We start from the raw sequence: 144,179 nt of genomic DNA on the forward strand, positions 1-144,179 counted from the left end.
CAGCAAATTTTTTATTGGGGAGTTCGGGATGAACCTGAACCTGAGCCTCTCTTGGGCTGTCAGTTCAGAAAGGACCGAGACCTCCCAAATGTCGTGTTTCTGTAGGGGCGAAAGCGCTGGGAGCCCTTGGATTGACCCCTCATAGACGAGGGGAGCTGTAACTGCTTTCTCTTATCTTCTGATAGCCGGGGAACTGGAGATTTGCCCCATTTACTGGCCAGCTTTTCCAATTCACTTCTGAGGAGAAGTGATTCTTTAAAGGGCATCTTTGTGAGATTTACCTTGGAGGTTGCATCTGCTGACCAATTCCACAGCTATAGCTGTCTTCCTGCCACCACCACCAGAGGCCACCCTCTGGCCGAGGTACGGACTAGATTCGAGCCCATGTCAGCTAAAAAGGCAGTGGCAGGTTCCATAACTGCTCTGGAATTCGCCCCCGAGTCATCCATCTCCTGAGAGAGGAGCAGGCATGAACGACCTACCAGGGCACAAGAAGCAATCTGTAAGGTCATTGCTATTGCATCAAAGGCCTGTTTAAGGATAGACCCCATTCTTCTATAGTGCACATCCTTTAAGGCCGCTCCTCTATCCACTGGGATAGTTGTTCGCTTAGAGACGGCACAGACCAGCACATTTACTTTAGGGAAACACAAACATTCTCTCGCTGCCAGATCCAGCGGGTATAGAGCTTCTAACGCTCATCCACCTTTAAAACTTACTTCTGGGGCATCCCATTCCATGTCAATCAACTCCTGGATGGCTTCCAGTACTGGAAAGTAGAAAGAGACTTTCCATAGAGATATCAGAATAGGATTCTTCTTTGGTTCTGTCAGAGTCCACCCCAGGAACTCCCAGCATCTTTACGGTCTGGGAAACCAGGGCCAGCAATTTGTCTCTATGGAAAAATCACAATATGGTCTGACACGGTTCTAAACCAGGGGAATTTCCCCATTTTCCAAGGAATATCCTCCTCTTCGTCCATGCCATCCAGGTCCCTGCCAGGGACACCCTTTTGAGGCAAGGCATGCCTCGAGATGTGTCAATAGGACTGGGAGAGGGAGGGCTTATCGGCTGAGGTAGCAGACAGCACTTGTATGAAGGCCTTGAAAAATTTCCACCCAAGAGAAGGCAGCCAGATACATGCTTAGCCCAGGAGGTACAGGGTTAGGTGCCGCCAAATTTCTCTCCCCCATGGATGACCATTCCCAAGGTTACTCAGGTCCAGGGTACTTCCAGTTAAGGCTGTGGCTGACCCATCCTCTGAATGGGAGGAGCCAGGCTTAGCAAAGTTTGGGGAGGCCAACTCTCCCTGGGCTTCCTCATAGTGCTGACATAAGCAAGTATCCAGTTCAGACTGTGCAGCCGTAATATGACAAGCAGAGCAAAGAGAAAGCTGCTTATGTTTCTTTGCTGCTGGAGAGATTGGTGACAGTAGCTGTGTGTTCAGTCAGCTAGTGCTTAAAATTTTATGCGCACAGATTTTTGGCACCTACGCAGGCTGCGGCGAGGCACACGCACAGCCCGCGCACCCAGCTTTCCTTGTATTCCGCGCCTAGTAAGTTGTACGCGCACGGCGTTATGTGCACGTACCGATGCTCTATGGTGGGCAATACAGCACGCACAAAGATGCACAGAAGATGGCGCCGCTGCTGACCGGGCCTAGCCCACCAGAAGGCTGCTCAAACCCGCTCGAAAGCCCACTTCCTTTTATTTTATTTTTATTTATTTAGCATTTTTCTATACCAACCTTCATGGTTAAATACCATATCAGATCGGTTTACATCGAACAGGGATAGAGAACTGTAACAGATGGAACAACTTTTTTTTTTTATAGTCAGAAGAAAACAAAAAGTTACATTAAACAAGGACTATAAACTTGGAAGCTTGGACAGCTGGAAGGTAAAGGCCCGAGGAGGGCAATAACTTAAGAGCAAGAAGTCATAATGGAAGTCCGGGCTAGTGCTAGTTAGATTATTAGCAAATGTACTAATGTATATGAAGTAAATAGAGGAGGAGCGCGGTTCCATAACTTGTGAACAGGATGATCATCTAATGTGTATCCGAAGGATCCGGGAAGGCTTGTCGGAACAGCCAAGTCTTAAGTTTTTTCTTAAATGTTAGGAGGCAAGGTTCCAACCTGAGATCTGCGGGGAGGTTGTTCCAGATGGCTGGGCCTGCTATAGAAAAAGCTCAGTCCCTGGTCGAGATGTGGCGGGTGGCTTTGGTTGGAGGGGCTTGTAGCACTCCTTTGTAGATTTCTCTAGTCAGTCTGTTGGAAGTATGGAGTTTGAAAGGGATTTCAAGGTCGAGGTGAAGGTGGTTATGGATGGACTTGTGTGTCAGGGTGAGTGATTTGTGAAGGATTCTGTGGTTTACCCCAACAGGATCGGGAATGACGTCGGTACCACATGCTGAGCAAGGAGACCGGAGGAAGTCTTACCGAAACCCCTCCAAAATGTCTGAATTGGGAGGTAAATCTTTTTTTTTTTTTTAAACTTACCTGGGCTCAGTGCTTACTGGCTGAATACAGACAGTCTCCAGCTGCGGGCAAGGGTTTTAGCCATCACCACTGTGCTCAGCTTCCCACACCCACTGCCTTTCAGCTGCTTAAGTGCAAAGTCCACGCTGGGAACTGGCTACTGGACCAAGGCATACCTCTGAGGGATCTCAGAAATCACCTCAGGAATTCTCAACTGGGGAGAATCTTTAGGTATCACCACAGAGCTCAATCTTTTCTCCAATTTAAAAGTATAATTTTTTTCTTCCAAAAAGTAGAGTGATCCCCATAGGGAAAGCATGTCCTCTATCTGCTGGAGACTGAGAAATACTGAAGGGCTGAGGTCATTACAGGGGTGCATGTAGGATGACCTCAGCTTTGAAACCTGTCTCCATCTGCTGGCAGGGGAGCATAACCCATTGGTCCTGAGTCCATCTGGCTACATGCTAGGAAATTAGGCATTGAACCTGAGACTTTCCACATGGCAGTGCCCACCACTTGCCACCTCAGCCACCAGGCCAGACCTGCATGTTAATTTTTTAGATAAAAATTGTAATTCTTTCTAGAAATATTTTATAGGTGACACTGAGTGACTGTGCTGACCCTCCCTTCCTATGTATGAATCTAAAGTCAAGGATAAGTTTGAGCTTGTTTTTTTGAGCCCAGTGGAAAGCCTGGAAGCACAGTCAACCTCTATTCAGAAGATGCCATGGGCTGTCATAGCAGGCCCACTGTGGGTTAACATGGAGGCACACTGCATCTGCAGAAAGCAGAGTTGCTTATCTGTAACAGGTGTTCTCCTAGGACAGCAGGATGTTAGTCCTCACACATGGGTGACATCATCAGTTTCTAGAAACTTTGACTGGCACGCTGAGCATGCCCAGCATGCCACTATCCGCTCAACACAAGGTCCCTCTTCAGTCTTGTAACATAGAATTATGAAAAAATATAAAATAACAAAACACAGGAGAAACCCAACTCCATGGGGTGGTGGGCGGGTTTCATGAGGACTAACATCATACTGTCACAGGTAAGCAACATTTGCTTTCTCACAGGACAAGCAGGATGGTAGTCCTCACATATGGGTGAGTACCGAGCTGAGGATGTCTGAGAAATGCACCAAATGTTCCCAAGATGAGCAATAGGCACAAGTATTGGGGAGGAATTTGGTAGAGGGCATCCTGAACCCTAACGGGCAGGCGGAAGGGTGTTGGTACGTCAAGTTGTAAAAAGGTTGCGCAAGACAGATTGGCCGAAGATGGAATCTCGTCTTCCGGCCTTGTCTAAGCAATAATGGGCTGTAAAGGTATGGAGAGAACTCCAGGTAGCAGCCCTGCAAATATCAGGAGCGGCACAGAGCGTTAAGTGTGCTACTGAAGTCGCCATGGCCTTCACAGAGCGTGCCTTAACACGGTCTTGAAGTGGAATGCCGGCTTGCTGATAGCAAAAGAATATGCAGTCCGCTAACCAGGAGGAGAGAGTCTGCTTACCCACCCACAGGCTGCCCCAATTTGGTGGAATGGAAAGAGACAAACAATTGAGTGCTTTTCCTGTGGGCAGCTGTATGATCTAGATAGAATGCTAGAGCACATTTACAATCAAGGGTATGCCCAAGTAGGTGCCAGTCAAAGTTCTAGAAACTTTGACAAAAGTTTTTCGTGATTAGGCTCCATCCTATGATGTCACCCATATGTGAGGACTACCATCCTGCTTGTCCTGTGAGAACACCTGTTACAGGTAAATTCTGCTTTCTCCTAGGACAAGCAGGATGGTAGTCCTCACACATGGGTGAATCCCTAGCTACAGGCTGTTCCCGAATACAAACCAAACCAACAGGCACCCAAACCAGGTGCCAATGGGCACAACAGAGATGTTGTTGGGAACAGAGGGAGACAGCCTGAACCCTAAAAAGGGGCCCTAGGCAAGAAGAGTTGGGTTCTACAGTTGGAAGAGAATCCAGAGGACAGACTGGCTGAAGCTGCTGTCTTGTCAGCCATCTCTGTCAAAGCAATAGTGAGCAGCCAAAGTGTGGAGGGAACTCCATGTTGCCATCTTGCAGATCTCAGACACAGGGAGTGCCCTCAGGTGGGCTACCGAAGTTGTCATGGCTCAAACAGAATGAGCCTTGACATGGCCCCCAAGATGCAGCCCTGCTTGTGCATAGCAGAAGGAGATGCAATCTGCCAGCCAGTTAGATAGGGTTTGCTTGGCAACCAACTCCCAATCTGTTCTTATCAAATGAGATGAAGAGTTGCATGGATTGCCTTTGGCCTGCTGTCCATTACAGGTAGAAGGCTAAGGCTCTCTTGCAATCCAAACTGTGCAGTGCCCGTTTGCCCTGGTGTGAATGGGGCCTGGGGAAAAAAGGTGGGTAGGACGACTGACTGATTCAGATGGAAATCCGTCACCACCTTTGGTAGGAATTTAGGGTGTGTACGGAGAACCACCCTATCAGGAAAGAACTTCATGTATGGTGGATGCATCATCAACGCCTAAAGCTCACTAACCCCGCATGGCGATGTGACTGCGACCTGGAACATGACCTTCCAGGTCAGGTACTTCAGGTCACAGGTGCGCAGTGGCTCAAAAGGAAACTTCATGAGTTGAGCCAATACAATATTAAGGTCCCAGGATACAGAGGAGGCTTTAGTTGAAGCAGACCTCACATAAAAGCACCCCATTATGGGTTGCACAGAGATGGTTGAACCATCCACCCCCTGATGGTAGGCACTGATGGCACTCAGATGCACTCTGACGGAGTATGTTTTTAAGCCAGCATCCGACAGGTGCAGCAAATAGTCAAGCAGTTTTGGTGTAGGGCAGGCAAACGGATCCAAACTGTAACCCTCACACCACACGGCAAACCTTCTCCACTTCAGGCCATAAGACTTTCTGGTGGAAGGCTTCCTGAAGGCTACCAGGACCCAGGAAACATCCTCCGACAGGTGAAGGAGCAAAATTAGCCTCTCCACATCCAGGTCATTAGGGATAACACACTGAGGTTGGGGTGGCGCACCCTGCCTTGATCCTGCTTGAACAGATCTGGGGAGGTCCCTAGATTGATTGGGTCCCTGCAGGAGCAGGAACCAGATCTGCCTCAGCCAATGAGGATCATGTTTCCCTTGTCTTGCCGGAGTTTCAGGAGTGTCTTCAGCATCAGCAGAAGTGGAGGATTCTCGTACAGTAGGCCCCTGCCCCGATGACGGGCATAGGCATCTGTGACTGGTTTACCGTCCCCCCCTGAACAGGGAGAATTGTTTCACCTTCCTGTTGCAGAGGGAGGTGAAGAGATCCAAGTCTGGGGTTCCCCAGAGGTGGATCCCTGGATCTGGTCTACCACTGCCGGATCCAGGGACCACTTGTGAGGTAGGAAGGCCCGGCTGAAGCGGTCCACCACTAAATTCTCCATCCCTGCAAGGTACATTTGCCCGGAGCAGCATGCCCTGAGACAGAGCCCATGACCAAATCTGAACTGCTTCCTGACCCAGGAGGAATGATCCCATACCTCCCTGTTTATTCATGTTGAAACTCCAGAAAGTTGATCTGCCATTGAGATTCCTGGGCAGACCACAGGCCCTGTGTGTGGAGGCCATGATGAAAACAATCTGGGGAGGGGGAGACTGGAAAGGAGCCCCCGTTCCAAATTGTACAGGTTCTCCCACCAAGACAGAGTGGTAGAGTGATGCGGATGCGCACGCCGAGTTCCTGGGTGGCCTGTCACCACTGGACTGCAGGGTCCATTGAGTCCTGTGCATTTGCAAGCGAGCCAAAGGTATGAAATGAACAGTGCCCGCCATATGCAGGCGAGCCAAAGGTGTGATATAGACAGTGGCCGCCATATGACCCAGAAGATGGAGCATGAGGCAGGCGGAGACCTGCTGACTCCAGCGAACTAGACTTACGAGGGATGCCAGTGTAAGATCGTGAGGCAAATAAGCTCTGGCCTGAGCTGTGTCCAGCTGGGCGCCAATGAAGCTCAACTGTGGCAACGAGGTCAGGTGGGACTTCGGGTAGTTGACAAACCCAAGGGACTCCAATACCCAAATGGTCAAGTGTAGTGACCGAAGCGTCCCCTCCCGGGAGCCACTCGACCAGCAAGTCGAAGTAGGGGAACACTTGCACCCCTAAACAGAGGTGCACTCCCACTGCTGCCAGGCACTTGGTGAAGACACGAGGTGCCGAGGCCAGGTCAAATGGCAACATTCTGTATTGGAAATGCCTTTCGCCCATGATAAAGCAAAGATACTTTCTATGGCCGGGGAAGATTTCAATGTAGGTGTATGCATCTTTGAGCTAGTCCCCTTCTTGCAGGAGGGGAATCAGGGTGCCCAGAGAGACCATTTTGAACTTTTCTCTTTTTAGAAATTGGTGTAAAGCTCTTAGGTCCAGAATAGGATGGAGTCCTCCTGTTCCCTTTGAAATCAGGCAATAGTGAGAATAGAAACCCCTCCCCCTTGCTATTGCAGTGTCACGGGTTCAACTGCTCCAGGTGTCATGAGGGTGAAAAGCTCTGTCAAGAGTATTTCCTGATGCGAGGAACAACCCCAAGAAAGGCACAGGGAAGTGTCCACGGGAACACCCAGAAAACTGAGCAGATACCCTTGGCGAGCGATGGAGAGGACCCACTGGTCTGAGGTCACATTGGGCCAGCGGTCCACAAAGAATCACAGCCAGCCCCCAATCAAGGGGCTCGGCATCAAGGGTATGGTCAATTGACTTGTGCTCCCCCGCAGGCAGTCAAAACCCCATAGCAGGACTCGACTGGGGCGCTGGCTGAGGCCTGGGGGTCCTCTGACAGAAAAAGGACCTTCATGAACTCTGTTGCAAGAATTTCCTGGCAGAGGATGGGGGAGGGGGGGTCTGAAGTACTGGCTGATAGATGCTGGAGGGTCTCATGGTGATCCTTCAATTGAACCACTGCAACTCTTGACTTTGTCCCCAAAAAGGTTTTCTCCCGTGCATGGGAGATCCACGAGCTTCTTCTAGACCTCTGGCTGGAGATCCAAGGCTTGGAGCCAGGCCATTCTGCAGGCACCAATGCCCGTCGCTGCCACCCTAGAGATGCTTCAAAACATTGTAGGTGAAGCACACCTCATACTTGCCACATTCCAAGCCTTGATGGACGATAGCCATAAAAGTGTCCTGCTGCTGCTGAGGCAGACGCTCAGATAACTCCTGGACTTGTTTCCAGAGGTTCTGAGAATGCTGCATCATATACAACTGGTAGGAAATAGTACGGGCAATTAGCATGTCACCCTGGAATACCTTACTGCCCAGTGCATCCAGCGCTTTGTGCTCTCAGCCGGAGGGGCAGAGGCATTGGTGCGGGAACACTTGGCCTTCTTGAATGCAGACTGATGTGGGAGCTGACGCGCCTCAAACCTCAAGGCCTGCTGCACCAGGTAGACTGCATCCATCTTCCTGTTTAAAAGGACGGAGTGGGGTGTTCCCAAATTCTAAGGGGTAAGACCTTGAAAATGTCTTGCACAGGAACAGCTACCACTTCCTTAGGGGCATCAAATGACTGGAGAACCTCCAGCATCTTATGCCTGGCATCCTCTTTCATCAGAAGCTGGAACGGCATGGTTTCTGCCATGGCCCGGACAAAGCTCGTAAAGGTCAAGTCCTTAGGTGGGGACCGCCACTGCTCCTCTGGAGGAGACTGCTCTGAATGAAGATCCCCTGAGTCATTGGATGAGAACATGGAGGTATCATCTCTCCACAGGTCATATGGGGCATCTTCTTCACTGAGATCAGCCGGAGACATTGGTGGAGGGCCCCAGCCCAGGAACTTCGGTTTGGGCTCCAAGGCCCCCGAAGGACCCGGAACCGGACCAGGGAATGCCAGTCGAGGAACCACGGGCCTTAGCAGTGCCACAGGCTACACCGGACCCTCTTCCTCAGAGGAACCCACAATGGGAATCACTCCAGAAGGGGGAGGCAAAGATAGCTGCAGGGGCATCGATGGACCCCCAGGGACTGGCAGTGGCTGTGTGGAGAGGACGCCTAGAAGGACACTGAGGTGCTCCAGCAGTGGTGCCAGCATCAAGGGTGCTGGCTCCGGCACCGGTGGAAGCACCAGTGGGGCCGGCAGTTTGATGCACCGCTAAATGCACCCTATGAACTAACTTCTCCTGGAAGTCCACCGAGGATAGAGCGGACGGAGGAGGGGGAGGCATCACCAGATCTCCCTCGGAGTCCGAGGGAGATCTGTGCCTTGCACCAGCATCGGGTGGGGGAATGCCTGGAAATTACGGGCTCGATGGAGGTGGATGCCTCATCTCTGCAGGGTTGTTTTGGGGGCATCACAGCAGGCACTGGTGCCATCCCGAGCCTGATGCCATGCGAAAATGGTGACCGGTGTTGATGTTTCCGTGACATCCCATGGTGCTTGACCCTGGTCTTTGCCCGGTGCTGAGGAGGATGGAGACAATTCCAATGACCTGGTGCGTAAAGATACTGACAGCCGATCTCCAGCCCCCCTCTCCTGAGGGGGCACCGGAGGGGGGGTGGACAGCGAGGGCTCGATGCCCATCAGTTCCCTGCAGCCTCTTGGAGTCTATGCCTCTTATGCTGGAGTTGATGGTTCGGATTTTCTGGAACCGAAGAGTTTTTCCATCTTGTCCAAACGGGCCCGACGGCCTTTGGGAGTTATCTAATCACAAAAATGAAACCCTGGATGACGTGCAACACCCCCAGGCAGAGGATACAACCTCATGCAGGTCTATAAGGGACATGGCCCACGGACACTGAGGGCACTGGCGAAAATCCGATGTCGCCATCACCAAAAAATACCCGCTGAACAGTCAGTGCCCAGTGGCCACCGAGAGTGAGACGCACCGGTAACCAACCGCAAAGAAGGAAGAAACTTACTGCTCCACCCTACTAAGCCGGTAGGAAGATGGGAGACCCCAGTGTAGGAAAAGGTCAGAACCGACCTGAAAAGAACTTGAAAAAGAGCAGAGCTCCACAATTGTGAGATGATAGCTCCGCGGAAAAGAAGAGACTGAAGACTGACCCCCGAGTGAATGCGCAGATAGTGGCATGCTGAGCATGCTCAGTGTGTCAGTTAAATTTTCTAGAAACTTTGACAAAAGTTTTCCATGCCAGGCTCCATCTGGTGTCACCCATATGTTAGGAATACCATGCTGCTTATATCCTAGGAGAAATAGCTAATCTGACCTGATGAAGGGTTCATAATTCTCAAAAGCTAATCAGAGATAGATTTTATTGAGCTAATGCAATACATCACCTATAACCTTTTTGTTGACCCCTTATTTCCTCATATTCAAGTGGACTTACACAACAACCACAATATTTTGCTAATTTTCTGACAACTATAGTAGCATTTCCCACCCCTCTTTTGGAGGCACACCTAACCAATTGGGTTTTCAGGATATTCATAATGAATTGCATGAGAATATTTGGTCTATGCAGATATCTCATGCATATTCATTGTGGTAATCCTGAAAACCTGACTGGATAGGTGTGCTTCCCGAAGAGAGAAACACTGACCTATAGTGAGCTTTGCAGTGGGCATTATCAGATTACTGCTTTCACTGTATCACCCCTGCTGGGAGATATCTATTAGTGCAATTACCTTAAGTTACTATTCATTACTGCATATTCTATTGCTTACATAAAAAGATCTTTCTGGAAAAAAAAAAATAGACAAATGGCTTATACATGATTTATATAATGTTTATTATTCCAGCCTGTACAAATATAAGACACTAATACACAGCTGAAGCTTAATTTTTGAAAATCAAAAACTAGAAGTTCATTCAGTGTGATATAAATGTACATTTTACATTAAAGTTGTAGGAAAAATACTGATATTTGCTATTAACAAATTTTCATTCATGTAAAAATCACATTGCAAGTAAAATTTAATTAGAAAATACAAAATATTCACATAAGGTACTTATATGTTGCTTTCTACCAATAAGCACATTTTCCTATCTTTTCTGAAAGAAGAAGAACATATAGATTCACAGTTAGACTTGACATTCAAGACTGTAACAAAAACTCTTAAATGGGATTTATTTTCTGTAAGCATTTTTCTCCTCTCTCTGGTAAAGTGCACTTAAAAGGCTATTCTGTATTTGGAATACCACCAGGACTTCATGTATATTCTCTCTTTCACTGTAATGTGTTTTAGGATGAAAACAATGTCCATTTTAAAAATCAATTAATTCTGGTTTTTATCACACTCAGTCACTCTAGGCAAGAGTTTGGAATGGAAAAAAATTACTGTATATATATATTACCTAATACATTTAAGAAAAATACATCCCTTGTCAACATCTTAATCCTTCAATGTGTGCTTTTAATACAACAAATATTTTTAGAATTGGTTGCTGTGACTGTGAATTGTATAAAAAGTCAAGTCTTGAAGTCCTTGTTCCAGAAGTCTCAGAGATATAAAATTAAATTAAAAAAAAAAAAAAAGAGTTAAGAGGTAGTGTATGAAAAGTCTAATGCATTTTACCATTAAAACTCTATAATGAACCCCAGTACCATGAAATAATAAAATTAACAAACTAAAATCTTACCATTTAATCACTTGAGTAATGATTTAAAAACATTTGCAAAAATCTCTCAGAACACAGTGGTATGATGAAGATGGAAGAACTTTAAACATAAAAACTTGCAGTATGTAGTAACTCAAGCAGATTATGCAATTACAAAATGCTGTGCTGTTAGATTCGTGGCCAAGTATTGCCTAAGAAAAAACATTCTTCACCAAATTTATCATCAATATTTTCTCTTTGCACACCCCTCTTCATACAGTATAAAATCTTTGGAACATTAAGCCCTTTTTTTTCCTATTAATTTAGATATGCTATGTGGTGTCACTGTTCATACTAGGCTCAGTTCAAACCTCTTTACTACTAAAATGGGCTGCAGTAACCAGCTTTCATCAATGACTGCTACTGGAGCCATGATCTAGAATATTCATTTTCAATGCATTGGTCTAAAACATTCGGATGTATGTAAAACATCATGTCAAGGAGTAAATCTCTGCAGGTTAGAGCCAAATAATGGGAGAGCTGTGGCAGGAAAAGGTGGGATTCTGTCTCTGAAAACATGTCCTTTTGTCACCTCTGTTGTTGTTTGGCTCTATACCACAGCTCAGAGGTTCTGCACTATTTAACCATTTTTTTTTTATTTTGCAGGTTGAATGAATCCCAAAGCTCTATTTTAAAGATATTAAGAAAAGCAATCTGTCATAGCAGCTGCTGAAATTTAACTGTTACAGTATAAATGCAAACAAATATTAATGTTTTCACAACACAGGAAACAATTTTGTATTTTTAAAACTTTGCATGCACCATCACACTTGCCTTCTTAATTTTTTAGTATTCAAATAATGTGTTCTTAGTTTTTCTGCTAGAACATACCCTTCCCTTCCTTCTTAATTTCTGAATGACAGTCTCCTACCACGGGAAAGAATTCCCAAGCCCAGAGCATCCCAGCAACAACAAATATGGTAGGTCAGCTTGGTTTGTTTGTTCCACATCTATCTACCAAGAGATGTAAAACAAAAGAAACTCTAAAGGCTCAGAAAGCTTTATATGTCTATCAGTTTTAAATCCGGATTAGCACATTTTACAATTCTTGATAAACTGGTTTAGGTTCCTTTCATTGCAGAATTCCTGTGCTTACTTACTCTGAAAGTAGCAAAATGTTTCCGTGTTTGAGTAACAAACCGGGCAGTTTCCAGGCTGAGTAGGCACCTGAAAGCCAAGTAGCTTGACTAAGCTTTCCTTACTGATACATCTTGCGGTAGCTGCATGCATGCTTCAGAAATGCAGGAACTGACAACTGTGTTGTACTTATGGTTTGGAGGGTAAATAGATGATGGTATTTTTTTCATCTATTTCTTAATCATATTCCTCTTACAATACAAAAAAGCATATGTGCACACACTGGACACAGTGTAGCATGAAGACAAATGGTTGAGTTTATACAAGTTTGAATCTAACAAACATTAGCCATGATTTTTTTTTTTTTTAAAGTTCTTCTTACTTAGCCATTCCTACCATTATAAATATTAAAAATAATCAAACTTTTGTAGCAGTACCACTATACAATATGAGAAACACAGCTGAAGTGTGATCACTGTGGAAGAGAGTCTGGCGAGCAGGGCCTGTCCAGTGTCCAATTTAAGATAACATGTATTTTATGATTAAAAATATAAATGTGTGAGAAATAAGCTACTGGTAGCTATAGACCATTGGGGGGGGGGGGGCGAGGGAAGGAAACGTAAGAGACAAGACCATTTGAAGATGCATATGAGGTTAGGAGGTACTACACAGCTTTAGGAACAAATCTTGGCTCCAACAATATGAAGTTATATCTTCCAAAGCAGATCATGAATAATAATTTGCCAAAAAGTCACAACCTACAAAAAGTTAATGGATTGTTGGGTTCCTGGCTACTGGTTATAAAAACAAAACCATTGAATATCTTCTCCTGTATTCCCCTCTGCTGCCCCCTCCCATCACCCCCCCCCCAAAAAAAAATAATGCTAGAAATGACAGAGCAGCACTTTTAAGCATGGTTAGTAAGTCCTTTACGAAACAAACACTGGTACAGTAAATGCAGGTCATTGCAGCTATGTAAGACTAACTGTGAAAATCTTATGGGATCCTCTTATCAGTCTGCACAGCCACTTTCTCTTTGCATGTATGATTTTTATCCTAAGCATATTCCCTTATCCCCAACTCCTCCTATCAACCCTGTTTTTCACACTTCCACTATCAATGACATGAAGGGCAGTTCTGTTCCTTACACTTAAATCTGGACGACTCCATCTAATAGAGGAAAGCAGGAAGGAGTGAACTGAAAGGTTAAATATCTGTGCACGCCCCTTGATACAGGGCTACCTGCCGTAAGCCTGCAGTTAAAACTCCCATGTATAAAAGTGAAAACTATTCTTTTTGTTTTGATACTTCTGGTAGGGTGACCAACTGCCTGGTTTTGGACCGGACAGCCCGGTTTTGCAGCCTGTGGTACAGTGTCCTGTTACAAGGGTAACCGGACACTATAAAACCCGGTCAGGCAAGGCCAGGGGCCGATCAGTGGTGGCAGCGCTCCAATCACCTGCCTGTTTTCGGGGCTCTTCCTCCTCCTCCGCCTCTCCCATAGCTGTGCCGCACTTGTTGCTTCTTTGCACCGTCCTCCTGGGAGTCGCAGGGGAAGAGGAGAGACGAACCCAGCCCCAAAGGCAGGCAGGCAGGCAGGATCTGCCTAAGAAAAAAAATCAATGCTCGATTTGAAAGGGAAAGGGCTCCCCGGCCCTACTCCATGGAAAAGCTGGCAACCCTAACTTCTGGGCAGCATATATGAAAACGAAAGATAGAAATGGAAAGCTCTCTCAGGTGGTTTGAATTAAACTCATAACAACAAAACCCTGCATATTCAACCTCACTGAAGATGTAACCAATTGGGGAAACCTAACACCTTTCTATATGTCATTGCACTTCATATAATCCCTGTAAATGTTACCTTTACAATAAAGAAAGGTCGGTGTTCATGAACATGTAAATATGTCTACTCAAATTGGGCGTTTGAGTAGACTGTCTGCCTTACCCAGGGCCCCTCTCCCATTAAGTATAAAACGGGAGAAAATCCTGGATAAATCAGACTTATCATCTCTAAATTTCTGCCTCAGTGTTTAAGCGATAATTGTCTTATATTACATTTTTCCATACAAAAAAGTTAATGTCAAGGTGCCACGCTTCCCATCTGCAATAAATAAATAGTGTCCTGCACTTTATAGCCAAGCTGTAGCCAACAGTTAGTGTTTCACACTCAACCTGTAAAACCATCAACTAAAGATCCCAGATGGTTTCACCTCTACAGAAAAAAGTGCACTACAAGGTATCATTTCTGCTTCATTCTACTATTCAAACCACGTTCTCTTCTCTCGATTTAAATGTATCTGGCATACGCATGACAGATTCAATACAAGCTAGATAAACTATATATACGCTAACACAGATATTTATTTAATTAAAGGCATACATTTTATTCCATAGGGTTAAAGGTTCCAGATGGAATTCAGTTTGGTAGATAGTCTGGCATTTCTGGCACTAATCTTGCAGGAAAGTTTTCAAAATGAGATAAGGGATAAGGGACAATACTGGCATCGATATTATCTGACTGTATTTCAGTTTATTGAACTACAGAGAATTGCAATGACTTTCCTAACCTTACATATTAGTCAGTCGTTAAGAGGACAAGGACTCTAATCAATAGACAACACTTCTTTCCTGGGATCAGGTGATACTGTTTTACTCTCTCTCTATATATGTACAATTGAATCTACATTTTTAATGTTACGTATCATAACAATTATCAAAGTAAATGTTAAATCTCCACTCAAGACAAACATTTGTATGTTTGTGATAGTAATTACCCTGAGGCTTATTCAGCAAAGGGATACTCTTGGATTGTGCCCATTGAAGGAGTTCTTACTGTTTTGACCATGTCTCTATAAACTCAGTTTCCTCATTTCTTTCATGAAACACATATGCATCAATGCCTACCATAATTACTGAATCAAAATTATTGCATGGTATTTTAAAATACGTTAAAATAAAGAGAAGAGAACTGGCACCCAAAGTATAAAAAAAAAAAGAAGTAAGACTTTCACATTGGTATCAATGCTGTTGCTTTCATTTTCACTAAGCATTCAGTAGTAGCCCACATATAAAGATCAAGTATCTCTAACAGCAAACAGTTAAGAGAGCAGTTCACATTAGTTGGAAACTTTTAAGCTAACAAACTGTTCAATAGGTGTTTATAGCCCCACCCAGTAGGTCTGCAAATTATTTTGTTAAAAAAAAAATTCAGGAGTTCCTATTATATAGTTATGAGGAAAAAAACCAGATACTTCTTGTGCTTCCAAGCTGCATGATGAATTTCAGAAATAGTCAAGAAGCAATGCCAGGCCACCAATTAGAAATATGTGACCACCACAGTCCTCTTTCTCCATCTCTGATACTGCTCCTGGAAAAGCAGGGAGCAGAGAACAGCAACTATCTGGCATTCTTTTTCACTGCTCCAAATCAAGCAAAATGAACAGTGCCAATTGTTAGTGCTATCCACGTATAGCGACGATGGTCTCAGCAAACCAAAACATCTGGCCAGCTAACATGGATTGCAGCTTGAACAAGTGAAATTAAAACATTGAACAGGATGGCACCTTCGGTTAATGTGGACTGAAGTACAGGCAGTGCAAGTTTATAGTGTTATAACTGTGCCGTCTTCTTCTAAGGGTCTTTTGTCAAGGGTGCTTTTTCCTTGCACCACGTTAACTCCACCCACCGCTAAATGCAAATTTAAGTGGTTAGATGGAATAAAGCCATTCTGCGGTGACTCAGAATGATGGGCATCGATTTGCGTTAATGACTCCAGGCTCTCACTGGTTGGGACAGCTTTTGGAATCTGTTGCGGCTCCCCATTGCTTTCAATAATGATGTCCTCATCATCGCTCTCCTCTTCTTCTGGATGGAAATTCTGCACAACGTGCTGCGTGGTCATGTGCCCATGAAGGCTTGTGCTGCTGTCAGTTGACTGGCCAGAGCTGCCGGAAGTCCGACTGTTTCTAACCACATTGTTTCTCTGGTTCGCTGGCCTGACAGTAATAATCAGGTTATGGCTGTTTGCAATCATCATATCTGTAACTTGATCAAGGCTCTTCCCAGAAACCTCAATGCCGTTGACTTCAAGAACCTCATCATTGACAGCCAATAAACCTGTGCTTTGGGCCAGGCCGCCAGGAACAAGTCTGGATATAAAAATCCCTGGGACTTTCTCTAACCCATGTGGTGTTACTCTGACACTTGAGCCGTCACGGATGTAAAATCCTAGTGGTTTTTCGGTGCCATGTTTGTACAGTCTAACTCTGCGGTGGGTTTCGGGAAGAATGTCTACATCAATAATAGAGGACACTGGTCTGAAGTCTCGTGGCATGCTGATGACGATATGGGGTTTCTTTCTCTGGTTATCTGCACGCAACACATTAGATAGGACATTTTTCTTCTTCGTTAAAGTGTCTGTACCGAAGGCACTGTAGTCTGCTTCCTCTGTAAGAATAAAGATATATTTTAGTATCTGAAATCTCAAAATCTGATTTACAAATATCCATACTGTCATTTGAAATTTATCATGTCATAGTTGTACATTCGTTAGGTAATGGATTTTTTTTTTTTTTTTTTAAAAAGGAAGAACTAGCTAAACCGGTTGCTCAGAAAACATCAGCATATTTACATTCCTTATACTACCATCCCAAAGAAATACCATTGATAAACCACCAGATGGCCCTATTTTTTTACAACATGAAGAAAATACGACAAATAACCTTTGCAGACAAGTGATTAAAGAAATCAAGTCTACTAAATATCTTAATCAAATTTACAGGATGACAGCTCACAAGAAAATGAAACATTATTCAGAGTACAAATTGTTATACTTAAGGACATATTTCTTCAAGGTAGAAGGTGGTGAATGCAAATTAATAGCCTCCCAGTGGTGGTAGTGGAGTCATATACAAACAGAATTCAAGAAAGCCTGAAAAATGCAGAGGATCCTTAGAGTTAAAACCAGAGATCAAGTAGACTACATGCAACAGGATAGTAATGTTGATAATGGATAGACCAGATGAGTCTCCTGGTCTTTATCTGCTATTATATTCTCTGCTTCAGCAAAAATCAGAACATAAGAAGTTGCCATACCAAGGGTCCATCAAGCCCAGCATCCTGTTTCCAACAGTGGCCAATCCAGGTTGCAAGTACCTGGCAAGTACCTAAACATTAAGTAGGTCCCATGATATTAATGCCAGTAATAGCAGTGGCTATTCCCTAAGCCAACTTGATTAATAGCAGTTAATGGACTTTTCCAATAACTTATTCTAACCTTTTTTAAACCCAGCTTCACTAACTGCCCTAAACACATCCTCTAGCAACTAATTCCAGAGCTTAATTGTATGTTGAGTGAAAAATAATTTTCTCCGATTTGTTTTAAATGTGCTAATTGCTAACTTCATGGCGTGCCCCCTAATCTTTCTATTATCCAAAAGAGTAAATAACAGATTCACATTTACCCATCCTAGAGCTCTCATGATTTTATAGACCTTTATCATACCCCCCCCCCCCCCCAACAATCTCTTCTCTAGGCTGAACAGCTCTAACCTCTTTAGCCTTTCCTCATAAGAGAGCCATTCCATCCCCTTTATCATTTTGGTCGCCTTCTCTGTACCTTCTGCAGTGCAACTATATCTTTTTTCAGATGCGGCAATCAGAATTGTACACAGTACTCAAGGTGCGGTCTTCACCATGGAGTGATACAGAGGCATTATGACATTATGGGCCGGATTTTAAATGCCCTGCGCGCGTAAATCCAGCCGGCGTAAATCTGGCAACAAAGGTGGGGGGGGGGGGGGGTTTTAGAAAGGGCCGGGGGGGGGGGGGGGCATGGGTTAGGTAGGGGAAGGGAGGGGAGGGGAAGGCGAAGGAAAGTTCCCTCCGAGGCTGCTCCGATTTCGGAGCGGCCTTGGAGGGAACTGGCAGCGCGCACCGGGCTCGGCACGTGCAGGTTGCACAAATGCGCACCCCCTTGCACGCGCCGACCCCGGATTTTATAAGATACGGTACGCCCTCGCGCAAATTTATAAAATCTACCCCTATCTGTTTTATTCATCATTCTCTTCCTAATAATTCCTAACATTCTGTTTGCTTTTCTGACTGCCACAGCACACTGAACAGGCGATTTTCATGTATTATCCACTATGACGCCTAGATCTCTACAGCAAGGGTTATTTTTCCCTATATGCATCACCTTCCACTTGTCCACATTAAATTTCATCTGCCATTTGGATGCTCAATCTTCCAGTCTTGCAAGGTTCTCCTGCAATTTATTAACAATCCACTTGTGGTTAACTACTCTGAATAATTTTGTATCATCTGCAAATTTGATAACCTCACTCGTCGTATTCCTTTCCAGATAATTTATATATATATTGAAAAATCACTGGTCCAAGTACAGAGGCCTGAGGCACTCCACTGTTTACCCTTTTCCACCGAGAAAATTGACCATTTAATCCTACTCTCTGTTTCCTGTCTTTTAGCCAGTTTGTAATCCACAAAAGGAAATCGCCTCCTATCCCATGGCTTTTTAGTTTTCTTAGAAGCTTCTCATGAGGGACTTTGTCAAATGTCTTCTGAAAATCCAAATACACTACATTTGCTGGTTCACCTTTATCCACATGTTTATTAACCCCTTAAAAAAAATGAAGCAGGTTTTTTCTGCATCGGGGCATTTACATGTGATAAGCGCTATTAGCTACGTGCTTGTTTTGACCCGCGTTTTGGATGCGCTAATCCCATTACTGCATCTGAAGTTAATCTAGCGTGTCCAAAACGCGTGTTCCGCCGTGCGTTAAGCTGTGTGTTAGGCTAAGCGCGTTATATTGCATCGGCCTGTACATGTGAAATAGCTTTCCATGATATAGACCTCTTTTCTGCTATTCTACTACTTTTTCTTAATATTTATAATATAAAGGGGTAGATTTTAAAATGTGCGTGCTGCCATGTCCACCCGCTTCCCAGCGCACACACATGGCTGTGCCGATTTTATAACATGCGCACGCCGGGACAGCGTTCAATGGTGCTGTCCCCGCCCACCCCCACTTGAAGAGGCCCGGCAGTTGTGTGCATACCGGGGTTTATGTGTGTGGCCAGGCCTCTTTGAAAATTCTCTCAATGTGTGCAAGGCCCAGGATTTACGCCCATATGCCTTTGAAAATCTGTCGATTGTTTATAAACAGAGAACAAAAACTTTCAAAGCCCATTTTCGCAGGTAAATCGCTATGTACCTGTGGAAATGGGGTCTCTGAAAAATGACCCACCCTATGTGCATAGCAACACTACACATGTAATTTTACCTGTGGTGAAAAGAAGACTTCCCAGGATTGGGTGTGGATAGAGGTTTTGCAAGTATACACATACTTTTACAATATCAAAAGTATGCAGATTGCTTTAATAGGGTTGCCAACTGTCCAGTTTTGGACTGGACAGCCCGGTTTTCAGCCATTCTGTACAGTGTCCAGTCAGAAGTACCAATTGGATGCTAAATGTCCGGTTTTGCAGGTGGATCCTTTTTTCCCCCCACAGCCTCTTACGGGCCGATACAGTAAGGGGCGGTAGAAAGAGGTGCGTTAGTGCCCGGCGCATCCGCATTTGCCGCACGCACAGTTCAGATCACCTACCGCTCGATACTGTATTTAAATGGCATGGAAATGCAAGCCGCGTCCAACCCGCGTCCATGAAGCGCAATCCATTTTACTGTATAGGCGCTATACAGCGCCTATACAGTATCCTGGGTGCGCTGGTACCTGTCATAACCTGCCCAAAGCAACACACCACGCCCCCTACACAAGCATCTCGTGTCACCATCTCCCCTCCCTTGCACTACCTTCCTCCCACCTATCCCCCCCTTCACCCCCCCTTCAACCCTCTCTGCTATCCTTAACCATAAATTATCCTCATCAACAAGTCATTTATGTACATATGTTATATACTATAATCTAATGTTCCATGTAATCCTGTTATTTCTGTTATAATTCGTTATATTTCTTACAATGTTATAATTTATTATATTTATTACAATGTTATAATGTAAAATAGGGCTGTTACTACCCTATTCTTTTAGTTATCTGGAAACCGATGTGATATCTCGATCGAACGTCGGTATATTAAATAAATAAATAAATAAATAAATTTCAAATGACGTTTGAAATGACAGGTACCAGGAAGTGGATGGCTCTCCTACAGACCCCGCTGCCTTGAGCGCCTGGCGCCAGCAAGCCCCAGCAGCCGGCGATCGGAGGCAGGGAGCGCAACCCAAACCAACCCAATCCACAGAAAAAAAATGCTTCTCGCACTTAGCCGCCCAGTTCCACACCAAACCAACCCAAGCCCCAGCAGAGAGAGACGAAATTTCACAGTCCCAAACTTTCCCCCAGCCCCCGCTCACCTGCCCTGGCCGCAGCCACGCAAGCCCCCAGCAGCAGAAGGGCGGCGAGAGAGAGCGGCTTCAGCAGCCCCGCCGGCTAAAGTGAATACGTGCACGCCTGTACGTCCAATATGGACGCTCAAGGCAGCGAAGGCGCATGCGCACACGCCATGACCGGCTGGACGTCGGAGGTCACGGAGTGTGCGCATGCGCCTTTGCTGCCTTGAGCGTCCATATTGGACGTACAGGCGTGTACATATTCATCTTCGCCGGCGGGGCTGCTGAAGCCGCTCTCTCTCGCCGCCCTTCTACTGCTGCTGCTGGGGGCTTGCGTGGCCGGGCCAGGGCAGGTGAGCGGGGGCTGGGGGAAAGTTTGGGACTGTGAAATTTCGTCTCTCTCTGCTTGGGCTTGGATTGGATTGGGTTGGTTTGGTTTGGGACTGGGCGGCTAAGTGTGAGAAGCATTTTTTTTCTGTGGATTGGGTTAGTTTGGTTTGGGACTGGGCGGCTAAGTGCGAGAAGCATTTTTTTTTTCTGTGGATTGGGTTGGTTTGGGACTGGGCAGCTTTTGGTGGTAGAATCAGATAATTACATTCTTGTGATTACAGACAGTGCAATGGAATGTATGGGATCATGCTGAGCCTTAAATACCAAGGTTAAAGCTTTAAATTGAATATGCTGAGCAACCAGTGAACTGCACTAACACAAGGGTCAGGGTAGGCGGTAAATTAGTAGGTTAAAGACGAGGCAAGATAGCAGGCTAAAAAGGCGATAGTCGAGGCGCACTTTACTGTATGGGAGGGAATAGCTAATCGGATCGTTTACATACATATACATGCCGCGGGCAGAAAGGGATATGCGTCGAGTTAAAGAAGTGGTAAGGATTGGTAAAAACAGATAGTGAATCGCGGGTTAGACTTAAGCGGCGAAATTGTGAGTACACAGCGGGTTAGAAACTGGGTAACTGTGGCCGCGCTTTACTGTATCGGCCTGTTAATTAGGCTCCGACCTGCCTTTCTCTTCCTCTATCAGATGAGAGCTGTGCTGTATCCCTGCCTCCTTTCCCATGCTGTGACTGGAGGTGGTGCACTGCCCTCAGCCCCCAGTGGTTCTGCAGATACATGGATACACTGTTTAGGCAGGTCACGGGCAGGATCTAAAATTTATGCAATTGAAGGGGGTACCATTCCCCCAACCCACTCACCGGTCCTCAAGTGTCCAGTCTTGATCTATGGAAAAGTTGGCAACCCTATGTTTTACACAGAATGCACCCACATAAAAAGCAAATGCAAATTTGCATGGTTACTTTTTCTTAGGCACGTTTCAAAGTTAAAGTTTTCCCTTTGAAAAGTGGTGCACAGTCCATGGGAAAAAAGTACCCACGGACTTTGCACTTCCATGAGCAGTTCCAAAATTGCCCTGATAGGGAATTGCACAATAATCTAACAGCAGTGAAGTAATATTTAACGTGAAGGGAACAAAGTTCTACTGGTGAGTCTGCGCTATCATTTAAACATTAATTTACCTTTTGCAATGCAAATCTACAACAGTCTTGCAACAATAGCTGCATTGCTACAGGTCCAGGAAATTAAAAAAATGGCCCATTTCTCTGCACTAAAGAAATCTGATCAGAAACAGATTTAACAAAAAAACCCAAAGAAGACACTTTTATTGAACTAATTTAAGAGCTTTTTTACTAGCTTTTTGCAGCTTAAACTCTTCTTCCGGTCAAAATAAAATGAGGTCAGAGCAACAGATTTTGCCTTAACATATAAATGAATCAGATTACATTACAATAGTGATGCAAATGAGGAAATAGGTGGGGTTGATATGTTACTGAGGGATAAGAAGTTGACAGTGGCACAAAATTATCTCTGGCATTGAGTCTCTGTTAAGTTCTTTTATGTTAGTTTTGAAGTGTTTGATCATTTTAACTTCAAATGTTTTAGGACACTGAGCAAAATCTAGGAACTGACATTTGGTGAATGCTTACATTCTTACAAAAAAAAGAAAGACCTATTGCAAATGCAATCGAATAATTTTGTGTGTTACAAACCCCCCCTCCCCCCCCCCCAAAAAAAACAAAAAACTACCCCAAAGCAACCAAGTTCATCAGAGTGGTTCTCAACCTGGTCCTCGAGGACTGCCTGGCCAGCCTGATTTCATAATATCCATGAAGAATATCTAAGAAAAGAAGGAATGGGAGAGAATCCACCAGCACACATGGAGAAAGAAGCAACAGAATTTGCAAAACAAGAACAAAAAAACCCAAAACAACTTTTTAAAGAGCTAGACTGGCCAAAAAAAAAGTTAAACAGCAAAAGCAAAATTATAGCAGGAAGTACAGAGAATTAGTTCAGCAACCACATGTAGATTAAAAAATCTAACACAGGTTAAGGAGCACTGAACTTGAATCTAAATATGAGATATTGATAATTGCAGTGTAGGACAATGGACTATAGACAATTTGGTTCATAGCCACCATAGAAAAAAACTGGTAAAACAGACAAATGCAGATTCTGTAAAACAGAAAAACGGTGAGATCACAACTGACAGAAGTGCAGAAAATTAAAAAGCTGCAATTACTTGGGATATTCCCGTTACAACTGATAAAAAGCTTGATACAAGAAAACCTTTTTGTGGTAAAGGAAAATGCACAAGAATGGCACTAATAGAAGTGTCTATATCAAGTGACTATTCTACACAATAAATGGCAAAAGATAAAAATCCTCAAATGCTTAGAAATGCAATCATAGATCAGTAAAATGTGGTTGAAAGATATAGATATAGTCCTAACTGTACTGGGTGCTACGAGCCTGATTAAAAAGAACTTCCTAATGCACCTTGATATGTTGCTTGTACATATTACATCCTATGTATGACTCCAGAAGGAAGCTCTTTGGCACAATGCAAATACTAAGAAGAGCATTAGCAGTAAATTTGAGAGGCAGATCTTATCCAACACATCCTGGTTTACAAGTAAGGTCCACCCTAAGCCCAAATCTAACTCATCTGGAGGGATTGTCCCCATAGACAGAAAATACTTGATGTCCATACTGCTGATGTTCCACGCTATTTATTTATTTACAGTAATTAATAGACTTCTCATAAAGCGAATCTCCTGGTGAGCAGGGTACAACATAACATAAAACAAAATTTCAAGCAATAAAACACTTAGATACAATTATGCTCATAAATGTACATACCTCTGGCAGAATTTGTAAGATGTGTATCATCATAAGAAAACAAGATTGATCAGATAAAACCTACATCTTTTATTTTTAATGTGATTCAAATTAAAATATTTTATGCATCACAGAAAGCAAATGTTGCTTACCTGATGTAACAGGTGTTCTCACAGGACAGCAGGATGTTAGTCCTCACAAATGGGTGACATCGAGGATGGAGCCCACCACGGAAAACTTCTGTCAAAGTTTAAACAGAACTTTGACTGGCCCCTACTGGGCATGCCCAGCAAGGCACTGACCCTGCAGCCAGCAGGGGTCTCCCTTCAGTCTGATGTTCAAAGCTACAGGCAGTGCCTAGAAAGTAAAAACAAAACAAACCCAACACCGCGGGGTGGCGGGCGGGTTTCGTGAGGACTAACATCCTGCTGTCCTGTGAGAACACCTGTTACATCAGGTAAGCAACATTTGCTTTCTCACAGGACAAGCAGGATGGTTGTCCTCACAAATGGGTGAGTACCGAGCTGAGGATGTCCTGACTTGCACCAAATGCACCCAACGACGTGCAACAGGCACTACAACTGGGGTGGAATTTGGTAAAGGGCATCCGCACCCTCCCGGGAAGGTGGAAGGGTGTTGGTACATCACGTTGGAAAAAGGTTACGCAAGACAGATTGGCCGAAGATGGAGTCCTGTCTTCCAGCTTTGTCCAAACAATAGTGGGCTGCAAAGGTATGGAGAGAACTCCAGGTTGCAGCCCTGCAGATGTCAGGAAGCGGCACCGATCGAAGGTGTGCCACTGACGTAGCCATGGCCCTCACAGAGTGTGCTTTGACACGGTCTTGAAAAGGAATGCCCGCTTGCTCATAGCAGAAAGCAATGGAGTCCGCCAACCAGGAGGAAAGAGCCTGCTTACCCACAGGTTGTCCTAACTTGTTAGGATGGAAAGAGACAAATAATTGAGTGCTCTTCCTGTGAGCAACTGTACGGTCTAGATAAAAAGCTAGAGCTCGTTTACAGTCTAGGGTATGCAGAGTTTGTTCCCCGGAGTTGGAGTGGGGCCTGGGAAAAAAGATAGGTAGTATTATGGATTGATTGATATGAAACTCAGAAACTACCTTAGGTAAAAATTTAGGGTGAGTGCGGAGTACCGCCCGGTCCTGCAGGAGTTTAGTGTAAGGCGGATAGGTAACTAGGGCCTGTAATTCACTAACCCTGCGAGCTGAAGTAATAGCCAAAAGGAATAACACTTTCCATGTGAGATACTTTAACTCACAGGAGTGCAGAGGTTCGAAAGGAGGTTTCATTAGACAACCAAGAACCAGATTAAGGTCCCAGGATGGGGCCGGAGGCCGTAAGGGTGGCTTCAGATGGAGCAAGCCTTTAAGAAAACGTGTTACTAGGGGTTGTACTGAAATAGGGACACCCTGTACACCTTTATGGAAGGCGGCTACCGCACTGACATGCATCCTAATGGAAGAGGTTTTAAGACCTGATTCAGAGAGATGCCATAAATAGTCCAAGAATTTGGAAATTGGACAGGAAAGGGGATCAAGGGACTGAGAAGTGCACCATGATGTGTACCTTTTCCATTTGTATGAGTAAGATTTTCTTGTGGAAGGCTTTCGTGAAGCTATCAGGACTCGAGAAACGGAATCTGAAAGGTTGAAAGGCTGAAGGACTAACCTTTCAACATCCATGCCGTCAGGGACAAGGCTTGGAGGTTGGGATGGAGGAGGCATCCGTCGTTTTGAGTGAGCAGATGCGGGTCCTTTCCCAGAGGAATGTGCCTGCGGATGGAGAGATCCTGGAGTATTGGAAACCATACTTGGCGTGGCCAGTAAGGTGCTATCAGGATCATGGTTCCTCCGTCCTGGCGTAGCTTCACGAGAGTCTTTGACACAAGAGGAAGTGGGGGGGAATGCGTAGAGCAGACCGGTTGTCCACTTGAGGGAGAATGCATCCCTCGGCCGAGAGTTCTGGCTCCGAATGAGAGAGCAGTAATCATCCACTTTGTGGTTCTGAGGGGACGCAAAGAGGTCTATGCGGGGAGAACCCCACTTGTGAAACAGAGAGGTCGCTATCAGAGGATCGAGTGACCACTCGTGCGGTCGGAAGACACGGCTCAGCCGGTCTGCCAATACATTGTCTACTCCCGGCAGGTAAGTGGCCCTGAGGTACATGGAGTGGGAGAGGGCTTCCGCCCAGATCTGCGCAGCTTCCTGACACAGAAGGAAGGAGCCTGTGCCTCCCTGCTTGTTTATGTACCACATGGCCACTTGGTTGTCCGTCTGGATTAAGATTATCTGATGAAAGAGATGATCTTTGAAAGTGCGGAGCGCATAGCGGATTGCTCGAAGTTCCAGGAAATTGATCTGGTGTTCGGCTTCCTCGTTGGACCATAACCCTTGGGTTTGAAAGTTGTCCACATGGGCTCCCCAACCAATGTGAGAAGCGTCGGTGGTTAGGATTACTTGCGGATCCGGTGGAAGAAAGGGTAAGCCCTGAAGGAGGTTGACCTGAGTCGTCCACCAGGTTAAGGATAGGCGCAGCGCTTGTGTGACTGTGACTATGGAGGACAGAGGCTGAAAAGCTTGAATCCATTGGTGTCGTAGAGTCCATTGTGTTACTCTCATGGCTAGTCGGGTCATGGGAGTGACTTGAACCGAGGATGCCATGTGTCCTAGGAGAATGAGGAACTGGCGAGCCGTGGCCGTGTCTTGAGACTGGAGCTGGTGAGCTAGGGACATGAGAGTTTGGACCCGTTGAAGCGGAAGGTAGGCCTTTGCCTGTAAGGTGTCCAAGTCTGCCCCAATGAAAGATAAGGTTTGAGATGGGACGAAGCAAGATTTCTCGTAATTGACAAGAAACCCTAAGGAAAGGAGTGTGTTGATTGTCAATTGTAGGGAGGACCGGGCAATCTGAGGGGTGGAGGCCCTGATTAGCCAATCGTCCAGATAGGGGTATACGTGGACACCTTCCTTCCTGAGGAATGCTGCTACAACTACGAGGCATTTGGTGAAGACTCGTGGAGCAGATGCCAGACCGAAAGGCAGTACTCGGTATTGATAATGGTCGCGGCCTACTAGAAACCGCAGATATTTGCGATGGGATTGTGTTATCGCAATATGGGTATAAGCTTCCTTGAGGTCGAGGGAGCATAGCCAATCCCCTTTTTGCAGCAGAGGGAGTAACGTGCCCAGGGTTACCATCTTGAACTTTTCTTTTTGAAGGTACTTGTTGAGGGCCCGAAGGTCCAAAATTGGACGTAGCCCTCCTGACTTCTTTGGAATTAGGAAGTACCTGGAGTAAAATCCCTTGCCTCGTTGAGAGGGAGGGACAGGTTCTATAGCATTTGATTGCAAAAGGAGGGATACTTCCTGTTGTAATTGAGTGAAGTGGCTGGATAGACTCCACGCTTGAAGAGGCGGGGAGTCTGTCGGAAGAGTTATGAAATTGAGGTGGTAACCCTGTGCGATAATTGCCAGCACCCACTGGTCTGAGGTAATCCGTATCCAATGCTGTAAAAAGTGGCACAGACGACCCCCCACAGGGATGTGGGGGAGTGGGATATGGCATGTGCTCCGTGTCGGGAAGTCAAAGGCCTGCCGCAGGCCCGGGAGGTGGGGCTACAGCAGGTCTTTGTTTCCGAGGTTGGCGTAGCTGAGGTCTGGTGGAGGATCGAGCCGGACGAGGCCTAGTCGACCGAGGGTAATAACGACGTGGCCGAAAGAATGACTTTTTAGAGTCCTTCTTAGGTGGTGGTTTGGAGGATACCTCAGATGGAACAGACGAAAGTTGTTTCAACGTCTCGTGGTGATCCTTCAATTCCGCCACAATCTGTTGAATCTGTTCTCCGAACAGATTGTCCCCCAAGCAGGGTAAATCGGCTAGACGATCCTGGACATCTGGGCGAAGGTTGGATGATTTTAACCAAGCCCAACGTCTGGCTGAGATGGCAGTAGCTGAGACTTTCGTGGAAGCATCGAAGATATCGTAGGCCGTTCTGATCTCGTGCTTCCCAGCTTCAAATCCTTTGTGAAGGAGGGCTTGAAGCTGTGGCTGGTATTGGTCCGGTAATGTGTCAGCGTAGTCCTGCATCTGTTTAAGGATAGCTCTGTTGTATTGAGTCATATAAAGTTGGTATGAAGCTATGCGAGATATCAACATAGCCCCATGATACACTTTCCTTCCCACACTATCAAGGAATTTGTTGTCCTTGATAGGGGGAGTGGAAGAGTGTGGTTTTAGGCGCTTGGCCTTCTTTTGCGCAGACTCAACTACAACAGAGCGATGATCCAGTTGAGACTTCTGAAATCCTGGTGCTGACTGAACGAGGTATGTTGAGTCAGCTTTTTTATTAACTGGCGACACAGATGAAGGTGATTCCCAGTTTTTCTTTAAAAGATCCAGAAATACCTGGTGAATGGGGATGGAAGCGATAATTTTTGGAGCATCCAGAAATTGGAGCAGCTCCATCATTTGGTGCCTGTCATCGGTCTCAGATTGCAGCTGAAAAGGCACAATTTCTGACATCTCCTTTACAAAATTTATAAAGGAGAGATCTTCAGGAGGAGATCGTTTTCTACTCTCTGTAGGAGATGGTGGGGATGGTAAATCTGTATCTGAAGATGTATCATCACCCCAGGTATCATAAGGATCATGTAGGGCTTGCAGTCCTGAAGGACCTGGTAGAGGATCCAAAGGCATCGATGGAATCGGTGCTGCAAGCGGAACTGTGAACGGCATCGAGGGCTTCGGGGCTACCGATGGAATCGGTGCCGATCTTGGAATCGATGGAGCCGAAGGATAAATCGGTGGAAAGGTATGTGAAGGCACCGATGGAACGACACCGGACGGGGGAATCCGGAACGGTGTTTCTCCTGTCGATGAATGTCCTTCCGGAGATGATGGTGTAGTCGGTGCTACTGGAATCACCGATGGAAGGGCTCGCATGAGTGCCTCCATACGATTTAGTATCGGTGCCAACGCTTCCACTAGAGGCTCGGTGGTCGGTTCCCTCCTCGGTGGCAGAGTCGGTGCTGAGGTCGGTGCCTGAGGCGGTGCCGGAATCGGTGCCGGAGGCGGTGCCGGTGGAGGCTGGAATCTTCGCATCGCATTCTCGATGGCCTCCTGGACCAGCCGGTCCAGTTCTGCCCGGAGACCAGGGGTAACCATACCCGGCTCGACGGGAGAGGGAGGCTGAGGCAGGGCCGGAAGTACCACCGTAACCGGTGGGATCACGGCCCCCGCACCCCGGGAGGGTGAGGGTTTCCTCGGTGCCTGCGAACGAGACGTGGACGGTGCCAGGTCTGACCGAGGCTTTTTCGTCGGTGGCTCGGCCTGTTCAGAGGTCGATGGTTGTGGATCCTCAACGGGCCGAGACTTGTGCCGTCGATGGCGATGCTTATCCTTCCGATCTCCTCGCCCATCCGGGGAGGGGACAGGAGTCGACGGCCGAGAAGTCATCGGTGGAGGACGGTCACCGGAGGGTTGACGATGGTGGTGCAACTTCGACGGTGCCGGTTCCGATGACGTCGATGCTATCGATGGCGTTGGGGTGGGTGCATGGAAGAGGAGCCCCATCTTCTCCATCCTGGCTTTACGACCCTTAGGTGTCATTAGGGCACATTTAGTGCAAGTCAGGACATCATGCTCACTTCCCAAACATAGAACACAGACCCGATGGGGATCTGTGATTGACATAGTCCGGGTGCAATCCGGACAACGACGGAACCCCGTCGCCATGGCCTAGGGCCAAATTTAGCCGCGGGATTGGTAAGTGCCAACAGGCCTCTAGGGCCAAAATCGACGGCAGTCGATGAAAATCGGCAAAAAACTTACCGGCTTTCGCGGAGGTGACAAAAATTTGTCGAAGGGAGACCCCTGAGGGGCAAATTTTCTTCGGAAAGAAAAAACCGAATTCCTGTCAGGAACGTGGTAAGAGAGCTCCTTTCACCGCGTGGCAGCTGCTGCGCGGAAAAAAGAAGACTGAAGGGAGACCCCTGCTGGCTGCAGGGTCAGTGCCTTGCTGGGCATGCCCAGTAGGGGCCAGTCAAAGTTCTGTTTAAACTTTGACAGAAGTTTTCCGTGGTGGGCTCCATCCTCGATGTCACCCATTTGTGAGGACAACCATCCTGCTTGTCCTGTGAGAATAGCACAAACCACAGGAAATAATAAAATGGTCCTGTTCAAAAGTTTACATACCCTTGAATGTTTGGGCTGATAACATACACTCAAGGTGACACAGCAGTGATGGGTAGGTATCCACACCTGTGCCTTGTGTGACTGTAATTAGTGACTGTGTATAGTCAATGAGATTCTTAGCTCTTGAGAAACCCTTGGCATTTCATCCAAGGCTGCACTGCCTTTGATGATTACTGAAGCATGGGGAAAGCAAAAGAACTGTCAAAGGATCTGTGAGCAAAAGTAGTTCAACTAAATCAGGAAAGGAGATAAAAAGATATCCAAAGATTTGAAAATGCCAATCAGTACTGTTCAAACTCTGATCAAAAAGTGAAAAATTATGGGTTCAGTTAATACCAAGCCAAACTAAGAAAGGTTTAAGCCACAACTGCCAGGAAAATTTGTCAAGATGCAAACAACTACTGAAATACAGCCTTCTCTGAAACAAAGTGGTGAAATGGGTGTTTCAGCAGGCACAATAAGGAGATACTTTAACAAAATAGGCTGCCTGGTCGAGATGCCAGAAAAAAGCCTCTGCTGCATCAACGCCACAAAACAGCCCGCTTACAATATGCCAAACAGCACCTAGAGAAGCCTCAAAACTTCTGGAACAAAATAATTTGGAGTGATGAGACCAAAATGGAACTTTATGGTCACAACCATAAATGCTATGTTTGGAGAGGAGTCAACATTATCCCTACCATGAAGCATGGAGGTGGATCTCTGCTGATTTGGGGGGTATGAGCTACAGCAGCACAGGGAATTGATTCTAAATTGATGGCAGGATGAATGCAGCATCTTATAAGAAAATATTGGAAGAGAATTTGCATTCATCAGCCAGGAAGCTGAGCTTGGGGCGCACTTGGACTTTCCAACATTACAATGATCTGAAACATAAGGCCAAGTCGTCCCTTCAGTGGCTGCAGCAAAAGAAAGTGAAGGTTCTGGAGTGGCCATCAGAGTCTTCTGACTTCAACATCAGTGAGCCACTTTGAGGAGAACTCAAACATGCAGCTCATGCTAGACATCCAAAGAATATACAGGATCTTTTTGCCAAGAGAAATTAAAGGGCCTCATTCATAACTATCACAAAAGACTTCAAGCTATCATTTATGCAAAAAGGGGGCAATACACAATATTAAGACTTAAGAGGATAACTTTCAAACAGCCACGTGGGTGTACATGTATGTGTGAATGCTGGCTTGCGCCCAGAGACTTGGCCATTTTATAACATGCACCTATATGTGCATGTGATATAAAATTGGCTATACGCGCACAATTTTACACGTCTGCGCAAATGCTGGCTCTACCATGTAAGTGTGTGTGGGGGGGGGGGGGGGAGGAGGGTTATTAGATATGCATGCTGATGCAATACCCCTTTTTCCCAGTTCGCTCAGTTAACGGATCAAATTTCCTAACCCCCTTCCCCCGATATTTAACCTCCCTTTTACCCCCGACCCTTAAAATCCCGCTAATGCGTGAACGCATGGATAGGGACATGCTGGGCATGCTCAGTGTTTTCTGTGCCGGGCTCCCTCTGTCATCACTCACTTGTGAGGACTACCATCCTGCTTGCCCTAGGAGAAGTAAAGTTACGTGGTAGGCGACCCCGGCACACACTTGTGCTCATTTCATTATGGGCAGATTTCAAAGTAACTTACCGAACGCCCATGTCCCGCCCACGCTCTGCGCAGGCCACACCCACACCCCACTTTTACATTTTTTTGATTTGTGCGTGTACCGGGAGATAAGCATGTATTTGCGCACTTTTTAAAATCCGCACAGCGCGCAGCAGCCCTAGACACGTGCATATCTCCCGGCTTTGGCATGCGTAGGGCTTTTAAAATCAACCTCCAAGGGCATGTAAACTTTTGAACAGGACTATGTTATTATTTCCTTTATTGCTACAGTTTGTTTAATGATTGTGATATTCTGTGATGAATAAAATATTTTTAACTTGAAACATATTAAAAATAACAAACGTGTTTTGTCTTATCACTCATGTTTTCTTAAAATGCCTTACATCTTACAAACTCTGTCAGGGGTATGTAAACATATGAGCACAACTGTACGTATTAAAACAGATACATCTTCAACTGTTTTTGAAACGGTTTATAATCTACAACGGCATGTGGTTCAGGCGGGAGCTCATTCCAAATGGATGGATCCACTATGGATAACGCTCTCCTCCTTGTAGACTCTAGCTGGCCAAGTGCCATAAAGACTGTGTGGAACTGAGCAAAGTTACAACATTACATTCGCACAGGGTTAAATAAGGCTCCCATCTGTTATGGGAGTCTATATAATACACAGTTATACAATTTACACTAGCTAAAAGGTTGTTGAAATACAAATTCTTCACTTAATTTTGAAGGGACACGCCCTTCCTGCCACATAAGATGCTATTTAAGTTCCAGAACTATACATCATTTTGTCTGCACAATGCCTAATTATAGGTCACACAAGCTGGGTAATTTTCCTTGAACCTGTTTTCAGATTAGACATTTCACCTTTGGCACAGATATAATCTATCACTAGAGATTTAGGAATTGGAACTATTTGGCATACAGCATGGTAAACTAGTAAGAAAACCTGCTGTGTGTATTAGGTTAGCCAGAACCCACAAGTCTGAAATGGAAGGAACAGCTGTTAAAGTCACACACAAAGCCCATTGTGTCTTTTCCATGCTATTATGCAATGTAAAAAGGTTATTCTAACTTTCAGTTTCAGCCTTTCGGTCTGCATGCTATGGTGGGGTACGTATGATACTTTTGCTTCCCACAGGAAATCTCTTGGCTTCAGCTACTTTCTCTGGCAGGGGAGCGCATCAGCTGACTCATCACTCAGGGACCTCATGGTTGCCATTTTCTCTCTGGTCCTAACAATGGGACTCTGCAAAAGAATGTCTCTTCAAAACATCTACTAAGATATCTAAAGATGGATTCTACAGAAATCTCTCAGAAATTTAAAAAAGATTTTTTTTTTAGACTATTTCTCCGAAGAACTGAAACTTTGTGAAAATGTGATTATAATAGTTATGATTAGTCCCGTGTTCATAACATATGAATTCCAAGACATCTATGCATCTATGCAGTTATTTAACAAAGATATATATATATTTATATATTGATTTGATTGTAAAGTGCAAGATGTAAAGCAATTTTTGAAAGACACCAAGCAGTTGAGAGAATGGTTAACAAGAACATTACAACAACAGGAGCAAAGGCTAAAGTTCAGGACATAAAATTAGTGATTACAAAATACTTTGTGAAAACTGTTAAAGGCAGAATCAAGATACATGAATAAATAATATACCTAATATGCCTCACTTACAGGCCGATACAGTAAGGAGCGGTAGGGAGAGCTGCGTTAGTGCTGGGCGCACCCGCGGTTGCCGCACGCACAGTGCAGCTCACCTACCGCTCGATACTGTATGTAAATAGCTTGCAAATGCAAGCTGCGTCTAAGAAGCGTCCGTGAAGCGTTAGGCCCGTGCAACCCATTTTACTGTATAGAGCGCTATACAGTATCCTGGGTGTGCTGGCCTAACGCTTCACGGACACGCTGGTACCTGTCATTTCAAATGACATTTGAAATGACAGGTACCAAGAAGTGGACGGTTCTCCTACGCTCGGGATTGCCAGTCTTCTCTCCTCTCCTCCCAAAGCAAGCAATGAAAGTGGAAAAAACGAAAAAAAAAAAAGCAAAAAAAAAAAAAGTAGCAAGAGAGAGAGGGGAGAGAGGACGGGCAATCCTACGCTCGGGATTGCCAGTCCTCTCTCCCCTCCTCCCGAAGCAAGGCGCGAAAAGCAGCCTTGCTCCGGGAGGAGGGGAGAGAGGACTGGCAGTGAAAAGCAACTAAGCGACTTACTTTTTTTGCAGCCCCCCTCCGGAGACGGACATCGGCGAAGACGGACCCCCTGCCTCCAGCTGCCCACGAAGACGGATGCCTGCACGGGCAAAAGCGGCCCCCTGTGCGTGCAATTGGGCCACTCAAGATGTGACGTCACGACGTTTGGCGTCACGGCATGTGACGTCACGTCTTGAGCAGCCAATTGCACGCACAGGGGTCGCTTTCACCCGTGCGATGCGTCCATCTTCGCGGGCAGCTGGAGGCAGGGGAGCCACGGTCCCTCGTCGCCAATGTCGACTCCGGAGGGGGGGCTGCAAAAAAAGTAAGTCGCTTCGTTGCTTTTCACTAATGGTCCTCTCTCCCCTCCTCCCGAAGCAAGGCTGCTTTTCACGCCTTGCTTCGGGAGGAGGGGAGAGAGGACTGGCAATCCCGAGCGTAGGATTGCCCGTCCTCTCTCCCCTGCAACTTTTTTTTTTTTCGATTTTTTCTGCTTTCGTTGCTTCGGGAGGAGGGGAGAGGACTGGGCTGCCCCGGAGACCAGCACCCATGGATGCGGCCAAGGCAGGTGAGCGGGGGCTGGGGGAAAGTTTGCCGCCTACCCTTACCCCTGCCTCTAACGCAGGGGTAAGGGTAGGCGGTAAGTTAGCAGGTTAAACGCGCGGCAAAACAGGAGGGTAAAAAAGCGATAGTCGGGGCGCGCGTTACTGTATGGGAGGGAATAGCTAATTCGATCGTTTTCATGTAATATACATGCCGCGGGCGGAAGGGGTTACCCGGTGATTTAAGGACGTGGTAAGAGTAGGTTAAAGGGGATTGTGTATGGCAGGAAGGGCTAACACGGCCGAAAAGTGGGTAGAAAGCGGGTAAGGAGCGGGGTAACCGCGGCCGCACTTTACTATATTGACCTGTTAGAGAATAGCCACTGCCATTAGCAATGGTTACATGGAATAGACTTAGTTTTTGGGTACTTGCCAGGTTCTTATGTCCTGGATTGGCCACTGTTGGAAACAGGATGCTGGGCTTGATGGACCCTTGGGTCTGACCCAGCATGGCATTTTCTTATGTTCTTACATGTTTTTGCTTATTCAGAATATCTTGAATGTAACAAACAGGAACTATGCAAGAATTGCACCTTATTTTCTGTACAATACTTAACTGGAATTTGAGTATCCTTTACATTTTCCTGTATTTGGGCTATAATTTATTAAAACAGAAAATAAACTATGTTTTACTTTAATGCATGTCTCACCGATATGGGCTCCTTACTTTGTCTTTCAAAAGCCCCAATGCAATAAGATGCATGTGATTCTGTGCATATTTTTGTGTGTAAAACTTTACTCCAAATTTGGCACATAAAAATATGCACACAAACATGAGTAAAACCATGTACACAGGTTAGCACTCCTCCATGCAAATCTCATGTTACTCAAGGCATTAGCTATTACACCATAGTGCAGAGAGGTGCGTAGGCGTAACATGTTTTCTTAACACCAGAAATTTAACTCCTGGTCAGAGACTGAATAACGTTTCTGGGGCTAGTGTAAGTCTATAGGGGATGAACCTGGAGTTCATGGTACAGAGGTCTTGTTCTTGGGATTTATGCGCATAAAATATGATTTGGCTGAGGTTTAGCACACACATCTTACTCACATCCTATTACATCAGAGCTGAAGGAAGGCTAAGGGAAGTTGGGGAGTGCCTTGAAAGGAGCAATCATTTCTTTTTTTTATATTTCTTTACTGAGTGGCTGCTATCAGTTGGCATTTACATTTTGTTGATAAGAGACGTAATGCAAACGGAGATTCACAACTGTCTGAAGATTTAAAAAAAAAAAAAAAAAAAAAAAAAATACTTGGCAAATTCTGGGCCAAAGATGGAGAGTGTATATTTAAGCTGCCAGACACAATCACACTAATTGCTGCTTTCAGGTACAACTATTAATTTTGTTACTTCTGTTTTGACTAGTATCCTCCCAGGAACTGCTAGTTTTGGTCACGTTAAGATGTATGGTATGCTTACATGTGTTGATTTGCTGCTGCTTGTAGATACTTATGTACATTACTGATGCTTTATTCGATGCTTTACATTTTATGTCTGAGATTATGAATGTTTTTATGAATGTTTCACTGACAGTTCTGGGAAGAGGCCATCTGTTACCAACTGACCAGCACTCATCACACCTGCTGGCTCCTCTTCTGTTCCGACATTCAACCCCTGTCCTGGAGCTCGGCTGTGAGTTTCCTGGTGATGTCAAGGGGGGGCGATGGTTAAAGGCCTACGAGAACACCAGAGCCATGAAACGCCCTTCATCATGCGTGCGAAGGGGCACGACAACGGAGCTCCTTTGTGCGCATCTTTGCAGAGTCTAAGCAGTACACTGCTTTAACATTCTTTACTTCCTTATCCCTGGTTCTTCTTTTAGGGGAAACAATGATCACATCAGATGATTTCACTATCCCAGAACTAGTTCCTCTCATTTCAATCTCAGACCAAATCACTCTAATGTAGTGTGTCACAGTGTCATCCACTATTTTACTTTCTGGTCTAACAATCATGTTGGCAAATGCTCAATCTATATAAAAAAACAAACCCAATCTATTATTTATGATCAGACAAATCCCCAGATTAAATAATACATTAGTTTCTGCCAAGTTCAATCAGATCTGTTAACCTGGGTATTCTATTATCTTAGTTCACAATTCAGAAAGAGGCACAGGCCTGCTAGAGGAAACTGTTCATCTTCTCTCTTTCTCCAAACTCACTACTTGTTTCTCTGACCCTGTCCCTACCCAATTCCTCAGCTCTATCTCCACTGCAGTTATGCCTTCCATCTGTCACATCTTCTATCTATCATTCTCCACTCTTACTGTTTCTGCTGCCTTCAAACGTGCTGTAATCCTACCACTCGTTAAAAATACCCTCACTAAATACTACCTGTCCTGCCAACTATAGTCTAACTTCCCTTTTGCCTCCAAACGTCTTGAACGTGCTATGCTATTCACTGCTGCTGTCTTGACTTTCTTACATCTCAAGCCATTCTTGATCTACTCCAGTATGGTTTTTGCCTTCTACATTCAATGGAAACAGCCCTCACCGAAGTTTCCAAAGACCTGTTTATGGCTAAAACCAAAAGGTCTTTACTCTGTCATTATCCTCTTTCACGATGACCAGTTTCTGCTTTCTGCAGTCTGAAACTTTTCCAGTTGCCATGACAGCTCTAACCTCGAAACAAATTGTCAAACTCAAATATGATCGCACTTTAAATCTGATCTCTCTCAGTCCTACGTATTTCTCTTATAATCCCACTCTCCTGAACACTAAAACAGTACCATGATCAGACCACAGTTTAATTTCCTTAATTGTTTATCCATGCTCACAACAGAGTCAAATTCTGGCCAGCAAGTAAAATTTAAGCAGGGTCATATTGAGGTGGATGCCTTTAAAGAACATCTATTACCTCTCTTACTGGAGTCCCAACAGGGGATGTAGCAACACTGACAAACACTTGGCACCTATTCAAAATTGCTATTGACAAGCTAGCACCTCTGAGCTGTCTTAAGCAAGTGCTTTGGGTCACTAAGATGGTACAACTTGCCAAAAAAGCTGTAAGAAAATCAAAGCATCATTGGCATAAAAAACAGACTGCTGCTAATAAAGGAAAATACTCAGCTTCCTTAAGTAAGTACACAGCCCACATCAAGGAGGCTAAATAAAGCATATTATGCAGAAAAATATGCTACATAGATAATAATCCTAAAGAATTATTTAGGATCATGCAACATCTTACTCACCACTCTACTGAGGTGACCAGTAAGCCTGTGCCAGTTATATCTTGTGATGACCACATCATCATCATCTTTCTGAAAAAATTGGAGATATGTGGATAATTTGGTCCAGATCAAGTAATGTCTCCAGCTACCCAGCCTATATTGGAGGTGGCAAAATGGGAGCATTTTTCTCCAAGATCCTGTTTTGAGATCACTCATCTCTCTCTACATTGTAAGAATATTAGGGGCTCCGGGTGATAATTTCAGCACAACTGCACACTGTGCAAGCTACAATGCATGCATGGACTAGCAAAGGCTCCTCCCGCTCCTCCCCAAGGCTCCTCCCTCTCCTCCACCCTATTTAACATTTACCTCCTGCCACTCTGTCAGTTACTATCTGAAGTCAGCCTCAAATTCTACCTCTATGTAGATGATGTTCAAATCATCATACCAATACAAGAATCCTTATCCACCACGCTAAAATATTGGGAGAAATACCTCACATCCATCAAGTCCCTACTCACCAATTTACACCTTGCCCTTAATTCCTCAAAAACTAAACTCCTCCTCATCCACAACCACCAAACTCACAAACTCCTATCTCCCAACGACTCTGCTGCGAGTACCTTCGCCTCACAGCTTCCAGTACGAAACCTAGGTGTTCTAATTGATCCACACCTAAACCTAAAAAAACACATCAACTCCGTCCTAAAAGGCGGCTTCTATAAGCTTAACTTCTTAAAAAAGCTCAAACCCCTAACTCCATACTCACGACCTCAAAACAGTCATCCAAGCCACCCTAGTTTCCAAACTGGACTACTGCAACTCACTGTACCTAGGCCTCCCCTACTCCTCTATCAAACCCCTTCAAATGTTACAGAACGCCACCGCCAGAATAATCATGAACGCACGCAAATCAGATCACATAACCCCCCTCCTAAAAGACCTCCACTGGCTCCCCATCCCATCATGCATCCTATTCAAGACCCTCACCATCATACACAAATCCATCCACAAAAGTAACTCCTCCTGGCTCAGCGAACCCTTCAGATTCACACACTCCTCCCGCCCAACCAGAACAAACCGTAAAGGTACACTATACATCCCACCCCTCAAAAAAGCCTGCCTCACATCAACAAGGGACCGTGCCCTATCAATAGCTGTCCCCACTCACTGGAATGCTCTATCGACAAACCTCCGCCTCGAGCCCTGCCCAAACAAATTCAGGAAAATGCTGAAACTTGGCTTTTCCACCAGGCATATCCTGACTAGTTCCCTTTAACCACTGCCACCTTCACCACCTCACCTTGCAATTAACCCTCACCGCCCTTAGCACTATGTTAATACGTTAATATGTAAATATCTTTAACCCTTTAGTTTCAACTTTTCAGGCTCACATATAGAGCCTCCATCTAGCTGCAGCACCTTTGTTGCAAATTGTTACTCTTGTTGCTCCCCTTCCCCCCTCCCTGTTTTTTGTATTTTCCACCTTTTGTTCAGATGTAAACCGATATGATGTGCCCTCTAATGTCAGTATAAAAAAAAAAAAGCTGTTAAATAAATAAATAAATAAAAATAGTGTGGGAGGGCTCCAGCCAGAGAAAGAAACGCTGAGCGGAAGAGACCATAGACACTTCTGGACAGGAAGTAATAGCATGCTTCAGTAGTTTCAGACAGGTAGTCAGTGATGGGGCTGGCATAAAGAGCACGCTCCAGCAACAGATGTGATGCAGGTCTTACCAGGGGGCTTTACAACATTCCCAGTCAGTGATGGTAATGGAAGAACAGCAGGCTGAGAATGAGCAGCAAAGAGATCCTGTGAAATCTGACCCACCAGCAAGCAGCTGCTCAGGTGAACAAGGGAGTGGTGGGAGGAGGGAGAAGGGGACAAGTGTAGAGTATGTGCAGGAGGGAGGCAGAGAGGATAAGGAAGTAGACAGTAAAGAGGATGACAAGTGGAGAGTGCAAGGAGAAAGCAAATGTTGCTTACCTGTAACAGGTGTTCTCACAGGACAGCAGGATGTTAGTCCTCACATATGGGTGACATCATCAGGATGGAGTCCAATCACGGAACACTTTTGTCAAAGTTTCTAGAACTTTGACTGGCACCTACTAGGCATGCCCAGGATGGCACTAACCCTGCAACCAGCAGGGGTTCCCCTTCAGTCTTGTTTAAAAGCTATAGTAAGTGCCAAAAAATAAAGTAAGAAAAACGTAACGAACCCAACACCACGGGGTGGCGGGCGGGTTTCGTGAGGACTAACATCCTGCTGTCCTGTGAGAACACCTGTTACAGGTAAGCAACATTTGCTTTCTCACAGGACAAGCAGGAAGGTAGTCCTCACATATGGGTGAGTACAGAGCTAAGGATGTCCGAGAAATGCACCAAACGAACCCAAAAGACGTGCCAATAGGCAGATCACTGGGGTGGAAATTGGCAGAGGACATCCTGAACCCTAATGGGTAGGTGGAAGGGTGTTGGTACCTCAAATTGCGAAAAGGTTGCACAAGACAGACTGGCCAAAGATGGAATCTTGTCTGCCAGCCTTGTCAAGACAATAGTGGGCTGTAAAGGTATGGAGAGAACTCCAGGTAGCAGCCCTACAAATATCAGGAAGGGGCACTGAGCATAGGTGCGCTACTGAAGTTGCCATGGCCCTGACAGAGTGTGCTTTAACACGGTCTTGAAGTGGAATGCCTGCTTGTTGATAACCAGGAGGAAAGAGTCTGCTTACCCACAGGTTGACCCATTCGATTGGGATGGAAAGAAACAAACAGTTGGGTGGATTTCGTGTGGGTAGCTGTATGGTCTAGATAAAATGCTAGAGCCCGTTTATAGTTAAGGGTATGCAGAGCCTGTTCCCCTGGATTGGAATGGGGCCTGGGAAAGAAGGTGGGTAGTATAATGGATTGATTAATGTGAAACTCCGATACTACCTTAGGCAAAAACTTAGGGTGAGTGCGGAGAACTACCCGGTTGTGTAGAAGTTTAGTGTAAGGTGAGTAGGTAACTAGGGCCTGTAACTCACTAAACTCTGAGGGCGGATGTGATTGCCAAAAGAAAAATCACTTTCCATGTGAGATAGCGAAGCTCACAGGAGTGGAGAGGCTCGAATGGTGGTTTCATGAGCCGACCCAAAACCATGTTGAGGTCCCAAGAAGGGGCCGGAGGGCGCAGTGGAGGTTTAAGGTGGAGCAAGCCCTTCAGAAAACGTGTGACAAGGGGTTGCACTGAAATGGGAACACCCGCAACACCTTTATGGAAGGCAGCTACTGCACTGACATGCATCCTAATGGAAGAAGTTTTTATTTATTTATTATTTATTTATTATTTTTATATACAGACATTCGATCTCAATCTAGATATCACACTGGTTTACATTCAGGTACTGTAGGTATTTTTCTATCCCCAGAGGGCTTACAATCTAAGTTTGTACCTGAGGCAAGGAGCGACAGCAGGACTCAAACCCTGGTCTCCTGGTTCATAGTCCACTGCTCTAACCACTAGGCTATTCCTCCTCTGTACCAGAGATAAGTCTAGAAACTTCGTAGTGGAACAAGTAAATGTATCAAGGGACAGGGAAGAACACCATGACTTAAACCTGTTCCATTTGTAAAAGTACGATTTTCTCGTGGAAGGCTTTCATGAAGCAATCAAGACATGGGAAACCAGCTCTGAAAGGTTGAGTGGCTGAAGAATTAGCCTTTCAACATCCAGGCAGTCAGGAACAAGGCCTGAAGATTGGTGGTGGTGTAGGCACCCGTCATTTTGAGTGATCAGAAGCGGGTCCTTCCCCAGGGGAATGTGCCGGCGAATGGAGAGGTCCTGAAGAATTGGAAACCACACTTGGCATGGCCAGTGAGGGGCTTTCAGGATCATGCTTCCCTTGTCTTGACGTAACTTCACAAGAGTCTTTGAGAGAAGTGGAAGTGGAGGGAATGCACATAGGGAGGGAGAGGGAGAATGCATCTCTTGGAAGTGAGGGTTGGCTGCGAGTGAGTGAGCAAAAGTTCTCTACTGTGCGGTTTTGAGGTGACGCAAAAAGGTCTATGTGAGGGTAACCCCAACGCTGGAATATGCACTTTGCTCCTGTGGGGTCGAGGGACCACTCGTGCGGTTGAAAGGTGCAACTCAGCTTGTCTGCCAACACATTGTCCACTCCCGGCAAGTAGGTGACCTTGAGGTACATCGAATGGGAAAGGGCCTCCGCCCATATCTGTGCAGCTTCCTAACACAGGAGGTAGGAGCCCGTTCCCCCTTGTTTGTTGATGTACCACATGGCCACCTGGTTGTCCGTTTGAATCAGGATGATCTGGTTGGAACGACGATCCTGAAACACCCTGAGAGCATATCTGATTGCTCGGAGTTCCAGGAAATTTATTTGGTGTCTGGCTTCCTCTGGAGTTTGCAAATTGGCAACATGTGCTCCCCAGCTGAGGTTGGAAGCATCGGTGGTAAGGGTTATTTGAGGATCTAGAGTCTGGAAAGGTAGGCCTTGGAGGAGATTGGACTGATTTTTCCACAAAGCTAGAGACTGACGAAGTGGGTTGGTGATGTGGACAATGGTTGATAGTGGTTGAGTGGATTGTGTCCATTGTGACCTTAGAGTCCACTGCATGACTCTCATGGCCAAGTGGGCCACTGGGGAAACATGCACTGAGGACGCCATGTGCCTAGTAAGATAAATGGCATGCAGTTGAGTGTTGTCGAGACTGTAGCTGGTGTGCGAGAGAAGTGAGTGAAAGCTCGTTCTCGAGGCAGAAATGCCTTTGCTTTGAAGGTGTCCAAGTCTGCCCCTATGAATGACAAAGCTTGAGATGGGATTAAGCAGGATTTTGTGTAATTGATGAGAAATCCTAGAGAGATCAGAGTGTGTAAGGTAAGACGTAGGAACGTCAGAACAGCTTGCTGAGTGGGAGCCCTGATCAACCAATTGTCAAGATAGGGGTAGACGTGAACACCTTGGGTCCTGAGGAAGGCTGCTACTACTACGAGACACTTGGTGAAAACTCGTGGTGCAGATGCCAGGCCAAATGGGAGCACTTGGTATTGATAGTGCTTTGGGCCTACCAGGAATTGCAGAAATCTGCGATGAGACGGAGTTATCGCAATGTGTGTGTAAGCGTCCTGGAGGTCTAGAGAGCAGAGTCAGTCTTCCCTTTGCAGAAGAGGAAGGAGGGAACCCAAGGTTACCATCTTGAACTTTTCTCATTGGAGGTACTTGTTGAGGGCACGCAGATCCAGAATTGGATGAACACCGCCTGGTTTTTTGGGGGATTAGAAAGTACTGGGAATAGAATCCGAGGCCCTGTTGGGAGTAGGGCACTGGTTCGATTGCTCTGGATCGAAGGAGGGATGCTTCCTGATCCAGGAGTAGTGAGTGGTCTGATGTTCCCCACATCAGCCGAGGTGGGGAATCCGGTGGGATGGAGAGAAAATTCAGGTGATAACCTTGAGAGATTATGGCATGGACCCACTGGTCTGAGGTGATTGTGTGCCATATGTTGTTGAAATGGTACAATCGACCTCCCACTGGTACATGCGGTAGTGGAAGCTGGCTGCTGCTCTCTATGAAAGAGTCAAAAATCAGATGCAGGGCCCGGCTGAGGAGCTGCCTATGGTTTTAGCTTACAAGGTTGTCGGGACTGGGCCATCTGGAAAGGCTTAGTGGCGTGACCTCTAGACGGTGATGGATAGGACTTCCTTTGACGGTAGAATGACTTTTTGGAGTCCTTTCTGAATGCTTGCTTGGCCGGATATTCAGAAGGCAACAGAGAGAGTTGGCGAAGAGTCTCATGATGATCCTTGAGCTGTGCCACTGTTTTTTGGATCTGTTCAAAAAGATTGTCCCCAATGCAAGGCAAATCGGACAATCTGTCCTGGACTCCAGGATGTAGGTCCGAAGACTTAATCCAGGCCCATCTTCTTGCAGAAATAGCAGCTGCAGAGACCTGGAAGCAGTGTAAAAAATGTCATAAGATGACCTTATTTCATGTTTTCCCGCTTCAAATCCTTTGGGAACCAGGGCTTGTAGTTGTTCCTGAAATTGCTGAGGCAGGGACTCTGCAAAGTCCTGTATTTGCTTGAATAGGATACTGGGTCATATAAAGTTGGTAAGAGGCGATCCAAGAGATAAGCATTGATCCCTGGAAGACACGCCGACCAATGGCATCCAGGAATTTCTGCTCTTTGCCTGGAGAGAAGGAAGAATGAGGTTTTGAGCGCCGGGCCTTCTTTTGGGCAGACTCAACCACCACGGACTGGTGATCCAATTGAGGTTTTTGGAACCCTGGAGCTGACTGGACCAAATATGTGGTATCTGCTTTCTGGCTGACTGGTGCCACCGAACCAGGGTGTTCCCAATTCTTCTTCAGAAGATCTAGAAGAACTTGATGGATAGGGATAGAGGTGATTTCTTTAGGAGCGTCCAGAAATTGTAGAAGCTCCATCATCTGGTGTCTATCGTCCTGTTCAGCCTGCAGTTGGAAGGGAACTAACTCAGACATTTCCTTCACAAAATTAATGAAGGACAAGTCCTCTGGAGGAGAATGTTTCTTGCTTTCGGTAGGAGAGGGTGGTGATGGTAAATCATCGGTATCCTGGGATGAATCGTCATTCCATGGATCATAAGGTTCATCACCGGCCCCTCCAGGAACCTTAGAGGGACGGAATGAAGGTATCCCCGAAGGTCCTGGACTAGGCTCCGAAGGCATCGAGGGAGTCACCGGAAGCATCGATGAAGGCACAGAGGGCATCGATGGACAGATCGGCGGCACTGATGGCAGTAACGGTATCGGTGACATCGATGGTTGAGGCATTGGCAGGACTCCCGATGGAGGAAGATGGAACAATGTTTCTCCTCCTGATGACAGAGGAATTGGAGAGGGCACCGGAACCATCGGTGTCCCTGGATCCATCAGAGGAAAAGCGGCTAGTAGGTATCCATCCTCGAGAATAGCGGTGCCAGTGCTACCGGAATGGGATTAGTGGTCGGTTCAGGAATTGGCACCGGCTTCGGTGGAATCTGGAATCTTTGCATCGCCTTGCCAATGGCCTCCTGAATCATTCGGTCCAGCTCTTCATGGAGACCTGGAGCAATCAGCCCCGGTTCCGGAAGGGGAGAAGGAGGCAGAGGTGCAGCCGGAGGGACCACCGTTAAAGGCGGAGTCACGGCTTCCATTACCCGACCGGGTGAAGGTTGCCTTGGTGACCCGGACTCAGAAAGAGTCGATGTCTTTTCTGGATGGGGTTTCTTCGGCGGTGGCTTGGACGATGGCGAGGTCGATGATTTGCCTTCATCGATGGTCCGAGGCTTACGGTGTCGATACAGATGTTTCTCTCGACGATCCCCTCTGTCCTGAAGGGGAAAACAGAGGTAGTCGATGGCCGGGGAGTCGTTGATGCTGGACGGACACCGGCCGGTGCCCGATACTGGTGTGACGTGGATGGTGCCGGTTCGGACGACGTTGAAGCTATGGACGGAGTCGGAGTTTGAGACCAAAAGAGAAGTTCCATCTTCTCCATTCTGGCTTTGCGACCTTTTGGTGTCATTAAGGCACATTTGGTGCAAGTCAGAACATCATGCTCACACCCTAGGCACATTACACAGACTTTATGGGGGTCTGTGATGGACATTGTGCGAGTGCAGTCAGGGCACCGACGGAACCCAGACTGGCCATCTAAAAAATTGAGCCGTGGTGCGTTTGACGGCCAGCAGGCCACGAGGGTAAAACTCGACGGCACTCGACCGGAACCGGGAAAAAAACAACTTACTGGATCACCGCAGACATAGAATGTTCAATAGGGGGACCCCTGTGGGGTATTAACTAACAAGTAATTCCGTGAGGAAAATTCCTGTCAGGAATCTCTATAGAGCTCCTTAACCCGCTTGGCTACTGCTACACGGTAAAAAGAAGACTGAAGGGGGACCCCTGCTGGTTGCAGGGTTAATGCCATCCGGGGCTTGCCCAGTAGGTGCCAGGCAAAGTTCTAGAAACTTTGACAAAAGTGTTCCGTGATTGGGCTCCATCCTGTGATGTCACCCATATGTGAGGTCTACCATCCTGCTTGTCCTGTGAGAAAAATGCCACTTTTCTACACTCTCCTCCATATACCTACCACAGAAAACCCACAAAAACACCTCTTCCCCCACTCTATACCATTCATCCCTCACACTAGCCACTCACCCCCCCCCCCCCTTCTTACCACCTCAGAGCACAAAAACATTTACTCTGGCACCTCTCCACACACCTCCCCCACCTGCATGCAACCCCCCCCCCCCCCACTCACAGTCACACACACCACACAATGCACAACTAAACAAATCACAACATTCATCCCACTGACACCACCCACTGATCCTTCTTGCATCATTAAGACCACCACCCTCAGTGCATTCCACACCACTACAAACTGTTACATCACTCACTCGCCTTTTCACACCATTAACAGAGCCACCACCCCACAATGCGCCATACACCTCTATCTCTAAACAATCACACTACCATCACAAGCCCAATCACAAAACAAACTCCCCCAAAACCTAATCTCTCCCAGCAAATCAACCCCTCACGCCACAAAATCATTCCTTCACACGTCACTTGCAGCCCCCTGCACATATGCCTAACCATAGTCACATACTGTGTGTACACCACTGAAAATCCTGTCGCAACATTCATTCTCCCAAACCAACTCCTACCCCCACATACTATTAACTCATGCTACCATCACAAACCCTGTCACAACCCTCAACCCCCCCCCCCACACCCACTCACCTCGTCACACTACTTCCTCCGCCACAGTCATCCATCACCCTTAATCCAGTGACAGTATCATGCTCTTCCTACAAGGCCCCCACACCACACTACAGCCATCCGTATCACACACAATAAAAGTATATTCCCTCACACTCCGCTCCAGAACCTCCATAAACTTCCATATCCCCATAATGTGCACAATGATTGAAACATACTGAGACAGCACACAAACATCCCCAATCACACATAAAACCTGCACAGCAACTTGCATCACAAAACCATGTATCATTCACCATACATACATCTCCGCATACACACTCACAACACATGGGGAAAAAGAGGGATTATGGAGGCAGAGAATAAAAAAAAGATGTAGACCCGCTTATAATACATGGCCTTACCCCCAAACACAGATGCATTTCTGCCCTTCCCCAACACATCTAACCCACTATAAACATCACCAATGCACACTCACACATATACCCCAATACCCCTACACAACCTCCTCAAATCATACATACACCCCATACAAATCCTACCCATAAACTCTCCATGTGAACAAACTCCTTCCCATGACTTCAAACCAAAACACCCAAATGTTCATACACCCCCCCCCCATCTACTGCTCCAAAACCTCACCTCCCAACATCCCTTCACCTTTAAAACACAGACATCCCCTTGCCACCTGCCTATTCACCCCACACTCCTCTATCCTGTAACCATATTCACATCCACATATACCCTAGGCACAGTCCCACACCATCTCCTCAAAGCCCCCACATCCCCCATACTCTCCGACCCTATATAAAACCCCACAGCCACTCAAAGCACCAGAAACTGTCAAATCACACACAGCAATACACCATCACATACAATAAGTCTCAAGAACATATTCCCAGCAAGACTAAACTATATCCCAACACACCTTTCATACCAAGCCCCAAAATACACACAAATGTATACAATACAACTAAATTTTATTTTTGTTCCAGCTCACGCATACTCGTGTTTAATCCACAAATCTCTATCTATATTATTAAAAGAACAGGGGCTTTGAATAATCACTGCAGCGCGTCTGCACATGCATGCATGCAATGGCATTTTCCCCAGAGCCACTGGGGGCAGGGCTACCACTACAGACGTCAGGAAAGTGGCAGGTTCAGTAGAGCCATACAGTGGGGCCGGAGAGGGAAGATGAAACAAAAAACCGAGTGGAACTCTAGCAGGGCTGGAGTTCCCAGGGTCCCACCTGCAGAAGAAAGTGGCCAAGGTGTGGGAATGGACTAGTAGGAGCAAAGGTGCGTGCTGGCAGGTGTTCCCTGGGCCCCACCAGCTGAAAGAATTGGCCCAAGGTAGAGGAAAAGGAGAAAGAAGATTGGAAGAGAGGGGAGAGGCAGGGCAATGTCAGTAATGAGCTCCAGAGTAGGAGGGAAAGGCTGAGTGAAAGAAAAGAAGTAGTGGGGAAGGACTGGAGAGTGCAGACAATTCCTTCCCAAGCACACAAATCCTCCTCCACACACACACATATGACTCACACACACACACCTGCCGTTGCCACCTAACCCCCACCATTTCACATATGCTGCTGCCACCACCTCTACCCTCCACATGCACCACCACTGCCAACTCTCCTCCTGATATATATACAACCACCACTGCCAAGCCCCCCCCCAAACACAACACACCACCACTGCCAACTCTCCTCCTGATATATATACCACCACCACTGCCAACCCCCCCCCAAACACAACACATCACCACTGCCAACTCTCCTCCTGATATATATACCACCACCACTGCCAACCCCCCCCAAACACAACACAACACACCACTGCCACCAACCCTCCCACATAAACACGCACACACCACTGCCAACCTTCCCCCCCACATGCACACTCCTGCGACTTTGTCTCTATCTCCACTTAGAAGTGAGGAGCTCTCCCCCCCCCCAATACATATCACCCCTACATCCCTTCTGCACATTCTCCCACCGCAACAGCTGGCAAGTGAACCAAGCAGGGGCGCAGTCCCTAGTCATTAATAAGATAGAAAATTCTTCTTGTCCCCTAAATCCATGTGGTTCAACTTTATTGAAGGCCATCAGGGAAGACACAACTACTTTTGTCACTACTATTGTAAACTGTTCACTTAAAGGAGCTTTATCGACTTCTTTAAAGCACGCTTTAGTACATCCGCTACTTAAAAAAAAAAAAAGCCAATCGCTAATTCTTAATTACCATCCACTATCATCCTTTCCATAATAATTGACACAGTTGATTATATTGATAAATTTTCTGTTCTGGATCAACAGCAGCTTGGTTTCAGAAAGCACTTTAGCACTGAAACACTGCCATCACCATGTGCAGATCCTATCAGATGAGGGTTTGATGGCGGTTCAAAGTATATAATGACATTACTGGACGTGAATATGGCTTTTGATACCCTGAATCATCAAGTTTTAATGTCCAGTCTCTCTGATATTGGATTTCCAGCATTGTTCTATCATGGTTCAATTCATACCAGCAGACCATACATACCAAATTAGGGTTTCAAGTTCTAACCTTGGATAAAGTAGTGTGGTTGGGATTAGTACACTTCGATACATGGAAATAAACATCAATACAAAAAATATATAGGCTCTAATCTAAAATGGCACTAGTTCAATTAAGGCTTTTAGATGCAATAAGATAGGATGTATCAAACAATAGGTTAATACTTTAGAAACCTATACTATCACCTCTGGGATTGAGAATATGGCTACCAATTTTGATAATCAATATAACAATTTAAAGGGGAGAATACCATGTCTGTTATTGTTACTGCCCAATTACAGTTAGGGGAAACTGAGTTAAGGAAGATTAATTGGTTTTCCCCAAGATCAAAGAAAGGATCTGGGAGAGAACAGGATATGAACTCAATTTCCAGGAGCTTCCTGGCCTGTAGGTCACTACTCTGTCAGACCACACATCCTTCCTACTGGTAGTCACGATTATTGACGAACCGTTAATAAAACCACAATATCCTGAATTATAATATTGACTGCTTTCTTAATTCAGGGTTCTAACCTAGGAGTACAAGTAATGGGTCGTAACTAAGCCTCTTTTCCTCACAATCTCACAGCCTTAATGTTACTTCAATCCACAAATTATATTAAAGTATCGATTTCAATCTTCATAATCAAGTGAACCAATATTATCCCTGAGAGTTTATCTGCTGGGTAGTGCTAGGAACAAAACATTTTTTTAAATCTTAGATGAGGGAATCTGTTAGAGAGCCCAAAAAATGTTATTTAAGGGATTTTACAGGAAGGTAAATTTAGCAATTTGTGCTTATTGAAAAACATAAAATTGGTATGTGACCCTGGAGACTGATATTTTGAAGATGTCTTAGGAGTCAATAATTTAAATGCACATTCCTATGTAGAGCTTGATATGGCTCCAATATTTTTTTTTTTTAAACAAAGTGTTGCAACTTGGTACATAATAAAATTCCATATGTCTGAATCACAAACAAAGGTTCATGACATTCTTAAACATCATGAATAGATTTAATGTCTGATCAAAGTTGAGTTATAAATGAATCAATCAATCATGCAAGAAGTTATACAAGACTTACAATGGGGAATATAATTTTCAAAGCGTTTTACCCATATAAATAAACAGTCTGAAAACTGCTCTCCCTCAGTTCAGTTAAAAGTACTCATGGTGAGAAACACCGCACATTCGCTTAGTTGCGTTAGCAGAATGAGTTACCAGGAGCGTGTTTAGATTGGGAGAGGAAAACACACAGACTGCGTTTTCAAATCTAGTTATTTTCTATGAAAAATGTAACCACAGAAAAAGCATACTTCGAGTGCTTTCTTTTGAGAACTGGTGCAAAGTTTACAAGTAAAAAGTACTTATGGACCTTTTTTTTTTTTTTTTTTTTTAGTTTAAAAATGTAGATAGGCGGGCTACACAATTCTTTTGTTACAATGTGTGCAGTTTGAACATTGTTCCCAGGGATGGTAACTTTAAAACGAGTGCATGGGCACCCAATACATGTGCGCATATATGCAGGAATTTTAAATTGTGCGTGCAATTGCGTGTGTATGATTTAAAACATGCCTACCGTGCGTATGTGTGCTCCTAATTTTAAGCGGTTACTTGAGCAAAAATACTTTGCGTATCTTCCTTAGGACTTTGGATATTGAATAATAGTACAGAGAGGGCTGAACCCTGAAGGACCCCGGTATGCACTGGTGCCAGGAAGAACAATTACTGCCAATTCTTACTTGATGTGAGCACTCGTAAAGATATGACTTAAACCAGCAGTACCTGAAATACCAGGCTCTCTTAGACAACAGAGGAAGATTTGCTGGTCAAGTAACAGTGATGGCGAACCTTTTAGAGACTGAGTGCCCAAACTGCAACCCAAAACCCACTTATTTATCGCAAAGTGCCAACACGGCAATTTAACCTGAATACTGAGGTTTTAGTTTAGTTCTGCCACGAACTACCATAAGCGCTTCCTAATCGAGGCCAGCATTCAAACTGCGACAGCGCCAACCTACAAGGCCTCAAAAATAGTCCACCCGGCCGCACGCCTCTATGTAAGATACCAACAGCACGTTCTGCGAGCGTTGACAAGCGCAGCAGCTCACTGATTGGCCGTCGCTATAGCAACGGCAGCTGCGTAAGCGCGGGGGCCAACCCGTATTTAGACACGCTCAGGGAGCAAGGTCTCCTCAGCTGTGATTGAGACTTATCGAGAGGAGGAGTTTCTGCTGAGCGGTAAACTGGATAGCTACTGCTCCAACGGTACTGAGATATTAATCTCTGCTCCGGGATAGCGACGGGCTCAGCTGGGTAAACCCGGACTTTCCCTTTACGCTTGTGAGGCATTTTTAGAAGAAAATAACCCAGTCTTTCATAAACCAGGTTAAAAAAGGGAAAATATTAGTGGGAGCAACAGCCAGCACAACGATTCAAGTCACCATCTTGAACACTCTCCGAGCACTACTTTCGCTTTATTACTTGTATGTAACTCATACAGCATGTGACCATGAAGAAAAACAAAAAAAAGATATTTATAAGACAAGGATTTTTTCTAAAGTATATATAAAAATGCATGTTCACGATGAGTTGTTAATCTTGAGTATCATAAAGCAAAGTTCCTTATCGGAAATGGTGTTTTCCGTAGATAGCAGAATGAATTAGCCATGATATGTTGGAAGTCCCAAGCTGAGGGTTGCAGCGGAATGTTACTGCAAAAGCAATTCAAACTCCAATGTGAAAAGTAGAGACTACTGCAAGACTTAAGTTATGCAACACTGACGGCCCAAAGTTACTGACAGCTCGTGAAAGACTGTCCAGGCAGTAATGGGATATAAACATGAGCACAGATGACCAAGTGGCAGCCTTGCAGATGTCTTTGAAAGGAACTCTTGTAGATGGATAACAGAAGAAGCTATAAGCTCTTGCTTGATGAGTTTTGACTGGATTAGTAAAAAACAAATTTAGCTGAAGTGCAACAGAGTTGAATGCACTCTGCTATCCAATTGGACAAAGTGCATCTGGAGAATGTTGTACCCAGCTTGTTTGGGTCATACGAGACAAAATGCTGAGGTTTGTTGATGTGGCTGAGCCCTTCTTTTGTAATAGGATAGAGCCCTCTTTAGTCCTGGGGGAATTCTGCACTACTGCAGAGTGCAGAATTCCACACCCCCCCCCGCACAGAAAATAGCAGAGGAGACCCCGGCATGCTGCGGAGTGCGCGAAGATGAAGGCTTGCAGGACGCACTCTGCTTGCAGTGAAGATGAAGGCCCTGGCTTGCCATTCACGGCGAAAATGAAAGGCCCCCCGTGTGCCGCGAATGGACTGTGCTCCACTCGTGGGAGAGGGAGAGGGAGAGAGAGAGAGAGAGTGTGTGTGTGTGTGTGTGAGAGGAGAGGGAGAGGGGTGTAAGAAAGGGGAGAGCGAGAGAGACCATGGGAGGTAAGAGATCGGGGGAATGCTTAAGTGTGGTTTTCAGAGAGAGGGAGCCTATATGAGGAGACTGTGAAGGCGTGTGTGTATGTATGTGAGAAATTGGGAGCTCGCGTATATGAAAAAGGGATTGTGTGTATGTGAGGGTGCTAGCCTGTGTGAAGGGGTTGTGAGAGAGACACAGATAGCCTGTGTGAGGATGTATGTGTGAGAGAGTGAGGGAGCATGTTATGAGGGTGTGTGTATGCATACTAGAGAGAGGGAGCATGTGTGTGAGAGAGTGCGGGACAGAGGGAGCCTGTGTGAGGGGCAGTACTGAGAATGGGGTCAAACTCTAGGACTGGTGATAGAGTGGAAGGGGTTGAGCCTAGAGGTGGAGGGGAGAGGTACTGACAGGTGGAGGAGTTGGGGCCTGAGAGGGCAAAGTGGCCAGGGGAGTAGGGATAGCGAGTGGAATATAGTGAATTTCTAGGGAAATTCTGATCAAAATATTTAAAATTCTGCATCTTTAAGTAATAACTTTTTTCTTATTAATTTAAAATGTAATTACTTAAAGACTGTCATGTAAATTGTGTTATTTTGACCAAATGTAAAGTTTGCAGAATTTTAAGTTTTTTTGTGCAGAATTCCCCCAGGAGTACCTCTTGCAGTCCAAAGTGTGAATATGCTTCTTGCCATTGTGGGCATGCGGTCAAAGAAAGAAGGTGAGCAATATGATGGACTGGTTAATGGGGAAAGCTGAAACCATCTTTGGAAGGAACTTTGGGCAAGTTTGAAATAACACTGTTGTGGAAGAATTGCAAGTAAGACAGATAATGCACTAGAGCTTGAAGCTTGCTAGCTCTTCTCAAAGTGACTGCAACCAGGAAGACCACTTTCTATCTTAGGTATTTTAATGATGCCACCTCCAAAAGGTTCAAACGGCAGTTTCATAAGATACACAAGTACTATGTTCAAATCTCAAGGCACCGGAGGATTACGTTGAAATCTTCTGCTCAGTGTGCAGCAGCAGCAGCCAAGAAAGCAAACAGAATGCTAGGGATTATTAGGAAAGGAATGGAGAATAAAACAGAAAATATAATAATGCCTCTATATCACTCCATGGTGCAACCTCATCTTAAGTATTGTATTCAGTTCTGGTCACCACATCTCAAGAAAGATATAGCAGAATTAGAAAAAGTACAGAGAAGGGCAACAAAGATGATAAAGGGGATGAAACAATTCCCTATGAAGAAAGGCTAAAGAGGTTAGCATTCTTCAACATGGAGAAGAAATGGCTGAGGGGAGATATGATAGAGGTCTATAAAATAATGAGTGGAATGGAATGAGTAAACGAAAGAGTTGTTTACTCTTTCGAAAAGTACAAAGACCAGGGGACACACAATGAAGTTACTAGGTAATACATTTAAAACTAATAAGAACAATTTTTTTACTCAATGCATAATTAAGCTCTGGAATTTGTTGCCATGGGATATGGTGAAAGTTATTACTATAGTTGCATTTAAAAAAGGTTTGGACAAGCTCCTGGAGGAAAGGTCCATTAACAATTATTAAGGTAGAGCTGCAGAAAAATACTGCTTTTTCTTGGGATAAGCAGCTTACAATTTATGGTATTCTGTTGGAAACAAGATACCGGGCTTGATGGACCCGTGGTCTGACCCAGTATGGCAAGCCTTATATTCTTATTATGTTATGGTCTTATTATGAGATGGAGGATTCAAGTGGTATAGGCCTTTCACAAATTTTGCGATGAGAGGATGTATTGAGATTGGCTTGTTATCCACAAACACTATGATAAACCATTATGGCGCCAAGGTGAACTTGTACCAAGATGTGGCAAGTCCTGAGACAGACAGGAGGTGCAGATAGGACAAGAGATGGTGTGGTTCACAGCAAAAGGAGTCAAATTTATTTCGAGTACACCATTTAGAATACCTATTCCACTTGAATGAATAGTTATACTTAGTGGAAAACTTTCTGGCTGAAAGTACAATATCTTCAATAGACTTGGGAGATGTACGGAAAGTCATACGAGATATGCATATCTAACTTCTCTGAAACTATGAGTATCATACGGCCAAGGTCACGCAGAAGCTTCTGTAATGTCCTTGCAATTAAAGGAATTGCTGGAAAAGCGTACCAAGGCTTGCTCCCCAATATAGGAGGAAAGCATTATGAGCTAATCTGAGGTCGCTGGGAAGGATTGAGCATAATTGATCAAGTTTACAATTGTGTTTTGTCACAAAAAGGTTGACGGATGAATAACTTCATAAATTGAAGAGATTTTCGACTATGGACTGTGAGAGAGACCACTCGTGAGGATGGAAGAGTCTGTTGAGGTTGTCTGCCAATGAAATGGATATCCTCAGTAGGTACATGGCATGAAGAGTAGCTTGATGGTTGATCACCTAGTGCCAAATCTCAAAAGCCTCCTGAAAGAGCATCCAGGAGCCTGTGCTGCCCTGCTTATTGACAGAAAACATGGCAACTTGCTTATTGGTCTGAATTAAGATACTCCTGCCTTGGAGAAAATGAGTGAACATAATGAGTGCATTTTTGATCACTATCAGCTTGATCTGAAGATGACATTCCTCGAATGACCAAGTGCCTGCTTCCAGCAGTCTTGGGTATGCGTACCTCAATGCCTGGTTGAGACTTCTATTGCCAAGGTGACAATGAGGGAGAGACCGAAGGGGAGTCCAGGCCTGATAAATGTGAGTGAGTAGCCATCATTGAAATTCTCATCTCTGCAGAAATGTGGATAATGGATTCTAGTGGTTGGGTCAACTGATCCCACTGTTTGCAGAGGCTCCACACTGTAGACGGTGAATGTGCAGCCAGTCCAAAGGAACGATGTGAATCACTGCCACCATGTGCTCTATAATGACCTGAACTTACCGGGCTGTACCAGAGGGTACTGATAGAAGCTGTTTTACCAGTGAAAGTGAGTCTGTACTTGACCCGAGAATAGGAACACCCTCTGTAGCAGAGAATCTATCCAGGAACTGTGTCTGAACTAAGCTGGATTTCTCGAAGTTTATGAGGAAACAGAGGATCTGCAGTAAGTGGATTCACATGCTTAGATGCTGCAACACACTCCTGACTGAATCCCTTAATAAATCAGTTGTCCACATATGGGAACACATGAATCCTTCAACGATGTAGGCTGCAACCACTGCAAAGCACCAGATGAAGACACTCAGGGTAGCCGAGAGCCCAAATAGAAGCACCTTGTACTGGTAATGTGTAGAATCCACTGTGAAGTGAAGGTAGTGCCAGAAGGAAGGGTGGATGGATGGATGGATGGATGGATATGTGAGCATAAGCATCTTTGAGATCCAGGGAGCACATCCACTCCCCCTGCTGGAAAAAAGGGAAGAATGGTGCTGAATGAATTCAACTTGAATTTTTCCCAGTGCAGGAACTTGTTCAGGCATCTCAAATCTAGAATTGGTCTCAGTCCCTCTGACTTCTTGGGAGATGAAAATGTAGCTGGAATAGAAGCCCTGTTCCAGTTGTAAGGTAGAGATCTGCTCTATTGCATTCTGTTGGAGTTGGTCTGTATTTCCTCTTTGAGCTGGAGCAATTGGGAGGAGTCTGGTAAGAGAGGCTCCACTTGTGAGAAGGAAGGTAACTGGAAAAAATGCAAACAATACCCATACTGCACAATTTTTAGGACCCACATGTCTGTCATAATTTGGCGCCAGAATGCAAGGAAGGCTTGGATTCTGCCACCTAGTGGGTCAATGTTCTTTTGGATAGCCTAAATAAAAAACTGGGTCCTGATTTGGGTTGGGCCTACTAAGACGACATCAGCTGTCAGTGATACCTCTAATGAGGTCTGGCCAGAAGTTGTCATCGTTATTGTCTCTGCAATAGCAGGGACGGAAGACAGTAATGCTAGAAAGAACGATAAAGTAATTTTATTTATTTATTTTTTTTTTTAACATAGTCTTCTATAAGGGAAGAAAAACTGTCTGGATGTACTTGGTTGGTCAGGCACTATGGACAAGGACTAGACTGCAACATTTTGGTCTTTAATTTGAAAGATTGTTTCCCGCAGCATTTCACCAAAAGGTTGTTTCAGAGGCATGAGATGCCAGCAAACTTTTTATACACATCTTCCTGGATACTGATAGCCCGAAGCCAAGCCATGCGGCATTCCCCTATCAAGGCTGTCAATGTCTGTGCAACAGAATTAAAGGATTTATAAATAGAGTGCAACAAATGTCATATAGTTTCTTCCATATCTCTCAACGACTGAGGAGAGAATGGTTCGCCAGATTCTGTATGAACAAATGGATTCAGTGTCTGTATTCAATCATGAATATACAAAGCCATGTAAAACTGGCGGTGAGTAAGTCATGCTGAGAGTATGGAGCCCTGAAACAACTTCCCGAAATTATCCAGGAGTCTGTGGTCCTTTATTAGAGGAGAACTGAAGTCTCAACTTCTTTTTCTTTTTAAGGGTTGATTCCATCATCACTGAATGGTACAGAAGCTGAACCATTCCATAACCTGGAGTTTTCTGCATCCTGTACTTGAGGACCAGTTTTCTAGCCGCTGTCATGTCAGAAATAAGTCTCTCTCACATTTTCATTTGTATGGCATCTAACATGACATGAGTCCAAAAATATGTCTAGAATCTGCAGCAGTCCCATGACTTCTTGAATAGGAAAGGTCTTCCGGGGGGGGGGGGGGGGGGGGTGATTTGGGGATTCTGGAAGCAGATCAGAGGGGATCCCTGTCAAATCTTTGTCTGAACCCCTAGGTGAGAACATGCTAGGCCAGAAGTATACTTACAAATCCGAGGAAAATGCAGAAGTTTGGGTGTCCTGGGGAGAAAAACGGACCAGCAAGTTTTGACCAAGAAGATTCCAATGCAACAGATTATGTGGATCCATGGAAGCGCAAGATCTGAGGATCCAGCCACTGGAAGCTGGGACGCAAAAGCTGCAGCTTGGAAAAGCACTGTAACAAATGTGGTGAGCAAAGGTTGGAGAGTTTCTGCAGTCCCTTTGAACAGTGAGACAAACCATAAGAACATAAGAAATTGCCATGCTGGGTCAGAGATCAAGGGTCCATCAAGCCCAGCATCCTGTTTCCAACAGAAGCCAAACCAGGACACAAGAACCTGGCAATTACCCAAACACTAAGATCATCCCATGCTACTGATGCAATTAATAGCAGTGGCTATTCCCTAAGTAAACTTGATTAATAGCCGTTAATGGACTTCTCCAAGAACGTATCCAAACCTTTTTTGAACCCAGCTACACTAACTACACTAACCACATCCTCTGGCAACAAATTCCAGAACTTTATTTGTGCGTTGAGTGAAAAAGAATTTTCTCCGATTAGTCTTAAATGTGCTACTTGCTAACTTCATGGAATGCCCCCTAGTTCTATTATTCGAAAGTGCATTGTCTCCATCACGTGCTCAATAGACTGCGGAATCCTTTGTGCTGGCATAAGAGGGGGAGCATGTTCACCACCGCCGGGTCCAGAAACTACTCGTGAGGCCGAAAAGCCCCATGAGTGGTTTCTGGACCTGTCTCAGTTAGGTACACAGCTTGAAGTAACATGTTCTGAGAGCAGGCCCAGGACCAAATCTGAACCACCTCTTGGCACAAGAGGAACAATCCCGTGCCTCACTGTTTGTTATGTACCACATCGCTACCTGATTGTCTGTCTGGATAAGGACAGATTTGGATACCAAGCAGTCCCGGAACACCTAGAGGCTGTAATGGATTGCTTGGAGCACCAGGAAGTTGATCTGGCACTGAGCCTCCTGAGCTGATCACAGGCCCTGGGTGCGGAGCCCTTCCACATGGGCACCCCACCTCAGCATGGATGCATCGGTGGCAAGGACAACTTGGAAGGAGGAGGACTGAAAAAGAACCCCCAGTTCCAGATTGGCTAGGTCCACCCACCAAGACAAGGAAATCAAGTGCGGCAGGGTGACACATATACACACATTGAAGTCCTGGGATACTTGCCGTCACTGGGACTGAAGGGTCCACTGCGCCCTGCTCATGTGTAAGCAGGCAAAGGGAGTGACATGGACCATGGCCGCCATATGACCCAGAAGACTTAGCATAAGACAGGCAGTGACCCACGGGCTCTGACACACAAACGCTCCAAGCCCACCAAGGTGATTGCTCGTTCGTGAGGAAGATAGACCTTACCCTCCATTGTGTTCAGGGCGCAATGAAATCCAGGCGGAGGGACAGAGTCAGATGGGATTTCAGGTAGTTTATGACAGACCCGAGAGACACCAACACCTGAATGGTTAAGTGTAGAGACTTAAGTGCTCCCTGTTGGGAGCTGCTCTTGATTAGCCAGTCGTCTAAGTAAGGGAATGCCTGAGGCCCCTAGACGGCGCAGGTGTGCTGCTACTGGTGCTAGGCATTTGGTGAAGATGCGCGGTGCCGAGGCAAGGCCAAATGGCAGCACCCTGGTTTGAAAATGCATGGAGCCCACCAGGAAGTGGAGATATCTCCGGTGATTGTGAGAGATCTTGATGTGCATGTACATGTCCTTGATATCGAGGAAGCAATGCCAGTCTCCTCCCTGCAAGGGATAGGAATGCCGAGGAGACCATCTTGAACTTCTCTATTGTTTGAGAAAACAATTTAGAGCCCTTAGGTCTAGATTGGGATGGAGTCCTCGGTCCTCTTAGGGTTCAGGAAATAACAGGAGTAAAACCCAATCCCCTGTTGCTGCAGAGGAACTGGCTCAACTGCCCTGGCATGAATGAGGGCGGAGAACTCTGACAAAAGGATCCAGCATGTGGTGCCTAGCATCCCCTTCCATGAGGAGCTGGAATAGAATAGACTCCGCCATGGTGCGGACAAAATCAGCAAATGTCTAGTCCTCTGGAGGAGATCGGAGCCGTTCCTCCAGGGATGACTGTTCCAAGAGGACATCAGAGGAGGACTCAGAATTATCGTCGTCGCCCCCCCCCCCCCCCCCCCACGGGTCGTATGGGGCTTCCTTCTCACTGAGATCCTCAGGAGAGGTCAATGGGGGACCCGTGCTAACTGCCGGCGGTTTGGGCCCCAGAAATACCAGGGGCACAGACAGCATAGACGTCCCTGAAGGGACCCGTGCCGGTGGTGGGAGCAGCAGTCTAGGCCCCGAGGGCCCTGAATGCGCTGAGCTTCCTCCTCAGAGGAACCATGATATGTATTAGCCCCTGAGGCAGGAAGCAACAATGGCCGCTGGGGGACCAAGGAACCCCCAGGCACTGGCTGCGTAGGGAGGATGCCAAATAATACATCAAGGCATTCCATCAGCAGTGCTAGGATCGAGGAGGTGGGCTCCGGCATCAGTGGAGGCACTGACGGGGCCTGTGGTTTGATACCCCTGAGGGCTCAGAGCACAGCCAACTGAATCCTACGATCCAGCTTCTCCTCCAAGGCCGCCATGGATAGGGCAGGAGGAGGAGCAGGCACCACCTGATCACCCTCGAAATGAGAGGGATCGGTGCCTGGCACAGACATGGGTATCGTGCGGACCACCTCAGACTCCCATGTTTAACCGAGGACAAAGCCTGGTCTCTACAGGGCCACTTCAGGGGCAAGACGGCCGATGCCGGTGCCATGCCCAGATGGCGACTGGTGACAGTGCTTCCTCAATCTCTGGTGCTCAGCCCAGACCTTCCCTGATGCTCAGACATCCTGGAACGGAAGAATACCAACAGCGGTTGATCTCCGGCGCCCCTCTCCAGAGGGGGAGCCTGAGAGGGGGTGGACACCGATGGTTCAGTGTCCATGGGTTCCCCTCAACCTTGTAGGATCGATGTGCCTGATGCTGGTGTGGAGAACCCCCGACTTCTTGGGGGCAAAAAGTTTCTTCTTCTCCATTTATCTAAACATGTCTGACAACCCTTGGGAGTCATCTAGTGGCAAAAACAGCAACCCCAGACATTATGCGATAAACCCAGGCAAAGAATACAGACTTCATGCAGCTCAGTCAAAGACATGGTCAGCAGGCACTGGGGGCATTGGGCGGAAACCGGAGGCCATACTTCGAGCTGAGAGTGCAGGGTGGACAACGACATAAAAAAAAAAAAAAAAACCAACCCCTGGAACTGACCACAAAGAAGGTAAAAACTTACCATGCTGCCCCACTGACTAGGGGGGGGGGAGCCAAAGAAGGGGGACCCTATGCAAAGGCGGTGAAAAAAGGAAAAAAAACAAAACGCTGAAGACAGAGCAGAGCTCCATCATCGTGAGGCAACTGCACTGTGGAAAGAAAGAGACTGAAGGGAGATCCCGTGTGCCACGCGGATAGTGGCATGCTGGGAATGCTCAGTGGGCTAGTCAAAGTTCTAGAAACTTTGACAGAAGTTTTCCATGCATCTGATGATGTCACCCATATGTGAGGACTACCATACTGCTTGTCCTAGGAGAACCACCAATTCTATTACCTGGTCTATGGGCTGCTCTGTGCCCTCTAATCAGGAGCTGGGGAAGAGAAATCCTCTTCTGAGACCAATATGAGTTCATCCTCTTAAGAAGCTCCTAACAGACTCCAGGAAGGAGCCCCCTCTCTTGGGTCAACTGAACTGGTGGATGCATGGAGATCTGAGACACTACAAAGCATACTGAATATGCCATCGCCAAACAAAGTCCTTGCTTGAGACAGGACGAAGATAAGGATATCAAAATGGAAGGAGGTAAGTGTAATGAGTTAAAGACAAAGGAAAAACTATAAAGTACCAAACAGATTAGTTGACAGAGTGTACACATCTGAGCAGGAGATCAGGTAGAAAAAGACTGAGGGACTCATGAGGCAGTGCACGCATGTGGTTACTCCCACACACGCTCAGTAGAGAAAAATCTCTGAGCTGTGAGAGAAGGAACTGTTCCATACAATCAGATGACGTCACCTATGTGTCATGACTAATTCAACACTGCTCGACAGATAAATGTACTTTGAGATAAAAGCATGAACTTTCTCCTTTAACTTATTCTGCACCACAATATCAAAACTAGAAAAGCCAGTCCAAACTCAAAGAAGGTCAAAACATTTGTGATTTTTGTCTTTTGTTAACTGCTAATGTCATTTATTGCTTGGGGCTCTCATACACACCCCTTTACCATGAAAAATGACAACCAATATAAATCATCTGGTAAGTCACTTTATGTCTTACACACAACTGGCTGAAAAGGTTTGCCAGAAATATCCTTTTATAAAAACTTAGAGCCCCGAGTATCATGTGTGTTAACTCTGTGATATGCACATGTGTGTACCATGAGACAAATGAAGCAAAAGTAAGGTGAGTGGCTCTGGAAAAACATAGGAGCAGAGATACCACTAACAGCACATATTAAAACCTCTTATTTAGCACCTACAATATTTGTTTACATGTGGAGGTGTTTTGTAACTATTTATAAAATTTCAAATTAAAAAAAAAAAGTAATATGGGGAAAAAATAGAGGTTCCACCCCATAGGGGCTGTGAATACTGTCTCTGCGTGCATAACCTAGTGGCTGGATTTGGAGACCATGACAACATGAATATAAGAATTTAAGAATAGCCATGCTGGGTCAGACCAAGATCCATCAAGCCCAGCATCCTGTCTCCGACTGTGGCAATCCAGGTTGCAAGTACCTGGAAGATCCTATAAAATAGATCTAATTTCTGTTACTCATCCCAGGGATAGTAAGAGCTTTCTAGTCTACCTGGCTAATAATTTGTTATGGAATTTTCTTCCAGGAATTTGTCTGAACCTCTTTTAAAGATCCCTATCCGAGTCACCTTGATCACATCCTCTGGAAATAGATTCTACAGCTTGATAGTCCACTGAATGAAAAAAAAAGTACTTTCTATAATTTGTTTTGAATCTGCTGGTTGTTAATTTCATAGTGTCCCCTTGTTTTAGTATCATTTGAAAGGGTAGATAACTCTCCTTTATTTGCCTGTTCTATCCTATCCCACTCATGATTTTATAAACTTGTATCATGTCCCCTCTCAATTGTTTCTTTTCCAAGCTGAAGAACCAAAGCCTACGTAGCCTCTCATCATAGGAGGAATGTTGCATCCCTTTTACCATTTTTGTCACCCTTCTCTGCACCTTCTCTAGTTCTGCTAAGTTTTTTTGAGAAGGGGTGACTAGAACTGTATACAATATTCAAGGTGGTGTCATACCTTGGCTCAATACAAAGGCAATATGTTTTCTTTTTTATTCTCCACTCCTTTTCACATCATTCCTAACATTCTATTTGCTCTTTTGACCGCCACTGCATACTTTGCCAAGGATTTCAATATTGTCTACAAGGACTCTAAGGTCCTTTTCCTGGGCAAGGACTCCCAATACAGAACCTAGCGTTGTATACCTGTAGTTGGGATTACTTTTTCCCCATGTGCATCACTTTGCACTTTTCTACATTAAAATTTCATCTGCCGAACATTCAGTTGCCCAGTTTCCTAAGGTCCTTCTGAGGTTTTTCACAATCTGCTGCAGTTTTAACAAATGTGAATATCGTGTATCATCTGCAAATCTGATCACCTCTCTTATCGTTCCCTTTTCTAGATAATTTATGAATATGTTAAGCAGCACAGGATCCAGTACCAATGCCTGTGGTACTCCACTAACGGCCTTTCTCCATTTGGAAAACTGACCATTTAGTCCTATTTTCTGTTTTCAGCCTTTTAACCAATTACCAGTGCACAGTAGAACACTGCCTCCTACCCCATGACTTTATAATTTCTTGAAGAGCGTCTTAAGGAGGACTTTTTCAAATGCTTTCTGAAAGTCCAAATACACTATATCAACTCGTTCACCTTTATCTACATTTACACCTTCAAAAAATAATCTATAAAACTGGTAAGACACGTCGTTCCCTTGCCAAAACTATGTTGACTCTTCCCCCATTAAGCCATGTCTATATAGTTGGCCATTTTGCTCAGCACAGACATTAGGCTCAGCTTTCTATAGTTTCCTGGATGAACTCTGGATCCCTTTTTTAAAAAGTCAGTGTTTCATTGGCCACCTTCAGGAATCATGGCTGTTTTAATGAAAGGTTACTGATTAGCAATTTCATGTTTTAGTTCTTTTAGAATTCTGGGGTGGATGACATTTGACCACCAAAATATCCAAATGGGGCCAGAGAGCCCTCTAGAAAAACTGTGGGCCACTAGCATCCGAAGACAGAATACATTTGCTGAAGCATGTCCAATGATTGGCTGATAGGCATAAGGGACAGAAAATCCTTAGCAACATTTGGAAGAATTAGTGGCAGACCTTACCTGCCAAACAGGCAGATACAGTATGGTGCGCACCTTTGGCCCTGGTTTGGCCGCGCGTTTTTGATGTGCTATTTTTATCCCTTATACCGTAAGGGGTAATAGCGCGTCGAAAACGCGGGCCAAACCCCCCGAAACTAATAGCGCCCGCAACATGCAAATGCATTTTGATGGCCCTATTAGTTATTCCCGCACAATACATAAAGTAAAATGTGCAGTGAAGCCGCACATTTTAAATTTCTGCCGGCACCAGGAAAGTGTACAGAAAAAGCAGAAAAAACTGCTTTTCTGTACACCTTCCGACTTAATATTGCTATGATATTAAGTCGGTGGCCCCAAAATTAAAAAACAATTTAAAATTTGCCCGCAGGTTGGAAGATGGACGCTCAATTTAGCCGGCGTCCGTTTTCCGAACCAGTGGCTGTCAGCAGGTTTGAGAACAGACGCCGGTAAAATTGAACGTCGGATGTCAAACCCGCTGACAGCCTTCTTTTACCGCGGGCCCTCATTTAAATACTTGATCGTGCGTCCAGGAGAGTGGCCTGGGCGCTCGCCTCTGAGCGCCGGCTCTCCCGCAGGTTTTACTGAATCGGCCTGAAAGTGCCAGACAGATCTGACCACCCAGTACAGACATCAAGAGTGTCAAGGGATGAAAGGCAATCCCTGAATGGAATTCGCTAGCCCAAAAACACCCGAGCAGGGAATTAAGCTAGACCTAAAGCACACCCATGCGCCTTCTTGTCAAGGGTAGGCCTATCAATCCTGTCCACAGTATAGCTCAGGTGTGCATGGAGGCACTTTGGTAACCTCAGTGAATTATAAAAAGCTAAAGGCAGTACTGGCTAGAATTTGGCGAAAAAACAGGGAAAAGGTGGTGTACCAATCTCTGCAGGTATACTCTACGATATACCACAAATGTTTTTTTTCCCCCAAACCCCCTCCCCCAACATTCTGACCAGAAGTCAGAAGGTGCAAAGAACTCAAGGAGGCAGGAATAAGAAATAGCTGCTAGGCTGTATTTATCCACCCCAACCAAACAACTCACTGTTGATTCCAGTAAAGAGTTACAACCCCCCCCAGGTAGACCTCTCAGCACGATGGGAACAGCCAAAACAGAGTGAATCTCCTGGGGAAGAAATCCAGAACTCTCCACCAAGAGACAAAAAGCACGAATGCAGCAAGTGCAAACCACTACAGAAACAGGATTTCTTTACCGATTTTGCAACCCAAAAGATACCAGGGCGGGGTTAGTCTGATCTCGGAACAGACTGCCCAACAATCTGGCCCAGGTATCAGTACTGAAGGCCATGATTACGTATACTTTCCTCGAGGAATCATGAGGTCCAATAAGTGAAACAAGGGTTGCATGAATCCTGCCTGCACTGAGGGTTATCCCTAAAAGGGGGAAGTATAGCTCACAAGTCACAACAAAAGCGTAGCACCTCTGTTATGCGATCCTTCATCCCCTAACTCACGCAGCCACGGATATAACTAGAGGTCGAAAGGCATACCTTCCAATTGGGCTGCAAATGGACCAGAATCTTCCTCCCTGAGGTAGGGTCCTGCATGAGAGAATGACTGGCAAGAGCGGTCATCCGTGAGAACCACACATTGTGCTCAGCAGGTATCCAAAAAAAAAAAAAAAAAGTGACTCCTGTGCGGGACAAACCCCTAATCTTAGCTGGGGAGCTCCCCAGAAGGGGAGACCCTGGGTACAACAGAGGAAACCGAATCCGGAATAACTCTCACGAAATAGATCTGCTGTGCCTTAGGATGACCTAGGAAAGAGCGCTAACTCCCAATTTGCTCTCGGATCCCACGGGGAAGAGAGAACAACCACCAGTCACCGGTAATGAAATCCCTTTTTTGGGAAACGGGGAACAAAGGCCACACCTTATAGGTGTGGACAACCCATTGTCCAATGGGACCCCATAAGGATTGCCTCTGGAAAACCCAGTTGTATATCCCCTTTCCAAAGCGACAGGAAAGCAATTGGGGCCTCCCGATCCCAAAAAATCTTCCTACTCTCCAGAGGAGAATGGGTGTCTGTTCCTGATTGCTGAGGTTCATAAGTGACCAAATCGACCGCAGGTGGCCAGCCAGTCAAACAAGTTCAGCCACTTCAGTAATCCATGGACCAGCAAGAAAACTCCAACGACCAACGCTGCCGTCCTCTGAACTCCTGCAGGTCCTGGCCTGCAAGGAGATGCACTGATTCAAATGAATCAAGGCTCCAATATGGCGATGGGCCTGCAAGGGATGGAGCCCCAGAAGCTTCCCCTTAAAGGGATTCACCAAAAGCTAACATGGGAGTGGTCCTGTGGGAAGGAAAGATTCCCGACACCTAACCTCTTGGTATCCACGCTCTTAGTGGTTCGACTAGAAATGCAGTGTTAGGTCGGTCTTGTAGTAGCGGCACACAATCTACTGTGCTCACCATGAGGGTAACACACACACACCTTCACTAGAGGGCAACTGGAAGAATAGTGCCCTCCACTTTTGAAAGTGCAATGATCAGCACTCATGCAGCGGTACCCTGTCTATACCCAGTCTTGCGAATGGCAGCACACATACACTCCCCATCGACATACTTATGATTAGAATCCCATGGCATAGCAGGGACAGAGCACCATCTTTTCAAGTTGCTAGCCACACTGCCAAAAAGCAATCCAAGAATGTGCGATAGCACCCTCCTCACTAGTGTCCCATTGCACCCTAAGGTGTGAAAACAGACGAGGAAGCTGATAACTTGAGGAGACGATGGCAGGTCTGCTATCTCTGGCACAGCTGTGCATGGCCACACAAAAAATGGAGCGTGACTGCACTTAACAGCAGTAATATGAAAAATAGAAGTGCAGAAGAAACTTTTTGGTCTGATTCATATATAGACCCGCTTGGTTATTTTGGTCTATTTACAGATGCTTGTGTGTTAAAAGTACCACCCCCCCCCCCCCCCCGAGGCAGCCGGACTGGCAAAACACGGTCCGTGTTGGGGGATTTTGTTGGGAAATTTTTGTTGTAGTAAAAGGAGCAGCCGTTGTTTGAAAAGAAAATAAAGACTATATATGAATCAGACCAAAATGTTTCTTCTGCACTTCTATTTTTCATAATACAGCTGTGCATGGCACCAGATAAAATGCCGCCCATCAGTGCTTGAGGTGCTTGGAGAAGTAGATGACCCCCACATATCCGACCATGCATGATGTGGTCCACTGTTGCACTAACTCTGGGGTTCTCTCTATGGCCGTCACTGGTGGTGGGCAGCGTTGCCCCCCATTGTACCCACGGTATTTGACAAAGTTCCAAGAGGCTGATCTCAGCCCCTGAAATGCTCACCGTCCTTTCTGTCGCATAACAGCAGAAGGGAAGCCCATGGTAACCGACAGTGCCCATGGTGCTCTGCAGTAGTGCTTTGCACCATCCGACGAGCGTTCTCTAGTACCCACAAGCGATGGATCACATCCATGGCACCGACACCGTGCTTGGGGATCCAATGGTGCTTGACCACGCCACAGGCACACGGGCATGCTCAAATTGCATGCAGCACCAAAAGCCTGCAGATGACAACAGCTGGTGGCACCCATGGCATCGATGACTCGCGAACATCGCAGGCCGAAAGCATACGAGGGTCAGCAGCACTGATGGAGATCAGTGCCTGAAAGCATCAATGGTCCAGCAGTACGATGATGCCTGCAGTACCCAAAGACGGAGGCTCTGTGGCACTGATGCACCACTGACATGCTGGCTTCAGTGCCCAAAGGAACAGGTCCTACAGGGCCTCTGATGCCCCATGATCCCAGCTCCTTTGGTACTGTAAGGCGACTCTGGGCACCTCAGAGCGTTAGTGCCCATGGCAGCAGACGGCCTTATGCCATCGATGGCACGCCTCAATGCCCCTCTGTGTCCCTTCAGGACACTGCAAAGGGAGCTTATTGGAGCCCCCAACACTCGATAGCCTTGAGGCTACTAGGACATGGTACTACTTGGATGCCTCAAGTCAATGGTGACACTGGTGCTCAATGGCACCAAGGCCACCTCAAGCCCTTGATGGCAGAGGGCTTCCATGGCTCGCTCAAGGGCTCTCTGGACCCTCATACCCTGGTGGTCAATGGCTTTGAGGGTGACTAGGCACTTGATGGCGATCCCAGTACCTCCTGGCAGCGGTGGTATTCGACATCATTGAAAGCAGCCACGAATAGCATCACTGGCAAACACATCCGAGGTGGCCCCGCACCATGATGGCAGAGGGTGGTCATGCACCTTGATAGTAAGCAGGGTGACCATTGCGCTCGATGGCAGTCCTGGTCCCCAATGCGGTCTGGACCACGATGCTTGAGTTCAGTGCCACTATTCCTCCGCATCAAGTGCCCATGGCACTCAATGACACTCGGGTCGTTACTGTTTTTCTGGCATGATGGTGTCTATGGTGCGTGATGCCTATGTATGGAAGGTCTCCCGCTCCCAGCCAGGGCAATCGACAGCATGCACGCCCCTTGATGGCTCTTACGATGTTGAGGGCAGTCCTGCACCATGGTGGACCCCAGCATCTCGATGGCATCAAGGGTGATGGCAGTTCTGGTCCCAGACACGGTCCTGACATTGACATGTCAGACCATATCTGCGCTGGCATGAATGTGCACAGGCAACCATTACTGGGCATGGCTCCAAAGATGGAGCAGCAACACTGCTTGTCCAGGCTCCTGCTCACCCTCTCTCACAAGGAGACTGCACTGCTAGTAATGGCAAGCAGGAGGGGAGGCTGTGTCATTCAAGGCTCCTGCCCATGGAGATTAGGTTCCCTAGAATATGGGAGGATGAGCTCTCCCCACCCCAGGAACAGTGTGGTCCTCAATCCCACTCTCCATGCCTCCTTCGATGCCGATCGAATGCAGATGGAAACGGAGCAAAGCTGACATCATAGTATATATACCCCTGCAGTGACTTCAGCCTGCCAGTATTCTTTGCAAAAGCCAACAGTGGACAAACTAACAAAACTTTATTATTAACAGATAACCATTCTAGCACTCAGCCAACAGGAAAACACTGAGCTCAATCAAAGAATGTAATAAAACTAGTCTAGGAACTGGATTGACACTTACCAGTACTCCCCAGAACATGCAGCCATGCAAAACAATAGCATAGCACCACCATCCGGCAGCCAAAGGTGGGAAGGTGGATTCACTTGTCCTTATTAAAGAAAAGGAAATTATCAGGCAAGTAATTTCTCCTCTCTTAACTTATGGACAGGTGAATCCAAAAGAAGTGGGATGTACCAAAGCTACTCTTGAACAGGGCAGGAGGCTGCCCGCAATCCAGTCAAAATTGCATGTGTGAAGGCTGCATCCTCTCGGGCTTGCACATTCAGGCGATAATGCCTGGAAAAGGTATGTAAGGAGGTCTATGTCACAGTTCAGCAAATATCAACAGGAGTCAACAATCTAACCTCCGCCCATGATACTGCCTGAGCCCTAGTGAAATGAGCCCTAACCTGATTAGGCAAAGGTAGCTCAGCAACCACATACACGGCCATGACTACCTCTTTAATCCAGCGGGCTATTGTAGCCGTGACGCCAGCTCACACTGTTTACTCCCACCATGGAGAATAAACAGCTGGTCCGTCTTCCTGAGAGGTTCAGAAACCTCTAAATACCTCAAGATATGCCTCTTGACATCCAAGGACCATAACAGACAATATTCCTCTGCATCTCTTGCCCTGTCCAGAGACGGCAGGGAAATAGACTGATTCAAGTGAAAAAAGGAGGGCCCGCTAAAAAATCCAAAACTAGATAAAGACTCCACAAGGGCATTGGTAACCGCAAGGGAGGACGAAGATGCTTCACTCCTTTCAAGAAACGGGTCACATCTGGATGAGCCGACAAGGGCCCTCCGTTCACCTGACCTCGGAAACCGGCAAGAGCCGCCATCTGTACCTTTAAGGAATTAAGGGCCAACCCCTTGTTCAATCCATCATGCAAAAATTCCAAAATGAGCAGTATCATAACCGAACGAGGAAGAACCTCTCAATCTTCACACCAAGCCTCAAACATTCACCAAACTCCACATAGGCTAAAGAAATAGAGAACTTTCTCACGCGTAGCAAGTTGGCAACCACCGCAGTAGAATATTCATGCTTCAGCAACCAAGCCCTCTCAAGGGCCATACCATAAAACAAAAGAGAGTCAGATTTTCGTGAAGAACAGGCCCCTGCCATAGAAGATCCCTGTGCGTCAGATACTGGGAGGGGAGAGTCCACCAGGAGTTTTCGCAGAGCTGCATACCACGGTTTCCTGGGCCAATCTGGCGCCACCAGAAGCACCATCCCCCTGTGACTCTTGATCCTCAGAATCATTCTGCCCAATTTGGGCAGAAGGGAAAGGCATGTAGCAGCTTGCCCTCTGGCCTCTCCTGCACAAGGGCATCAATGACCAAGGACTTTAGCTCTCTCCTGCGACTGAAGAATCGAGAAACCTTTGCATTGCGAGAAGTTGCCAGCAGGTCCAGAAACGAAAGGCCCCAGCGATCCACTATTAGCTGAAATGCTTCATTGGACAATTCCCTATTCTCCTGGACTAAGACTCTGTCTGCTGATGGTGTTGCACAATTTGGTTAGTGGCACGGCGGTGTCAGTGTTTGCGGCTGCTGCCTCCGGTCGGAGTTGCCGTCGCTGACATTGCATGGGCCAACTCCTCCATGGGTATGTAGGAATGGTGTATGCTCCTGGGATAAAACAGAAAACTCCACTGGGGGCTGGGTCCCCAATTGGCACTGAGGTGTGGGTATCCTTATGTCCACCCACCTCCAAGCTGCTTTGTCACTGGTTCTGAAGATTTGCTGGATGGAAAACCTGCTCAATGTCCCAAATTTACTTGGGCATTGTGGCACGCTGACGCATTATATCCTATCCATGCCATGTCCCCTATGCCACTGCTTGCCTGAAACACATGCGAGTATGGGGAAGATCTTAGACCGGTAAGGGACGCCTGCCATGTACAAAGCATCCAGGGATAAACCGTAAGCTGTGTCAAAGCCATATGGCTGTGCATTCCCTGGGGGCCCTCTGCTGTGTAGTCAACACGCCCTCCCAGAGAGGTTCTGATCCTGACAATATGCTGCACCCATGTGCTGGGTAGTCACTGTGCCCTGCAGGGGAATGTTTGTGGGACTGGTGCTCCTCAAGGCCTCCGCATGGACTCCATCTCCAACAAGATGCGGCTGCCATAGCTAACTGGGTGACACTTTCCTACCCCGACTGCCTCTGCCTCTGGCCCCCCCCCACTTCTGCGCTCCCTAATGAGACTGCTTGGTACTTGGTCCCAGATCTTGACTCCAAAGCCCTGGCTTATGTGCCCTCCTCCATGATATGCTGGCCCCACCAATCTTGGTGTCGACTGTAAGGCATGTTGCCCTGATGAAGAGGACAGTTGGGCTGTGAGGTCTGCACAGGAAGAGAAGGCATGGGTAAGAGTAAGAACGGTGTGCTGGACCCTGAATTTAAAGGTCCACACCACTATCAGCTGCACTCACCATCCTCCACCGCCCACATCATCGGTGGCAGCTGTCAATCGATGACTTCACCAGTATGTTGCCAATGCATCGGCATGCCAGATCACCAAGAAAGGTGGTGAGGGAAACCTGCAATACCATGCGTGCAGCCGTGGAAGGAGGAGGGTCAGCGAAACCCTGCCTCAGGTTGGTTGTGGGTCTCTGTGCATGAGGCATGGGCCTGTGTATTCTCTAAGTCCAAAGATGAACTCCCCCCTGACTCCTTTCCCCAGCCAAAATGACTATTATAACACTCTATTCAACGTCATCTCTCAATCTCTCTGAAACATCTCCAACTCTTGCAGCACACTGCTGCCAAAATATTGATAGGGGCCAAATAAACTGACCACATAAGGACTATCTTACATCAGTTGCACTGGCTCCCATTCAAAATACTCTGCTTCGTCTTCAAATATGTGAATACAAAAAAGCCCAGAGTTTCTTAACTTCTTTCTTCCTACACACCCACTAGAGAACTCTGATCCTCCCAAACGGCTCTTCTTTCATTTCCTCCTCTGGCTTCAGCCAGATTAAATTTGTATAAGACTTTGTTCTTTCAGTTGCTATGTACCAAAAATCTACAACGAGGTACCACCTCCCATTCACCTCAAGCTGTGCTAACCCACTTTCCAGAAAAAGCGCTAAGGCATGGCGGTGCAACAAGGACTTCCTATAGACTTCTTCTTGACAAAGAAGAAATTCGTAATGCTACCATGATTGTACATTTGATTTGATTATGATTTCAAATTACCTGAACTTATAGTTAGTGTTTCTAGACCGCTAATTTAAAATAAATTGTAATTTGCCTTGAAGCCATTCTTGGAAAAAAGTGAAATATCAAATGTTTATTAACAAAAACTGTGCACAAAACTCCTTGCTACATCAGGAGTAAAGTTCTATGCACAAAAATATGCACAGAACCATTCTCTGATGCATGTGCACAGCCTAGTACACCTTATTGCAGCGGGGCCTAAGTTTGGTTATTAAAAGTGCACAATTAAACCAGGCTGCCACAGTCACCTTGTTAAAACAACCTCTTTTTAGTAATGCAATCTTTTCCATAGCTACAAAAAGGTACCTTTGTTCAGCCTATCTAGCTAATCAGTTTATAGCTCCAGGGAAAGACAAATACCCTGGAAGACAGCCAGAGGACAAGTATTAATAATAAAAATAGGTAAAGGAGAACGTTTGCAATATAAAGTGACTTTTCGTTCTAAATTCGTGAAACCAAATTGTTGACAAGAGTTAATTTGTAGTTCATGGGCACAGTGTTTTCACTACAGAATCTGAAGCTGTTAAAGATTAACTGAATACCTAACATACTTTAGTATTTGGTTTTATATTCAAACTGATTAGGCCCTCTTTTATAACTTCAAGGAAAAATAAGCAATCATTCTGTGCTATGCCTTTTGCCTATTCATCTGACCTACTGATCTCTTAACCCATTATCTGACTGTGGCTTTCTACTCACTATATGGATAAATTTAGAACCCCTCTCCCCTTCATAGGTATGAATCGTAAGAGAGAGAATGTTTTCTAACATAGTAACCTGTGGTGAGAGAGCTTCTTTCCTCAGAGACTGCAAGCCCCCCCCAATTAATACTTTATAATTTCTCCTTGTTTGCCTGCACAGGATCTTCGACCTTTCAATGAAGAGCTTCTCATATTACCTTCTTTAAAGGAAATTAAACTCATGGAGACAAGAAAAAGAGCAGTCTCTTATGCAAGCACTAGATTCTGGAATAGTCGCTATCAGGCCGATAAAATAAAGACGTGCATAAACACAGGTGCTCAATGTTGAGTGCTCGCTGCCCTAACGCTCGCCCAGCCACCAACCCTGGACGCGCGATACAATATTTAAATGGGGGGGGGGGGGGTTGTCGCACTTAAAAAGGAGGTGCTGGGGCAATTGCGCACCCCTAGCGCCTCCCTTGGCAGCAGAGGCCCAGGAGAGGAGGCTGCCAGCGGGTTAGGAAAACGGTCCCTCACTCGATAACTAAGCGTCCCTTTTCCTAACCTGACTGCCGGCACACTTTTTTTTTTTTTTTTTAAACTTTTTGGTTCCTCTGACTTAATATTGGCACTCTGGGCTGGCATTAATTTCTGAGCGTTAAACTTTGTAGATTGGGCTTTCATTTTTTTTTTTTTTAAATCTGGGGCGAATAGCTAATAGCCTCATCAACATGCATTTGCATGGATGAGCACTATTAGTTTGGTGGAGGGGTGGACGTGCGTTTTGGAACCACTAAACCCCTTATGGTATAAAGGGTTGTGGACACGCATCCAAAACGCACGTCTAACTGCAAGTTAAACAGTGCACTCAGCTAAGCGCACTCTTGCATTGGCCTGTATGTGAACTGGTTAATTATCTTGTTTTCAGGAAAATAAGGCTTTTTGCTTTTCTATGGCTTTTTGTGCTTCTGTCCCCTAATTATGATGGATGGTTGCTCTATTTTCACAGACGAGTAGGGCTGTTTTTGCTATATTGTGTATTTTGGATGATCAGGTTTGATTATATTGGTTTTGTTATTTGTTTTTGTACTCTGTGTTTCCATTTTGCGTGTGTTTATATAAAAAGTGCCTGTTGGCTGTGTTGTCTATCTAGAGCATTTTTTTTTATTTTATTAAGGCAGATTATAAATCGAAATAAGTATGCATACCTCCTCTGTTCAGGCTTCCAGAATTACTTGTGCAAGAGCCCAGCTGACCCCAATCTGTAAACACTTGAGGATGCTCGAAGTCATGACTGCATCTCCAGTGCATTAACAAACTATGCTACTTCATTAAAGTAGTATTGTCAACAAAAATGTTTAAATACTTCAGCCGACAGTTAACACAAACAAAATCTTTAAGATGCTGCTTTTCTATTCTAATCTATTTTATTTATGAGAAGAAAGGTCTATATTATGCATCTCAGTGAAGCTTGATCCATTTCCTCTTGCTCGGATATGACAGTGAGGGAAGAAAAGAAAGTCAGCTGACAGAAGATAATGCCAAAAACTAAGCCAGTACCAGTGTCTGATAACCGCCTAAACCCCACAGGGCTGTTTAGCTCCTCCGCACATCAGTCTTTTTAAAATAGCAATTTATTTCAAATTTCAAAAATAATAATAGGAAGTAGTCCGTAGTCTGCTGATCATTAACAGCCTCTTAAAAGGCCACTGTTGAAAATGGGTACTTCAATATGAAATGATGTTTAACTCCCAAAGAATCCAACACTATTGTAGAAGATTATGAATGGCTGAAAATCCTTATGGATATATTTGTAAATCTATTTGAATGTATAGGCAGTATTATAGCGAGCTAGGGAGTCAGTAAGTATTTATACACAATAACATTTTTGTTCAAGAGCCGTGGACCTCAAATTTTCAAGTAATTAAGGCACAAGTCAATTTACTTTTTTGTTGTGCTGGAGAGTACACAATTTTTGTACTCAATTTTTTTTTAAACTCTTAAATTAGCGCTGAAGAAAAACAAAAACATTCTTTAAAAGAAGGTCCCCCTTTAAATATTTGTGACCAGTATAGTCCTCGGAGTCAGATTTGGCTCTCCTCTGTATCTTACATAAGCAGCAACTGTGCTGTGAGGTATGCACCGCACATTCCTATACAAGCATTCAGAATTCTCAAACTGCACTCTACCTCTTCTACAGCAAGAAAACTCGCAACTACTCAAAAATAACAACTCTAAATTTGGATTTAACATTCAAGTGTCCTGGACAGGAATGGGAAAAAAAATGACGTAAAAATTTCTTGAAAATAAATGTTTTAAACTTAACATGTATACCAGAGACACGGCTAGACCCGTGCTCGTGTGTATTCTGAATGGGTTCTGTTAACAGAATTCTGTTTTTAAATTAGATTTATTTATTTTATTTATTTATTGTTTTTGTTATACCGAGTTTCATGATAGGCATCACATCAACCCGGTTTACAAATAACAAGGAGTGTAAAGCATAACGTAACGTAAAAAACAATATTTTCAATAAGAACCTTGAACTTTAAATACAGTGAATCAGAAAAAGGGAGAGGGAAAGTTACAAAAAACAAGGAAAATAAACTTGGGATGGAAGGGGAGAAATTGAACAGCACAATATTTACATTTCAGCCTATTGATACATTAGAATAGCAAGTGAAAAATAAGACTATGAAACGGTACATAGGTAATCAAATGAATAAATATGACACAGTTGTGAATGGTAATAGTATGATAAATATTCAGCAGGAATTAGTGAGAGAGGGTTTGAGGTTGGTTGATTCATGTTTACATTCCATTATTGCATACGAGTTAGTGCTAGTGAGAGGAGGTTTTATTCAAGGCTTGGAAATGCTTTTTTGAAAAGCCAAGTTTTTAGTCTTTTCCTAAATGTTAAAGAGCATGGCTCTTGTCTCAAATCAGGTGGGATCGAGTTCCAGAGAGCTGGACCTGCTGATGAGAAGGCTCTGAGACTCAAGGATTTATGTTGGTAGGTTTTGGCCTTTGGAATTTGGAGTGACTCTTTGTAGTGTTCCCTGATAGGCCTGGCGGAGGTGAATTTTTTAAGTGGTATTTGTAGGTCGAGTTGCGTGTGTTGGTTGATAGTTTTGTAAATGATGTTAATGGTTTTGTACATGATTCTATAGTGGATCGGAAGCCAATGGAGGTTTTTGAGAATAGGTGAAATGTGGTCAATTTTCCTGGAATTTGTAAGGACTCTGGCTGCAGAGTTCTGAACCATTTGTAAAGGTTTGGTGTAAGAAGCTGGGAGGCCTAATAGTAATGAGTTGCAATAATCTAGTTTGGAAAAGATTATTGCTTGCAAGATTGTTCTGAAGTCCTGAGTATGAAACAGCGGTTTTATTCTTTTCAGGATATGTAATTTGTAGAAGCAATCTTTGGTGGTTTGGTTAATGAATGTTTTGAGGTTGAGACGATTGTCTAGGATGGCTCCTAAGTCTCTTACGTGGGTTGTTTGAAGGAGTGTGGGTGGTTTAGGAAGTGTGTTATTGTTTTCCGGTGATATGAGCAGGAATTCTGTTTTCGAAGCATTGAGTACAAGGTTTAGACTGTAGAGGAGAAGTTTAATTTCTAATAGGCAACTGTCCCAGTATTCCATTGTTTTTGAGATTGATTCTTTTATAGGGATTACGATCTGTACGTCGTCTGCAAAAAGGAAATGTTTCAGGCTTAATTTTGTAAGTAGTTGGCAGAGTGGTAGCAGGTAGACATTGAAAAGGGTGGGTGAAAGTGATGATCCTTGCGACACTCCTCTATTAGAAGGGTGGTATTGGGATTCTTTATTATGAATTTTGACTCTGTATCCTCTGTTTTCTAGAAATGTCCTGAACCAGTTTAGTGTGGCACCTGTTAAACCAATGTTTGCCAGCTGTTTTAGAAGAAGGGCGTGGTTGACGGTGTCAAAGGCCGCCGAGAAGTCAAGGAGGATTAGTAAATATGCTTGGCCTTTATCAATACCAGAGAGTAGGTAGTCCATGAGTGAAATTAGTAGCGTTTCGGTGCTTGCGGCTTTGCGAAAACCATATTGGTTTGGGGACAGAATACTGTGGTCCTCTAGGTAGTTGGATAGTTGGGTGTTTACCAGTTTTTCCATGATTTTAGCTATAAATGGTAGGTAGGAAATAGGGCGGAAGTTGTTGGGATCACATGCATTTAGATTTGGTTTTTTTAGCAGTGGCTTGATTGAGGCAGTTTTTAGGTCATCTGGGTAGATGCCATATGATAAGGAGCAGTTTATAATATCTGCTAGGGTTTTTGCTATTGTGTCCGGGATAAGAAGAAGCATTTTGGTAGGGATTTGATCAAATGGGTGTGATGACAGTTTCATTCTTTTTAATACATTTTGTATCTCTGTGATTGTGATGGGTTCAAAGGCATTAAGCTGGATGTCTTTATTTTGGGGAAGATATGTGTTATCTGGAGACGTAGTGTTTGGAATCAGCTGATTAAGGAGATCCGATATTTTTTTGTTAAAATGAAGAGCCAATTCGTCTGCTTTAGTCTGGGCTTGTTCGGGTGGTATATCTGGAGTGATAGGTTTAGTGAGGCTGGAAACGAAGGCGAATAGAGCTTTTGAGTCAAAGCTGAGATGATGAACCTTTCGGGCATAGTAGTCTCTTTTGATTTTCAACGTGGTACTTTTGTAAAGATGGAGTGATCGTTTGTAATCAGAGAGTGAGGCTGGTGAAGGGGCTTTGCGCCATTTTCTTTCTTTTTGCCGAAGTAATTGTTTGAGTTTTCGTAGTTCATCATTATACCAGGGATGTCGTTTGGATGTATTAGCAGACCTTGTTTTGGTTGTCAGTGGGCAGAGAGTGTTTGCTATAGATTTTGTTATTTTGGACCAGGATTGGAGGGCAGCGTTAGGGGTAGATACTTCAATGAGTGGTAGATCCGAGGTTAGAGCTTTACTTAGATGTTCCGAGTTGCAAGGTTTTCTGTATAGGAAAGAGGGTCTTGAGTTGAGTTTGGAGTCTGATTGAGGTAAGGAAAAGCTGGTGGAGATTAGAGAGTGATCTGACCATGGGACTTTTTTGCAATTTGGTTGTTTTGTAAGAGAAATACCAGTGTTTGTAAAGAGTAGATCGAGCGTGTGGCCTGCTTTGTGGGTGGGTTTATTGATTTGTTGTCTGAATCCCATCGCTGACAGTGCGGTGAGGAGGGCTTCACAGTTTGTAGAGAGGGGAACTTTGTCAACATGTAAATTGAAGTCACCCAGGATTATAGCAGGGGAGTCAAGATTGAGATGCAGAGTTATGGTTTCGATGATAGGAGAGGAGTCTGACTCTAGTAAGCCTGGAGGGGCGTAGACTAGCAGGATTTGGAGTTGTTCTGATTTGAACAATCCTAGTTCTAGTTTAGTTACTGTACTGATGGGGTGGTGTGAGAACCTTAAGGATTTTTTTGCAGCTAGGAAGATACCCCCTCCTCTTTTTTTTTGTCTTGGGATGGAGAAGAAATCGTAAGTCTGCGTTGGTAATTGGTTAATGAGTGTGATGTCCGTGGATTTGAGCCATGTTTCTGTTATGGCGCAAACGTCTGGGGTTGTGTCCTGCAGTATGTCGTTGAGTATAAGAGTTTTGTTGGTGAGAGATTGGGCGTTGAATAGGATTATGGTGAATAGGGTGAGGCCTAGTAACTGTGTAGTGGGGGAAATCATGATTGGGATGAGTGATTTGTAGGTGCGTGGTCGGTAGTACATTATTGTTCAGGTTGGATCGGTGCTGGATGAGTGCTACTGGAGCTTGGATGCTGTAGGGATGTGTGCTTCTGTAGCCTGGATGAGTGCTGCTAAAGATTGGATGCGTGCCTCTGGAGACTGGATGAGTGTTGCAGGAGACTGGATGAGTGCTGCAGGATGTTTCTCCAAGCAAGTTATTAGATAGGTTCCTCAATATATAGCTTTGCTCGTTTCATGGCTATCATTTTCTCTCTTTATATCCTATGTTTTTTATATGTTTACATCCTAATGTATTTTATTTCTTGTTTTAAAATTATTTTTGGAATAAAATAGTTGAACTTTTCATTATCACTTTTTTTTTTTTTTAATTTAGTAGTCAATCTCCCCTCACCCCATGTCCATTATTCACCTGTCGATGCCATATTCATGCCTTGCATAAATTAATGGAGTCCCTGGACTAGGCTCAGTACAGAAGCAGTCAGATTTACTTGGATTCACATGGTAGGTGTGGTTTCTGAGACAGCAGGTTCCAACAAGACAGCAGGGTGCGCTGAAGAGGACGCATATGTGCTCTTGCCCACGGCACCACTTCCAGGACTGGCGCCATCAAACAAAGTCCCTGAAGATAAGACGTATAGTGTTCATCAAGAGACGCTCCTGCGTCACCAACTTCTGAATATGAGCTTCTGGCAAGAAATCTTTTCCCTGCTTCATGTCGAACCAAACACCCTGCAACAGGGAGATCACCTTCGGGTCCACCAGGCTGCTTTCCTTCCAGAGACTTGGCCCAAATCAACCAGTTGTCCAAATACGGGTGTACCAGGATCGCATCCTCTCTCAATTCTGCCGCCACCCCCAGTATAACCTTGGAAAAAGTTCTGGGAGCAGTGGCCAGACCAAAAGGCAATGCCCGAAACTGATAATGGCACCCCAACAGCATGAAACGCAGAAAACGCTGGTGCTCCAATCCGATGGGAATATGAAGGTGCGCCTTGGACAGATCCAAGGAGGTCAGAAATTCCCTTGACTGCATGGCCATTATCACTGAGCATAAAGTTTCCATGCGAAAATGAGTCAACCTCAAATGACAGTTGACCCCTTTGAGATCCAGGATGGGACGAAAGGAGCCCTTCTTCTTGGGCACAATGAAATAATTGGAAAATCAACCACATTTTCTTGAGACACGAGTACTGGAACCACAGCCCTCAGACTGAAGAGTCTTGACAGTGTACATTTCACTGCCTGCTTCTACTGCAAGGAGGCACCATGAACACGTCCCGAGGAACACTGTGAAACTCCAGCGCATATCCCTCTCATATTATCTCCAGGACCTACTGACCCAATGTGATTTCGACCTACCTCTGAAAAAAAAAAAGAGACGTCCCCCTATCTCCTATTCCTGGGGGTGGGTCAGCAAACGATCAATGGGAAGCTCGGGAGGTACCACTACCCAAGTCTGCACCCCGCTTGGGCTGTCTGGGACAAAAGGACTAAGACTTACCAAAAGGCCGAGTCTTCTGAAAGGTCGCTCCTCGGTAGGGATGAAAACACTTGGAACCCCTGAAACGACCCCTCATACCAAAGAGGCGTGGCAATTGCTTATCATCTTCCGGCAATCGAAGAACCGTGGATTCGCCCCATTTACTGGCCAGTTTCTCCAACTCGCTCCCAAACAACAGTGAGCCTTTAAAGGGCAAGTACGTAAGATTAGCTTTGGAGGTTGCATTGGCCGACCAATTTCTCAGGCTTAACTGACACCTGGTCGCTATTACCAAAGCCACTCCTCTGGCCGAGGTGAGGACCAAATTGCAGCCCGCATCTGCTAAAAAGGCAGCAGGTTCCATTACTGCCCTGGAATTCATCCCAGAGTCTGCAAACTCCTGAGAGAGCAGCAAACAAGAGCAAGCCACCGGGGAACAACAAGAAGCTATCTGTAAGGTCATTGCCACTGCTTCAAATGCTTGCTTAAGGATGACCTCAATCCTCCTATCATGCACAACTTTCAAGGTTGCTCTTCCCTTCACGGGAATAGTCATCCGATTAGAGATGGCACATCCGATTAGAGATGGCACATACAAGCACATCTACTTTCAGAAAATGCTGATGCTCTCTCACCACTGAATCCAGAGGGTACAAGCCTTCCAAAGTCCAACCCCCTTCGAAATTTGCCTCCGGGGCATCCCACTCAAGATCAATCAATTCTTGAATGGCTTCCATAACAGGGGAAAAACAAGAGGCTTTATGCAAAGAAACCTAAATGGGATTTTTCTTTGGTTCGGACATGGAATCTGCCCCCAGGACTCCCAGCATCTTTAACGTCTGGGAAATCAGGGCCGGCAGTTCATCTCTATAAAAGAATTGCAACATAGTCCCATACGGTTCCAGTCTCGGAGGAAATTCCCCATCCTCAGTACCATCCAGATTCTTATCTGCAGTCCTTGAAAAAATTCTACCCAAGACAAGACAGAAGGATCCATGCCAAAATCAGAAGGCACTGTGCGGCGCCCATTGAGCTGCCATCCCCTGCTGGGGAACCAGTCAAGGGAGTTCCAAGGTCAGGCACCCTTCCTGATATGTCCTTAACCAGGCCCTCTCATCAGGCTGGGAAGAATCAGGCCTAGTAAAATCAGAGGAAGATAATTCTCCCTGAGCCTCAAAGCAGCATTGGCACAAGTTAGAGGGCACTTCAGGCTGAGATGACCGAATATGACAGGCAGCAAGGAGGGAAAGACGCTTAGGTTTCTTAGCCACAGGCACCTTTAGTCTGTCAGTACGCTTAACAGGTGATTGAAGATGTGCATCCAGCTGAATTCTGGCTAAAAAATGTAGGTGCACAAAATTTAGGCGACCCAAGGCTATGCGCCGCAAAACTTAAGCACACTGTCACTGCGCTAACTCTGGGCACACAACTAATATGTTCCAGAATGTGCGCATAGGCAGAGAACCCAAAAGAAACTGGGTACACAATTCAGATGTGCAGCCAGACGCACTTGCACGCACTGACAGTCCTGCAGAGAGAAGCCAAACGCGCAGAAAAAAGGCGCACAAAAATGCTGCCATGGCCTACACGTGGCACACAGCAAGAAGCGTAACCGTAGGGCCTAGCCCACCTGGGCTGCTCAATCCGCCAGGCTGCCCAAGTCCCTTAACCCCCATGGGAGCGGAAATGAACGTCGGAACAGTAAACCAATTACAGAGATCCAGAGGAAATCCTCCTACAATCCCTATACTCTGTTGGACTTTTTTTCTTTTTTTTAAACTTACCTGAGGTCAGCTTTTCCTGGCTGAGTAGAGAGACAGTCTCCGGCTGCAGGGGGAGAGGACATATACAGTCACTGCCACACTCTGCTTCCTGCACCCACTGCCTTTCAGCTGTATAAATCAGCTAAGTCTACACCAGCTGAAGAACCAGCTAACAGACCAAGGCACTCATCTGAGGGACCACAAAAATCACCTCAGGAATTCTCAACTGGAGGAGGGACCATTAGGTATCACTGCAGGAGAGCGGGGCAATTCAAAGATCCTATTTATTTATTTTAAAAAAGGTTTTATATATCGCAAATTGGCCAGGATCTGGCCATCTAGGCGGTTTACAGCAAACACACACAATTTAAAATGTCAAACAAACAGTATACATTTAAACCAATTTGTCAATTAAATAAGTGTTCATGATAAAAGGCAATACAATCTAAGTAAAATACAAATAATAATATAAATGAAAATAAAATAAAAATAAAATAAAAATAAAAATTCTACCTATTAAAATTAGACCAAAAACATAATATAGAATAAATACGACATCAGTACTACAGTAAATTATTATGGGCAGAAACTTGACTTCTAGTTGTAATAAAAACAAAATGTTTATTTACTACTTATGATTATTCTTTGGGTTATGTAATCAGTATTGGCTCAGTTATCTGGGGTTGTGAACACACTTAAATAGATACGTTTTTAAATGTTTTTTAATTTCTCCTGTGTCTTGAGTTAATCCTCTAAATTTCAAAGCAATCCACAGTAGGGAAATGCACATCCACTATCTGTTGGGAACAGAGAATACTGGCAGACTGATGTCATGGTAGGACTATATATACTGTGACGTCAGCTTGCTCCGTTTCCATCTGCTAGTAGAGGTGCATAACCCACTGAATCCATCTATCCACATGCTAGAAAAATATGAGATTCACATTTACCTGTTCTATTTCACTCATTTTATAGACCTCTATCATATCCCACACCTCAGCCATCTTTTCTCCAAGCTGAACAGCCCTAAACTCTCTAGCCTTTTCTCATAGGGGAGCAGTCACCTTAATCATTTTGGTTGCCTTTCTCTGCACCTTTTCCAGTTCAACTACTTTTTTTTTTTTTTTTTGAGATGTGGCAATCAGAACTTCACACAGTACTCTAGGTGCAGTCTCATCATGGAGCAATACAGATGTATTATGACAGTCTCAATTTTATTCTTCACTGCTTTCCTAATAATTCCTAACATTCTGTTTGCTTTTATGACTAACTGCACAATGCACAAAGGATTTCAAAGTACAGTCCACGATAACGCCCCGATTCTTTTTCTGGTGGTAATTCCCAATATGGAACCTAACATCATGTAACTACAATGTGGGATATTTTTCCCTATGTGAATCACTTTGCACTTGTCCACATTAAATTTCATCTGCCATTTAGATGCCCAGTCTTGCAAGGCCCTCCTGCAATTTTCTCACAATCTGCTTGTGATTTAACAATTCAGAATAATTTTGTGCTGTCTGCAAATGTGATTACATTGCTCGTTTCCTTTTCAGATCATTTATAGATATGTTAAAAAGCACTGGTCCCAGTACAGATCATCAAGACACTTCACCATTTACCTTTCTCCACTAAGTAAACTGAGTATTTAGTTCTACTGTTCCTTTTTTTTTTTTTTTTTTAAACGAGTTTGCAATCCTCAATAGGACCTTGTCTCCTATCCTATTACTTTTTAATTTTCTCAGGAGTCTCTCATGGGGGACTTTGTCAAACACCTTCTGAAAATCCAAATACACCATGGGGGTAATTTTCAAAGGAGTTACGCACTTAAATCTAACATACTATCGTAGCAATTTTCAAAAGCCATTTGCTCAAGTAAAGTGCACTTATTTGAGTAAATCCTATGGACAATTCAATAGCCTATACTGCAGCAATGTTCAAAAGTGCATTTACTCGAGTAAAATCCAGTTTTACTCGAGTAAATGCTTTCGAAAAACCAGGCCCTTTATCCACTAGCTCACTATTATCCACGTTCATTAACTCTTTCAAAAAAATGTTACAGATTGGTGAGGCAAGACTTCCCTTGTGTAAATTCATGCTGGCTGGACCCATTAAATCATGTTTTTCTCTATGTTCTGTGATTTTGTTCTTTAGAATAGCTTCTATGATTTTTCTCAGCTCTGAAATCAGACTCACCGGTTTATAGTTTCCTGGATTACCTCAGGAGCCCTTTTTAAAGATTAGCTATTACATTGGCCACCCTCCAATCTTCAGGTACAACTGACTCTCTTAATGATAGGCTACAAATTACTAGTACTAGATCTACGATTTCATTTTTTAGATCTTTCAGAACTCTGGGGTAAAAACCATCTGGTCCAGGTGATTTTCTAATCTTTAACTTGTCAATCTCTTTTATTACATCTTCTATGGTCACCATGATTTGTTTCAGTTTCTCCGAATCTTCATTATTAAATACAGTTTCTGGCACAGGTATCTCTCAAACATCTTCTTCAGTGAACACCAAAGCAAAGAATTCCTTAAGTGCCTCTTTAACTCCTCGATTATCTAACAGTCCAACTGCCTCTCTCATGGGCTTCCTGCTTCAGATATATTTTTTCAGTTACTATTATGAGTTTTACCTCTATGGCCAGTTTATTTTCAAATTCTCTTTTTGCCTGCTTGTCAATGCTTATGCTTTTTTCTATTTTCTTCAGATGGATCCTTCTTCCAATTTTTGAAATAAGCTCTATTGGCTAAAATAGCCTCGTTCACCTCACCTTTTAACCATGTCAGTAGCTGTCTGGCCTTCCTTTCACCTTTTTAATGTGTGAAAGGAAGGCCAAACGAATGCTATGGTTAAAAGGTAAGGTAAAAGACTATTTTAAAATAGATAATTATTTGGAATGTATATTACCGTATTAATGCTAAAACATTTTGGAACAATTATGGTGATCTGTATTAAAAAATAAGTTAAAACATTTTGATCACGGAGTATTCATTTCTGATTTTTTTCATGTACTGATCTTATTAGTTTGATGTTATACATGCTTTACTGAACATTTGCGCTAATAAATGATTTGGCACATCAAGGAGGTGCGGTGATTCACAAAGTGCATATTTTAATATGTGGTCATTATAAAGTAGCAAGGCCTGCTACTCAGATCACATTTTACCTATGCAATGAATAAGTGGAGCATGATTTGCAGAATCAGTTTTAAAACAGACAAAAAAAAAATCCCTGCTACTCTTCCAAAAATTAAAAATGTATGGCATTTGGCAGGTAGATAGGCCACATTATCACGCTGATCCTCTGCAAAAACTACCATGAACCAAGTTAACAACTGTGTGCCCTTAGCCCACAATCTTTAGAAAAGCAAGAGGGTCTCAGAAATGCCACTGACTGAGAAACTGCCGAATGGAAGATCACACAAATTATTTTTGCAGGTTCCTTTTTTAAAAATAAACCTGCCAATTCTTTTTTTTTTTTTTTGCATGTTCTGTACTTGCCATAAATTTCAGCAATGAGGCGACAACATTAGTGCTTTATGGGGACAATTTTCAAATTGTCAGCACCTTGAAATGGTCCATGGGAACTTTTTACCTGTGTACTTCATAATTTTTAAAAATGAAAGCATTCGTGTTGGGATCGGTCCTGTTCAATATCTTCGTGAGTGACATCGCGGACGGGATAGAAGGTAAGGTTTGTCTATTTGCGGATGATACTAAGATCTGTAACAGAGTAGGCACGCCGGAAGGAGTGGAGAGAATGAGACAGGATTTAAAAAAGCTGGAAGACTGGTCGAAGATATGGCAGCTGAGATTCAATGCCAAGAAGTGCAGAGTCACGCATATGGGGTGTGGAAATCCGAAAGAAATGTATTTGATGGGGGGTGAAGGGCTGATGTGCACGGAGCAGGAGAGACCTTGGGGTGATAGTGTCTAACGATCTGAAGTCAGAGAAACAATGTGACAAGGTGATAGCAACAGCCAGAAGAATGCTGGGCTGCATAGAGATAGGAATATCGAGTAAGAAAAGGGAAGCGATTATCCCCTTGTACAGGCTCCTTGGTGAGGCCTCACCTGGAGTACTGTGCTCACTTCTGGAGACCATATCACTGAAGGGCCAGAGGCAGGATGGAGGCGGTCCAGAGAAGGGCGACCAAAAAGGTGTATGGTCTTCATCGAATGACTTATGAGGAGATACTGAAGAATCTAAATATGTATACCCTGGAGGAAAGGAGGAGGGGTGATATGATACAGACCTTCAGATGTTTGAAAGGTTTTAATGATCCAAAGTCCACGACAAACCTTTTCCATTGCAAAAAAATCAGCAGAACCAGAGGTCACGATTTAAAACTCCAGAGAAGAAGACTCAGAACCAATGTCAGGAAGTATTTCTTCACGGAGAGGGTAGTGGATGCCTGGAATGCCCTTCCGGAGGAAGTGGTGAAGACTAAAATTGTTAAGGATTTCAAAGGGGCTTAGGATTAACACTGTGGATTCATAAATTCTTGAGGATGTGAATGAAGAGAAGAGGCATGGGGGTGGCTTGCGGGAATGACGGCTACTACCTGGTGATTAATACCCTTATTCAATAAACATACACACGGTTAATGCGACTCCAACATTGCTCTATGCTTCAACGGCAAGAGAAAATGTGGGACAAAGGATTTGCATTCACAAATAAGCGTGGGAGTAGCTTGTTTGCTGCGGCGGTTACTACCCCGAACCAATTAAGCCTGATACTTCACTTTTAAAGCTTTTTTTCAGATAGCTTAAAATAGTAAAAATGTTCAGAAAAAAAAAAAAAGGGTATATACTATACTTTTTCCAGGTTGTTTATATTTCTGTATCTATTCCAGGAATGAAACCAACAAGGCTGCAACTAATCCATTCCATTATGGCCACGTGCCTCAATGCAATCAATCAGACAACTGCCCATATTTACGTGAGAACGTTTCTGAAAGATTACAACAGCAATGACTTTGAATCCTATAGCTGTAAAACAGCTTGGATGATTGCTGCCAGCAGATGTATCTGAAAGTGAATATTGCGTAGAATCTGAGGCATTCAAGTAAGTGACAGCCGCATCTACTTTAAATACCATTCATTTACTGGAGTGATACCCTGTTAATTGCTATTAAAAGCCACTTTTCTTATGTGGCTTTATTAAGTACACTTTCCAAAGCAGATGTATTTAATTATCATTGCCCACTTTGGCAAGGGTTGTAACATAATAGTGCCCCAATGGGGACACTGTTGACGTAAGAACATAAGATATCATACTGAAATCCAGAACCTCCAGGGTGGCATTCCCTGTTTCACGTGCAGGTCCTCAGAGGCAGGCAGATCTCTGGAGTCTCAATACGTGGATGATGTTATGGTTATGAGGTGTTGGAGTGGATTCTTAGGTACTGCGGTGATGGCCACTCCAACGGGGAGGAGCCCCGTGAGGAACCGCAGTACTAGGCTAGACTCTATACACGCAGACACAGAGAAGTTGTATTTATTGTACAGCTTGATGGTACTGCCCGGGGAGCAGGCAGCAGTGAAGGTAACCCAGTGAAGTAGTCCAGGGGTCCTCAGCAGAGGAGACCAGTCTCACACTCGAGTAGGTGATAGGCAGCTTGGCGTAGCAGGGACAGGTCCTGGATGTAGACACAGAGCGCTGAAGCTGAAGGTGAGAGACTGAAAGGGTTGGTACTCACTGAAGCAGAAAGCTATATCGTTGAAGGTCCTGGCAGGCAGAAGTTGTTCAGTGGCAGGCACCAGATTAGGGAGAGCAGGCCCTCGAGGAGCGAGTACCCAGTATCCTAAGATAGGTACCTGAAATAGAGCAGAAGGACCCCCGAGGAGCGGGTAACCCAGGTTAGTGAAGAAATACCCTGAAGGGCAGAGACAGTTTCCTGCGGCAGCTGGGAAGTGGCAGAGCAGCTTAGACCAGAGGCAATCCAATCCTTGCTAACTCAGTTTGTTAGCAACGAAGGGCAGGCTAAATACCAGGATGTGATTACGTCACTCGGAGGAGACGCCCCTGAGGTTCCTGCCATGACGTGGTTAAAGATGTGGGTGGCGTGCGTGCACGCATGCACCCTAGGAGGCCCTCAGGAAAATCATGGCGAACACAGTCGCCGTTGTCAATCCGGGGACACCGGAGAGAGCGGCAAGAAGACGCGGCAGCAGCCATCTTCCCAAGGCTTGAGGAGAGAGAAGGAAGAAAGGTGAGACACAGAGGTTGAAGCCGTCTGAGACCGACAGACGCAACAGTATCCCCCTTCAAAGGGCCCCCCTCCAGAACCCCTACCGGTCTAGGTTTTTGAGGATACGATCGATGAAATTGACGAAGCATCTCTTTGTCCATGATATCAGCCAATGGTTCCCAAGAATTTTCTTCTGGTCCGTATCCCTCCCATGACAGGAGGTATTCCCAAACTCTGCCTCTCTTTCTTACATCAAGGATGGCATCAACCTTATATTTGATGTCTTCTGCATCAACTGGGGTAGGTTCAGGTGTCTTGGTAGAAAACTCGCTAAGGACAAGCGGTTTCAGCAGCGAAACATGGAATGCATTGTGAGAACCACTCTCTTCGGGTCAATAATATGCTGGGGTTCATCAGGTACGTCCTCTGAGAGGAAAGAGCGAGATAACGCATCTGCTCTGACATTCTTGTCATCAGGGCGATATTTCAGCAAAAAGTCAAATCTGTTGAAGAACAGGGACCACCTCGCCTGTCTATGGTTGAGGCATTGAGCGTGGCGGAGATACTTCAGATTTTTGCGATCAGTGTAAACAGTAATCTGATGTTGTGTACCCTCAAGCCAGAGGCGCCATTCCTCAAATGCCATTTTTATTGCCAACAGTTCTTTATCCCCAATGCCGTAGTTCTTCTCCGCTGGTGAGAAGTCGGAAAAAGAATGAACAGGGATGCAAGATCTATGAATCTCCGGTCTGGCTTAGCACAGCCCCTACACCTACATCAGAGGCATCGACCTCCACAATGAAGGGTCAAATAGGGTCTGGATGGCAGAGACATGGTTTGCTTTGAAAGGCATCTTAACTTCTGGAACGCAGTCACAGCTTCCACAGACCAAGTAGCAGTGTTGGCTCCCTTCTTAGTCATTGCTGATAATGGAACAGTCAATGAAGAGTAATTTTTAATAAAGGTGCAGTAGTAATTGGTAAATCCCAAAAATAGTCAGAGCTTTTAGGCCCATGTGTTGTGGCCATTTTTGAATACTCAAGCATCTGAGGGTCCATTTGGAAACCATTGTTTGAGACAATGTAACCTAAGAAGGGCATGGAATCTTTTATGAAATTCACATTTAGACAATTTGGCATACAAGTGATTCTCGTGAAGTCTCTGCAGAACTCTTGACATCTTCCCGATGGGATTGCAGGTCCTGAGAAAATATCAAGATGTCATCTAAGTAGACGACACATTGGTAGAGTAAATCATGCAGAATATCGTTCATCATGTTTTGGAAGACAGCCGGGACATTGCACAAGCCGAAGGACATCACCAGGTATTCAAAGTGTCCATCCCAGGTATTAAAAGCCGTTTTCCATTCATCGCCAGAGCGGATGCGAACTAAATTATACGCTCCTTTAAGGTCAAGCTTGGAGAATATCTTGGCTCCCTGTAACCTATCAAATAGCTTCGAGATGAGTGGTAAGGGGTAGCGGTCTTTATGGTGATCTCATTCAGACCTCTGTAGTCAATGCACGGACGTAACGTTCCGTCTTTTTTCCCCACGAAGAAAAATCCTGCGCCAGCAGGAGACATAAATAGGTTTTATGAAGCCTTTCTAGAGATTCTCCAGGATGTACTCTGACATCACCTTATTCTCCATTACGGAGAGGGGGTTGACCCTTCCTTTGGGTGGTTCCATATTTGGCTTCAAATTAATTGCACAGTCGTATGATCTGTGTGGAGGTAACACATCAGCAGCTTCTTTTGAGAATACATCTTGGTAAGATGCATATTGAGACAGCAACACAGGCAACAACAGGGTAGTTGGCATGCATGGTATTGGAGAGACTTCCATTAAGCATTTGCCATGACAGTCTGGACCCCAACGTGAAAGCTCCAAAGTGGTCCAGTTGAATTGTGGCATGTGTTTCTGCAGCCACAGCAGCCCAAGTACCAACAGATGCAAGGCCTTCTCTAGCACAAAGAAGGAAATAGTCTCCGTATGAAGAGCACCGGTAAGCAAACTCACTGGTTCTGTAAGCAGAGTTACTTCACCCAGTAAGGGCTCTCCATGAATAGAGATCAATAGTAATGGAGGCGTCATAGTATTGGTAGGGATCCGCAAACGTTCCACTAGACGTTTCAAAATGAAATTTCCCCTGCCCCAGAGCCTACTAAGGCAAGGGTCTGATTTTCCAAAGGCCTGCAGATTAAAGATACTGGAAGAGAGAGTGGAGGAGAGGGTGCAGTTAGACCTAAGAAGTGTCCTCCCACAGGACTTAGGTCTGCCAGTTTCCCGGACATATAGGGCATGTTTGTACAGTATGACCAGCTTGTCCACAATACATGCATAGTCTCAACCTCTTTCAGACTAGTCTCTCTTTAAAAGTCAAATGCATTTTTTCTTCTTCACCAGCAGCAGGCCCTGTTAGTGTAGGCCTGGGTACAAACTGGATACGAATCTCTCCCTGGAATGGTCTTCTGGGGCTCTTGACCTCTTGAACTTTGTTGCGAATTCGGCAATCAATCTTTGCTGCCAAACTGCATAAGTTCCGCTAAGGTCTCTGGCATCTCACGAGTCACCAGTTCATCTTTCAACTGGGAGTTCAGGCCTTCAAAAAAAAAAAAAAAATAGGGCTTTCAGGCACCTAGGGTCCCAATGTAATTCAGAAGCCAACATCTTGAATTCAATAGCGAAATCTGGTAAAGGTTTGTTACCTTGTTTTAGATGAACCAAAGCTGATCCTGCTATCGAGTACCGGGCAGTGTCATCAAATACTGACTTAAGTAGTTCAAGAAACTCGGCAAAATCATTCAGGATCGGGTCACTGCGCTCCCACAGCGGTGAGGCCCAAGCCAGTGCCCTTCCGTCCATATACGAAAGGATATAGGTGGTCTTGGCATACGCTGTAGGGAAATGGTTAGATTGCAGAGCAAAATGCATGCAACATTGATTAATAAATCCTCTACACTTCCAAACTTCACCCACAAAGCATGTTGGAGCAGAGAGAAGTACTGTAGACTTGACAGTCACTTCTGGCGTTGTAACTTCTTTAGCTGCAGCAGCCGGTGCATTCATCTGTGCGTGTAGCTGATTAAAGGCAACAGTCAAGCTGTCTAATGAATTCTGTTGTTCGGACATTCGCTGGGCCAGGCCCGGAATGGCCCGCAAAGCGGTGAGCTGAGCCGAATCCATGGAGTTAGCAATGTGTTATGCTTATGAGGTGATGGAGTGGATTCTTTGGTACTGCAGTGATGGCCACTCCCACGGGGACCACAGTACTAGGCTAGACTCTATACCCTCAGACACAGAGAAGTTGCATTTATTATACAGCTCGATGGTACTGCCCGGGGAGCGGGCAGCAGTGAAGGTAACCCAGTAAAGTAGTCCAGGGGTCCTCAGCAGAGGAGATCAGTCTCACTCGAGTAGGTAATAGGCAGTGTGGTGTAGCAGGGACAGGTCCTGGATGTAGACACAGAGTGCTGAAGCTGAAGGTGAGACAGACTGAAAGGGTTGGTATTCACTGAAGCAGAAAGCTGTATCATTGAAGGTCCTGGCAGGCAGAAGTTGTTCAGTGGCAGGCACCAGATTAGGGAGAGCAGGCCCTCGAGGAGCGAGTACCCGGTATCCCAAGATAGGTACCTGAAATAGAGCAGAAGGACCCCCGAGGAGCGGGTACCCAGGTTAGTGAAGAAATACCCGAAGGGCAGAGAGAACGTCCTGCAGCAGCTGGGAAGCGGCAGAGCAGCTTAGCCCGGAGGCAACGCAATCCTTGCTAACTCAGTTTCGGGCCGATACAGTAAAAATCGCGGGAGAGCGGACATACGAGCGATACAGTAAGTTAATTTATTTAAATTAGGGCCAGTGGTAAAAAGAGGCGCTAGGGACACTAGCGCATCCCTAGCGCCTCTTTTCAGACAGGAGCAGCAGCTGTCAGCGGGTTTAACAGCTGATGCTCAATTTTGCCGGCGTCGGTTCTCGAGCCCGCTGACAGCCACGGGTTCGGAAACCGGACGCCGGCAAAATTGAGCGTCTGGTTTTCAACCCGCGGGCCTATTTCAATTTTTTTTTTTTAAACTTCTTTCGGGACCTCAGACTTAATATCGCCATGATATTAAGTCGGAGGGTGCACAGAAAAGCAGTTTTTACTGCTTTCCCGGTGCCAGCAGAAATTAGCGCCTTCCTTTGGGTAGGCGCTAATTTCTGAAAGCAAAATGTGTGACTTGGCTGCACATTTTGCTTTCTGAATCGCGCGGGAATACCTAATAGGGCCATCAACATGCATTTGCATGTTGCAGGCACTATTAGGTTCGGGGGGGGGGGGGGGGTTTGGACGCGCTATTACCCCTTACTGAATAAGGGGTAAAGCTAGCGCGTCCAAAACGTGCGTCCAATCGCGGGTTAACAGTGCGCTCCACCGGAGCTATTTTAGTCAAAAAAACATCATTCAAAAACTGGAAGAAGGATCCATTTGAAGAAAATAGGAAAAAGCATAAGCATTGTCAAGTGTAAAACATTGATAAGACAGGCGAAGAGAAAATTTGAAATGAAGTTGGCCATAGAGGCAAAAAATCATAATAAAAACTTTTTAAAATATATCTAAAGCAAGAAATCTGTTAGGGACTCGGTTGGTCTAAAAGATGACCAAGGAGTTAAAGGGGCTCTTAGGGAAGATAAGGCCATTGCGGAAATATTAAATTAATTCTTTGCTTCTGTGTTTACTAATGAGGATGTTGGAGAGATGCAAGTTCCGGAGATTGTTTTTAAGAGTGATGAGTCAGAAGAACTGAACCAAATCACTATGAACCTGGAAGATGCAGTAGGCCAGATTGACAAACTAAAGCGTAGCAAATCACCTGGACTGGATGGAATGCACACCAGGGTTCTGAAGGAACTCAAAAATGAAATTTCTGATCTATTAGTTAAAATTTGTAACCTATCATTAAAATCATCCATTGTACCTGAAGACTGGAGGGTGGCCCATGTAACCTCAATATTTAAAAAGGGCTCCAGGGGTGATCCAGGAAACTATAGGCCAGTAAGCCTGACTTCAGTGCCGGGAAAAATAGTGGAAACTATTCTAAAGATCAAAATCATCGCACATATAGAAAGACATGATTTAATGGAACACAGTCAGCATGGCTTTACCCAAGGCAAGTCTTGCCTCACAGATCTGCTTCATTTTTTTGAAGGAGTTAATAAACATGTGGATAAAGGTAAGCCAGTGGCTGTAGTGTATTTGGATTTTCAGAAGGTGTTTTTCCAAAAGTCCCTCTTGAGAGGATGCTAAGGAAACTAAAAAGTCATGGAATAGGAGGCAGTGTCGTCCTGTGAATTACAAACTGGTTAAAAGACAGGAAACAGAGGATTAAATGGTCAATTTTCTCAGTGGAAAAGGGTAAACAGTGGAGTGCCTCAGGGATCTGTACTTGGACTGGTGCTTTTCAATATATTTATAAATGATGTGGAAAGGAATACGACGAGTGAGGTAATCAAATTTGCAGATGATACAAAATTATTCAGAGTAGTTAAATCACAAGCAGATTGTGATACATTACAGGAGGACCTTGCAAGACTGGAAGATTGGGCATCCAAATGGCAGATGAAATTTAATGTGGCCAAGTGCAAGGTGATGCATATAGGGAAAAATAACCCATGCTGTAGTTACACAATGTTAGGTTCCATATTAGGACCTACCACCCAGAAAAAAGATCTAGGCGTCATAGGAGTTAATACATTGACATCGTTGGCTCAGTGTGCTGGGGCAGTCAAAAAAGCAAACACAATGTTAGGCATTATTAGGAAGGGAATGGTTAATAAAATGGAAAATATCATAATGCCTCTGTATCGCTCCATGGTGAGACCGCACCTTGAATACTGTGTACACTTCTGGTCACCACATAGTTGCAATGCAGAGAAGGGCGATCAAAATGATAAAGGGGATAGAACAGCTCCCCTATGAGGAAAGGCTAAAGAGATTAGGGCTATTCAGCTTGGACAAGAGACGGCTGGGGGGGGGGGGGGGTATGATAGAGGTCTAGAACCTGTAAATGTGAATCGGTTATTTAATCTTTCAGATAATAGGACTAGGGGGCAACTCCATGAAGTTATCAAGTAGTACATTTAAAACTAAGCAGGGAAAATTATTTCACTCAACGCACAATTAAGCTCTGGAATTTGTAGGCAGAGGATGTGGTTAGGGCAGTTACTTTAGCTAAGTTTAAAAAAGGTTTGGATAAGTTCTTGGAGGAGAAATCCCTTCCCTCTGTAATTCACTCCCAGAAGAGTTATAATTACCCGAACTACCCTTTTTTCACAAAGAGGGTGAAAACCTGGCTTTTCTGGCAGGCCTTTTGTTGAAAATGCAAATAAAGTCACATACACCCCACCTGAGACCTGCTACATATACCATGATTTCTTCTAGCTAGAAAGCCTATCATATCATTTTTATTGTTGAATTTTTTCTTAACCAATTTTATGTCTATGTGTGTACTACGTTTTGCTTATTGGTACTGGTTTTATATATCTATATTGATATATCTAACCGACAGATAGAAAACTATCTATATGTGTGTATCAGTTTACGCACTATTTACTAACGTGACATGTCTGTATTTGTCTGCACTGGCTCCTAGTCTATATGCGTGCTAGTGTTTGTACCATTTACCAATGTAACATGGTCCAGATATTTACTGCATATCCTAGCAGTGACATTAACAATGTGACTTTACCATTGTTCCATTTCAGTATGGGACTCAGACATTTCATACGGTTAAGATGTGTTCCTGCCTAACCCCAGTTCATCTTACTGTAGACTGTCTTGGGTGAATCTTTTTCAAAAAGGCAGTTAATAAATGGCAATAAATAAATAATGCTGGGTCGATAAAGATGAAGGCTTATTGACCTGACTGGTCAAAAATGCCACAGGGATTCATTGCAAAAGGTGATCAGTCTCAAGTCACACCCAGGAGAAGGCTGCATTCACTTCTGTGATGCTAAAAACAGATTCTCAAGCAGCACAAGTCAGGCTGTAGACAAAGGAAGGAGCTGGTTTTAGAGATGTTCAGGTGTTATAGTATTTAGATGCTGAAAAAACTCCAAATAAAGTGACAATGAATACAAAAAGGCAAGATCACTGCAGGACTTCTGAGAGAAAGAGTCTCAAGAGATAGTTTTATCTTTTTTGTGATCTCCAAACTTTTCATTATACTATGTAAAAAGTTTCACTATATTTATTTTGGGTCAATAAATAATTACTAGGAGAAGCCTAGTAGTTAGAGCAGTGGGCTGTGAACCAGGGAAGTCAGAATTCAAATCCCACTGCCTCGCCTTGTGACCTTGGGCAAGTCATGTCACCCTACACTGCCTCAGGTACAAAGTTACATGGTCAAATTGCTTTAGGGCCTTATGGCGAGTTAATAGGCTCTAATGTGCGTTATATCACGTACTATCGCAGTGATAACGTGCAATATGCACTATATTTTCCATGTCCCTGCCCAGATACCCTCCCCTATTCCAATGACCACCTTTGCATGCAAGAATGCAAAGAAGGCTATTACTAGGCAATTCTATGCAAATATTTTATTGCAGCTGACCGAAAAGATGGTCAGCCTCGATAAAATAACACTTCCACCCTGGCATGCATTCGATGTGCGGCGGGTTCCGGGCTCCTGCTGCACATTTAACATGGCGGGGAAACAAAAGTTAAAAAAAAAACCAAACCCCGCAACCAAATGGGAAGTTGAGTGAGGGTCAACCTGAGGCTGCCAGCTGACGCAGCTACTACTCCATGGAAAGAAAAAATAAAGCTGACAATAAGCTCGTGGTGGCCCTCCCTCCCCTTGAACCCCTTACTAGCCATAGATCCCCCTCCCTCCGGCCCCCCTACCTTATCCTCATTACTGTCACGGGGCCAGGTGCACTTTGCATCCTCACCTTGTGAACTTTTTTTTTTTTTTTTTTTTTAATTTTGGAGGTGTCGGGGCCCCCCTCGACCGGTGGCCCTGGGTTGATAAGGAGGTCAGCAATGAACCCCGCTCAACCTCGGTTTATTTTTTGAGCAGCCAGTTGCCCTTTAAGACAATGGTGGCCCCACCACCCTTTAAAGGGCTTGTTGCCGTGGTATTTTGTGTTGCGGTATTTAGCTGTAACACAAATGAACACACCATCAAGCCATGATGTGTTTTCGGGGGAGAGGCCCCACTATCGGGATGACTCTCCTCTTCTGCAAAAAAACAAACAAAAAAAACCAAAAAACAACCCCAAAAAACCCCTATAGCGTTTTGATGATTCTAAGCCTCTGGGGACAGGAAGATTCTACAGTACCTGAACATAACCCATTTTGAAATAGCTGAAAAAGTGAAATATAAATCAGTAAAATAAAAATAAATAAATATAGGACAAGAGGCCAGGGAAAACTCTGGTTCAAAAATGATTCCCTTCAGGTTCCTGTACTGAACTTAACACAACGGGGTAGATTATTTAAAAAATACGCGTGCGTGCATCCATGTGCGCGGGATTTTATAACATGCGTGCGCATTTTATAAAATCCCAGGTTGGTGCGCGCAAAGGGGGGGGTATACTTTGGCAAATTCGCACGGTGACGCATCAGGGCCTTCCCCAGTTCCCTCCCCCCAGTCTGCTCCAATTAAGGAGCAGACTGTGAGGGAACTTCCCATCCCCCATCCTTATCCTAGCTACCCCTATTTTCATTTTACCTTTTGCTCCTGCAAAGGAGGAGGAGCAAGTTGCACGTGCCAGCACCCTGCCAGCACGCAATCCCCAGGCACAGAGGCAAATGGCTGTTGTACAGGGTGCCTCTAGCCCTGCCCCACCCAGAAAGCGCCTCCCGGCCTGCCCCTTTCAGGAAGGCCTGCTCTTATGCCAGTACCGGCCCTTTTTGAAAATAGGCTCAGCGGCGATAGGCCCGGCCACACGCATAAAGGCCGGATTTTAAGTGCGTGGCCTTTTTAAAATCCACCCCAATGGCTGTACACTCTGCATATATTATAACCTAAAGAAACAAATATGGAGGAAAGGATCACAGGTTATTTTGCAGCAGGATCATTTCAGAACAGAGAACATATACCTGTACCATACTTTAGCCAATATATTTTTCTGGCTGGAATTTGTCTCTTATGCACAATCCTCTCCCCTTCCTGTGAATCTTTCACAGCACTATCCCTTCTTTAAAAAAAAAATAGCCTCCTTGCTAATCCACTATTTACAAGGATGTAAATCAGCATTTATCTGAAGACTGAGCATACCAGGTCTTCAACCACAGATCAGTCTCTTAACATTATCCAGCACTTCAGCAGAGCAGTATCCACAGGTGCTATAAAATAAACACTAAAGCTTGATAACATAAGCCTGAAGTCTAATTTAAAGTAAGGAGGATCTCTGTTAGATTAGCCATGTGCATGGATTGCCCTCCACTGTTAAGGTTTTCTGCAATTCCAGAACCGAACAGAGTAGTTGAAACAGTTCACTTTACCAAATTTTTAAGGGACTTTTTTCCCCTCAGAATTCACTATTTAAGTTCTTATATTCCGCTACTCCAAAGAATATATTCAGTGCAGATTACAACTGAACAGTCACAACCAAATACAATAAAAATATTATATACAGCATAAAACATATAAAACAAACATCTAACACAAAAAATACATGTGCAAAATTGTAAAATTTGCCTCAAGCTGCCTCACCCAAATACCTCAAACAACAAAGCCTTTCTGAACACCTTTAAATCCTGTTCCCACCGAAGCTCAAACTGGCAACTTGTTCCTACCTCAATAAAAGCAAGGCATAGATTGTATTATTCCTTTTGGTTCTCTTTAGATTTATTTCAATTTTGTTTCTAATATTATGTGAACAGAACAGAAAGATGCTAAATATGATCCTGCAAATTCTTTACAGGGTACCAAAACACAATATTACATAAAATATGATGAACTGCAGACTGTATTTTGGCTATTCCAAATGTCACTCTCAGCGTACCCAGCACAAACATACCATACGTAGGTAAATATGCTTTGCTTGAATGCCTGGTATATATATATATATATATTAATTTTGTTTTAACATGAAAGGTTATTGACTCCTAAAGCTTGCAGTTTTACAAAAAAAAGTTTATACAATAAAATTCTGTCCAGAGGACAGTGAAACAACCACCAAAACCTGAAACACACAGTAAAGCCTTCTAGGACAGCAAGGACCGCCCCTAATAAAACTGCAAGCTTTAGGAGTCAATAACCTTTCATGTTAAAACAAAATTAATCAGCATCAGAAAATAGGTAATTTAACAGGTAACAAGGCAGCTAGGAGAGGTGTTTAAAGAACCCATTTCTACTACAACTTTCAAAATCTTTGCTGTAAGTTTTGGCAAGAAACACCTTGAATAAAGTTTACTGAGAATGCAAAGAAACAATACTAAGAAATAATTCAGGTGGCAGATATGCCCCCCCCCCCCCCGCCCCTTTCATCTGAGTTTTATTAAATTCCAGGAGGTATTTTAAAGCTCTGAGAAACTCTGCTACTCTCTTATTAGGGACCTTCATTTTGGTTTTGTTTATTTTTCCCAGGAATTGATCAGGGTTTACTATAAAAGAATAAAAACAGGAGAAAATCAGTTGAAAAAAAAAAAATGACTCATTTTTGTGGGTAAATAGAATTTATTTTGGTGGACAGAAGACAGGACAATAAAACAACATTAACAGATTCTCCCACCCACCCACTCAGCAGCGTCTCCATCTCTCTCTCCTCTCCACCCCACCCCCAATGCAACAGCATTCATCCTTAACATAGGGGGCTGCAGGCTTCTGTTCTCTCCTTAGGCAGCAGCTTACGGAGGCTCCCGTGCTCTGCAGCCCTGCACTGCTGCTCTTATGCAGTGCCAGGGAGCCTGCCGGGAAGTGCTGCCGGTCAACAGGGCCTGCCTGAAACACATTCAGAGCACCAGACAGCACTTTCACTGGAGGAGGATGAGACTTTAAACACAGCATGCGCTTTGACCCACACTGGCTTCCAGCAGAGGCCGGAGGCTTTCAAAAGCATCTGCATAAGAACATAAGAAAATGCCATACTGGGTCAGACCAAGGGTCCATCAAGCCCAGCATTCTGTTTCCAACAGTGGCCAATCCAGGCCATAAGAACCTGGCAATTACCCAAAAACTAAGTCTATTTCATGTTATCATTACCATTGCTAATGGCAGTGGCTATTCTCTAAGGGGCGGATTTTAAAAGGCGCGCCTATTTTGCATAGGCCGCCGGCTCGCGCAAGTCCCGGGGCTTTCGAAAAGGGGAAGGAGGGGGCATGTCCGGGGGCTTTCCCGAAACGACGGGGCGTGCCGCCGGCCCGGGGGCGTGGTCGAGGCCTCTGGACCAGCCCCTGGGACCGGAGGACGGAGCAGGGCTGCCGGCTGAGGCACGCAAAGGTGGGGGGCGAAGAAAAGTTCCCTCCGAGGCCGCTCCGAAATCGGAGCGGCCTCGGAGTGAACAGGCAGGCTGCGCTGGGCTCGGCGCGCGCAGGTTGCACAAATGTGCAACCCCCTTGTGCGCGCCGACCCCGGATTTTATAGGCTTCGCGCGTATCTTATAAAATCCAGCGTACTTTGTTCGCGCCTGCTGCGGACACGCCCCCTCCCTCCCCTTTTCGAAAGCCCCTGGACTTGCGCGCGTCCCGGGGCTTTAGGCGCGCGCGGCCCTTTTAAAATCCACCCCATTATGATCACTACTGCCAAGCAGCCCCACCACCATTACCTCTCTCACCAAGTCCTGTGCTCCACTGAGAATTAGATCTAAAATTGCTCCCTCTCTCGTCGGTTCCTGAACCAATTGCTCCATAAAGCTATCATTTATTCCATCCAGGAACATTATAGAAACATAGAAGTGATGGCAGAAGAAGACCAAACGGCCCATCCAGTCTGCCCAGCAAGCTTTCACACCTATTTGTTTTCATAATCTGTTACTCTGACTGCTGAGGTCAGGGCCCTTATTGGTATCTCTTTGGTTCCAATTCCCTTCCACCCCCACCATCGATGCTAGAGCTGCATCTAAGTGAAGTATCTAGCTAATTGGTTTGGGGTAGTAACCGCTGTAATAAGCAAGCTACTCCTGTTTGTTTACCCTGCATGTGCAATTCAGCCATTGTTGGTTGTCTGAATAAAAATCCTCTTTACTTAATTCCCTCTGTTGCTGAAGCAGTGAGCTGCGCTGGATACTTATTCCAAGTCAAGTATCATGCTTAATTGATTCGGGGTAGTAGCCACTGTAACAAGCAAGCTACACCCATGCTTATTTGTTTACCCAGACTATGTAATTCATTCCTTGTTGGTTGATGCTGAATATAAATCATCTTTTCTTCATTTTCCCTGCCGTTGAAGGAGAGAGCTATGCTGGATGTGCATTGAAAGTGAAGTATCAGGCTTATTTGATTTGGGGTAGTAACCGCCGTAACAAGCCAGCCACTCCCATGCTTATTTGTTTACCCAGACTATGTAATTCATTCCTTGTTGGTTGATGCTGAATATAAATCATCTTTTCTTCATTTATCTCTCTAGCGTGTCCCGATGATACATTTATCCAGTCTATATTGGGGTAATTGAAGTCTCCCATTATTACTGCACTACCAATTTGGTTAGCTTCCCTAATTTCTCTTAGCATTTCACTGTTCGTCTCACCATCTTGACCAGGTGGACGGTAGTATACCTCTATCACTATAGTCTTCCCCGACACACAAGGGATTTCTACCCATAAAGATTCAATTTTGTATTTAGTCTCATGCAGGATGTTTATCCTGTTGGACTCTATGCCATCCTGGACATAAAGCGCCACACCTCCTCCCGGGTGCTCCTCTGTCATTGCGATATAATTTGTACCCAGGTATAACACTGTCCCATTGGTTATCCTCTTTCCACCATGTCTCTGAGATGCCAATTAAGTCTATGTCATCATTTACTGCTATACATTCTAATTCCCCCATCTTACTTCTTAGACTTCTGGCATTAGCATACAAACATTTCAAAGTTTGTTTTTTGTTTGTATTTTCATTCTGCTTTTTAATTGACAGGGATAAGTTAGAATTTTTTAGCTCAGGTGAGTTTTTAGTTACAGGCACTTGGACTATTTTTCTAATTATTGGAACCTCACTATTGGGATGCCCTAATTCTAATGCATCATTAGTATCCTTTGAAGATACCTCTCTCCGAACCATGCGCTGCTGAGCGACTGTCGGCTTTCCCCTTTGTTCTAGTTTAAAAGCTGCTCTCTCTCCTTTTTAAAGGTTAGCGCCAGCAGTCTGGTTCCACCCTGGTTAAGGTGGAGTCCCTCCCTTCAGAAGAGACTCCCCCTTCCCCAAAAGGTTCCCCAGTTCCTAACAAAACTGAATCCCTCTTCCTTACATCATCGTCTCATCCACGCATTGAGACTCCGGAGCTCTGCCTGCCTCTGGTGACCTGCGCGTGGAACAGGGAGCATTTCAGAGAATGCTACCCTGGAGGTTCTGGATTTAAGCTTTCTACCTAAGAGCCTAAATTTGGCTTCCAGAACCTCCCTCCCACATTTTCCTATGTCATTGGTGTCCACGTGTACCACGATAGCCGGCTCCTCCCCAGCACTGTCTAAAATCCTATCTAGGTGACGCATGAGGTCCGCCACCTTCGCACCAGGTAGGCATGTTACCAGGCGATCCTCAAGCCCACTAGCCACCCAGCTACCTACATTCCTAATAATCGAATCACCAACTATGACGGCCGACCTAACCCTTCCCTCTTGGGCAGTAGGCCTTGGGGAGATATCCTCAGAGCGAAAGGACAATGCATCACCTGGAGAGCAGGTCCTTGCTACAGGATCCTTTCCTGCTGCACCTGGTTGGTGCTCTCCAGGGCTGCCAGTCTGAAGCTGGGACTTGACTACTATGTCCCTGAAGGTCTCATCTATATACCTCTGTCTGCCTCAGCTCCTCCAGGTCTGCCACTCTAGCCTCCAGAGATTGGACTCGTTCTCTGAGAGCCAGGAGCTCTTTGCATCGCATGCACATGTACAACTTTTCACCGGTGGGTAAAAAATCATACATGTGACACTCTATGCAAAAGACTGGGAAGCCCCCCTCTTGCTGCTGGACTGCTGCCATCATCTCCATTTTGATCAGTTCCTAGTTAAGTTTTAGGTTGCTATGGGAGTAGGAATGTGTCTAACGTCCTTTAAATGTATTAGTGAATTCACTATGTGACTGGTAGTGGCCTACCGGGGTCTGATTGAATTCTCAAAGTTTTTGTTTTTTTTTGTTAAAGTGGCACCTGCCTATAAATTAAGGGATGGGCAAGGGGTGGGAGGGATAGGAAATACAAACAGTCTAACTTCAGTTAGTCAGCCAGAGTGACTCACTGCTCTCTTGATTAACAATTGTTGGTCGCTATTCAAACCCATTCACACTACCTCAACACCTTTCCAAGGTGAGTAAATGAGCTGAACTATTCAACTTTTTTACTTCGGTATACACTGCTCCTAGCTTATTTCTAGCTTCTGGCTACTTTTTGGGTTGGTTTTTTTTTGTGGGGGGGGGGGGGGGGGTTTCCAATACACTCAGTTTGTATTGAAAAAACCTGAAATCAGGTTGAATATCAGTTTAAATTGATTTTCACCTTTGGAAAAATCCAGGAATGTAAGGGTGAAAATCAGTTTAAACTGAAAACAAAGACCCCTATCTATTATGAATTTATGTAAATCAGGGTGTGGCTGTACTGACCTTTATCAGAACCTTTTCCTCCCACTCCCAAAACAGACATCACACTGATAAATGAAAAAGATCCAATATAATATTAACCAATGAAAAGTGAACTTTGAGAAGGGGAATTACAAATAAAAAGATGGGCTGGCTATCATAAAATGGAAAATATACTGCCTCTATTGAGCCAGGGTGCGAGTGCACCTTAAGTATTGTGCAATTCCAGTCACCCAGCTCCAAAAAGACAGAGAGCTAGAAGATGTGCAGAGGAGGGCAAAAAAAATAAGGGGATGGAAGAGCTCTCTTATGGTTACAGGCTACACAGGTTAGGGCTTTTCAGCTTGGAAAGTAGAAGGCTGAGACGGGACATCATTTATAAAATTATGAATGGGTTAGAACAGGTAAATGAATGTTTTATTTACCCTTTCAAATAATAATAAAAGAAAAGGTATGTTAGGAAATTAACTAACAGATTTAAAACAAATCTTAGAAAGTATTTTTTTCCTGCTTCACAGAATCAAGTTGCAGAGTCTGTTGCCAGAGGACATGGTAAAGGTGACCAGCATAATAGGGTTTAAGAGAGATTTGGACAAGTTCCTAGAGGAAAAGTCCATAAAACGTTAATAGCCAGGTAGACTAAAGAAAGCTTATGCTTTCCCTGGGAGTCAGTAACAAGAAACAGATCTACTTTTTAGGAGCTGCTGGGTGCTTGTGACCTGGACTCGCTACTGTCATAGACAGGATTGCTGGTCTCGATAGACCTTGGTCTCACCCAGCATGGCATTTCTCATGTTCTTATGTGCACACCACTGAGTACAAGAAATGTACAAGTAGTCACTCCATGTAGAGGGAACCAAAAGAAAAAGCAACAAAACCAAAAAACAGGCAAATTTATGTGTTAAGACTCTAGACAATACTGCTGATTTAAAGTTAAAAATAGTAGACAAAGTGCAGATGATTAAAGATATTGTATGGTTAAAAATGGCTTCAAATTTTTTTTTAAACAAAAAAATTAAAATAGCAAAGGAAATAACTAAAAAGTTGCAATTATGTGGCTTGAGTATCTTTGCAAGAGTGAAGAAAAACTTTCAATCAATGCTGGAATTGCAAAAGACATTTCCATTTCCCATGGTAGTAAAAATGAAGGAAGAAAAAAAATCACAAGCATTTAAATATGAATTAGAATTGCTATCCCTTTCTAATAACATTCAATGCAAATACAAACATAAAAGGGAAGAAGAGTTTCTTCTGAGAGAATTCAAGGCTAATCAGCAACTGAATGGAAATAATCATCTTGAAACAGCTGAACTATTGTGCGAGCAAACCTCTAACTGACATGCAACAGAGTCACATTCAGTACTCAATGCCTTCTTAATCATCAGCAAAACAGAACATTTTCACTCAACAGGTGGAAACGGTCACATTTGCACATGCCTTTTTTTTTTTTTTATAAGCTATTTCAAGAATTCAAAAATAAAACCCACCACACCTTATCAGTTGTATACATAGTCTCTTGCCAAGTCATCTGAGTGTTAAGCAGGAGAAAAACATCTTCTGCTCAGTAATACAAAATGAAATAAAGCAATGACAGACAGTTCAAGTCAAGCCTCCCAGAATATGTAAAGAAATAACATTTGCTGACAAGGAAGACAATGCTGGCTCATCAGCAATTCCTCTCCCCCTACTGTGCCATTAGAAACAGAATACAGGATACATAAGCCTGAGCAATTACTTCTACAAACTTGAGTAGCTGCAAAATTTAAAATGCACTTTTCCCAATACATAATACTATATTTTTTTAAATATTATTTCAAAAGAAAAGCATTTTACCTGATTTATTTTGAATCAAATGTTAAATGAATGTCAAGAAGAAATGGTCAAGACTTCATTCACAAGGACTGCAAGGGAGTAGTTTCAGACAGGCATAAAAAAATGCAACTACATGCATGCATGCAAATATAACCTGTATTCTTACCATTAAAGAAATAAATGATTTATTGATAATTAAATTCTGAAATGCCTTCGGGGCAGCAAGAACGAAACATACAAACTGTACTTACCCTTCCTCTGAAGAAATATCCTAAGCAATGGATTTGCTGTGGTAACTGCTTTATGGTAGTTGTCATTATTATTTATAGGCAGCAAGTCTCCATGAATGTCTGCATACCCCACTAGAACATCCACATTAGGTATCATGTGCACATGTTGTAGTAATCCATAGAACTCTTCAAATTTTCCAGGTTTGGATCGTTCCAGAGAAAAGCGACGGAATTCTGCTCCAAACTGTGATAAATAAAACTGGTTTCAGTGGTTTGACAAGAGCAAAGGAATATAATATCAATACAGTATAATTATCTAACAATGAATTACCAAAATAGTAAAAATTAATACACAAAACTGAATTAAACCTCGATATAGCTGTATAAATCAGAATACAGAGTTTTACAAATTCACATATACATTTATTTGTATAAATACCTGAAACACAAAAATCAGAAGTGACAAGACAAGCACATGAAAACAAAATGAATCTCTTATGTATAAAAATAATGGTGAATTGAAATTGAAACAGTTCTGTCTTTGAAGGGACACTTACACAAAACATTACAAAAAATTTGAAATGCTGGCTCAGCTTTTTTTTATTATAGAAAACTTTAACAGCAATACAGTCCCCCAACATGGTCGTGTTTTTTGCAGGTGGGGCTGTGTCAGGAGGGTCCCACAAATTCATTCTTTGAAGCTATAACTGAAGGCTAATGTTTAAAACTGGAGGTCAGCCAGAATAGTGCAGCGATGCTAACCTATCCAGGGGAAATTTTCTGGTTACAGCCGTTGTAAGGAAAACGAGAAAAGCGAGGGGGACTCATTTGTACCACACAAATGCATTTAATCTTCCTGCATAGGAGGTGGGCACCGTGGCACTCTGTTATTGCACTGATACCACAGTACCTGCCTCAATTCACACATTCCTCTCTGTCTTTTTTAATTTATGTGCAAATTCTTTACTCCACCTTGGTCTTTTGCTATCTCCTAAAGATTATGGTGTACATCCAGTTGTGCCAGTGATCTCATGCCACCTGTGCGATGATGGGTTTGAATACACACAGACATGGAATGCATGACGTCACAGCATCAACGGATGACTCTGGACCCCACGTGGCTCTGAGGAAACGTGAGCCATGCACTGCTCATGCTGATCACTGGACAGTGCAGGAGTACAGATACTAAGTGGCTCACACTAAACAAGAGCGCGCTGAGACACAGGGGAGCCCACAGGAGTACTGGCAATGCAAGAAGATGAATAACTCGGGAAGGGAGAGAGAAAAAGAGTGATCTTACTACTTATCACCCCCTTACAATACAATGGGCTGTTTCTCTTATTAGTGCATTCAGCTAAACACAAGTGTGTGATCCCCCAGCTTGGGGAAACAGTAATAAAAAAAATATGAGGATATCTGACCACCAATACTTGCAAGTGAGATGATGTTCTATATAGGAAACTAAGAGGAGTTACAAAAACGTAGGGAGGTAGATTGAAACCTTCAAGACTAGCATTTATCCCTGTATAAAAGGGAGTTAAGCGTTGCATAAAAGCTTGGATTAGTCATTCAGTTTTGGTGGTTTCCAGCATGTAAATCCGCTTTGTATGACAGACATGCTCTGGCATGAAGATTTGGATCAGACCCAAAAGATTAGGGAACTCAGGAATTAGTGCTGTGTCACACTGATGGCATTAAGGACTAAACATGTATGGGACAAGACCTTTTCCTCAGAATCCTAAAATGAAAGAGACAGATGCATCTGTTTGATTTATATAGCACTTTACCTTAAGTACAAGCTACAACAAATTGTACCCGACAGATCCACCTCAGTAAGACAAAGCTAACGACATAAGTCTAAAAGAAAAGGGGAAATTATAAGAGAGGAAACAGAGAACAGAGGAACTGTTTGAACAATGGAAGCACAGAAGCCCTGGAGTAAATGCACAGGGAGGTGGGCATCTTTCAACAGAAAGGACACTCTGGAACAAGGGGTCTTGGGGATGAGGGGGAAAGACTCCAGAGTAATCAGAGGAAATCTCTCTTTAAGGAAAGGATGGAGGACATGGAACAGCCTCCCTGCTGAGGTGGTGGTGGAGACCAGGCCTGTATCAGAATTCAAGAAAAAAAAAAAAAAAAAAAAGGAGCATAGGATCTCCGAAGGAGAGGAAGGCACTATATAAAGCTGAGCAGGAGATGTGGATGGGCAGACTGGATAGGACATAAAGGAAGGAGGGCAAATAGAGGGCGAGAGGGATTAGGAGCTATGAAATGAAACACAGTACTTGTACTTGGGATGAACAGAATAGAAAGTAGTCTTCAAATATGTCCTGTTTGTAAGTAAAATTTACCCAGATTGAGCAGGGGACAGAGGTGGAGGAAGGATTTGCTGTTGTGCGCACACTTTTGTATTTTCAAAGGCATATATGTAAAATATTCTCAGTAAATTTGTATGGGCAAATTTTTCCTATAAAAAGTTATTTATAAAAAAAGTAAATTAAATTTCACATATACTATTTTCACACATCTGTTAGTCCAGCCTGAAGCTGGGCTCAGACCAGAATTAACTCCCTGTTTGCATTCACACTGCAAAGTAAACAGGGAGTCAGTCTGCATTAATGCCTCATTTACTAGTCCTTTTGTTCCTGAATTAGTTATTCCAGCACTAGCTAACACTGTATTAAACATGAATTAAGTTTTATTGTCAATTCTAGAACTAAGGCCTCGATTTATCAAAATGCACTAAATATCACATACGATACGAAAATGGATGTGTTTTATGGTAATAGGCACTGTATCGCAATTTGCGCTAATACCTATGCGAAGCGCTATCTTAGCGCAAATTGCGATAAGTGGCAGAATTGATGTATTTCCTACATACAACCACTGGGGGACCATGTTTAAGCTGGAGAGAGAGGGAACGCGAGAGAGTGCGCAAAGCCATAATGCCCTCACGGTAGATAGGTATTTATCTCCCTATGGGAGGCCCACCTAGTAACTCGAGGTGAGGTTTAGGTATTAGTGTAGGGGGTTAGGGGCCACTTTGACATTCAAAGTGAGACGTACGAACAGAACAGTGCTCTCTTGTGAAGATTTGATGACCCTCGGAGTGAGGAAACTCACCCAAAGATGAGATTTGTGCAATGTTCTCTCAACCTAGCTTGATGTTACCCAGGTAGAGTCCATCAAAAGGTGTAGTTAAAGCCGTGAGATGCGGCTTCACAAAACTGTGAGCCCAGCCCACTTGGTCAAAATTCCTGCCCCAATATCCTCCCCTTTTTCTCATTTGCATCGCACCAAACGTTATGGTGCTTTCGCATGCATTAATGGCATTTTTGCATGCGAAAACGCCATATAGCACTTTGATAAATGACCCCCTAAGTTTGAACAAAAACTACAACTATTCCACATTCAATTCTGGAGTGGTTGCAGTTTGAAAACAGGGAGCAACATCAGACTGATTAATCCAGAAATGCATACTTTATTATTTAGCCCTGAAGCATAACGCTATGTGTGGAAATAGTATTATAGAATATAGAGGAATGTTCTAAAGTGAACTTTAAGACTTATTAATTCTTTAAAATAGAAAGCTGATGACAATTTTAAAATTCCTACAAAAGCTTAGTCAGAGTGAAGAAAATCAAAAAGGAAGTGTACATGACAATATAGATTTGTCAGAATCCATTATTTAACCTTTTAAATAGATTTGGTTCATGAGAAAACCTTAAGAGGGTAAGAATAACTGACGGGCCGATACAGTACAGTGCACTCCGGCGGAGCGCACTGTTAACCCGCATTTTGACATGCGTTTTCGACACACTAGCTTTACCAAATGCGGGTTAACAGTGCGCTCCGCCGGAGTGCACTGTACTGTATTGGCCCGTCAGTTATTCTTACCCTCTTAAGGTTTTCTCATGAACCAAATCTACCACGGACCCCAATTTAAATAAATTAATTTACTGAATCGCACGCACAGGAGAGTGGCCTGTGCGCGCGCCAGGAGAGTGGGCACTTGCCCGCTCTCCCGCGATTTTTAACTGTATTGGCCTGTATGGAAGTTAGATGCTCATTCCAAGAACTGTAGAATGAGAGAAGAAATGGATATCTATAGAATAGTTTGGAGAAGGACAAAATTGAACCAGTTTCTAGACATATAAAATAAGAAAGAACCTCTTAAGTTGAGATGATGTCCATCCGTCTATCTTTCTGTGACCATACAGTGTTACTACCCAGTTTATATATGAGTAGTTAGACACGTTGATTATTATGATTGAACATTTTGTTGGGGAGGTTATTGCCTTCCATTCTGCTGAGTTTTATTTCTGTGGTCCTGTTGAATACTTGCGTTAGCACACAATCTCCAAACATTATATTCACCACTCCCACATGTATACTCTTAGTTGGAGTAACCAATTAGGCTTGATACTTCACTTTGATGCGGCTCCAGCACCGCTCTCTACATCAATGGCAGGGGTGGAAGGAAATTAGAATCAAAAAGTTACCAATAAGGGCCCTGACCTCAGCGGTCAGAGTAACAGATAAGTATGAGAAAAATAAGTGTGAAAGCTTGCTGGGCAGACTGGATGGGCCGTTTGGTCTTCTTCTGCCATCATTTCTATGGGGTTTCTATATGTTCATGTAAGAATGGATCTGCAACTAGGTAACTGAAGAGGATTATAGAATGCTGTTAGAAGGTATCATTTTCCGATGTGTGATTTGTCTACTAAAGTTTTTGTCTTCATGAATATCAGAGCTGAAATGTGAAGAAAAAAAAAAAGGGGGGGGGGGGATGTGAGCTGCCCTTACAGGAATACAGGTATTGAGCTTTAGTAAGGTGGTAAAATAAGAGCTTCCAAAACCTCCAAAAGCTTTTTTTTTTTTTTTTTTTTTTTAAAGACAATCTGCATGGTCACATTAGCTCTGTAAATTAGCAGTTACATTTTAGCTAGGAACGACAAGAATCATGGCATGTGAAAGAAACCAAGTAACCAAAGGAAAATTAACTTTTAACATAATATGAGGGAGTCTGATTGAGACAATATTGCCCCTGAATTCCTTATTCCACATAACCTATAATAAATGCAGTGAAAATACATAGTCTTAAAAGAAAATCCTGTGGCTTAATGCAAACAGTGGGCCGGATTTTAATATGTACCTGCGGGCGTACATTTGTGCGTGCAACCCTGCGCTCACAAATGTACGCCCGATTTTATAACATGTGCGCGCATGTTGTAAAATCCGGGGTCGGTGCGCGCAAGGGGGTGCACACTAGTACACCTTGCGTGCGCCGAGCCCTAGGGGAGCCCCGATGGCTTTCCCCGTTCCCTCCGCCGCCCCCCCCGATCTTCCCCTCCCTAAACCCCCCCCCATACCTTTATTTTACAAGTTGCGCCTGCCTCTGGGCAGGCGTAGGTTGCGCGCACTGGCCAAGTGACGGCACGCGATCCCCCGGCCTAGTGGCCCTATGGAAGCCTCTGGCCATGCCACCGCCCCGCCCCTTTTGTCAAGCCCCGGGACATACACGCGTCCCGGGGCTTTGCACGCGTCGCTGGGCCAATGCAAAATAGGCTCAGCGCAAGTAGGGCTTTTAAAATCTGCCCCAGTATTTTATATCAAGATCTCCAGAAGATCCTAGGAATATTATATTCTCAGATAATCTCGAAGATGAAGTTCTTTTTGTATACAATTATACTTTTAACTCAACATACACGTACGTCAAAGAAAATTTTTGGTATTCTATGTAGAGATAGGCAAAGTAATTGTGAAACTAATCTAGGCATTTACTTGTGGATGGGTTTTACTGAATCTCACTCTTTATGATAATATGAACTCAGTAAACCAGTAAAGGTAACAATTCCCAAATTGACTGGGAAGTTTGGTATTGTTTCCCACATTATTGAATTTGTATTACTGTGGGGGAAAATATCCAGATTAGGTACAAAGTTCAGCAATTTTAGTCATGATCATGGTTAATCTGACCAGTTCTATATTAAGTAAAACCAAATTAAAGCAGTTCAAAACAAGGATAAATTAAGGATCCTCCAACAAGAATAAATGAAGTTCAATCGACTGAAGGAAGATCTAATTATTCAGAACTGATTGAAATGTACAAGGGCAAGATGCCGATCTTAAATTGTTTTTTCATAGATTGTCACATTGCACTTTATAAGTGGGAGAGTTATACTGTGCAAGTAGCTAGGAAAGTAAACCTTAGAGAAAAATTCTAATGAAAAACTACACTTCTGTTGTGTATACCAACTATACGAATTTACATAGTGAACGAGGGCAAATAAAGACCAACTGACCCTTCCAATCTGCCCAGTTGAGAATTTTCCTGTTTATTTTTAATTGTCTACCCTAAGTGGTAAAAAAAAAAACCAAAAAACAAAAAAACCCAACAACAACTTCCTACAGGCAAAACACCAACCCCTCCCAGTCCACTACCTTCCCCGACCAACCCCATATCTTACAGATCTCATAAACGTGGATTTTATGTTAATGGTGTAAAGTGAAATCTACGTTAAAAAAATAAGATGTTTTAGTAAACTGAATAAAAAGCACAAAATCTACTGGTGTTTAAGTTACTTCACTTCTGAGGAAACTGACAATATCACATGCTCCAGTGCTAACTATACCCAATAAAGCAACACAACGACCTTGTGCATATAAATAAATCTTGCAAGTTTGTAAATTATTCATGAAAAGTCAATAGATAATTCATGAGAACAAAAATAGTTTATTCGTGTTCACAAAATTAGGGACACAGTGTTACAATGTGTGGAAAACATGGTACTGAGACATTTAGTAAATATCAAGATCTTGGACTTTTCTAAATATTATATTGCATACTACATACATACAGTGTACACTGTAAAAATGAAGTTTGATAACTAAGCAGTATCTTGTCCTTCAAACTGTATTTCCCTTGCAGTTGACAAATATATTTCAAAACCATTCCAATATAAAAACTGAAACTTTTGACAGGTACTTTAATTGGTTTTCAAAACTACATATTATAATGATTACTGCATTTAAGAGTGTAGCTTTTTTCCTTCATAACTGAAATAGGACAATGTGCATATCCAGTATGATATTCTGATTTATATAAACCATCATTTTTATGTGGATCCCATTCAACAAGTATTTTTTTTCTTTTTTGGGCTACTGAATCACATGAATAGCCTTGGGGCTCCTAATTCAAACCTTTGTGAAAACAGGCAAATAGTATCTACAAAGGAGATTTATAGTTCTGGTCACCAAATGCAATCCACTGGCCCTAGGGCTACATACAAGATATTCACTTTTCATGCAACTCCTATGCAAATTTGTCTGTGTTGACTGGAAACCCTATGTTCACCACAGACATTCTAACCCCTCCCATGACTTTCAAATGCACGAGTTTTTGTCTGCAAACAAGGGCCTGATTTGTATAGGATTCTTCCCAGAAGGTAAAGTCAACTTGCTTAACCATAAATAGCGTTTTCCATAGACAGCATGATGAATTAGCCATTACATGTGGGCGACATCATCTGCTGGCACCGAACAGACCCCTCTCCTAGCTAGTAGAGCTTTTAGTTCTACAGAGCATGTGCAGGAGTTCCCGCATAACCATTGCCTTGTGTGCCTCCTCAGTCTATATCAGAGCTAATTCTAGCTATGCAGTCAACTCTCCAGGGAGGCAGGTAGGTATTCCACAGCTAATTCTTCTATATATCAGACCGCATTTGGATGCGCGTTTGACGCACTAGCTCTACCCCTTATTCAGTAAGGGGTAATGGCATGTCGAAAATGCGCATCCAACCCCCCCCCCCCCCAAAACTAATAGCGCCTGCAACATGCAAATGCATGTTGATGGCCCTATTAGTTAGTCCCGCGCGATTCAGTAAGTAAAATGTGCAGCCAAGCCGCACATTTTACTTTCAGAAATTAGCGTCTACCCAAAGGTAGGCGTTCATTTTTCTCGGCACCAGGAAAGTGCACAGAAAAGTAGTAAAAACTGCTTTTCTGTACAACCTCCGACTTAATATCATGGCTGTCAGCGGGTTTGAGAACAGACGCCGGCAAAATTGAGCGTCAGCTGTCAAACTCGCTGACAGCCGTTGCGTCCGTCAAAAAAGAGGCGCTAAGGACGCACTAGCGTCCCTAGTGCCTCTTTTTACTGCGGGCCCTAATTTGCATGTTTGTCCCCCATGATTCGCGCGCACAGGAGAGTGGCCTGTGCGCGCGCCAGGAGAGCAGGCCCTTGCCCATAACCTTTACTGTATTGGCCTGTATGGAAAACACTGATTATGGTAAGAAAACTTTTTTCTGTCCATAAGCAAGCCTAATTAGACATTACATGTGGGGAGTCTCAAGCTGAGGGTTGCAGAAGAGCAATTACTGAATAATCAACACAGACTCCAATGTAGAGTATATACTACTACGATAACAGGTTATGCAAAACTGCTTGTCCACATTTTTGGTCAACCCAGACAGTAGTGGGACTTAAAGGTCACAATAGAGCTTTGCAGATGCCTTTAAACATCACTTCTTGTAGATGAGCAATGAAAGAGCTTTGACAGAGCCAGTAATTTGTAAGCCTGCTACTGCATAGCAGTGCTGAAAGAAGTTTGCTATGTAGACAGGGCACGAATAGGTATTGTTATGCCATTTCTATGTGAATTATGAAATGCTGTGAAGCCTGGCAATGCAGCTGAGTTTTTTGGCATATTTTTTAGAAGGCTAAATCTCTTTTGCAATCCAAAGCATAAAGGGTTCCCCTTTTGATTTGGAAAGCTGATACGACTTTTGTGAGAAACTGCAGGCAAATGTGTGGCACCTTCAAATTGTGAAAGAAATGCATGAACGGTGGATAGTGAACCAGAGCCCAACGTTCATAAACTCTCCTGGATGATGTAACTGTACAAGAAAAAAAATTACTTTTCATGTTAAGAACTCAAGAGAAGCAGAGGCTCATGGCTCAAAAGGAGGTTTCCTCAGAGAGAAGACAACATGCAGATCCTAAGGTATCGAAGGTTTCTGTACTGGAGGTTTAATATAGCATAAGCCTTTCAGTAATCCTGACAATATTGGATGAGTTATGTTGGATTATTGTGCACTGTAATCTTGGCAAGTTGTAATAGTGCTGACATGTACCCTCACAGAATATTGAGAGAGGCCCGATTTGGCAAAGAAAAACAAGCAGGTTAGCAACTATATAGGTTCATAATAAAAACAGGTTCAGGGCATTTTGCTGATATCACATGGAGAATCATTACCACTGAAAGTCATAGGCTTCCTGAGTTGATGGCTTCTTGGCTGAAACTATTATGTCCTAGATCTCTCTGAGCCAAGAGGGATCAGGGACCACTAGGCGTTCAACATCAGAGCATTGGGATGAGGGATGAAAGGTTGGGACGGAATAAAAGCTCTTGTCATGAAATCAAGAAGGCAAAGTCTATCTCTAGACAGATTGGAGGACTCCTGAAAGCTATGCTAGACATGCCAAGCACATCAGCCTGGGCTACTCTGGAGCTGTGCAGATTAGCAAAGCCTGTAGCACTTTGTGCACTGTTCTGGTAGATAACTATATTGGTGGACCGGCACACACGAGACCTGCATTCCAACTGAGTAGGAAAGCAACTTGAGCTAATCTGAGTTTGCTAGGTAAAACTGAGCAAAATTTCCCTTAGCTTTCCATTTTGTTCCAAAGTGAATAAATTGATCACTAGTAGACTCCATGCTTCAAATAGTTTGTCAGCTGTTAACTGTTACAGAGACCACTAGTGCAGACAGAAAGATTTGTTAATGTAGGATAGCTTGAATCCTGCATGGCCATTGCCAGATATGCAGCACTTCTTAGCACAGAGTCCCTGATACTGTCTCCCCCTGTTTATTGTCCTAAAACATGGCGATTTGGTTGTCAGTGCAAATGAAAGTGCTCTTCCTCTATGGAAGATACAGGAAACTAGTAAAAACATATATGATTGTCCTCAGTCAACTGATGTGAAAGATTTTCTTTAAGATGAAGTTCCTTGTGTTTGGAAAGATCATGTGTGGGCAACTTTTTTTTTTTTTTTTTTTAATAAATCGAGGTGTCCACCACTAAGGCTACCTGATATTGGCAGCTGTTAAGTGAAGTACCCTCTTGAGGTTCATGGGGGTTCAAACACCAGCGAAACTCCCATTTTGTGTCTTTGGATATTTGCAGCATGCATGTCAAGGGATAAGTTAGTTGGTCCCATGGACTGCACGGACCTCAACAGTGGCACACATCGGGGTGGGTTGGTGGAGTTGCATAATCAGTCCGCTGCCATCTGACCTAAAAAATAAAAACGAAACTCGTTTTGGCTGTCGAGCGCTGTGAGGTAAGTAGTTTGAGAATGAGCTCTCTCATAAGGCTTGCTCCTTCAGAAGACAGAAGAAAGCTCACTATAGTAGGAGATCTCTGATAAATTTTAGTTTTGGAATCTGTATTAGATCCAGCTTCCCAAAATTCATCAGAATTCCAATTGCTGCAGAAGTTGAATTTGTCTTTGTAAAGATACTAACACGTGTTCTCAGGAACTAATTGAGATTAGCCAACAGTCTAGGTAAGGAAGACTTAGATTCCCTGTTGTCGTAGGTGTGCTGCTACCACAGGCAAGCGTCTAGCGAAAGCTGCTGGAGAAGACAATAGGTTAAAGAACCTATTCTATAGGCTTAATGAAAAGAATCCACTGTGAAATAGAGGTAGTGCTAACGGGTAGAATGAATGAGAATGTGTGCATACGCAGCATTAAATCAAGTGCACATATGCATTTCTGGATGTAGGGAAGAAAAATAACGCTGAAGGAATTTAACTCAAATTTTTCTCGGAGTAGGTGCTTGTTCGTCCTAACTGAAAATGAGCCTCAAGCCACCCAATTTCTAGGGGGATGAAAAAATATGCAGAACTAAAAGAGGCGAGAGCCAGTACCTTCGGAAAAGGGCAGAAAGGGCATCTCTAAAGGTCTGGCCTTTTGCAAGAGTAGAGATGTGGTCTGCTTTAGTAACTCCTGACTGCACTTGTATCCACAAGAGCTGTACTAGGCTGGCACTGACGGCGCCTGAAGATACTTGCATTGGGCCCTGCATCAATGGGCATTGGGACTGATGAGCAACAGGTCCTGCATCAATGTGCATGGTGATTTGATGCCTTGCACCAGCATCACACTATATTGGACGCACTGTGCCTCTTGGTGCATCGAAGGCATCATGATTAGTTATGCACCCATGGCACTGGGAAAAAGGCTTTGCACTGGCTGTGCCACATTTCGCACTGTGCAGTGTGCCCCTGGCACGATGCATTGCTTCAACACACTGAATGGCTCCAGCGGAAGCGAGATACTCGAATGATTCCAGGATTCTTGGAGCTGGAGTCCAGTGGTCTTCTTGGAGCCTCAGTGCTTGGAGCTTGGAATGGCACACAAGAGTCTTCAAGTCTGCGCTGCCCTGAAGTGTTGATGGCAAGAAGAGGCGAAGTTTATTTTCCCCACTTCTTTAACTTTTTAACCAGCACTTATACAAGCTGTTGCAACTTCAAGAATAGAAGTAAAAAGATTTGTATACAAATAAAAAGAGAGATGCATGTTCATGGTTATAATCAGACAAAAAAAGACTGAGGAGGCTCACGAGGCAACGCCCAGGGCTGGATTTAAGATGTTAGGCAGAGGACAGGTAAGGGGTTCCCCTCTTTCCTCTCCCCTACTGAAAAGCACAGAGCAACATGGGGAATCCTAGTTTTTGGACATCTTCAGAATTTGGCACCTAAGGCATCTGCCTCTGTTGCCAATGCCTAAAACTGGCCTTGGCAACGCCCATGTGGGACAGCCCACACATGCTCAGAGTTCAAAGCTCTACTAGCTAGGAGAGGGATCCTTTGGTGCCACCAGATGACATTACCCACATGTAATGGCTATTTCAGCCAGCTTATCAATACATAGAAACATAGAAATGACGGCAGAAGAAGACCAAACGGCCCATCTAGTCTGCCCAGCAAGCTACGCGCTTTATCCATTTTTTCCCCTTTTTTTCTCTCCCACCTGTTACTATTGGCTTCCAGTACTCTCCAGCCCTAATCAATTAGGGGTAGCAACCGCTGTAACAAGCAGGCCACACCCTTACCCCATACTCTTACCCACCCCTGTTTTTATTTTATTTTATTTTTGAGATAGCAGCCCTCCAACCTTCCGCTCCGTGAAGGTGGAACACCAACTACTGGCTTTTTGTAATTTAGGCTTAAAGTTAGAGATGTTTTCAAAAATGCCTCTGCCTGCCCTCAAGCTATATGTCAGGCTAAAAAGGTGTCCCGGTGTAAGTCAAAATGAAACAGGGTCTGCCTGGTCAAACATTTATACCCTTTACAGAGCCACAAAATGACTCGGATAAACACAGGCTCAGAATATTGATATTCTGGTATATAGCCCTGCCCTTGAGGACCCAGATTATTTATTTATTTTATTTATTTAGAACTTTTATATACCGGCATTAGTATGCAAACATCATGCCGGTTTACATCATAACTAACAGACTGAAAATACAAATAACAGGGCAGGGTAAAACAGGGCGCATGAATACAAGTGCAGATAGTAAGGAGGAAGAGAGCAAACATCAACTTTGAACGGTGACAGGGAGGCAAACGAGAGTCTATAGACTTGACATTATTAATCTATAGATTAGACTTGACTTATTAACTGCAAAGTTATGACAAGACTTGGAGACTTTAACTGCATCACAGTCTAAGTCTTGTTACACATCTGCAGTTAATAAATCACATCCTATTGGTGTTATAGCATGATTATGAAGTAAAATATATTCAGACTGGTTTTCTACAACAAAATTAACTTAATGCATTTGAAACTTTATCCATTATTAATACAACCCCCTTAAATCATGTTACATTTCAGACAGGACCACCCAGTGTCCCTTCAAAGATAAGACAGCCACTGAGCACTTGAAACATTTTTTCTGTTCTTTGTAGCACTGCCTACTGAGTTTTAGTGATTCTGCCTACTGAAATATGTTTACAGATGGCCATCTGGAATTTGCAAAGCAGTATAGATCTTACACCCAAGTTGATATTTCATAGAACTTATATGAAAAAAAAATCAAATAAATGAGTGATATCATGCCAATACACCTAAAATTCTTAAAAGTGACCTAATTTTAAATGAAGAAAAAAAAATCACATTTTCAGAGGCAGATGTTAAGATTTGAAAAAAATGTTATAACATTCAGAAATGGAGGGAAATGATGTAGTTCCAGTCACATTTACTGTGGATTCATCAACATAATTACATCTTTATTAAGGAAGCATCTTATTAACTAGGGCCTATTATAAATCATCAAGGAATTTGACATCACCACATAATTGTACCATAAATTCTCTAAATACATTTACTATTTATTGCCAACAATAAAGATGGATGACTCATACTTTCAGCTTGCTACACCGATTTCAGTCACACCTAAGTATGACTGTAAAAAGTAAATAAAATCTAAGACTACAAGAGGAACACTTTGCACATCAGAAAGCAGACATGCTCCATTGTTGGTTTTATGACATCATAACCTTTTTTTGTCAATGAATTAAGGTAGGTTTTGCCCTCCAACATTTAAGTGGCCCTCCAATGTTAATAGCTCTCTAGAAAAATGAAATCTCAGCTCTCGTTAAGTGGGCAAATCAATGATTTTAGCCCATATATGCCAGGTTTAAAAGTTGCATTCCCCTATTCAAATGCAGAATTAGAAAGCACAAAATTAGGAGGACAAAATAAAACTTTAGAACTTTCTCAAGATGTGATCTTCCTGAAGGCAGCATCAGACAAAATGAATAGAGGTTATCAGAAGAGAGAATGACCAAAATAATGTATCTTGAACTTCTGTATTCTATTTTCACAGCTGAGAATGAAAAAGTGATTTTAACTAAGCATATCTGGAAATTTGACAGATATGTCTGTAACCTGTCATCACATTTTTTCACAGAAATACCGACTTTGTATATGAAAGGATTGCTTTGAAATGTACACAGTATGTATTAAGAATGTTTTGCATATGGTAAAAACTAAAGCGGGGATATCTTCAGTTTTTCCTATAAATTGTTCTTTAGCTAATAAAGATGCCAATGACCAGTTTAAACACTTATTGTCCAGCAGTTTTAAAAGCACCATATACAACATGGATAAACAGAAAGTACACACCTATGGTGACATTCATAATATTTTAATGAGAATAAGTTATGTAAGTCCAACCTATCCCACATACTTTCACAATATGCTATTAAGTAAGAGCTGTCACATTCTGCACCTCTGAAAAACTTCCAAATTAGGATGCATAAAACTACTTCTTGAAAGAATGCAGTAGATGTCCTGGCTATAACATACTGTAAGGCAGATAAACTTACTACTGCATATGAACTTTTAGACCCTGCCAAACCTGCAACACAATGACCTTAAAGGATAAGGGCAAACCAGTAATTAAACTAGAATACTTGCTAGATCTGGAGAAACAGGAATTTTAAGACAGACAGAATACAATGTTCTAACAACTCTGATTTTTGTAGGGCTTGTGCTGGGGAATAGGGGTGTATTCAAAGAACTCTACACTTTTTTCTCCCTTTAAAGAAATATGACTATACATAATAGTCATAAGACCCAAAAGAATGTTTGTCAGCAGTGAAGCATAATTTCTGGGTTTTAACAAAAAACTGTTAATCTAGCAAGCTGATCTGTAGCCCATGTTTCACAATACATGCAATATTAACATTCTCTACAGCACACAGTAACATAATAAGCAACGGCAAAAAAAAAAGCCCAAAATGCTCCATCTAGGATGTCCACAGCTATTTGTATTTAAAAATGTTAACTTCTGATTTCTATTCCAACTTTCATAACTGGCCAGTCACTTCAAAGCCATCATACCTAAAACAAGCTCTCTTTTATAATGTTTTCTGACATCTAGTTAAGTATGTAATGCTGAACTCAAACTAGAACATAAAGTTGGGAAAAGACAAGCCAAAAATTCTCTCTATGTATACACATACAGCAATTTTCAAATGAAGAAAAGTTATCACACCTGGCACCTGCTAAACTTGAATATAAATTATTAGGTGATAGACATGTTCAAGTTAAAAGATGATTTACATGTTGCAAAAACTGAAAATAATATATAGTTTTTATAATCATAAAAGTTTTTAATGTTTTTATGGAAATTCTAACGTCATCATGTGTACCTTGCAGAACTCTCACAAACATATTTCGTTAAAATACAAGAAGCAACAACAACATAGAGGAAAAAAAATCCCTAAAAAAAGGTTGACGAAAGAAAGTTCTTGGCCGAGTTCCGGACAGAAACCAGCGCGCGCGAGAAACAGGTGCGTCGCGCTGACACCGGAGAGAAGGGGGGGGGGGGGCGCGTGCGCTAAAGTGCGCGCGGCGCGGACCTCCTCCGCCCCCTCCATACGGGGGTGGGGGGGAAGATTCGGGAACGTGCTGCCGCTAGCGGGGGCTTCCCGCCCCTGGAAAATAATCACGGCGGCTTCCCCAAACCTTCCTTCTTCCTCGGACACTACCAGCGCTCCCCGATGGGACTTCAGCCCGGGTCTCTCTCTAAAACCGTGGGACAAGCGCGGTAATGGTACCGGGCGCTTTTTTTTTTTTCCCCCCCTTCTCCCTCCCACCTCACCTTCTTACTTTACGGTGGCTCCGCTCTGGCCCGGCCGACCGTCTCTCCTGCCTGCCCCCCCCCCCCAGCGGTCGCGTACCTTGCTTTTCACCTCCACCGCGGTCAAGGACCTGCTACTCACGGCCCTGTGGCTCTTATTCATCTTGGCAGCCGACTGGTGGGGGGCCCCGTGTGGAGGGCTGGCCCCCCGCCCCCGCTGCTCGCCGTCTCTCCTCCGCCTCGGTGCGGGGGGTGGGTTGGAGGAAGAGCTGCCGCGGCCGCCCAGCAGCAACCTTTACCTCTGACGCGCTGTGGAGACTGGAACGCGGCAACCCCTGCCTGACAACAACCTGCTCGCCTCCGCCTACTCGCGCTCTCTCCTTTTTTTTTTTTTTTTTTTTTCTCTTCAATAGACTTTATTGCACGTTTCCCACAACAAGGAAAGGAGAAACGAAGGGCTTTTTTTTTTTTTTTTTTTTTTTTAATTAGAGACTTGCCAAAGCAAGAACAGTCCAGAGTGCATGCGGAGGAGGGTATACCTTGCATCTACGATAAGAAGTTTTATGTTTCAAACGAGATGGATTGATTTGAAATCTATTGAATTATTTATTTTTAATCTTTTGGATTGCGATGCAAACAGGGTCCGTATCCTGATATCTCCCAGTATGCTCTTGCTCCTGGATCGTGATGCTTATTATTATTATTTTTTTTTTTTTATAAAACTTGCTATCCGGATATCGATCAGAATTAAAAAAAAAAAAAGAAGAAGAAGAAAATGAAACCTTCATTAAATTCCAAATTCGAATTATGTCGCACAGACATGACCATTTCAGAAAATATCCAGATTGAGGCCAGCACTAGATGGCAACTTCTGGAGGGGGTCAGAGCAGGGGCCTGAGAACCAAGGAGAATTTCTCCACTAACACACACTTGAGCAAGTCATGTTATCTCCTATCTCCTGTTGCCTACAGTAGAGGTGTTTTGTACCTGAATACTAATAATGCTGAAAGCTGCCTTGAACATTATTTGAAAAGGTAGAATAAAAATCCAAAATCATTATTTCATGGTGATCCAGCTCAACAGAGGCAGGCTACTGTTTGCATTCGGTAAATAACTACTCAGGACAACCAGTTAGAAAGACGAGGAAGACTATCACCTTGTGCTTAAGTTACTGCTACTGGCGTGGAGAAAGGGAGAGAGCAGCAAAGAGAGAGAAGTCAAGGAAAGAGCAACAGAAGAAAGGGGGGAGGGGGAGAGCAAATAAGGGAGAGGGGCATGCAGTACAAAGAGGGGAGAAACATAGAGGAGGATGAGGTAAGAAAAGGAGAGAGCAGCAGAAGAATAATTCAGGAAATGAGAGAAGCAAGAGTAGCAAAGGAAGCGTGGAGAGAGCAGTGGCAAGGGATAGCAGAAAGAGGAGAAGGGAGAATTTAGCAGGGGAGATATTTAGGAAAGAGGTAAAAAGATAGAAAAGAACGAGTACAATGGAGGATGAGGTGAGGTAGAACAGCAGAGAGGAGAATAGGAGGAGGGAAGGAGCAGCAAAGAAAATGGTGGGCTGGAGTAGCAGGGCCTCTGCAGCAGATAGGCTCATGCAGTAAGATGTGAGCAAACAACTTGCACTCATTCAGGCCGATTCAGTAAAAATCGTGGGAGAACGGTCGCTCCATGTTGAGCGCCTGCTCTCCCAACACATGCCCAGCCACCTCTCCTGGGCGCGCGATCCTGTATTTAAAAGAGGGGTCGTGCTAAAAGGAGATGCCAGACATAATTATGCGCCCCTAGCACATACTTGGCCCAGGAGAGGTGGTTCTTGTCAGCGGATTCAGGAAACAGACGCTCGATTTTATGAGTGTGGGATTTCCGAACCCATTGACAGCCATTGGTTAGGAGAATGGACGCTGTTAAAATTGAGCGCCTGTTCTCTTAACCGGACTGACCGGCACCTTTTGAGAGAGAGATATATATATATTTTTTTTTTTTATTTTTTTTTTATTTTAACATTTTTGGTTCCTCCGACTTTATATTTCTAGGATATTAAGTCGGAGGGTGTACAGAAAAGCAGTATTTTCTGGTTTTCTGTACACTTTGTCATGCTGCTCATAAATTAACGCCTGCTCTTGGGTAGGTATTAATTTCTGAACCTAAAATGTGTGGATTGGCTGCACATTTTACTTTCAGTATCCGGAGTGACTAACTAATAGCCTCATCAACATGCATTTGCATGTGATGAGTGCTATTAGTTTCCAGGGGGTTTGGCCGCATGTTTTCAATGCACTAAATCCCTTACAGTATAAGGGGTAATAGATGAGCATTGGTCAAGCGCACTTTACAGAATCGGCCCGATTAAGTGCCCGTTTTTCTAATGTGCACGCAGCCGTATCCCCGTGTGCCTGATGCAGTATTCAAATGTGAATGAAAATGGAGAGGCATAAAAAAGGGTGCGCTGAGGGAAAAATGTGTGTTTCTGATGCTCAAACTTTTATTGCATCAAGTGCTTGGGTGTCTAAATTGTGCATTCATAACAAAAGTACATCGTTAACATGAAGTTATGGAAATCTGCGATGCCTGTTGTTTGGGGGAGTTTTAAATAACTCGTCTTGTTTGGTAGAGAACTTGGTATTTGCTTGCTCAGCTTATTGAAGTCCAGATAACAATAAAGTTTCTTTCCTCACTGATCTTGCAAAACATCCCAGATATAATTAGTGGTATCAAGGCAAACAAAAAACTGGTTGGTTAAATATTTTGCTTTGAGGGTATTTATTTATTTATTTATTTGCATTTATAGGTCGTTAATTTGTTAGCCCGAAGCGGCTCACAGTTCAACATACACAGTCTAACATAAACACTTAAAGACATAAACTCCTAAAAACAGATACATAAACTCTTAAATCAGATAAACATCAGTAAATAATCAACTAAAATAGTATTGCTCATAAATAATATAAAATCTGTAAAATAAAACATAGTTTCACCAGAATTAAAACAGAGGCAATAAAACATTGTAATAAAAGATTTAGTCAAAATTAAAATCTTGATCTTTTCCTCATGCTGTACATTTCCTTGGGTTTGATGAAGCAGCAACATAAACATTACATCTTAATCCAGCTAAGTTTCTGTTCTGGCGGTCTGTATACAGATATTGAAAAGTCTTTTGGGCAGTTTTTTAAATTAAAAAAAATATAATTTGTCACGTTACAAGTGCACTTTAACAAAGTATGAATTTCACAGTGCTTCACGCAATTTATTAAAAAAAGAGGTGGAAGGAGGGTTGGTTGATGATTAAAACAAAAGGACGGGATAACCTGGATGGTTCCTGCCAAAAAATATACGAAACCCCCACTTTCCACTTTATATAATTTTCATGAAGGAATTGCCCTGTGAAATTTATAAACAGTTTATATGAGGTTCTCTTTTTTTTTTTTTTTTTTTTATTTATGGTACATTTCCTTCAGACACATTTTTTAAACCAGTGCTTATTAAAAATATATATTATTTGCTGTAAAATATATATATATACATTGACTTGATCAGGGAAACTGGAGAAGCAATAAATTCAATCAAGATGATACTAAGGAGGAGGACATATTTATTGCAAGACAGAGCAACCATTTTTTTCCATTAATATTTTTATTGTACTTGTACAAAGCAAACAGTACTCATTATTCATCCATAATATATACAAATAAAATATTCTTGATTCCCTCCCATCTGCAGTCATCACATCAAAAGAAGACTAATATGCCCAGTTCCGATTATAAGATCAGGAAGAGAACACCACCCTTTGGCCCAAAATGAATAATACACCCCCCTTACTTCTCATGGTTATACTTCCAGGTTTCAAAGGAACATCACGTTTTCACTAATGTGCCCAATGTTCCTCTCCTTAAGGCAGTTAACCTGTTCAGGTAATACACTCTGGTCAGTCTTTGTATGACTCTCTCAAGTCGCAGGGGCCTCTGGCAGCTTCCACTTCAAGAGGAACAATTTTTTTTTTTTTTTATGTTATATGAGCCCTCAACGGTGAGTTAACTTTACTTCACCTCCAGAGCTGGTGTTAAAAAAAAAAAAGTGTGTTGGGCACCTTTGGGCGCACTTTCCTGCATCAGACAGCAATAGCTAATGCCTTCATTTGCATGGAATTTATGTGCGCAGGCTTTATCTGGCACGTGCGTTTTAGAACTCGTGTTTTAGGTGCATTAATCTCTTGCTGCATAGGTGGCTATTATTATGTCACAAAATACACGCTCAGCCATGAGTAAAACCGTATGTTCGGCTGGACCCACCTTATTGCATCGGCCTGTAAGTAAGTCTCCATATGAGCTGTCAGGGAATGGGCTTAGGAGGGTGATGGACTGGGGAGGAGGGAAGTTAGGGGACCAATGCATTAAAGACGTGGGCAAGAGACTTGAAGAGGAGGCAGGGGGAGGGACTGGATGACCCTCCACTACATGTCATTTGGAAGTAGCCTGTTGTGGAAAATAATCAGGGATGACTGCTCTAAAGGCTTTGGGTTTCTTTGTATGCAGAATCTGGTTACTAATGTAACTACCCCTGAAGCAGAGCAGAGCCTTAAGGAAATGATGGCTGGAACTGGAGCTCATTTATTTATTTATTTAAAAGCATTTGTAGCCTGCTGATCTACAAATCTCAGCAGATAACAACCTAACATTTACAAAAGGCAGACCTGATTAGAACAGTAACAACAAATTTATAAATGTTCAGCATCTACTCCACATCCAAATTGCCCTGCCAAAATCCTCAAATTACTGGAACAGTATGTCTGCTATCAGTTGGCAAACTGTATGTGGCGGAAAATAAATAGCTTTTCAGAGTTTTCCTAAAGCATAAGTTATTTTCTTGTTTTAGAAATTGCGGTATTTCATTCCAGAGAGTAGGACTAATGACCTGGAACATTCATTCCGAGAATCCTTCAAACGGAAGGATCTATGCGAAGGTATAATAAGAAGATGCCTAGAGAAGGATCATAGAGAATGAGTCAAGTGATATCTAGTTAGTTCAGGGAGGCTTTGAGGCAGCAAGTTGTTAATTGCTTTAAAGATTAGTGTAAAATTTTTAAATGTAATACGCCAGTAAACCGGAAGCCAGTGGAGTGGCTTCAGTGCTGGTGTTATATGGGAATGTAAACAATATCCTCAGAATGCTGAGGGGTTTGACTTAGGCAAACTCAGGTTCAGTGAATTACAGTAGTCTAGTGATGTCAGGATTAGAGCTTGTGTAATTACCAAAATATCCAGTGACTTACAAATGGTTTAATAGACCGGAGAAGTTGGAGCTTAAAAAACAGGTTTATACCAAAGACTGGATTTGAGGACTGAAGGACACAGAAAAATCAATCTTGATTCTCAAGTCTTTTTTGTCAAGAATGAGGAGAACCAGGAAAGAGCAACTACTGAAATGCCTAATGATGCAAGTCATTCTAACAGAATAGCATAATTAAGAATATCAAACACAAATGTCAAATCTAGAAGAACTAGGACATATTGTATTCTAGCATGAAAACCTCTTAACAGTGTCCAAACATGACAGCAGCAAAAGTTCCGTATTGTGTGGATGGAAGCCAAATTGGGAACCATGAAGAAGCTTATCATCATTTAGGAATTGTTGTAATTGTTGAAGAACTACTTTCTCGATTATCTTACTAAGCAGTGGAAGGAAGGAGATAGGATGGTAGTTAGCTGGGTCCTTCAGATTAGAACCTTGCTTCTTCAGAATTGGGAGCACCATAGCTGCCTTAAGGAAAGGAGGTAGGACCCCCTGGAGCATAGACACATGCTCTATGGCATTGACAAACTTCACCAGATTGGCCTGTAACACCTTGATTAGAGCTGAAGAACAGGAGTTAAATGGACAGAAATTATCTTTCATAGAGGAAATTATAGAACCAACCTCTATAGAAGATGGCAATTCAAAGTTGCTCCAAACTGCTGCCATCGGATACAGTGTTGATTGTGGAGGAAGGGTAGTTACTACACTGTTGGCCAACTGTATAATCTTATGGCAAAAAATGATGCAGACTGATCACAGGTTGCTTCTAAGGAATCTAATGCCTCCAATTGTGGTAGATGGGCCAAGGAACAGACAATATAGAATAGGTCTCCTGTGGGTGTGGCTGACTTTGCAGATAGCCAATATATACTGCTTTTTTGGTAATATACAATATCTATGTTTGGAAAAAAGTGACAATTCATGATTTATATGCCAAATGTCATATTTTTAAGAATGTGTTTCTTGTTTGAGATGGTATGTTTAGAAGTACTGAATGTGCTGTTCTCAAGGTTCTTGTTCACTGGTGGCTCAAGACCCAAGGACATGGATCTGGGCATCTGCTCATCTCAAGCTTACAATTCTACAAATGCCATGTACAGGGTACCTTCTGATTTAAGCACTTACATGTAGCCTCATTATTCTTGCAGTTCTAATCTGGTGCAAGGGGTAATGGTGGTAGGGCTGCTTGGCAATAGTGATCATAATTTAGTAAAACTTGATATAATCGCCAAAGGGAAAATAGTAAGTAAAACTACTGCAGTAGCATTTAACGTCCCAAAAAGGGAGACTTGGAGAAAAATTAGTCAAGAAGAAACTGAGGCAGTTGCAAGGAATAAAAATCTGAATGAAAGGTAGAGATTGTTTAAAAATACCATCCTGGAAGCTCAGATTTATTTATTTAAAATATTTATTACTATGTGTTTCTTTGTTTATCCTTTGACTTAATAAACAGATTTAAAGATAAAATATTTATAGCTCGCCTATCATCCGTTCTGAGCAGGTTACAAAATAATACATTTATGAAATTAACATTTAATAAATAGCAAACAAACCAAAATAATAATGACTGCACAGTAAAACACATTCCACACATTCAAAGAGATCAAAGGAAGACCAAACTACTACTAGCATGGTTAAATATGCTATGAAAGAAGCTATTTAAAACCAAAAAAAGATGCCTTTTAGTTGCGAGCGCGGAGGTGTGGTCGTTTGCTCAGAGAGATTGTGAGCCCTTAGGCCACGGCGTGGCTCAGGGAGGAACCCCAAGACACACAACATGGGAGGTGAGCGTGTTCAGGCACGGGCTGGAGCTGGAACAAAGCTGGACCAGGATCAAGACTTGGAACATCAGGAACTGGAACAAGGCAGGCTCAGCCCTCCACTGGACCTGCACGCATCGGTAAGACCCAGCAACTCAATGCTGATCTCAAGAGTAGCCCTCTGGCCACTCGGTAGCCCTTCCAGACCTGCCGCTTAGGAACAACAAGTGCGTGAAGCTAGACAGAGGCTGAGGGCAGGAACAAGACGAGACATGGAACTCAGGAACTTGAAATCTTGGACGAGGACTCGAGGAACTTGGAAGTCTCGGACAGGGATTCCTGGAACTTGGAAGACTCAGACAGGGATTCATGGGACTTGGAAGACTCGGACAAGGATCCAGGATACTTGGAAGACTCAGGCAAGGATTCAGGGTTCAGGAACTAGTACAGGGTGAGTACTGCACTGCAGCACGCCCTACACAGCCGCCCATGGCTGGTCGTGGACCACGTCGAAAGCAAAGCAGACTCCAGGCAAGAAAGTGAAGACTTGGAACCAGGAGCATGTTGAAGATTCAGGAGAGGCCTGCACTGAGGCACGCCCTACTCAGCCATCCATGGCTGGTCGCAGATCATGCTGGAGCGGAGCAGGTTCTGGCTTGAGTCTTGGGCATGAACGGAAGCAGGCACAAGGTACTCTGAAGACTGGGAACAGGATTCAAGACTCTGAACTCGGATTCAGGAACAGACCTCAGCTTTAAAAACAGGGCCTTCTGGAGACTTGTGCTGCAGATGTGAAGACAGGTCTAGTGCCATGAAGCGCCCTACACAACCCCCCATGGGCTGATCACGGACCATGATGGTGGCACGCCAGGAAAGGTGGACAAGCAGGAAACCTGGAAGCAGGACGAAGAGAATCCAGGCAGTGCAGGAACAGGGTCCAGCCGGAACGGGGCTCCAATGACCAGGATCAGAAACCGGGTTAATATGGATTTTCCCTCAGGATGGTCATCTGGAGGCGGAATCTGGCAGGCGAGACTAGGCAGGAATACTCGGAGCCAGGAACTGGAGAAACTAAGACATCAAGACCAGGACTGGAATATCAGGAACTTCAGGACATGGAACATCAGGAACTTCTGGACATGGAACATCAGGACACCTAAGAGACAACGAAGGAGCTCCATCGGAGAACAGGACCAGGAACATCAAACGTAGAGTCATCTAAACACAAGAAGACCACAGAGGACCTTGACCGGAGAAGAGACGCCTGGACGACCATGGAGATCCAATTCGAAGGCCTCGAGGAAGTGGAAGAGAGCCCTTTTATAGGGCTGTACTAGGGAGCAGGCTGATGATGTCATCATTAGGGCTGCGGGACTTTTCCCGCCGCTGGCCCCTTAAATGTTGTGGAGAGGCGCGCGCCTGCGCCTACAGGAGCCCAGGAGACAGGAGCAGACGGCAGCGGCCCTGCTGCTTGGGGAATCAACGGCGGTGGCGCCAGGGCCGCATGAGGAGGCATCCCGGCGGCGGCACCAGGGCCGTGAAAGTAGAGGAGCAGCAGCTGCTTCCCAGCCGCAAAGAGGATCCCGGTGGCGGCTCCAGGGCCGTGAAGATGCATGACGTCTGCAGCGGCCAGGCCACATTAGCGCAGCAGTGGTGGCAGTCCAAAAGGTAGCGGCACTGCAGTCCAGGCTGTGTGAAGAGGACATCCTGTGGCGTCAGGCCACATTAGAGTGGCAGCAGCGGTGGCTTTGGCCGGGGTAAGTGAGGGCCTGCTCACGGGTTGGGCTCCACAAGCAGGATCGTAACACTTTTAAAATATGGAAAGCACAGGCAAATGAAAAGAATAGGAAAGAGTATAGGTACTGGCAAGGTAAATGTAAAACATTAATAACTAAGGCTATAAGAACATAAGAAGTGCCATTGTAGGTCAGACCAAGGTCCATTGATCCCGGCATCCTGATGGACAGTGGCCAGTCCAAGTCACAAGTATCTGACAGAAAAAAATAAATTGAGAAGAAGCTTGCAACAGAGGCTAAAATTAATTAAAAAATATTTCAGGTATATCAAAAGCAAGAAGTCTGTGAGGGAGTCAGTTGGATCACTAGATGACTGGGCATGGCTAGGAACCTTCACTTTCGGTTTTTGGTTTTTACCAGGAATTTATCAGGATATTTTATGATAAGAACAAAAACAGGAGAAAACTAGTGGGGAAAAATGACTCGTTATTTTTCCTGGTAAATGTCAGAGTTTTATTTTGGTAGATGGAAGCCAGGACAGTAAAACAATATTAAGCAGATTATCCCACCCACCACTCAGTAGCATCCCTCTTTGTACCCTCATCTTTGACTAGCATGTCCAGCTCTGTCTTTCCACCCCTTCCAAGAATTTCCCTCCCTCCCCCACTCCAATAGTATTCATCCTTACCAGGGGCGATTCCAGGTTCTTCCTCCCCGCTCCTTCAGCAGCATGCTTGCTTTGGCTCCTGTGCTCTGCAACACTGTGCTTCTGTTTTTGTGTAGTGGTAAGGGTGCCCACTTCAAATACAGTGCTGAACAGCAGGCACTCTGGCTGCTTGGCATGGGGGAGGCATAAGTTGTAATGTCAAATCAGCAGCACTGGAGGGTGAGTGCTTTCGCTGGTGGGGGTGAGATGTGAAACAGCATGCACTTTGGTCTACATTGACTTCCAGCAATGATGGGAGGCCTTGAAGCACAGCATCTAGAGCTCTGGAGCTTTTCTTTAATCAGCTTAAAAGTAGGATGAAAAGTGGTTTAAACCGATTTTCACCTTTGGAAAAATCTGGAGTTTCTGAGTGAAAATCGGTTTAAACTAAAAATGAAGGATGGTAGACATGGCTTAATAGGGGATAAAAAAGGACATGGTTTTAGTAAAGAGAAGTCATGCCTTACCAATCTATTAGAATCCTTTGAAGATATAAATAAACATATCTATAAGGATGAGCCAGTTGATTATAATAATGTACCTTGATTTTAAGAAAACAACCCAACAATGCAGGAAGAAATTTCTGGCAATGTGCCAAGAGGCCAGACAGCTGGGAGCTCAGATTACTATTCGCTACCCCTGTAAATGTGTATTGAAGTTAAATAATGCTCGGTGGGAGGTCTGCCGCTGGGGCCAGTGATGAGCACATCCCAGCACTGCTGGACGCGCAAACATCGTTAAGGCCTGGAGCTCCCATGATTCCTTCTCCCCCATTCCACAACCTGGCTTTGGGTCTGGGCCAGCTGCCATGACAAAAATTATCGAGAGAGTTGGCGGCTGCTGAGGCGGATTCCTTTGCCTCCGTCGTGGGTTCTGCATTTGGTAGCACTACAGATATTTTGTTGCTGCCATCGGTGCGGCAGACTAAACATAAGAAATTGCCATGCTGGGTCAGACCAAGGGTCCATCAAGCCCAGCATCCTGTTTCCAACAGAGGCCAAAACCAGGCCACAAGAACCTGGCAATTACCCAAACACTAAGAAGATCCCATGCTACTGATGCAATTAATAGCAGTGGCTATTCCCTAAGTAAACTTGATTAATAGCCATTAATGGACTTCTCCTCCAAGAACTTATCCAAACCTTTTTTGAACCCAGCTACACTAACTGCACTAACCACATCCTCTGGCAACAAATTCCAGAGCTTTATTGGGCGTTGAGTGAAAAAGAATTTTCTCCGATTAGTCTTAAATGTGCTACTTGCTAACTTCATGGAATGCCCCCTAGTCCTTTTATTATTCGAAAGTGTAAATAATTGATTCACATCTACTCATTCAAGACCTCTCATGATCTTAAAGACCTCTATCATATCCCCCCTCAGCCGTCTTCTCCAAGCTGAACAGTCCTAACCTCTTCAGCCTTTCCTCATAGGGGAGCTGTTCCATCCCCTTTATGATTTTGGTTGCCCTTCTCTGTACCTTCTCCATCGCAACTACATCTTTTTTGAGATGCGGCGACCAGAATTGTACACAGTACCCTCTCTCCTGTTTTTTATAATTTCCTTCCTATAGTTCGATTTAAACCGATGTGATGTTTCGACTAATGTCGGTATAGAAGACTCTTTAAATAAATAAATAAATAAATAAGTTACGGTCTCACCATGGAGCGATATAGAGGCATTATGACATTTCCATTTTATTAACCATTCCCTTTCTAATAATTCCTAACATTCTGTTTGCTTTTTTTGACTGCTGCGGCACACTGAGCTGACGATTTTAAAGTATTATCCACTATGATGCCTAGATCTTTTTCCTGGGTGGTAGCTCCTAATATGGAACCTAACATTGTGTAACTACAGCAAGGGTTATTTTTCCCTATATGCAACACCTTGCACTTGTCCACATTAAATTTCATTTGCCATTTGGATGCCCAATCTTCCAGTCTTGCAAGGTCCTCCTGTAATGTATCACAATCCGCTTGTGATTAAACTATGAATAATTTTGTATCATCCACAAATTTGATTACCTCACTTGTCGTATTCCTTTCCAGATCATTTTTATATATATTGAAAAGCACCGGTCCAAGTACAGATCCCTGAGGCACTCCACTGTTTACCCTTTTCCACTGAGAAAATTGACCATTTAATCCTACTCTCTGTTTCCTGTCTTTTAACCAGTTTGTAATCCATGAAAGGACATCACCTCCTATCCCATGACTTTTTAGTTTTCTTAGAAGCCTCTCATGAGGGACTTTGTCAAACACCTTCTGAAAATCCAAATACACTACATCTACTGGTTCACCTTTATCCACATGTTTATTAACCCCTTCAAAAAAAATGAAGCAGATTTGTTAGGCAAGACTTCCCTTGGGTAAATCCATATTGACTGTGTTACATTAAACCATGTCTTTCTATATGCTGTACGATTTTGATCTTGAGAATTGTTTCCACTATTTTTCCCGGCACTGAAGTCAGGCTCACTGGTCTTTAGTTACCCGGATCGCCCCTGGAGCCTTTTTTAAATATTGGGGTTACATTGGCCACCCTCCAGTCTTCAGGTACAAAGGAAGATTTTAATGATAGGTTACAAATTTTAATTAATAGATCAGAAATTTTATTTTTTAGTTCCTTCAGTACCCTAGGATGCATACCATCTGGTCCAGGTGATTTGCTACTCTTTAGTTTGTCAATCTGGCCTACTACATCTTCCAGGTTCACAGTGATTTTGTTTAGTTCATCTGACTCATCACCCCTGAAAACCATCTCCGGAACTGGTATCTCCCCAACATCCTCATTAGTAAACACGGAAGCAAAGAATTCATTTAGTCTTTCTGGAATGGCCTTATTTTCCCTAAGAGCTCCTTTAACCTCTCGGTCATCTAATGGTCCAACCGATTCCCTCACAGGTTTCTTGCTTTAGATATATTTTAAAAAGTTTTTATTATGAGTTTTTGCCTCTATGGCCAACTTCATTTCAAATTCTCTCTTCGCCTGTCTTATCAATGTTTTACACTTAACTTGACAATGCTTATGTTTTATCCTATTTTCTTCAGATGGATCCTTCTTCCAATTTTTGAAGGATTTTTTTTTGGCTAAAATAGCTTCTTTCACCTCACCTTTTAAACATGACGGTAATTGCTTTGCCTTCCTTCCACCTTTCTTAATGTGTGGAATACATGTGGACTACGCCTCTAGGATTGTATTTTTAAACAATGTCCAAGCCTTTTGAACACTTTTAACCTTTGCAGCTGCATCTTTCAGTTTTTTTCTATTTTCCTCATTTTATCAAGTTTCCCTTTTGAAAGTTTAGCGTTAGAGCTGCAGATTTACTTATTGTCCCCCTTCCAGTTATTAGTTTAAATTTGATCATGTTATGATCACTGTTGCCAAGTGACCCCACCACAGTTACCTCTCTCACCAAATCCTGCGTTCCACTGAAGCAGTTTTATCTAGGCCATTGTGCCTTGGCTTCTACCCCTGTTGGGCGAGAAACCCAGCAGGCCCCTTTTTTAGGGCTTCAGAACCTGTCAGGAAGGTGCGGTAAGCGCTATTTCAGAGCTGAACTTGGTTAAACTTCAGGTTATCACTTTACATTCTGTCTGGAATGCTTTAATTTCCCTTGAAACATCTATATCTACATTAACTTCAATTATGACTGACACAACAACATATTAAACTTATGGTTCCATTACTTGTTTCTCATACTTCTAAGATTAATTATCTGGATTTTCGGATTAATCATTTGCAGTCTATCCAGAGTGGCCTGGTTCAGGGAGAACTTGCTAATTCTAAAAGAATGGAGAACATGGAAAATTCTCTCATATTCAAATCTGAGAGTCTAAATTTCCCTCATGTAAATCTAATATCTCCACGTGATGAGTTTAAAAAATATCTACAGGATGTTTTGCAATTCCCACCTGATACTATCCCACCCATTTCCAAAATGTATTTTTCCTCTACCGAGAAGAAAGAAAACCTTGATACTTCAGCTTCTCAATTGCAGATTCCTGGGACTGCTGACCTTTCAGCTTTCTTAGAAACTTCTGGGGAAGATAAAGTGGAATTCTGTGGGACTCTACTTGTTAGTTCTGTTTTTTCCTCTGATCGTGATTCAATCCTAAGACTTTTTCTACGTAATAGGGATAAATTATATTATGGCCAGAAGATCTGGATATACCCTGATATCACAAGATCTACCCAACAACGCAGGAAGAAATTTCTGGCAATGTGCCAAGAGGCCAGACATCTGGGAGCTCAGATTAGTATTCGCTACCCCTGTAAATGTGTATTGAAAAATAATGCTCAGTGTGTTTTCTTTGAGCCATCTCAATTGCAGTTTTTCCTCGATTCACATATGACATCTGCTAGCACTTCCTAACCTTGTCATAGTAGTATAATATTCCTTTTTCTCCCCTATAATTCCTTTTCCCTTCTTCCTAGTTGTTTGTGCTCATTTATTACCCTTGGATCTCCCAGATTTCTTTGTGTCAGGTCGTATAATTATCTTGTAACTAAGGTGGATGGATACTGTGTTTATCCTAGCCTTTTTCTTTTCTTTTCTTTTTTGTATTATTCATGAACTTGTTTTCTTAGATTAGCTTGATTGCTGTCTAGTTAATGTAATAAGTCAATAAATAAAAAATAAAATAGATTCCTCAGGAAATTCCAAAGTAGTGGGATAGACGGTACATTGTCCTATTATCGATTGGTAGCTTGTTAAAAGATTAGGATTAAATGGTCAGTTTTATCTGTGGCAAAAGGTGAATGGTGGGGTGACCCAGGAATCTGTACTGGGACCAGTGTTAACATATTCATAAATGATCTAGAAAAAGGAGCAGTGGCTGAGGTGATCAAATAGGCAGGTGAACAAAATTATTCAAAGTAGTTAAAACACAAACTGATTTTAAGGAGGACATTACAAAACAGGGGAATTGGGCATCAAAACGGCAGATGAAATTTAATACAGACAAGTGAAAAGTGAGACATACGACATATGAGGTTTAGGTATTACTGTAGGGGTTAGAGGCCACTTTGACATTCAAAATGAGACATACGAACAGAACAGTGCTCTCTTGTGAAGATTTAATGACCTTCAGAATGAGGAAACTCACCCAAAGTTGAAATTTATGCAATGTTCTCTCAACCTAGCTTGTGTTTGTGCAATGTTCTCTCAACCTAGCTTGTGTAACATCAAGTTAGGTTGCGAGAACAATGCACAAATCTCATCTTTGGGTGACTTTCCTCACTCCGAAGGTCATCAAATCTTCACAAGAGAGCACTGTTCTGTTTGTACGTCTCACTTTGAATGTCAAAGAGGCCTCTAACCCCTACACTAATACCTAAACCTCACCTCAAGTTACTAGGTGGGCCTCCCATAGAGATATAAATACCTGTCTAGTGTGAGGGCATTATGGCTAGTGTTCTCTCTCTCTCTCTCTTTCTTTCTTTCGCAAAACTGTGAGCCCAACCCACTTGGCCAAAAATCCTCCCCTTTTTCTCATTTGCATCGCACCATGCGTTAATGGCATTTTTGCATGCTTTAATGGCGTTTTTTGCAAATGCCTTAATGCATGCAAAAACGCCATATAGCACTTTGATAAATGACCCCCTTAGATTGTAAGCCCTCTGGGGATAGGGAAATACCTACAGTACCTGAATGTAATCCACTTTGAAGGGTTGAAAAAGTGCAAAAAGTGGAATATAAATCTAACTAAATAAGTAGCAGAATTAAGAATTTATTTTTACAGTCAGCACATAATTAAGCTATGGACCCGGATTGGTTAAGGCTAGTAGTATGTATACCTGAATTAAAAAAAAAGGCTTGGACAAGTTTCTGAGGACAAGTCCATAAATATTTACTAGCTAGATGGACTTTGGTATCTCTCCCTCTAAATTTTTGCAGAGAGCAACATGAAACAATCTTTCATGTTGGTTTCATGTCATAATGCCTCTGTATCGCTCCATGGTGAGACCGCAACTTGAATACTGTGTTCAATTCTGGTCACCGCATCTCAAAAAAGATATAGTTGTGATGGAGAAAGAACAGAGAAGGGCAACCAAAATGATAAAGGAGATGGAATAGCTCCCCTATGAGGAAAGGATGAAAAGGTTAGGGCTTTTCAACTTGGAGAAGAGACTGCTGAGGGGGGATATGATAGAGGTCTTTAAGATCATGAGAGGTCTTGAACGAGTAGATGTGAATCAGTTATTTACACTTTCAAATAATAGAAGGACTAGGGGGCAATTCCATGAAGTTAGCAAGTAGCACATTTAAGACTAATCGGAGAAAATTCTTTTTCACTCAACGCACAATAAAGCTCTGGAATTTGTTGCTAGAGGATGTGGTTAGTGCAGTTAGTGTAGCTGGGTTCAAAAAAAGTTTGGATAAGTTCTTGGAGAAGTCCATTAATTGCTATTAATCAAGTTTACTTAGGGAATAGCCACTGCTATTAAGTGCATCAGTAGCATGGGATCTTCATAGTGTTTGTGTAATTGCTAGGTTCTTGTGGCCTGGTTTGGCCTCTGTGGAAACAGGATGCTGGGCTTGATGGACCCTTGGTCTGACCCAGCATGGTGGTGTTATTATGTGTGTTTGTAGAACCTTGGGTGCTGTGGAGGTGACCACGCACATGGGGAGGAGCCCCGTGAGGAGCCACAGCACTGGGCTAGGCTCGTACTACACAAACACAAGAGTTCTTTTAATAAACAGCTTGAGAGCATACACCAGAGGTGGCAGTAGTGAGGCAGTCTCGAGTTGCAGTCTCAGGGACCTCGGCAGAGGGAGCCCTTCTCTCTTAGATGACTTCAGGAGGTTCCGCAGCAGGTCTCGCAGCGAGGAGATACTGTGGATGATATAAACTGAGAATTAGAATACTCACTAAGGTGTTTGCTGTTGTTATGCGATTCCACCAGGTCATTGTAGAAGGTACAGGCACCAAGGGCAGGCAGAGCAAGCCCTCGAGAAGCGAGTACCTGTTCCCTGTAAGGCACCTGAAATAAAGCAGAGGGCACCTGAGGAGCAGGTACCCAGGTTAGCATATACCCTGAAGGACAGAGAGAGAGAGAGCTTCCTGCGGCAGCATGGAAGCGGCAGAGTAGCATAGACAGGAACGGATTTGAGTCCTTGCTAACTCGGGGAGCTAGCAAATGAGTGAAGGTAATATACCTGGATGGCATGTCATTAGCATGAGGGAACGCCCTCGAGGTTCGCGCCAAAGGTGGTACAAAGACGTGGGTTGTGTGCGCACCCTAGTAGGTACCTGGGAGGAGCAATGGTGGGAGGCTGCACCACAGCCGTACTGGGGATGCCAGAGAGGTCGTCTTGTAGACTCGGCAGTAGCCATCTTGCCCAGGTAAGCGGGAGGAGCCGTGAATACGGTGAGGCAAACGGGGCGAAGCCGTCGAGCACCGACGGACGCAACACATGGCAATTTCTTATGTTGGGATTTTCTGGGTACTTCTGAGCAACCTGACTGGCCACTGTTGTAGACAGAAAGCTTGGCTTGATGGACCATTGGTCTGATCCATCATAGCATTTCTTATGTTCTTATGTAATGTATGAGGACTAAGGATTAGATCACTGAGCTATCAAGTCAAATCCCAGCAAGTGGTTCTGTTCTCTGGCCCACTAATGACTCTCTGTGGGATTCCAGACTTGTCACTTACAGGGTTAGTTTACCCAATCTGGATTTTTTTAGATAATCGTTACATTGCTCACTTTCCTATACCCTCTTCAGAAGCATTCATTGAGTCTAGATGCTAGAAAATGTTGGCAGGTTGTGCAACCCAAATGTGGCTAATATTTGTTTCTGAAGTATTTCATGCTGTTTGGATGAAAGGTGCTATAATAATTCAAATTATTGTCCCTAGATTATAAATTATCAGGCCTAATTTGGTAAGCTTTTTTCTTATAGACATAAAATGGGAGAAAAGTCTTAGTAAATCAGACTAATTGTGTGCTATTCAACCATATCTAAATATGTCTATAGCACTGATCCATCTTTGTCAAAATATGTCTGCCAGAGATTAAGCATGCTAAGGAGCAGAAATTCAGAAACTGATAAATCTGATTTTCAGGTTTTAAACCAACAGTGCCTGCTCGAGAACCCTTTAGTCAAAATGGATTTAACAAGAGACTAAGCCTTTCCTTTGGCCAGTCCAGTTCTTTGGACTATCTCAGGCGATGTGCATCACTAACCAGTTTAAAAAGGATTTAAAGACCTATCCATTTCAACAGGCTTACAGCGTAGAGTGAGTGTGCTTTTAATTTTCAACCATCAAGGCTTTTTTTAAAAATGTGACCATTAGTGCCAGCTTTCTTTGCATCTGTTTTCATGAACTTGTTTGTATCTTGTACTTGATTTTATCATGAGTGTTACTTTGTAAGCCGACTTGAAATGGGTTTTTGAAAGTGTGGCATATAAAGTTTAATACATTCAAATTCAAACATTTCAGTACAACTTGACCAAGACTATGAATGTAGGCTTCTCACGTTTGCACAACCTATTTTTTTGTTCTAAAGAATGAAGAGAGCGCCCAAGAAACAGAACAGGAACTTTCACCTGTAATTCGCTTTACCTTAGTTATGTAGTACTTTACCAGCTATAAATTTAAAGGAAGTTCTTTAGCTGAATGCCCAGAATTATTGACATTCCACCTTGAGGCGTTGCTGTTTTAGCAGCACAAACAATAGGAAAGCAAACATTTAATTTTTACAATTGATTTGATCAATATAGTTATATAATATCAAGGAGTCTTTGTTCTGTAAATAAGATACGTAAGGAATGCAATGAACATTTTGCATCAGGTAAGAATAGTAACCAGCATTTTTATCAGGTGAGCCCATTAGGGTTGCAGATCTATTTAGATGCTGAGTACGCAAGATAATGTGATGCAAACAGCCTAAACTCCATTAACAGTTAAGTTATTTTATCAAGTGATTAGAAAAATGTTTTAGTGTACTCACTATCTTGGAGAATCCTTGAAAAGGTAAACAACTGTTTGATGTGTAGCTAAAAGCAAACATAATGAAACAAAGTAGTTCTAATCACACACATGGCTTCTTAATGAAGATTGGCAAACTAGTGACCTCATTTTTCCAACATTTTCTTTATTTTTTCTTAAAAGCATAAGGATCAAGAGGTGTTTTGAACAATAGCTACTTTACATTAACCTATAAGATGAAAAAGGGGGTTACATTTATATTCATTTCCTTCCTATCTTGTAGAAAGAGCAAGGAGTTACCTTCAGATGTTGCAGGGTTGAAGAAAACCTGGCTGCAATTCTGGGTCAGGATTCTTCCACAGGGAGGTGTAGTGGGGAGTACAGCCCCGAAGGGATTATCACATAGCCTTTCAAGAAATGCAGTCCATATATATGGTGGTGTTCCAACCAAAATAGATTTTACTGAAATTGCGGAATAAAAGTGTTGCAATAGTACAAAAATAGGAAAAACAGTTAATGCGACTCTGAAAAGAAAATAACATAGGATAGTTCTTTAAAATGTTTATTTAAGAGATTGGGAAAGTGTGGATGGACTTCAATAATCCTTAGCAGGTCGCTTTTCCTCTCAGATTTCTGAAATCCTTTTTCTCCTACCAAATAGTTTGTTTTTAAGTCTACCTTTCCCGGATGTTGCATTCATTCTCGCGAGTAAGTATCTGTTTCCCTCTGAAAAATAACCCCTAGATCTGTGGTCCCCAACCCTGTCCTGGGGCCCACCAGCCAGTCAGGACAGGGTTGGGGACCACTGTTCTAGATTACTGGTTCTGGACTCCTCCCAGAACATACACCATCCAGTGGAGAAAGCAAAACTCACGCACTCAGTGGCAAGGAAAGGCAACCTGCTGCTTTCTCTCCAAGCGCCCAGAGAGCACAACCTCCTGCTGCCTTTTCCCAAGTAACACAGGTCAAAGACCTCAATGACTTGTGGAGTCACCTTTATAACATACAAATGTCCAGCTTTTTGGGGGTGGATTTGAGCTATCGCTCAAAAAACAGCCACATACCCCTGGAATCTCCCATTTCTGGAAATTTCTCTTTCTAGAGAGAATAGTGAAGTCTAGACAAGCCTTCCATAAATATATTTCCCATCTGTTCTTTCTTTTTCCCAAGATGAAGAAAAGCTGGAAAAGAAATCACGATGGCAAAGCACAAATGGAAGAAAAGATAGCAAAAGCAGTAAAATGTGGCAACAAATCCTTCTACAGCTATGTCAGTGAAAGAAGGAAGAAAAAAACAATGATCCAAAAAATCTTTGTATATAACTATTTAAACATTTACATTTAAACATTATGGGCTGGATTTTAAGAGGTATGTACGTCCGGTTTTATAACATGCGCGCGCAGCTGTGCTCATGTTATAAAATCCAGGATCGGCGCGTGCAAGGGGGTGCATAATTGTGCAACTTGCACGAGCCGAGCAGCCTTCCTCCGTTTCCTCCGCCCCCCCCCCACCTTCCCCTCCCTTCCCCTACCTAATCTGCCCCCCAGCCCTACCTAAAACACAGCCCTTACCTTTATCTTATAAGTTGCGCCTGCCTCTGGGCAGGCGTAGGTTGCGCGCGCCGTCCGATGGCAGGCCCGCGATACCTGACACAGCGGCAAATGGCCGCTGTGCCTGGAGGCTCTGGCCCCGCCCCTGGACCGCCCGGCCCCACCCCCACCCCTTTTTTCAAGCCCCAGGACATACACGCGTCGCCGGGGCTATGCAAAATAGGCTTGGTGTGCGCAGGAGCGGTTATGCGCGTAAATCCACCTGGATTTACGCACATAAGCTTTGAAAATCTGCCCCTATACATTTAAATATAATTACACCATGGTGAAAAAAGTAATACTGGTAAACAAAAATTTGGTTATGCAAAATGAAAACAATTGTTTAAATAAATGAAAACCATTTTTAAAGAAATATTTTTAAACAAGTGAAAAGACTTCCACCCCAATCTAAAGTGGTGACATGAGAAGACAACCACTGTATGGATCCATTGCTAAGTGCTTCTCTAGCCTGCAAATGGCACTGTGAACTGTGTGTATAGTCCTCTCAGCTATGCTCCTTGCTTCTCCCCGGGGGCCATCTTGTTTCCTGTATAAATCTGTACTTATACTGAGGCAGTCTAAGCAGTCAGTTTCCAGAGCTTGGTCCTACCTTCTAGTCCTCATACTCTGGCTCTGTTCCTGTATCCAGAAGACTTCATTATCTTCAGCTTCTGCATCAGCGTGCCTCTTTGTTCTCCTACCTGGGTTTCTCGACTTCTTGTTTCTTCCTGCTCCTTACACTGTTTCAGGCCTCTCGTTCCCTGTCCTTGTCAGGGGCTTCCTCCCCCCGCAGCCTGTTTTCATGCCTCACTGACCATCAGCACTGGAGGGTTCAACCCAAAGGGAAGGTGGGAATCTATCTACTGACAATGGTGTGATTTGACTTTCCTGGGATTAGGCTGCTCATTTTTGGGGCAACCCACAGATGACAATCGTAACATCAAGCTCTCGCCAAATGGACCCCATCTAGCTGGCTGTGCATTGACAGCCCAGGAGAAACACCTGGAGGCACTGAAACAATGCCTGGCAAGCCTGCAGAAATAAGTTAATGCCCTTCTTAGAAATGTTCTCCTGTAGGAGAAAAAAAAATGTATTTTTTCTTTTCCTTCTATAGAAAATCATGGAAGCCAACATGTTACACTATTAATTTTTATTATATCTGAATCTATTGGAATGGAAGTGACAGAATCTCTGTCAAAAAGTTGCATCAAAGTCCTTTTTCTGAGCCATTTTTGACACACTTAAAGTACTGTGATGAATGGTGTGGAAGTGAGCCCTTGGCTGCTGTGGGATAGTTGATGCAGCCTCCTAGGCAAATCTACAAGGCCTATGCCAACAGTGGGCAAACGTGCCCTGAAGCGGGACAGACTGGAACTTCACCTATACCAGCTGCCTCCTACAGAGGTTGAGCCTTTGGGTTCTGCCAGCCTTCAGGGCTTAGTTGAATCCCTAGGGCGATGGAGAGAGAACAAGAGTCCAAGGACATGCTGGAGTCAAGACAGGCAGCAGACTGGAGATGCGGGGGGCTGGCTAGGAGTCGAGACAGGTGGCAAGCAAGCATAGTCAGATAAAGGCAAGAATCAGTACCAGGCGACAGGCAAATGTGGACAAGTCCAAGGTCAGAAGTAGGAAAACAGGCCGAGGGAGGACAAGGACCAACAGAGAGTCACTGGACGAGACTAGTAGGACAAGACTGGACAAGACAGGCTTGTCAAGGCAAAGCTAGATAAGGCAGGCAAGGCAAGGCTAGATGAGAGAACTCAGGAACGCAGGAGCAACACACTATACACAAGGCAGGAGACCCGTTGCTGAGGTAGTGTTAGGCAGTCCAGGCCATGCTTAAATAGCAAGGGCCTGCTGATGTCATTACTAGGTGCTGCCGGGTTATTCCCACCACTGGCCCTTTAAGAACAGATACATGGTTTGTGCGCGCCTATTGGGACCCTGGGGAGCAGCAGGATGATGGCGGCATGCAGATGATATCAGAGCCGCATCAGACACTGGGGCCTGTTGGATCATGGCAGCGTTCCTACCACATTGAGAGGGTGCAGAAGGCGCTGGGGTGAGTCTGAGCGAATGGCTGGTCAGGGCCTACCCCACGGCTGGCCAAACATAACAGTAGCCCCTTGCTGAAAACCCCTCCCCAGGCTTCTAAGTTAGGGGTTATGAGAAAAGCGTCTGTGAAAGTCCGTTAACAATTGTGGTGCTGGAGATTCGAGGCAGACTCATGAATTTTCTTCAGGACCAAAGCCTTTCCACACAATAAGGTACTGGATCTTGTTCCTGATTTTCCTGGAATTCAGGATTTCTTCAACCTTGTATTGAGTGTCATCCTCGATCACCACGTCAGTAGGTTTAAGCAGTGGCCCTGAGGGCAAGACAAAATCACGGGCCTTAATAGAGATACATGAAAGACATGATGGATTCTGGGTGTAGATGGGAGTTTCAGGTTGTGAGCCACTGGTCCCACCTGTTGAAGGATAGGAAATGTTTCCACGAATCTGGGAGCAAATTTCAAGGACAGCATCTTGAGGTGCAGGTTTTTCTTTCACAGCCATAACAACTCTCCTTGTTTGAGCCGTAGTGCTGGGTATTGTTTCTCATCTATTTGCTTTTTGAAGCATTCTGTTGCCTGCTCAAGGAGATGATGTGTCTTTTGCCACAGATGATGTGTCTTTTGCCACAGATCTTGGAGCTGCTGAGCAAGCAACAGAGGAAGAGACTGGCAGAGGTACCTGACGTTGGCGCCCGAAGACTAAGTGAAAGGGTGAGGATCCAGTCGAGTTTCCACATAGTTATTATAATCAGAACTCAGCCCATGAGTCATCTTGTCACTGGTTTACATAAGCCCTCAAAAATCAATCCAGTCGTCTTGACACTGGTTGACATAAGCTCTCAAAAAGGCCTTCAGGGTCTGATTAATCCGTTCTATCTATCCATTGCCCTGAGGATGATAGGCCGAGGTGAAATCCAAGATGATCCCGAATTTCTTGCACAGGCTCTTCCAAAAGTGGGGTCATAATTTGTACCCCTCTGTCCAAGAGAATATGGGATGAGAGTCCATGTAGGAAAAAAATGTGCTGGACGAAGAGATTAGTCAGTTCAGGCACAGACGAGTGTCCAGGGAGTGGAATGAAATAAGCCACCTTCAAAAAACTGTCCACCACCATTGATATAGTGGTGTCGCTACTTGAAAGAGGAAGGTCCATAACAGTCAATTGCCAAATGGGTCCAGGGTTCCTTGGGGGCTGGCAGCAGCTGTAACAGCTAAGCTCGGTGCTCTTATTCATGGCACATGCCTTATTCATGGCACATGTGGGGCAGGATTTAACATATCCTTTTTACATCGGCTTTCATCTATGGCCACCAATAGTGATGAAAGATTAAGTCCTGGAAATACCTGGGTGGTTTGCTAGACGGGATTCATGGGCTCATTGAAGAACTTACTGGTATAAACACTAAGGTGCTACTGTCTTCCCAGGAGGGACTGGTTCAGCAGCTATGATGACTATTTGTGCAGGGACTATATGTCCTGGGGGGGGGTTCAAGGAGCCTTCAGTGTCAAAAGATCGTGAGATGGCATCAGCCTGTTGATTTTTTTCTGTGGGGTGGTACTGCAGATCAAAGTTGGGCTTGCTGGGGGTGCAGTTTTGTTTGCACCAGGTGCTTGCACTAGTTGGTCTGTGTAGATAATCACTTGATGTCTGGCCTCTTCCAACAGATGTAATTCACCTGTTATGTTACGGGACCGCTGGGAGAGCGATCTCATTTGAGGGGATTGTGTGCCCTTGGGCCTCGGCATGATCCCATATGAATCCAAGACAGCACCGAGGGTTGGCGAGATGTGTCCCAGCATGGGCGAAGACAAAGTCTGACCCTCTGCTGGACCTGCATGCTTCTGGAAGCCAACAACACTATGTTGGTATTTGAACAGTCCTCCGACCGTTCCCAGCCCTTTTGGACCTGCTGCTGGGTATCGGCAAGAAGCAGCAGGCCAGACTGAGGATGAGGGCAGATGGAGACCTTGTGACCAGAAGACTCGAGACAAGACGAGAAGACTCTGGATGTGCACCAGGAACTTGGAAGACTCTAGAT

General features: G+C 44.1%; 1 protein-coding gene across 1 annotated transcript; it reads right to left on the minus strand.

Annotated features, from left to right (window-relative positions):
• Nucleotides 1-11,112: 11,112 nt before the first annotated feature.
• Nucleotides 11,113-120,438, minus strand: PARD6B (par-6 family cell polarity regulator beta). The gene is made up of 3 exons (XM_029612453.1): nucleotides 120,165-120,438; nucleotides 104,426-104,648; nucleotides 11,113-16,596 (listed from the first exon to the last, which is right to left on the minus strand). Exons 1-3 carry the CDS (start codon nucleotides 120,225-120,227, stop codon nucleotides 15,752-15,754), a joined length of 1,131 nt encoding a protein of 376 aa, XP_029468313.1. The 5' UTR covers nucleotides 120,228-120,438; the 3' UTR covers nucleotides 11,113-15,751.
• Nucleotides 120,439-144,179: the final 23,741 nt, after the last annotated feature.

This window comes from Rhinatrema bivittatum, chromosome 8 (genome assembly GCF_901001135.1).
Source record: "Rhinatrema bivittatum chromosome 8, aRhiBiv1.1, whole genome shotgun sequence".
In the NCBI taxonomy this organism is placed as follows: Eukaryota; Metazoa; Chordata; class Amphibia; order Gymnophiona; family Rhinatrematidae; genus Rhinatrema; species Rhinatrema bivittatum.

What these genes read in the sequence shown, in the direction of transcription:
- PARD6B (XM_029612453.1), bottom strand. Translation starts at nt 120,227, where the DNA reads ATGAATAAGAGCCACAGGGCCGTGAGTAGCAGGTCCTTGACCGCGGTG. An exon ending in CGGTGGAGGTGAAAAGCAAG is followed by an intron (nt 104,649 to 120,164) that starts GTACGCGACCGC and finishes TATTTATCACAG; the next exon opens with TTTGGAGCAGAATTCCGTCG. An exon ending in GATATTTCTTCAGAGGAAGG is followed by an intron (nt 16,597 to 104,425) that starts GTAAGTACAGTT and finishes TTATTCTTACAG; the next exon opens with AGGAAGCAGACTACAGTGCC.